At 35.7% G+C, this 121,896-nt stretch overlaps 1 protein-coding gene and 1 pseudogene across 20 annotated transcripts; one reads left to right on the plus strand and one right to left on the minus strand.

The window, feature by feature from the left end:
- Nucleotides 1–20,414: 20,414 nt before the first annotated feature.
- SLC4A7 (solute carrier family 4 member 7) lies at nt 20,415–121,252 on the plus strand. 20 transcript variants are annotated; one of them, XM_044755254.2, is made up of 26 exons: nt 20,415–20,547; nt 58,529–58,610; nt 63,154–63,300; nt 67,158–67,296; nt 67,847–68,007; nt 70,065–70,253; nt 73,023–73,391; nt 78,200–78,315; nt 80,258–80,415; nt 82,099–82,186; nt 83,866–84,012; nt 88,033–88,139; nt 90,281–90,455; nt 94,107–94,240; nt 95,664–95,909; nt 97,895–98,000; nt 100,127–100,288; nt 100,683–100,796; nt 103,291–103,452; nt 103,638–103,889; nt 107,848–107,916; nt 109,327–109,500; nt 113,729–113,860; nt 116,124–116,221; nt 119,047–119,154; nt 121,123–121,252. In XM_044755254.2, exons 1-26 carry the CDS (start codon nt 20,500–20,502, stop codon nt 121,202–121,204), a joined length of 3,765 nt encoding a protein of 1,254 aa, XP_044611189.1. In that variant the 5' UTR covers nt 20,415–20,499; the 3' UTR covers nt 121,205–121,252. The 20 variants fall into 20 exon arrangements, with proteins under 20 accessions (XP_044611189.1, XP_070348875.1, XP_070348879.1 ...); XM_070492774.1 differs by having other exon boundaries at nt 70,065–70,214; XM_044755253.2 differs by having other exon boundaries at nt 20,416–20,559.
- LOC106830965 (dnaJ homolog subfamily C member 9 pseudogene) lies at nt 56,848–58,320 on the minus strand (annotated as a pseudogene).
- Nucleotides 121,253–121,896: the final 644 nt, after the last annotated feature.

The following is a 121,896-nucleotide window of genomic DNA, read 5'->3' on the forward strand; positions in this document are numbered from 1 at the left end:
GCACCGCATGGCAAGCCATGCTGTCGTAGGTGCCCCACATATAAAATAGAGGAAGATGGGCATGGATGTTAGCTCAGGGCCAGTCTTCCTCAGCAAAAAGAGGAGGATTGGCAGATGTTAGCTCAGGGCAAGTCTTCCTCAAAAAGAAAAAAAAAAAACACAATTAATTACGATTAAAAATACACCATCTTTGAAACACTGAATTATAAGACAAGTGTAAATTATATTTTATTGTAGGAAAGCTGAGTCAAAGATTCAGGAAATATTTGTTTAGCTCTTTCCATAGATTAGATGCTGTTACACTTGTTTTCTGTGGTTCAACCAAATCTACACACTTTATTTTTCCCTACTTTTTAGTAGTAGAATATGCAAATACATACTGGTACCTTCCAAGTGTTTGTGACACCATCTTATATATACTAGGCAGAGTGCACAGATGATAGTAAATTTAAGTGAACACAGTTTTATCCCTCTTTTTTTTTTCAGATTTTATTTTTCCTTCTTTTCCCTAAAGCCCCCGGTACATAGTTGTATATTTTTAGTTGTAGGTCCTTCTAGTTGTGGCATGTAGGACACCACCTCAGCATGGCTTGATGAGAGCTGCTAGGTCTGCGCCCAGGATCCGACCCAGCGAAACCCTGGGCCACCGAAGCGGAGCATGCAAACTCAACCACTCAGCCATGGGGCTGGCCCTAATCCCTTTTGATCTTCTAATTTTATTTGGAAGTGTCAAAGGTGAGGTTCCCAGGAAATAGACTTTGAGATTCTGAGATTTTCTTGCAGAAGGTTAATTGGGGGTGCTCTTGGGAATAATACTTGCCCAAGAGTAAGGAAAGCAGGACTGAGCAAAGGGAGAAGGTGAACCAGGATGCAACTGCAAAAGAGGCCACAGCTGATCCTCCACAGGGCTTGGGAGCTGAGATGGTCCTTCAGAGTTGTTTCAAATTGAGACAAAGGGACTGGGACTTTTTGGATCTTGGCTGTTCCCAGGGAGGAGTGTAACCTTGGGTAAGGTAGCTTCCTTCAGCTGAGGACAATTTCTGAAGAGGAAAAGGGTTGTAAACCATGAGCAGTCAATATCCCTCAGTTAGGGGAGTGAGTTCCTTGATCCAAGAGGGATCTGCTGGGCACACAGCATCCACTGTATGCAGAGTATGTGGGGTTGTATCATTTTGTCATAAAAAGAACAATGACAGGATAGAAATAAACAAAGGGAGAAATGTGAATAACAAGGCAAGAGAAGAAAAATAACAAATCAGTATTTGGGGAAAAGGGAAAATAAAGAAGAAAGTGAAAAATAAATAAAATTTATGTGTACACTGACTATGATTTCACAACACAACACATTCTAGTTGAAAATAGGCATTACAATAGCCAAGGTCACTTGGTACATCAGAATTAGAGTTACGGAAACCACCTGTGAATCATGATTCAGAGGTTTGTGCCATAACATTCAAAGTACATTAAAATGATTGGAAGTGCATCCTGTTAAACTATTTACCAGCAGAGATCATTCAGTAAGAAGAACACTTTCGAGTACGAAGAAGCAAGTTTGATGAATATTGATACTGTGAGTGAAGGATCCTAGATTTAGCAAATTTGAGTCTTAACTTATCTCTGAATTATCAACTTTTAATCTTCCTATGGATGATTCAAAATTTATGTATGTTTGACTCTGGAATCCATTATAAGAATTTTGACCATCTTGGTTTGGGGTTGACCCTAAGACAAAGCTTGAAGGGCTAGTAGTTTATTTGGGAGTTGTAGTTAATGTTAGTATGGTAGCATGGGGCGTGATACAGGGATGGAGAATGCAGCTAAACAAAGGTATATCAGGAGCTTAACCCCACGGTGAAACATAAGAGAAATACACTTCAGGATTATCTCGACTGAGGGGTGAGGAAGCTGGGCTATCAATCACCAGTGGTCGTTGATAATGGCTACTCCTGGGCATATCGATTCTCCTAAACTTCAGGCCTGCTTTGAGCACAAGTAGAGCAGTTTCCCTGGGCTTAAGGAAATGGCCTCAGGGACAGAGAGGCAAATACTGACAATTGGACACTTGCAAATAAAGTCTGAGGGGACCTGTCAATGTGGCCTCTGCTACACTGATGATCCTAAATATCTTTTTTCTTGTTATATGTTAAAGTTGGTTTCCACGGACCCCAAGAATGTGCCAAGTTGTGGCCAGGGGAGAGAGAGCCCAGCTGTGAAGAAGAAACCATTCTGAGATTAAACATTTTGGCCTGGGCTAGGCACAGAGGGAAAAGAGAGTTGACAATAGCTTAACCAGTCCCTCAATGCTATAGGAGGAGTCTGTGAATGAGATCCCACAGAGGGAGCCTCTGCCATTCATCCATTTGGACCATAAGACTCCTGAGCTGGAGGATAATAGGAAAGTGGAAAGTTTTCAGGTGGCGGTTATCTTGGTCCTGTGCCAGACGTATTACTCACTGCTCACAAAGCTCCAGCTGGTATTTACCACCCAACAAAAGGGCAAAGAAAAGAAAAAGTTCTGCTCATTTTCACGTCACATCATGCGTAAGGCGTGAAAGACGAGACAACGTGAAGAGGAAGAACGAGAAAAATTTCCCAAGGTCCTTATTTATTTTTATCACAGGACATCAATTATTTCTACCACGTTAGGGAATGTCAGAATCTAAAGTGTTTTGATTCTTTAACTAAATTTTGTTTATTAACCTCATATCTGAGGAAATAACATTTAATCGGCTCACTTCCTGAAGAACTTGTTTCATAGCCTTGACTCAGATTACTGTTGTGTGATTAGGGACAGCTTTACTCTCTCCTCCCACAGACAGCTGAAGAGCAATTCTGTGGCTCCCAATACACGCAATAACGCTAGAGCAAGAAAGCTCCTGACCCTGAATGTCCTCTTCTGTTTTTACCAAGAAAATCCCCCTAAAAATTTAATCTGTAAAAACACCCAGCCAGGATCCTATTACCAAAGAGGAAGGTGTTTAATTAATGTCTTTACTTAACAAATATTTATATACTTTATGTACTATGTACCGAGTGCTGAGAGGGAGGTAAAATGAGTAGGCCATGTTCCTAGTCCTTATGGAACTTATTGGTATTCAACCAAGAAGGCATGAAAGCAATTAATTATAACCCAGCATAAAATGAAATAGTGCTCTGAAATCCTGTGAGATGATTAATGGTGCTGATAGCCCTCTCATTAAATCTTATAGCCCTTATACTTCACATCCCTTTATTTAACAGTTTTGAAAAATTCTGCCCTCCATGGTTTCTTCAATGGCTTTCCCAACTCAAGTGATAACCTTCTTAAGGCCAGGAAGGAGATCTTCAGAGCTGTGCTTCCTAAACTTTAAGTGTGTACAAATGCCCTGGATTCTGCATGTCTGACAAGCTCCTCTCATCAGCTCTTGTATTCCCTTTAGCTCTTGCCACAGTGCTCAGCAAGCCAGATTCATGACTGCAAAATTACTTTTGACACTATCAATCACTTTTATTGCACCTGGCAAACAAGTTAGGGGTTCCTAAAATAAAGTAGATACTTGATGTACTCAAAAATTGTGGGGCAAATTGAAGGGCTAGGATGCTATCTCCCCAACACTGACCAGCCCATGATGCTATTCTATGTGCACAGGCCTGAAGATTAAACACAGGCACATGGACTATGCTTTTTAAAGGAGATGAATCATGTATCTTCATATTTTACTCCTGGTCCATTCATGGACTTGCTCAGATAACATTTCCCCGGTGTTACTATGTTTGCTTTGCAGAGTAAATTCTTCTGTAAGGAAGGATGTGAGACTGAGTGCTGGTCATGGGCTCCAGGACAACTCTCAGGCCTTGATGCTGTGTAACAGTTTTAGAACAGCGAGTGCCGAGAGCCTGCTGCTAATCTGGTCTAGGCCTCCCAGAGAAGCACACTCAACGCAGAATTCAGCCTGCTCTTTTTGATACTTCTGGTCCCCATCTACCAGGCGAATATTGAAATGAATTCTACACGCCTCAATCTTTGGTATTCTAGGTCTTTCTCATCCCTGTTGTGTGATTAGGGACAGCTTTACTCTCTCCTCCCACAGACAGCTGAAGAGCAATTCTGTGGCTCCCAATACACGCAATAACGCTGGGGACCTAGTGCCCCCTGTACATTCCCAAACTGCCCTCTGCTTCCTTTCCTTGGACTCTGACTGCTCACCAAACTTCCCAGGCTTTGAAACTTTTCTTCTTCCCATTTGGGACAATTTGAGTGATTTTACATAACACAGGTCTGATCAAGTCACTCTCTGTCTTAAATTCCTCTAAATGGCTCCCTGTTGTCCTCAGAAAATACTGAACTCCCTGACATAGTGGAGAAAGCTGCCACTCCCCGCTCACCAGCCCTGAAATATGCGTTCCCACTCTCGCCAACTTCTTTTATTTCCTGTAATGCCCCATGTTCTCCACCTCAGGTTCTTCCTGCGCTGTTTCCTCTGCCTGCTCTCTGCCTCTGGTTTTATTCCTCCCATGCATTAGGGTCTCACTTGGCAATTTCTGTGTTTGGGACGCCTTCCTTGGACCCCAGGACTGAAGTTAGCAGGCTCTGTATCTACCACATCAACGCAATTATACGCTGCAGGGTAATTTCCTTTTTCCTTGTCTGCTCACTCTGTTAGGCAGAAAGATTCACGGGACAGGCACTGTCTTTGTCTTGTTCACAGAGGACATTCATGGCCTAGCGCATAGTAGGTTCTCAATAGGGCCAGCTTCATGAGCACTCTGGAGGGAGCTGTGCATTTGGGGTTTAATGCTTGGCAGTTTCTGCTTTGAACTTCTTAACCGTTTATCTTTGGACTTAATGTCCAATGAAACGATGGAGCATGCACGAGGGGCTTGGAGGCTAGGCTCCCATTTGGCCTCAGGTCCCTGGGATTCTCCCCCACCTCTACCCAGTGACATCCTCGCCCTTCCTCCCGCACTCCTCTCCACCACCCTTGCGTGGGCACAAGAGCAGGGAGGAGTCGGTGGGGTTCTTGTGCCCACCTGTGGAGTCGTGAACAACGTCCCAAAGTGCCTGTGAGCATCTGTACTCTCTCTGTGAGTACGCACATGCCCAAGGGAGCAGAACGCTGAGTAGCGAATAACAAACACAAAGGCAGGTTGAGGAAGAGATCGCAGAAGAAAGGAAAACACTTTTGTTCTGTTTTTTGAACAAGGGCCCTGCATTTTCATTTTGCACTGGGCTGAGCAAATTATGTAGCTAGCCCTGGCTCTCAATGAGGGTTTGTTGAATAGGTGAATCAAAGAAATTTGATGAGCCAAATGCATGTTTCTTTATAGCATAAAACCTAGGAAAGCACCTGTCATTTCCTAAAACATTTTTGGAAACTCTTTTTGAGAAAGTCACTCATTAGTGTAATAAATATTTTTTAAGTACTTACTACGTGCCAGGTTCTGGCGTACAGCAGTGAACTATTCAGAGAAGGCTGTGGAAAATCTTTACCCTTAGAATTGCTTTGGGGTGGATTTACTTTTTGAAAGAAGCCAAAAGTCTCTGGGGGCCACATCTGGTGAATAAAATGGACCATAAAGCTAAATAATAGCAATAATACCGCTTGGGTCTAAAATAAACTTTATAACTATGTAACTATAAATTAAAAACATTGGGGGCCACCCTTGGTAGCACAGCGGTTAAGTTCGCACGTTCTACTTTGGCGGCCTAGGGTTCGTGGGTTCAGATCCGGGTTGCAGACCTATGCACGGCTTGTCAAGCCATGCTATGGCAGGCGTCCCACATATAAAGTAGAGGAAGATGGGCATGGATGTTAGCTCAGGGCCAATCTTTCTCGGCAAAAAAAAGAGGAGGATTGGTGGCAGATATTAGCTCAGGGCTAACCTTTCTCAAAAAAACACCAAAAAAAATTGGGTTACTCATGTGAGTGAACTGGCTCTAAAGATAATTTCTAAATATAAATTTCAAAGGCATTTTGAATTACTTTTTAACAAATGAAGAGTTTCCCAAGATGACTGCCTTGAAGCAGAAATTGCAATTTATATGTAGAAGTTCTGGAGTAAACAAATTCTTTTTGGTAATTTCTATTTTGTCATTTCTATTTTATTAAACATTGCTTTTTTAATCTAACTCCATACACAAAAGGAATCTGTAGCTGATTAGAATATTAATAATAACCTGCTTATGATCACATTGTTTTTATACTCTCTACCATGATTTATTTGCTGCTATATCAGAACTTCCAAATTATGATTTTGTTCACCATTTTTGGAACCCTTGTGATAACCTATTTATTTTGCAACACCTCTTTGTCTAGACCGGCCCTTATTAGCTGTGTTATCTTAACCTCTTTGTGCCTTAGTTTCATCACAGGATTATAATGAGGACTAAATGAATTAACACATGAAAAGACCTTAGAATACTGCCTAGCATATGGTAAATGCTGCATAAGAACTTTATTACAATAATTATTATTATTTGGCCCTATGCATCTAGGCCAAGGGTAGGCAAACTTTTTCTTTAATGGGCCAGATAGTAGATATTTAAGGCTTTGTGGGTAACATGATCTCTGTCATAACTACACAAGTTTGTTGTCATAATGCCCAAATCAGGCTTGGACCATACACAAGTGAATGGGCATGGCTGTGTTCCAATAAAACTTTATTTACGAAAACAGGCGGTTGGTCAGATTTCGCCCATGGGCAGTTCAGGGGCAGACCTCACCTAGGCCTTTTTGATTTGGGTTTGAGTGTGAATGGCTGGTGAAGGCTTAGTCAGGAGTCAAGAGTGGGGAGCAACAGCAACCTCAGGCGTCTGAAGCCCAGGTCCCAGTACTAACAGGCTTCTGTAGACATAACGGCTCAAAGTGAGGGTAGAGTTGGCATCTTCCTGGACTGTGCGGCTGCGGCTGGCAGAAGTAGTAAAGAAGATAGGGTACAACTAGAGAACTCCATGTATTTCACTCTCCAGAATTAGTTTTGTTCTGACAAGTTGATTCAGTGAACATTTTATAAACACCTGTTCAGTGCCTAGGCTTACTACATCTGCATACTCTATGTACCTATACAAATGCCATTATTTCAACCAGTTAACATTCAGTAGCCATCTCTAATTTAATCTTTGAAAAACTAGAGAAAAGCTTTTTTGGGGACTTTCAGGCCCTAGATTTCTATAACATTCTTTGCCCTTATAGTTCTTGGTGAACCTAAATATTAGGAGAAAGAGGAAGTCTATTCAGTTATACTGGTTCCTGACCCGTTCGGCAATCATTTCCCACTGAGTGGCCTCAAAGGAACCAGGAAGTTAGGTCGTATATTCTTTTTCCATCTCAGATCAGCATGCAATATGCTTGCCTGAGTAACAGGTATTATTTAGACAGACAGGTAGATATGGACAGGATATTTGTTTTCTCTGTGAACTTGCTGTCTTAATGTGCCTGGAAGTCAGCATGTCCGCTTTAATAATACTCTACCAGTTTCGCATGGGCACGCTCCTTAAGGTGACAAACAGTCCCTGCCAGAGTATAACATGTTCTACATTCACATTGTGCTTTCCAGAGGCAGGGATTTGCCTACAATCCTGAGGATGACTCAGACTTAAGTTGGGCTCTTATTAGATACAACAAAAGATATTTTGATTCATTGACTGACTGACTCAGGAAACATCTACTCAGCTCCTAATCATATGTGCCAGGTACCATACTGGTCCTTGGAGGGACAGGAATGAATACACACCATCTATGTTCTCACGGAACTTATTGTTTGGTGGTAGAGGCAGACATTAAGCGAGTCATCAAACATGTAAGGACAGTATGTAATTAGCACTAGCAAGAAGAACTAGAAAGGAAATGAAACTTTATCATAATGTTTCTCAAACTTGCTGGTCACAAGAATCATCTAGGGCCCTTGTTCAAATTATGGATTCCTTGGCTCCATCCCAGACCCACTAAATCATAATCTCTAGTCCACATATTTCAGAAGTACTTCAGATGAACTCATGAACAAGCAAATCTGGGCAACCCTGGTCTAACAAACAAAGACAAAAACTAGCTTCCAACCAGGCAGTAATCCTAGAAGCTTTCATTCTAAAGTAGGATTATTTGGCAAGACTTTCAAGATTTGTTATAATAATTGGCAGAAAACTTCCAATTCAAATTGGTGTTTGCTGATGCTGATGACCTATGACTTAAATGCCACCTTTACGAAACCCCTCATTAGGTTGCTAGGCAATGGGCTACTCTACCAACTGGGTTTAGTTTCCTAGACATGAGACTCTCTGAAACTCCTGCAGTTTTTCTTTCTCTTTGTTAAAATATATTTTTTTCTTATCTAGAAAATATGCCACTGAAAATGTTTAACAACTTAACATTCTCCTTTTGGATCCTCGTAGCATACTCCACAGACCTCATGGGAGGCTTTAGTTTAACCCATTCAGTTTTTGTCTTGGCCTCAATGAGAGAAGTGGTTCCTCTTAACAGGTTATGAATATCCTTATACTGTAATTACAATGTTTACTTTTAGTTTCCATTAATATGTTTGGCTTTTTTTTTTTTTAAGATTTTATTTTTCCTTTTTCTCCTCAAAGCCCCCTAGTACATAGTTGTATATTTTTTAGTTGTGGGCCCTTCTAGTTGTGGCATCTAGGACACCGCCTCAGAATGACTTGATGAGCGGTGCCATGTCAGCACCCAGGATCCGAACTGGTGAAACCCTGGGCCACGGCAGCAGAGCTTGCGAACTTAACCACTTGGTCACTGGGCTGACCCCCTATGTTTGGCTTTTTTAAAGAAGTATTTGACTGATATGTTTCTATTGTAAAACATTGTAAAATTTTCCATTTGTATTTTATACTATTTTGCCTTAAAAATAGTTTACAGCTTTCTTCTCAATATAAAAGTAATTTATTCATTGTAGAAATTTGTAGAAACCTATAAAGAATAAAGTTTAAAAATCACCTGTACTCCTACTACTCAGAAATAATAACTGTTAGCATTTTAGTCTATTTTTTTTAAATAATTTTATTAATTTTTAATACATTACTTTCAATTGATCATTCATAGATAGTTATAACTGGGATTATACTTATATCAAGTTTGTATCCAGATTGGTTTTTTTTAAGACTTTATTTTTTTTTTTCCTTTTTCTCCCCAAAACCCCCCAGTACATAGTTGTACACTCTTTGTTGTGGGTCCTTCTAGTTGTGGCATGTGGGACACTGCCTCAGCATGGTTTGATGAGCAGTGCCATGTCCGCGCCCAGGATTCGAACCAAGGAAACACTGGGCCACCTGCAGGAGCGCACGAACTTAACCACTTGGCCATGAGGGCAGCCCCTGTATCCAGACCTTTTAACAAAACTTGACGCCATGAGCATTTCTCCATTAAAATTTAGAATGTCTTTTTGATGAGTACGTTATATTCCAACATATGGACATGGAAATACTTATTTAATAATTTTTCATTGCTTCGATTTTAGATTTTTTCACTTTTATATATAATATTGGCATACACCCCTTTGTATATAAAATTTATGGTCATCTTTATGACTCATCTTACAAGGTGGTCCTAGTCACAAAATTACTTGGGTTGAGGGATATCTTTTTTGTGATTATTAATATACATTGCCAAATTGCTTTTCAGGAAGATTGTACCAATTTAGGCAAGAGAGTGTCTTCAGAGGGAGAGACTAGAAATTATCCTTGACTAGATGGGTCCACTGGGACCAATAAACACTAGGAAATGGATGTGATTTATGAATATACCAAGTAGCCTGCTCGTGTTCTGTGATCTCAGACTTGTATTTCTAGCTATGACAATATATTTTCACAAATGAATAGCATAAGTAGGACATTAAAAGAACCATATCAACTTATTCCTGCTATTACACCAAAGTCTTGAAGATCATGTGCTACTGATAGCAAATAGTCATGCCATCTTCATATACAAAGGGCAGCTTACAACTGGAACCGTGGTCTGTTTCTCTACTCACATTATTAGCTCTATTGTTAACTGGCATTTAAAGGGGAGATACAGCTAGTGAGTCACTGGTGAATAATAATACTAGTATTCCCATTTGCAGGGGATATATTCTCAGTCCTCAAATGGATACATTTTCAAATCCTTAGTGCTTTTTCTGGTTAATTGTCTTTAAGAAAAGATGAAATGCTGGTGTTTGTAGCTTCATACTCTGTAAAATATATTTTTCATCTTTCCCTTCCAATTCTCAACTTTCAATTGTGCAGAATGTCTCAATGGACCTCAGCTACAAAAATATGTAAAAAGAAAGCTTACCACTTCTCACTCTTAGTTAACCCCAAGTCATAAGGACACACTTATTATATGTAAGTGGAGTTGTCATGTGGTTCAACATGCCCACTGACATGTGCTGAACTTGGAATTCCCACCAAATGAATCAGCTGGTATGAGAAAGGAGCTATAATTTATTTGAATAGACCAGGGCCTATGTTGTGCTGTGTGTGTGTGTGTATGTGAGAGAGAGAGAGAGAGAGAACGGTGCACTGTTTTACATACAGGCACAGGTTGTACCATACACTTGGCTTTAAGCAGTGAAGGTTACAGAAGTCTCCAGGATGCCTAGAGAGCATTCAGAAGCACCCCAGGGGCTTAAGTTCCTACTTGACCTGGTTCCTCTCCACTCTGTGCTGGCAATTCATAACCAGCATGAGTTTAGCAAAGCTACAGAGCAACAAGAGACACCCAGGCTGACCCTGGCTTGGAAGGAACCCCTAATCATAGGGAGGTGTCTTTAAGAGGGATCTTTAAGGAGAGGGACAGCATGGGCGGGGACAGGAAAAGAAGATGTAAGACAGGTGGAAGCTGGAAGGTGCTTCTAGCAGGAGGAGGGAGCCTCCGCACCAAGGGAGTTCTGGAAAGTAGGATCCTCAGGGCTCCCTATGGTTAAAGTAGGTATATCACCCTTTATTTTGCCAAGTATTCTCTTCTGTTTTGCTTTATTTGGTCTTTGCAACATCTTTGAAATAAACAGAACAAATATCACAGGTCTGTGACCCTTTATTTGAACTCTTTAGGGGCAGATATTTTAGATTTCATCATTTTTCAGAATGTAGACAGGTGTTATAATGCCAGTTATGTATGTTATGCTACGCATGTATGTATGTTACACCCCCAACAGAGTCTGGGACAACATCTTGTTATCAGACACATTAACATTTCAGCAATGAGACATATGGATATTCACAATAAGGAGATAAAGACTATCAAGAGCCTCATGTCAGTTCAAGTTTTTGTAGCCAAATGAGTTATGAAAAGCCATTAGTTTTTCAGAGATACATGGAGTTTGCAATTGAGGATAAGGGATTATGGCCTTGATTATCCCCATTTTACAGATGAGGATACAGAAGTCCAGAGTCAATAAGTAACATGTCCAACGTCATGCAGAACCCAGTCGCCTTTTTCTTGTCAGTTTTAGATTATCTTAAAATGGAATGATTATGAATATTCCACGATCATCTAAACCAATTCGAACACTTATTGTAACATTAATGCATGGTAACACTTTCTTATGAGAATTTTGATTTCACAACAAGCAATGTTTTCTTTCATCTCTAGCTCCCTAAAAGTCTATGTCTTAGTCTATGTTTCTCAGAATGGCGCCTTGAGATTTTAGATTTCCCTTTAGTTCAGATGGGTTCTTCTACAAAACTCATTGCTGTCCAGTCATGACCCAGTTGCAGGGATCACTTTCATAAAAGAGGTAAATGTTTATTGAAAGTTAACTATATATAAAGAGAGGTTCTGAGAAGAAAAATAAGAGAGCAACAGGGATCTTTCTAATGCTGCCCTAGCCTAAGTACTAAGAGGAACAGTTTTTGGAAAGCACTCAAAATGTAAACCACACCCAGGTGTGTACCTAGGGGCGACCAAAATGGACTCCAACTTTAAAGAACATTGCCTAAATCAAAATGCGTGACAATCTTTCAAAGAAGTTTGCTGGTATATCTCTGAGCCCCAGTGTACACTATTCTGTACAGTAGTCTCCCTTTACCCATCGGGGATGCTTTCCAAGACCCCCAGGGCACACTTGAAATCTCAGACAGTCTACATATACTGTTTTTTCCTATACATACACACATATAATAAAGTTTAATTTATAAATTAGGCACAGTAAGAAATTAATAGCAATGAATAATAACAGAACAATTATAACAACATACTGTAATAAAAGTTACTGTAGATCTTAGCAACCTCAGAATACAATTTTTTTTCTTTCTTTATTAAGTGGAGAACTTTCACCTTTTCACTTTAAGGAAGCACTTTACTGCTTCTCTTTGGCATATCAGAACTGCCAGCATCACTACTCCTGTGCTTTGGGGCCATTATTAAGTAAAACAAGTGTTGCTGGAACACAAGCACTGTGATAGTGCCACAGTCAATTTGATAAGTGAACAGGTTACTGAGTGACTAACGTGTGGGTACTGTAAACAGTGTGGATATGTTGGACAAAGGGATGAATCAGGTCCTGAGTAAGATGGAGCTGGTTGGTTCATCACGCTACTCAGAATGGCCCGCAATTTAAAATTCATGAATTGTTTATTTCTGGAATTTTCCATTTAATATCTTTGGACTGTGGTTGCCTGTGGTTAATCGTGGGTAACTGAAACCTGGGAAAAGCATGGATAAGGAGAACTACTGTATTCACTTGCCACCTGTTACTCGGTAGATTACAGCAATTCTAGTCAATGCCTGAGCAAACTAGATGGTGACCAATGACTTGAAATTGACTCAGAAAAAGTCAGCATTGTTAAAGAAATGGTGAACTGAGTGTTAGCCAGTCCAGAATGCAGTTCCAGGCCCTTCCTAATTTGCTGTGTTGTTTGACCATGATAGTGCTCACAGTCTTCAGTTTCAATAAGTGTAGTTCCTTCTGAATGTGTATGTGCATGTATGGGCAAGAAACCAAAATAATTGAAAAGGATCCATTGAAGGTCTAAAATTATTATTTTATTAAGGATGCTGTGATATACTCTTTTAAAGCACAACAACATAGAATTACTGTATGATAGTAAATACATAAAGTCAAGTTGATGGAAAAACAATCCACTAATCCCAGATTTTAAAATGTGTGTGTATATACACATAATATATTGCATATATGTTTCTTTTTGCTTTATGTCAGGTTTATTGAGGTATTATTTACATACATATTACATAAAATTCATCCTTTTTAGTGTACAATACTGAGTTTTGACAAATGCATACATACAGTTGTGTAACTACCACCATGATCAAGAAATAGAGCAGTTCTATCACCCCAAAAAGTTCCCTTATGCCTCTTTGTATTCGATACCCAACCCCGAGCCCCAAATCCTGGCAACCACTAATTTGTTTTCTATCTCTTTTGCTTTTCTCAAGAATGTCATATAAAAGGAATCAGACGGAATGTAGCCTTTTGAGGCTGGCTTCTTTCACTTTAGCAAAATTCATTTTGGATTCATCTACACTGTTGTTTGTGTCGGTAGTTTTTTCTTTTTTTTGCAGATTGGTATTACATTGTATGGATGTACCATAATTTGTTTATCCATTCACTCTCATTTATCTATAACACTCATTATTCATAATTTATTCATAAATGACATTAGCATTGTTTTCATTTATCTATAACACTCATTATTCATAATTTATTCATAAACGACATTAGCATTGTTTTCACTTGGGCCATTATGAATAAAGTTACTATGAACACTTGTGTATAGGTTTTTTCTGTGAACCTAAGTTTTATTTCTCTTGGGTAAATACTTAGGAGTGGGACTATATTTCTTTCTTTAACATACCTCCATTAATTTATCAAATTTAATGAGCTTGTATCTATACATATAAAGTAATGGGGAAGGACTGATATAATTATCTATGAAACTGAAACCAAAGAAAATGCTTGGCTTAAATTATCCTGGTATTTCAAGTTAACGTGCTATTTTGTATTATTGGGATATAAAAAATTTTCTATTTCACTTAAGTGAGAACCTTGTGGATCAGATAGTACACTGGGAAATATGATAAAAAGGAAATTTTTGAAATACCAATTCAGGATTCTTTCAAATAGGTTATCTCTAAAGATGTGTGGGTAAGGATAAATCAAATATCAGCCAATCTGAAAAGGCTACATATCATATGATTACAATTATATTACATTCTGGAAAAAGCAAAACTATTAAGATAGTAAAAGATCAGAGGTTGCCAGGGGTGCGGGGCGGTCAGGATTTTTTTTTTCCGGAATGTAATATAATTGTAATCATACGGCATGCTGCCTTTTCAGATTGGCTTTTTTCACTTAGTAATATGCATTTAAGGTTTTTCTTTGTCTTTTCATGGTTTGATAACTCATTTCTTTTTAGTGTTGAATAATATTCCATTGTCTGGATGTACCACAGTTTTTTTATCCGTTTACCTACTGAAGGACAACTTGGTTGTTTCAAAGTTTTGGCAGTTCCAAATAAAGTTGCTATACACATCCTTGTGCAGGTTTGTGTGTGGACTTAAGTTTTCAGCTCCTTCGGGTAAATACCAAGGAGCACAATTGCTGGATCGTACGGTAAGAGTAAGTTTAGTTTGTAAGAAACCACCAAACTGTCTTCTAAAGTGGCTGCATCATCTTGCATTCCCACCAGCAATGAAGGAGAGTTTCTGTGGGTTCCACATGCTTACCAGCATTTGGTGTTGTCAGTGTTCCAGATTATGGCCACTCTAATAGGTGTATAGTGGTATCTCATTGTTGTTTTAATGTGCATTTCCCTGATGACATATGATATGAAGCATCTTTTCATATGCTTAACTGCCATTTGTATATCATCTTTGGTGTGGTATCTGTTAAGGTCTTTGGTTCATTTTTTAATTGGGTGTTTGTTTTCTTATTGTTGAGTTTCAAGAATTCTTTATTTTGGATAACAGTCCTTTATCAGATGTCTCATCTGCAAATATTTTCTCCCTTAAATTGCTTTTTAAGTCTTAAAGGGTAAGTATCCCTATCAAGGAAGAGGTATCCAGGGCCAGCCTGTGGCCGAGCCGTTAAGTTCTCATGCTCCCCTTTGGCAGCACAGGGTTCTGTCAGACATGGCACTGCTCATCAGGCCATGCTGAGGCAACAGCCCACATAGCAGAACCAGAAGCACGCACTCACAACTATAATATACAACTATATACCAGGGGGCTTTGGGGAAAAAAAGAAAAAAAAAAGAAGAAGATTGGCAACAGATGTTAGCTCAGGTGCCAATCTTTAAAAAAAAGAAAAGAAAAGAAAAGGAAGAGGTACTCAGAAGAATGGTGGTAGTGTTACACTGTAGGTGAACTGTATATGTACATATAGACTTCAAGGCATATTTGGCTTGATCTTAGTGATCTGTATCCCTCTCTCCCTCTCTCTGGATGACTCTTCCAGTAATAACAGCCTCTCAAAGTGTCTGGGAGGATACTGGCCTGAGACTTTGTTGCTTAAGTGAAGACAAGTTGCTTGGACTATATACCTCTAGCTCAGAGCTCAGATTTCAGTTCCAGACATGTGTATCCGTCTCCAGCTGGATGTCCCTGAGCCATGGACATGGGGTCATCTTTGATTTTTCCTCCTGCAGCTTCTATATCTAAGGAATCACTATGTTCCATCAATTTTGCTTCCAAACTATCTCTTGCATATGACTTACACTTTCTATTTCCTTTGTCATTGCCTTAGTCCATGCTTTGTAACCCAGGGCCATCCAATAGAAATATACTGTGAGCCATATATGTAATTTCAAATTTTCTAGTAGCCACATTAAAAAGGGTGAAGAAATAGGTGAAATTAATTTTTAATAATGTTTGTTTTAGCAATATATCCAAAATATTATCAATATGTAATCAATATATGATTTCAACATGTAATCAATATATGATTATTAACAAGATTCCTTTTTTTTTTGCATGTGTTTCAAATCCATTAAACTTGCAGCACATCTCAATTAAGATTAGCCATATTTCCAGTACAAAGTAGTCACTGTATTAAGGAGTGCAGTTCGAACCGATCTTGCTCTTGGCATTTCTCCTTTTCATTCTTTCACATGGTTGTCTTTATAACATAGTCATATCACTTCCCTCCTTAAAACCCTCTGATGGTGAGTCTGCAATTGCACATAGAAAAAAGTCCAATTTCCTTAGTGTTCATGCATTCATTCAATATTTTTTAAGTGCCCACCAGGTGCCAGGCACTCTAGGATGTTCCAAGTGACGTTCCCAGTGACAAGACAGATATGATCCCTTCACCTGCGGAGTCTTCATTCTAATGGGAATGTAAGCTTCTCAGGAGCCTGGTATATAAGGCCCTACCTCTTGTATGAGTTTGAGTCCACCTTTTCCCCACTTCCTGGTTTCCCAAACAGATAATAATAATATACATGTAATGAGTATTTCTTATATTTAGGTGCTGTGCTCGATGCTCTCTTTTAATCTTCATTGCAAACCCATGAGGAGAGTACCACTATTATCCCAATTTACAGTTTTAAAAAGAAGGCTGGCAAGGTGAAGTCACTAGCCTAAAGACTCAAAAACTAGCACAAAGGGAATGAGCCCCAGGCAGTTTGCCTCCAGAGCCTGGGAATGCTTCCCCAGTGGTTAGCCCTGCTTCTTCAGATCTATGCTGTTGATCTTGCTGTTATCTCTGCCTGTAATGCCCTTCTCTTCCTCCTCCCCACTTATACCACTATCAGTCATGACTCAGTTTAAATCTACTGTATGTCTCTGTAGCTTTTTCAAACACCTGCATAGATGTCCTTTTCCCACAACTGGCAGCCCCCATTCCCTTCCATCCCTAGTGAAAGTCATTCTATTCTCCTTCATCGAGTTCCCACGACTGTATTAGAGCTATACACATTGCATTGCTGGTATTTGTTTATATATCAGTGTCTTCCATTCTGAATTCCATGAGATCAGGCACCAAGTCTGTTTTTTCTTTCTTTCTTTTTTTAAAGAAATTTATCTGTAGGCCTAGCCTACAGAAATAAAGAGCAACAATCTTTTCAATCATTTTCCTTTTGTCTTTCCCCTATTGAGGCTGCCCTGGTGCTCTTATAAACACCATTCCAAGGATTTTAGTTTTCCTTATAAAGTCAGATGATTGGGAGCATTTAAATTTCAACTATGACCAAGAAGAGGCAATGAAGAGATACATAATTGTTAAAGGATCCTTTGCAAAAGGTTAAGGATGGTTCCAGGCTTTTCAAAATGACAAAGAAGCTGCTATTTGTCTTTACAAAATATGCCCTGGCTCATAGAGAACTGTTGAGGGAAGATTATTCGCTTCTCAGGATGAAGATCTTGCCAAGAGATTGTATTCAAGTCCCTACTAGTATTACCTACTGTTCCAGAAACCTGGGAAGTGTCCTGAATTTGGGATACAGCTAAATGTCATCAATTTTAGGTGCTACCAGTTCATTGTAAGTGATGAATTTAGGTTCACATTCACCTTTGTTCAGCAAATGGTTCCCAGTGCTACATTTTGGATGAATATTTAAAACACTTAAGAGAACAATTTGCCTTTCAGCATCTTGGAACATTTTATAGCCATCTCCATTTGCATGAAACCAATTTTAACACATTATCTTCTTTACTCACTACAACTATCACCTCAGGATGAACCCTAGCTGAGCCTGAATTAAGTGGGCAATTGAGAGCAATAAATTCTATAATTCAGATCTTTACAACATTATTTTTCTAGCAGTTGGGATAAAGTGAGGAGTGGAAAAAGTGCCTGGCAACACGGAAGTCACTCAAAAAGTAATTGTGGGGGGCCCAGTGTTTCGATGGTTCGAATCCTGGGCACGGACATGGTACCACTCAACAAGCCACGCTGAGGCGGCGTCCCACATGCCACAAGTAGAAGGACCCACAACTAGGAATATACAACTATGTACCGGGGGGCTTTGGGGAGAAAAAGGAAAAAAAATAAAATCTTTCAAAAAACAAAAAAAATTGTGGACTAACTAAACCAAAGGCCTATTTCTTTCTTTTTGCAAGATGAATGGAGAGAGATTCATTTTTTAGCACGGTCTCCCGAGCATATATTTTTAAGCCCTTCTTGAAGTTGACGACTTAGCTCCTTCAACTCTGGCACCAAATGTCTTGGCTCCTAGCTTGTTCCTGTTACTACTTTGGCCACAGCCTCAGCCATTTATTACTCAGGATGCTCTTAGGTGTTTTTTTTTTTTTTTTTTTGTAAGATTGGCACCTGAGCTAACAACTCTTGCCAATCTTTTTTTTTTCCTGCTTTATCTCCCCCAATCCCCCCAGTACACAGTTGTATATCTTAGCTGCAGGTCCTTCTAGTTGTGGCATGTGGGACGCCGCCTCAACGTGGCCTTACCAGCGGTGTCTTGTCTGCGCCCAGGATCCGAACCGGCGAAGCCGTGGGCCACTGCAGACAAGCGTGCAAACTTAACCACTTGGCCACCAGGCCGGCCACTGCTCTTAGGTCTTAAAAGGATGTTGCTCTCTCCCCTCCCATTCCCCCACATGCATTCAGTTAACACAGGTACTGAGAGCTTACAAGGGTTATGCACTCTTCTAGGCATGCTAGGAATATAACAACAAACAAAGCAGACCAAAAAATCACTGCTGCATGGAGCTAACATGGAGCACACATAAGTGTGTGTGTACAGACAATAAGCACAATAAAGTGTAAAATATATAAAATGTTAAAAGAGGATAAATGCTATATAGAAAAACAAAGCAGAGAAAGGGGATAGAAGGTGTTCTGTATATAATAATTATAGTGTTATGGTAGGGGAGCTGCAATGTAAGAGAGCTCAGAAGGAATTCTCCAATATAAATCATATTTGCCTTAGAGAGTGATGGTATGGGCACAGTGATTGATGCTTTAAACCACTTTAGGAAGCATTTTAAAAATTTTATTCCAATTCCCCTCTTTCTCCGTATTCTTTCCCTTTCATCTTGTTTCATCTTTTCTTTTTTTTCCCTTATTTCCTTGTTCAACTTTCTTTAGTGAAGCATTAGAATGAATAGTGCAATAGAAAGAGCAGTTCCACGAACTGGGACCTAAAACCAGTCATCTCTGAGAGCCTCAGCTTCCTCGTCTGTAAAAGGGAGATAATAAAACATGTTTTGTTTTGTTGTGTTGTGAGGATTAGAGAAGAAGCATGTTTGCAAAACGTCATAGTCTCTAATTTAGGCCTGTTTAAATGGTAGCCATTATTAATAGAAGCACATTTGCTCTTATACAAATGAATAATGTGTGCCAGCCTCTAAGTAGCTCTCTGGGAAGTTTAGAACAAAAGAGGACTAGGACCCAGACCAGGAACGAGTCATCCAGCATCCTTATCTATCTATTTCTGACAAAGGGTTTTATTAATATCCTATTGGAAATGGATAGGATGTACTCTCCAGACCGACTGTAATACAAAGTTTCCTTCCATAGCACTAACTTAGCTTTTCTCAACTAACCCTTTTTATCTTTATTAAACATGCAAAACAACACTGTTAACAATAATGCCTATAATAAGCACGCTATGTGTGCAGGCACGTTTATGGATAGAAAGTCATTTAATCCTTCAATGACCCTGTGTACTATCATCACCTCCAGCTGGAGCTGGGGATATCTGACAGGCGGCGTAGAGGGTGAACTCAAGAGGGTGGGAGCTGCCCTTGTGTCCCATCAAGGGGGCAAGCACACGAGGATACCTGGTTAGGGGTACTCCGTCTTTCACAGCCCCGACTTGGGGTTCATGCTTACTGAACTGAGAGAAGAAAACCTGTAGGAGTCGTGAAGACCCGTTAGTTCCTTTGGGGTTCCCTTAAGCGTCCTTTAAAAAGGTGGCGTCCTCTTTCCCTCCTGCCTCTAAAGAGCCTGGTTAAGCGCTAGGGGCAGCGGTGACCTCCAACCCACTTCCGAACTTCAGGGGAAACTCCGACCTAAAAAATGAGTTACACACTTAGTCTCAGTCACTTACGATTTTACAAAGAGGGGCGGGGCCTCCTGAAGAGGCGGCTGGGGGGGAGTGCGCGAGGGACTCCGGGAGCCGCCGATTGGCTGGGACAAATGCCCGTCCCGCCTCCCTCCCGCCCCACCTCCGGCTGGCCCCGCGGCGGGGCCTGCGGGGGCGCTGAGGAGACTGGCGGTGCCAAACTGGCAGGGGGCGTGGTGCGAGGAGGCGTGACGAGGGGCGTGTCGGGGCGGGGGCCGGGCGCCGCGCGCGTCATGGCCTGCGGCCCCGCCCCGAGCTCCTACGCGGCTCCCTCCTCCTCCCCCGCCCCGTTCTCCCGCTCGCTCAGTTCTCGCTCCACGTTCCACACCGCGGCCTCGCTGCCCTGCGAGAGCCAGCCCCGCGGCCGCCGCGCGCACACGCGCGCCCCGCGCCCCGCGTGCCCGGCTCCCCCACGCGCGCCCGCGCCTCGCGCACGGACGCACGCTCGTTTCCCCTCGCGCGCCCGGGTCTCGGCGGCGGCGGCGGCGGGCGGACCGCGCGGGGTAGCACCGTAGCGGCCGCCGCGGGGTGGCCAGCGGGCCATGGAGGCGGATGGGGCCGGCGAGCAGATGAGACCGCTACTCACCCGGGTAACGAGAAGGGTGAGGGCGCCGCGGTCGGTGGGGCTCCTCGGCGGGGGGCGCAGAGCCAGGCAGACAAAGGCGGGGGCGCGGCGGGCGTCGCGGTCCGGCCGCCTCGTCCCGGGCCCGGGGCCCCTCCAGCGCCCGGCGCGCCTCGCCGTCCCCTTTGTGTGGCCGCCCCGGGCGCGGGTGCGAGGGGGCGGGCGGCGGCGGCGCCGAGGAGGCCCGAGTTGGGGCAGCCGGCAGCGCGCCGCGGGCATCCCTCGGCGCCGGCATCCTCGGCACGGCTCCGACCGGACCCTGGGCCCCCCCGAGGGGCCGCTCCCCGTGACTCCGACCATCTTTTCCTTTCTTTTCGCAGTGCTTGCTTCCCTTATTCCCAGGCGTTCTCCCCAGCCGGGGTCTCGGTTCCGGTTGCCTGGGCGCTGGAGTTCAGATTAGCCCCTCGAAAACCCATCTTTCTTCTCCCCCTAAGGAGGAGCGCGGCTCCACCTGTCTCTAGCCCCGGGCAGTGGTGAAGAGCTGGGCTGAATCTGCCCCCTTCTTTCCCGTCTCCCCACCCGCTCCGCGCTGTGCTTTGTTCGGTGAGTTCTCCGGCCGCGTGGACAAGCCGCTTTCCTTTGCGGCCAAGGCTTCTTTTCGCTGCTGACTCTGCCTGGTCCGCCTCCTCCTCTTTTGGCGAGAACCGGAGGAGTAGCCTGCCGCAGGCCAAGTAGAAGGAGGAAGGTGTCCGGGTCCTCCGTGCTGCTCCTTTTTTCGCCTTTCCCCGTGAGCCTGGCTTTGGCTTCAGGGTTAGAGGGGACTGTGGGTTGGCTTTCAGAAGGCCAGTGTTCCCATGTGGGATGCTGGACGGGCGGCTCATGCTCAAGAAAAGTGACTTCTTGCGTTCACGCAGAACACATGTGTCCCTACAGTTGTGATTCTCTTCTCCCTTGGTAAGTTCGTGACTCAAGGGGCATGGAGGTGTTATAAATTTTCCTACTTCCAATTCTTAACACTGGAGTGAAAATTTTCCAGTCTTTCACAAGTAACAGGAAAATAGCTTTTCACGTGTTTTTGTTCAATAATTTTCATTAAACTCCCCCCCTCCGCATCTTTTTCAAGATTGTTATAAGGCCCTGGAGAGTAGTCATTCATTATTTTAGGATGTTCACCTATAAATTCTCAAAACATGGAGGAAAAAATTGAGTCTCTAGACATGAAGTCATTTAGCAGTGGTTTTTGGGAAGATCATTCGCAGCGATGGTAATGGAATTCTGGAAACCTGTCCTGAGGAATCTTCTGTAATTCTTTCTGTGGCCTTTGAATAAAATCTACTTTGGAGGTGTTTTTTAGCACCTTCTCTGCTAGTGTGTATCACGTGCAGTGTTGTCTGTTCTTAAGTTTATTATTTGTAAAATTTCAATTCAGAGCAGTAAAGAGGGTCCAAGTTTTCATAAAGCTGGTGGAAACCATGCTGTGCTCTCAAATATTGCCTACTTAGCTAGAAGAAGCATATGATACTGCCATTGCCTCCCAAATCATTCATTCATTCATTGTAATAACACTTACTTAGAGTCTCTTCTACAGTGTCCAACAAGGCAGAACCAGCTCTGCTCTAATAGAACTTACATTCAAGTGAAGCAGACAGATGACAAAGGAATTATCAAACACTGTTATTAATGGTTTGGCAGGGGAGCACTTTGGAAGGGTGTACCTCCTAAATCTTGGGGAAGATAAGACTTGGCTACTGTAGTCAAATCAGTATAGAAATCAAATACAGTAGGCTATCATACAGTTTAAAAATAGAATGGGAGAACAGGAAAACTAGGTTTAAGTAATAGAGAAGAGCATGGCTTGAAAACTGGGAAGAGAGGAACTGTTGGCGTTGACAAAGTTAAATCTTTCCTCAGCCATTTTCCCCTGCTAATGAAAGTCATGCAAATGGATGATTATGATATGTCATAACTTTTCTCTCACTCACAGCTGACTGCTTAGCATAGCCAAAAAAGTAGAATAAAATTAATATTCATAAAATGTTCTCTTGGGTTTGTAATTATGCACAAATTTTTGAATAAATTGGTGGCAGTTTATATTATTCTGAGACTGGAGCCCATCTGTTTCGTAATTGAGGCTCTAAGGTTTCTTCTAAAATTCTGTAATTTTCATTGATCATGGAGATAGAGAAAAGTCATTTATCTTATTAAAAATGCAATTTTTGTTTGCTTCCTTACAAAAACTCATCAGTGTAGGTCTCTCTTACAATTGATTTGGACTTAGTCTTATGTTCTGGTGTCAGTTAAATCCTCTTACAACAAATAGCACTGTTTAGAAGGTTCCCAAGTTTGGGCAAATGTTCTTTCCTTTAAGCTATACATGATTTAACACAATTCTGTTACCCTTGAAATTTTGAAGCTGTTCCATGGATTTTGTTCTATGATTTCATTCATTTTACGGATGCTTATTAAGTATCGCCTAGGTACCACACACTGGGGCTACAGGCAGACAAGGTAGACCGAGTCCTAACCTCTCCGAGTTTATTTTGGCGTGTGTAGTGAACACAGTGATAGCATCTGCATTCCTGCTGATTCCCTGTGTGAATGCCAGTTAAAACATTTTCATGAGTCTTAGAAATACTTAAAAAAGTAATTACAATAAGTGAAAGATATTAACAACCCAGTATGAAGTTAGTGGTGGTTGGCAAATAGAAAGTTCTTTGGTAGGTGAGTAAGAATTCTTCGGGGATCTCTGGTTGAGTGTTGATAGTCCTAGAGATAATGTGCACCCCAGGCATATTATCAGGATTTTAGTTACCTTTTTGCCTTATAGTTGGCATCTGGGCCACAATCTGTGGAGTTGTAATAAAGGGAGAGACAGCAAATCTGTCTTCTGTCCAAATGAAACTGTAGGACAATTGAGTTGGATTGAAAATTACTTTATCTGGTAATTAAGACTGGGAAGTACACAGGTTTTTTTCCTAAGAGAGCTTAGGGTATGAAAATTAGAGTATTTTGTTACACCAGGTTTCTGTTACTTGTTAAAATCGAAAGTAACCTGGTGTTGGAGGAACCTGCTGTATTATTTTTAGTAGTATGTGGGGTGCTAACCAATATATTCTAAAACCCTGGTAGTTATACTTGTCAACATCCTGTAATGGGTTGTTTTTCTTCTTTCCTTCCCCTTCTTTCTTAACTGTGTTTTACCACAGATATAATCTTAAAGTTGATAGGATCTGCAGCTGACAAAATGGGCCATTTATATGAAGGAGCATACAGGTGATTCATAGGGTTAATGTTATATAGATTAGTTAGTGTGGCTTTTGATTTATATTATAGCTTTCTCGTATTGGTTATGGATTCTTCTTTAGTTATCACTTTTTATGCATACGATATTTTCAATTTTGCAGTAAGAGTGTATCACTAATAAAGATCAGTGTTTGAATATGTAAAGGTGCAATTAGTCCCCACCACTTTAACCCCCTTTTTGGTTTTTTTTTTAAGGAAGATTAGCTCTGAGCTAACTACTGCCAATCCTCCTCTTTTTGCTGAGGAAGACTGGCCCTGAGCTAACATCCATGCCCATCTTCCTCTACTTTATACGTGGGATGCCTACCACAGCATGGCTTTTTGCCTAGCGGTGCCATGTCTGCACCCTGGATCTGAACCGGCAAACCCCGGGCCACTGAGAATCGGAATGTGCGAACTTAACCGCTGTGCCACTGGGCCAGCCCTCTAAGCCCCTTTTTGAATGAGAGAGTTTTTGATTTCTGTACAAAGCAGGTACCTATTCCAACATTCTAGCTTACAATGAAGTTTGCCTCTGTTTTTGTTTAGCAGACAACTTGTGTATTTTGTTGAGTGATACTCATTGCATTTTATGACTTGGGGAGACTTTCACAATTATTTGTAATTATAATAATAAATAGTGAAGGGATCTGTGGTTGGCATAGCGTCATGATAATGTTTAGCAGTGCAACTGTTAACAGTCTTCCTAGGGACACAGGGCTAGCAGACAGGTGTAGTGCTGGATTTCCAAATTAGTGATTGCTTCCATGGGCTGGACATTTTTAAATGACTGCTATGAGAGTGGCCAAAGACTTTTTTTCAGTGCTTGGTTTAGGAAGAGAATGTGATTATGACGTAGATTTGCATTTTTATCTGGAGCCTGATATGCCAGTCCAGAAAGGTTCTAGTTTGGCTATTTTAAGCAGATTTTTCAAATTGCCTCCAAAGAGGATTTTTAAAAATACTATAATTTTTCCCAAGCCATGGTTTGGATTTTAATGTTTATTTAAGCAGTTTTTTGGGGACAGTATCAAAGTGAAGGGTAAGACACAATCCACCTTTCATAATGAAATAGAAAAGATGCTTTAATATTTTGATATCCTTTTTTGGTAGAGAATGCTAAGGAGGCTAATGTCATTTGGTTCTCATTCTTTTCGCATGTCAGGCAGTATAGAATCGTCCATTCTCTCTGGATTCCAGGACTGTGTTGCTTCTTTTTTGTCAGCTTGCCGAATGTAGAGAGGTTGTTGAGTTGTATCATCTCTGATTAGGAGCTTGGGAAGTGGATATACCCTTAAATGAGTTCACAGGTGCGAGATGCCTGTACAGTCGTCCCTCGGTATCCCTGGGGCTCGGTTCCTAGACCCCCACAGATGTCCAAATGTGGATGCTCTAGTCTCTATGTACAAAGGGGTAGTATTTGCATATAACCTACATACATCCTCCCATATAGGTGCTTTAAGTCGTCTCTAGATTACTTACGATACCTAATACAATGTAAGTGCTTTGTAAATGGCTGTTATACTGTGTTGTTTAGGGAATAATGACAAGAAAAAAGTCTGTACATGTTGAGTACAGATGCAACCATCAAAGGCCTTTCTGTCCAGCTGGTTGAATCTGCTGATAGGGAATGCCAACTGTACTCTGTTATAGGAGGGACTGTGGAATGGTTTCTCAAAGGAGCATGAGAAGGGCAAGGATGATACTTAGAATCTTTTTTCCCCTCATAATTTGCCATAACATATAATTAGCACTTGGTGCATTTGTGTTTAGTGCATGTTCTTTGACATATAGAATGTTTCTGCTAAAATAGTAGTCTTTATTCTGGAAAAATACTGAAAGTACTTATGCAAAACTCCTCTTATCTTAGGAATTGAAGTATTCAACAAAAAATACGAATAAAGCAAATTTATATTTAGTAGACTCTCTTCCCGTTGAGTTCCATAGTAGTATTGGAGATGTTTCTGTTAAAAAAAAAAAAAAAGGTCCTCTGAAGAAACAATTTTTTGATAAGAATTTAAATTAGAAATTTCCATTCTATTATACTTTGGCCACCGGGATATTATCTTCATCTAGAAAACAAATTTTCGTTTTTAAAATTTTAGCAATTTTTAATATTTGCCATTGGTAGATGGGGTTTGGGGGTGCGGGGAATTGTGTCAGGGAAGGGAGGGAAGAATGGAGTTCAGGGCTGCCTTTGTCTGAATTACAACAGACGCCCTCTCTAGGCAGATTCAAACTTTAGCACAAGGCTTGATGAGAGAAGCCTGAGCTGGGCTTCAGCCCCCACTGGCCCTCGCTTCTGAATGCCCTTTTGTAGGGTACCACCCCCAAAACCAGAAGTGGTAGCCTGCATCTGTCACCTTTTCAATTTAATATCTCTTCTCTCCTAATAATTTCCCCTGCTAGACTATAATCATCATTGGGGATTCTTTCATCTACATTTAAAACTCAGACTTTTTTTCCTTTCTCTTGGGCATTCACATTGTCACATTCAAACATGCAGCAGAATTGTATTTCTAGTAGATACTGCCGTCTAACGTGAAATGTATTGCGTTCTAAAAATCCTAAATGTTAAGACTTCATATTGTATAAAATGAATTAAAGACCAACTTCCTTAATCCTGTAAGAGTCTAATTGATTTATTTAAAATGAGAGACACCTGTGTAAAAATCAGACTACAATTCCCACAGTTATTTAATGTAATTCACTTTGCTTGGTGTCATTGATTGTTAAACATGATCCCTTTGAGAATGCTTTGTTCGCTTGGCACTAGGGTACACCTCCTGGTGAATTCTCTGCTGTTTTTTCATTAGTTTTGCATGAAAAGCACTCTGGGTTCTGTCTTAGCATTTGGAGTATTAATGGTGCCATAGATAGTATAGCACTGTGTTTTTAAAATTGCTTCTAAAATAGACAGGAACATAGGGACTGTGGATGGGCCTCAGGGGTACGTGATTCCCCAGAAACTGAAAAATTTTATGCTTGTATGCCTTCTTTCCAGTAGAGGGTCAAATCGCTTTACATTCAGGTCTCAAAGGGGTTTATAATCCAAGAAACAGCTTGGTTATGCCTAGTCTAAAACTAAGCTCAGCTTAGTTTCATATCTTCTTAAAAGTTCATAGTCTTTTATTCAGATAACAATAATTATTACATCCATCCAGTATTTGCTAAAGTTTGTTTTGCAGAATGCTACATCTCTAGGATGTTTTGCCAAAGAACCATTTTGTAGCCAAATAAGTTTGAGGAAGGTCACATGCTATACTTTTTGGAGATTCATGATGTATAACTATACTAAAGGGTCTGAGGAATCCTATAATAAATACATTAAACTTTGATGAGGAGAGAATGCGGTCATGTAGGGTGGAAATTTCTGATGGTTCTTACAAAGTATAAACACTAGGTCACTAATATGTTGTATTATTATAGGTCTAAGAAGGCAAATCCTGTGATAGCGGTAATTTTGTTACAGTAAAAGAAGATATTTGAAAGATGTATCATTTAAGAAGATGCTTTGGAAGCAATCTCATATGGCACTGGTTGAATAAATTATGGTATATCCACACAGTGGGATAGTATAGCTATAAAAAAAGAATGAGGAAGATCTCTTTGTATTGATGTGAGAGTGCTTTAGGATGAATTGATTAAATAAAGCAAGGTGTGGGACAGAGGAGTTTATGTACTAGTTCCTTTTCTCTAAGGGAGAAGAATAAGAATTTATATTTGTATTTACTAGTATTTGTATAAATATACTGGAAGGATAAACAGGAAACTAATAAAATGGTTTCCATAGGGAGTGTAAGAGAACAGGAATTGCGACGGGAGTGGGAGCAAAATTTCAGTGTATACCCTTCTGTGTACAGTTTTGATTTTTGAACTATGCAAACATATGATCCATTCAGTAAAATAGAGAACATGATTTCTTATATTGCTTTATGTCTTGGGTTAGCATATCTAGCTATTTCATGAGAGAGATATGTATGACTGTGGATAGAGTCTAATATATTATGAACTGCTTAGTTTATCATGTTTTAAAGGTACCCCATAAATACCGAAGTTGTTAATATGTATCTGTCACATGCTACATGCCTAATTATGACTGAACACTTGAGTCCTTTGGAAGTTTTGTGTTTGCCTATTACTGATGTCCTGCCCTTGTCTCACTTCCAGTTCCTTTCTCTCCAGGGATTTAGATTAGTGAGGAGTAATAGAAGGCAGGATGTGGGAAGAGATGAAGAGTGTTGTCCTTAGACATGAAGTGCTGTAGGCATAAGGAAATAACTGGTTGTATGTTTTTAAATTTAGATTTTTCCTTTATGATTTTTATACTTACCTTTGATTGAGGATCATAAATATGTAAAAAAGTTATTCAGATAAATTACAGTTGAGATTATGGTGGCATGGTTGCAGAGGACAGCATTCACATTGTTTTCCTGTCTTTGCTCCAGAAGGGACCATTTACCTTGAGTTCAGCGTGAATGTTTTCTTTGAGAGTTGTGCAACACGGCAAAACTTTGGGAAGACATCACTGTAATTATTAGATTCCTCATGTTGTTATATGTATTCCATATGAAATGTCCATCCCTACATTTAAAAAAATTAGTAAAAAATAAGCTAAAGAAATTATTTCCCTTTACCCAGTCTTTAGAAGCCAGTAATTTGGAAAAGATAATCACTTTTTCCTCTCTTGAAAGAATTTCTTATTTATATTTGAGTGTAAACCTTAGTGGCATTCTGAGACTTTACAGCACCTCAGATGATATAGTGAACCTCCACTGAAGATTCTGCCTCACTCCTTCTCTAATCATAGTGCTGGCAGGAAGAGGAATGTCATCTTGCTCGCATTGGTAGGAATCACTAATCTAGAATCTATGGTTTTGTCTTCTGCTATGGGGCAAGTTAGTGCACAGGTAACTGACTTTCTAGAGAAAGCCTGCTTTGAGCCATGCATTTATTAGGCATCTTTTAATCACTTATTAGCCCTGTTACAGACGTGCACTCACAGGCGGAGAGGTTTTCAAACATTTCCCAGGCCATATAGTTAGTAAGAGGCTGAGCTGAGATTTGAACTCCTGGTTGATGCCAAATCACTGCTCACCCCTCTTCTTTCATTTCTCATTAGTCTGGAGTAATCACAGATCCCTGTTTGTCAGTACTATGCAACATTAACCATATTAGTTTTACTCGTATGATACTTGAAAGCTCTATTGGCCTCAGATAATTAACTGTAGTTTTCTTCTATATTTAAAAGCTTTTATTACTATAACTTTTGTGAATTAGTTGACATTATAGAAATTAAATATTTCTATGAAATTTGCCTCTTTGCCTCCAGATTCCCTGAGGGCTGGGATAAAATTTCTCTGGATCATTTCTGAATTCTTAATTAGGTCTATTCCAGGGTTTAACACATAGAAAGCATTCAGTGAATGTTTGTTCAGTGAACGAATGTTAGCATGATATCATGAACTCATAAGATTTGAAGTTGAGTATGCTTCTAGTTGTTTAATCAGTCAGTTAATAAATTATATAGCTTTTATTTGTGTTGTTACCATTAAGAAAAATTCCTACTTTACATGACATAACTGCTAGTAGAAGAGAATGTTTCTTGCTTTCGTTCTATTGAGGGAGCATATTGAATAAGTACAGTTTGGATTGATCCCAAAGTAAGAGTACTTAACATTTTTTTAACCTGAGATCTTAGGCAAGTGAGTATTAGCCACCATTAAAATGAAAATTTTATGACTCTTAAGATATTTTCACAAGTTTTAAATACATTTAAATTGATTGTTGGAAAACAGTGGATATTTTACTTACGTATTAATACTTGTGTAATATTTGCTTTATAAAAGTCAGAGACTTATAATGTATATGATTATAAGAGGACCAGTGGCAAGAAAAGGGATCTCAAACCCCATATATGATGTCAGCTGTTAGATATATTGGTTTGAAATTGTGCTATTTCTATTAATTCTTTAGACTTATTTACATAATAGAATTTTTTCTATTCATCTGCTTTTAATTTTATGATTTTGAGGTTTGTGGGCTCTCTTTGGTCCAGGACCTCCTTCCTTCCTGGTCTCTGCTTCCCAGTCCCTGCATCCGTGTTTGCACAGGTGCTATAACTAGCCAGTGCACTGACTCAGTGGAGTCCTTTCAGTAATCTTCTGTACTTACTTTTGTTTTGCTTATAATTGTTCCCAAATGACCTCATAATATGTTAAGGAGGAACTTCCTTATCCATTTTTGCACATGCCATTAGCTCTATCCTCAGGATGAGGTCCTGTTATGAGCCTGTTTATATCTGGCCAAGTTGGTCTCCCTTTTGTTAGGAATAAAGGATTCATTCAGACTGAAATTGGCCTTCATCTGGTCTTACATTTTGTTTTATTGAGCTGTTTTAATCAGTAATAAGAAATTTACTAAATACCCACAAGCCCAAAACCTCATTTTCAAAATGGTAAAATTTGGGAGGTAGCTTAACCTTAACCTCTGGTGTAGCAAATATACGTTTGGGTTTCGGACACACCTGGGTTCCTTGTCTCTCATCTGCCACCAGGTGGCCTTGGGCAGCTAACATCTTTGAATCTCATTTTTCTCAACTATTAAATTGAAATTATGATAATTATAGGGCTTTATCAGGATCAGGGAAAAGAGTATACTGTGTATAAAATGTTAAATGTGGGGCTGGCTTGGTGGTGTAGTGGTTAAGTTTGAACACTCCTCTTTGGCAGCCTGGGGCTCTCAGATTTGGATCCTGGGTGCGGATGTACATACTGCTCATCAAGGCATGCTGTGGTGGCTTCCCACATGCAAAAATAGAGGAAGCTTGGCACAGATACTAGCTCAGTGACAATCTTCCTCAAGTGAAAAAGAGGAAAATTGGCAACAGATGTTAGCTCAGGGCCAATCTTCCTCACCAAAAAAAAGTTAAATGTGCCCTCGGGAACTTGTTATTAGTAATCATCCTATGTTCTTATGAAATATCTCATATAACAAAATTCTTAGAGTTAGTGTACATATTGATTGAAGTAATAGGTAGAAAACAGAAGGTCTTGGCTATCCTTACACCCCAGCATTGAGATATTCTGCATAGCTCTGTGGGGAGGGGGTATGCATTAGAAAAAATAGTCTTTCTCCTTTACTCCCATAGCACTGCCGCACTCTCATCATAATACTTCTGATCCCAGATGTGTGGAATTTTTCCCCGTACCAAGCAGTTCTGAGACACCAGCTGGGTGTCCTACAATTTGACTCAATTCTGACACTATCTACCTGGAGATAGCGTCAGATCCCACAGGTTAAGGACTCAATCCCACAAGCTGCTCCCTGGTCCCCACCCCCTTCAGATGCCACTTGCAAGTCCAGGTCGTCAACCTGTCTTTCTGACTCATTGGCTGTAAACCGGAGAGTCCCACAACCACCTCTTTGGATTTGATTAATTTGCTAGAGCAGCTCACAGAACTAAGGAAAAAAAGTTTACTTACTGTTTGCCAGTTTATCCTTTATTACATCCTTTTATTATACAGATGAACATCCAGGTAGAAGAGATGCATAGGGCAAGGTATGTGGGAAGGGACATGAAGCTTCCTTGCCTTCTGGGAGAGCCACTCTCCCAGCAGCGTGCCACCCAGAAGCTCTCCCACAAGTATGGGATTTTTATGGAGGCTGCATCACTCAGGCATGACAATCATTAACTCCGTTTCCAGCCCCTCTCCCCTCTCTGGAGAATGGGAGTTAGGGCTGAAAATTCCAAGCTTCTAATCATGACTTGGTCTTTCTGGTGACCAGCCCCCATCCAGGAGCCCACCAGGAGCCACCTCATTAGAGCAAAAGACGCTTCTATCACCCAGGAAGTTCCAAGGGATTTAGGAGTTCTGTGTCAGGAACTGGTGTCAAAGAGAAAATACGAGAACAAAAGATGCACCTTGTGCTCTTATCACGGAGGAAATTACAAGGGTTTTGGTTCTGTGCCAGGAACTAGGGACAGAGACCAAGATGTATGCTGTTATCTTACAGGTTAGATAGTGGTTTTATTGTCTTAAGCATCAAATTTAAAGGAATATATTTATATTTTGACAAAATGTTTAAAAGTTTAAAGCATAGTATAATTAGCTTCCTTTAAGTAATTTTAAGCATTTGACAAAACATTTAAAATATGATACATGTTTCTCCTTTTAAAAACAATACTGATCACTAGCTTGTTTTAGATAGTTGTGGGTTTTTTGAATCTTACCTTATTGTAATTACCTTCTTTTGTCTTCAAATTTCTTATCTTCCAGAGATTTGTTATGGATAACAAATGAAATCACATAGTTATTAAATGGGATTGGGGGATCTTTTGTTAAGTCACTCTGTGACACAAATTTTACCTCCTAAGATAGTCTTCTGATTGTTGGCTTGTTGCAGATAGCTGAGGTTGCTAGACAGCTTCATTCTGTTTTGATGAGCTCTCACTGTATCTTCTTGGAACTGAGGCTTGCAGAATGTAGTCTGCAGGCTGTTACAATGCAGAAGAGTTTAGCACACTGCTTGGCAGAGTAGTTATAAGATAGTCCCTAGTTGTTTTGCTAAGGCTTGATGATAAGAAATTATACTTTATAAAAAAGAGTTCATAGTTTCACTTAAATTTGTCATTTATGTTATTTTTTCTGTATTCTGAAATAACAAGAATTACCTTGTATTGGATAAAATGAGTCTTCTGAATTTTGTATTGTATATACGTATATGTGTACACATCACTCACTCGTTTTATATAGATTACATGTTTATTTGAATTATTGGATGGTTAAACAACATAGAAATACTTAGGAATTTTTAGGTTAACTATGTAGCATTGACTTTCATTGGGTTAAAATAGTCAAGCACAAAATGTAGTTTCTCAGAAAGGTCATTATTGTAGGAATTTTAAGGTAATGCAGTTTGTTTGAAGGAGGTCATATAATGATTTAACTGCATTCTTTTGAGATTGATATTTTCTTGCATTTTTCAAGCTACTGCAAATCTTTTTTAAAGACAATTTTGATAGAGGTTAAGATATAAATAAAAAACTAATTTTATTAGAAATCAAAATAGATTATTTTAATACAGTTATCTCATAGCATAGTATGGGCCCCCCAGAATTAGAATTCATATTGGAGGTGTGATGGGGAAAGGTGAGATATAAGATTGTAAAGGAGTTGAGGGAAAGGATTTTTAGGTTAAATTTCATCATTTCTGATCATAGTTGAAAAATACCAACTGTGTGTTTTGCATAATTGCATTTACTCGATTTTTATATGCTAACTTATTTTTCTATCATCTCCTAATTGCATTGATTTAGCAGCAAATGGTTTTAAAAGGTTAAGTGATGAATATTGAGTGGATTAGCCACGAGGGATTGTTTTATACTTACGGTGCCAGTGTTTCCTCAGTTATGGTTGTGAACGTCAAATAGTCAGGGACAGTTTGAGATTATAAATTGGGGGCAGTGAATTTCACATCATTGGGGATTGCTGCATCTCCACTAGGTAGAGGCATGTGATCAGAGGAGTAAATCATGTTCACTGAGAAGATTTTTGCAGAAAGCCAAAATGGTACCATTTTCAGCTTTATTTTTCAAGCTGTCTCAAGAGAATGGCATGTACATCATAATAAATGAGCATTGGTAGACTGGCTGTGGTTGGGCCTGTTGGGTAGGAACATTTACCATTTAATGCCTTGAGTTACTCTAGAGTCACAGCTTTTGCTTTTTCTCCGCTGACGTAAATGAACTTGACCTGTCGTTTGTAGAATGCAGGTAGGGCCTTTAATCAGAACTTTTTACTCATTGTATTGATTGTGCATTAAAGCTTTAACTTTGCCCTTTTTCACTTTGTCCTCCATTGTTCAAAGTAGCTATGGAGCTAAAACCCTGATTAGCCCCTGCCCAGCTTTTAAAGTAGTTATTGTTAAATAAAATTCAGGAAGGGTTACCCCAGATAGTCTTTCTCCAAATCCTCTCACTGTTTCCTAAACTTCAGGTTGTGACTTACTAGTGATTTGCAAACACAATTTAGTGGATTATCACTGAAAAATGATAATCCACTAAAAAACGAGCATTAAAAAATGAAAGAGAGGAAACAGAGTAGAAAATAATGGAATACATTGCAGGTAGTAAGGACAAATATTGTTTTGCGAAACTTTTTTTTTATATATATACATACATAGCCATGTAAACAGATATGTATGTACTGGTTTTTGATGTAAAATATATTTCTTCCCAGGGATTGCCATTAAAAAAAAAACATTGGAAATCCATTTCTATAGATTAATGTTTGATTACATTCTTTTGGGAATTATATATGTATTCTTTTTTTCATTTAAAATTTTAACATATCCAAATGGGTATTTAGATTAAACACTGTATTTGACTTATAAGTTAATGCTATATCAACAGGTTCTTGTATTGGAGAATTTAACTTCATATTTCATGAACAGTAGCCTTACTGGTTCCATGTATAATAAATGAGGTGTAATGAGAAGGAAGAACTGCCTTTACTTGATTTCAAACTTTGTCAACTGTTGAAACAACAGTTTTAGGTGCTTGGCCAAAAAAAAGGTTGTGGGGCTGGCCCCGTGGCCAACAGGGTGTGGCTAGTTCGGATCCTGAGCACAGACTTTGGTACCACTCATCAGGCCATGTTGAGGCAGCGTCCCACATGCCACACCTAGAAGGACCCACAGCTAAAATATACAACTATATACTGGGGGGATTCGGGGAGAAAAAAGCAGGAAAAAAAAAAAACGATTGGCAACGGTTGTTAGCTCAGGTGCCAATCTTTAAAAAATAAAAAAGTTGTAATATCTACACTTGGAAAGACTTTGTTTAGTTTGACCCAGAAGTACCTGAAATATTGTAATATTTTTAATGAGATGATCGTTTGGAAAGGACTTATGTGGAAAACTATAAAGAAAATCCTACACGCAGAATCTTTCCCGTATGATCCTAGTTTTTTCTTTTTGTGTAGTTAATGGAAGGAAATTTAATATTGAATATTATTATGAATACTGAATATCAAAATAGATCAACACTTAATATTGAATATCTCTTGGAGGTGAAATGTAAGCATAAATAGATTATTATGTTTTAGTTTTCAAAATTTTTACAAAGTGCATGAATTATTTTTGTAATAAAAATACTTTTAAGTGTCTGAGGTTATTTTCTTTAGCCATTTCCCACACAGATCATTAGAATGATTATCCCCAAAAGAGTTAAATTATTTTGTAGAGATTGGACAAATAGTCATGTTCTTCTGAGACTAATCGACCAGATCATTATCTTACTTAGCACTTCAGCAATGGCTTAAATTATTGATCCCTGTGTTTAGTTTTTAACTGTAAAGATGGTTGTAGCAAAAATCATTTTCACATAATTGAGATTTAGGCTCTTGAAGAGTTTAAGTGTGTTTAGCCATTGCTCTCATCTTACCAAAAGTCATCTTACTGTTCTGGAACTGAGTTGCTTTAAGAGGTTTTCAAGCGTAGGCAATATTTGAGCTTTTGATGCTTGTTAGAGAGGTCTTCAATGAAACCATTATGGGAATTTGTGCTTCTTTCTATTTTGCAGTATCACTATTTCCTTTTTTCCTTTTTCTTTCTTTCTTTTTTTTTTTTTTTTTTTGCTGAGGAGGATTGCTAATACCTGTGCACATCTTCCTCTACTTTATATGTGGGACGCCTGCCACAGCATGGCTTGATAAGCAGTATGTAGATCCGTGCCCGGGATCTCAGAGCACAAGAACTTAACCGCTGCACTACCAGGCTGGCCCCTCCAGTGTCATTAATGTGACTTGGTAACCAGTAGACTCCTGTAATTCTTATTCTTTGAACTTGGAAGCTCTCTAGTTGCTTATCCTCTTTTTTTTCTTGTCCGCTCTTTGCACTTTTTTTTCATATCTGGTTTAGAGTCCGTGGCCCATATCTGTTTCATTTAAACACTTAAGCTGTTATGTATTTTTTTTCAAAATCATTTTTGAAAGGCATTCACACAGAGACTTTCCAGGCTTTTTAAAATAAAATCATTAAGGTGATGGTTTTTCTTACTTTTTCTCTCTATGTTCTTAACTGCCTGCCTGGAACCCCTTGATATCTCCATGTATGTGGTAGTCGACTTGCCCCACTCTGAACAGCAGTCACTACATTTCTCTTTCTTTACGTTTAAACATTCATGGCTGCGAAATGCTGCCTGAAAAATTGTTTGAGATGGGCATTTCATAAAGACTTGCTCTTTATAGGATTCAGTTACTTCACAGGATATAATATTTGTAAAAAGTTAAAAAGTAACAGTTGTATAGAGGTATCTGAAAGTATTAGTCACTTTGTAAAGTAAATTGATTTTTTGTAATTTTCAGTTTTTATTATAAATGAGAGTGATGTGCACGTTTCTGATATTGCTAGTTAACTGAATAGTTATTCTTGTGATTAATGTTGAGAGCGTAGTATAATGGTAGAACATAACCTAGTCAGGACAAGTAGCCGTTTATATCCAGGAAGCAGGGGTTGGGGTCAGTGGATAGGAAATTACGAAGAGGAAGCATCAGAGGTAAGGGGGATTCTTGTTAGTCCACCTCAGCGGGATTGCTGAAGGCAGGACAGGGTGATAAGATATCCCGAGTGGTCAGATACTGAGGATGGGGGGATTTTCCTTAAACTGACTTAGCAGGATTCTTGCTCAGACTGGATTCTACAAGGACAGAGAGGGAAGCCCAAGGTCAGTTCAGAGGAGTCTGGTTAAAGGAAAGAGTCTTTGTCATGGTGACGTCATCCTGCATATAATTCCCCGCAGTGTTGCGTAGCTAGAAGAATCTTTGTACTACTGATGATCACTCCCTTGTGTAATGCCCATTCCTCTTGGGATGAGTCTAAAACTTCACTAGGCTCTGAGAGGTCTGGCCCATTTACCCTTCTCCATCTTTTTCTGTCTTTACTGCTCTTCCCTCCTATTGTGCATTTCAACCATAGTCAACTTATTTTAGATATTTGAACATACTAGATTTTTTCTCATCTCTGTGTCTGGACATATTGTTCCCTACTCCTAGCACAGTGCCTGGCATATGGGCACTTGATAAATATCTGTTAGATGATAAGTGAATAAAGGAACAAATGAAAGTGTCTTGTAGTAGACAGATAGGCTACTCTGAAAATCTCTGAAATATATATATATATAGATAATCAAATGATTCGCATAGTGAAAAGATGTGTTTAAGATCTTTTATTCAATTGAAGAATTAGTTGATAATGCAAGGGCACCTTGGATATTTAAATTACTGCATACTGTATTTTCAGTAAGATGTGAATTTGTGTGAAATGAATGGAAAGCCATTTGCATTGAAGAAGCCTTTGACATAAAGGTTGGTGCTAAATCTCCTTAGATTCATGTTTGAATGCTGTTTCTTGGCTACATTCTTGATTGCTCATTCTGTCTGTGTCTTAGAATTCATGAGGAGGTGACGTAAATGAGTATGAAACCATGAACACAATTGGAAAGGCAAGTGACAGTATTTATGTGTCTTACTTACGCTAGGACCTTTTTTCTTTTTAACCTTTTAAAATATCAGTGTTTTCAAATGAAAGCAAATAAAAGCTATATGTAAGTTGCTTCGAACCTATCTAGCATGGAATATCGTATTTTGTTTTTATCACTGAGAATCCGTTATATACATACAGAGTTAAAATTCTGCATAAAGTATCTTCAAGGAGCTTGAAATGTGTTGGGAAATGGTGATGAATATATACAGAATAAATTCAACTTCACTTCAATATAAAATGTAAAATTAACACAGGATGACCAGTAAAGATGATCATGTAGTAGGATGGTACTAATACCTAATATTTAATTGAGTGCCTTTTTTATGCCAGGAACTTTTCTGAGCTCATTACATTCATTATCTTGCTTATTTCAACCTATCAGTTGTAAGTACGGTTATTATCCACATTCTACAGATGAGGAGACAGATCTAGTGAGATTAAGTAACTTGTCCAGCTAGTGAGCAGTAGAGCGAGGATTTGAATTCAGGCAGTCTGTCTCTAGAATCTGCACTCATTAAGGAGTGTTTTATCTTTGGCCAAAATAAACTGGTCGACAAATTGCGTTATATGTATAGGTACAGTTTTAGTAGTATCGAGTCTTAATTTTATGCTAATATAATTTGTGGAGATAATTTACTAGATTAGGTTGTTAGTTAGAAATTGTTTCTTAATTATATGTAAATTATCTTAATCACTTAATAAAATTTTATGCAATGTCTCATTATTTAAACATGATTTTGCTTTGTTTTCTCCATAGCCACCTATTTTAAGGTTGCCGTTTATTTTCCAAAGGAGATAATCATTCCTGTATCCACTTGGCATCTTCCGAAGATCTTATGCTATCTCTAGTTTGTTGTAGCTTCATCTATTCTCTTTGTCCTTGTCACTTTATCCTTTTAAAAATTACTTTACTCTCCGGGCCGGCCCCGTGGCCGGTGGTTGTTTGCACACTCAGCTTTAGGGGCCCAGGGTTTCACTGGTTCGGATCCTGGGCGCGCTAGCACCGCTCATCAGGCCATGCTGAGGCAGCATCCCACATATCAGAGCCCGAAGGATCTACAACTAGAGTATACAACTATGTATGGGGGGACTTTGAGGAGAAGACGAAGAAAAAAAAGATTTGCATGTGAGCTAACATCTGTTGCCAATCTTTAAAAAAAATAAAATTACTCTGATGTTAGTGAATATTGGGAGGGAGAAGAGGTAACCCCAAACCCAAATCTTTGATCTGTTATGTTACCTTGAAGACCTCCAGGTTGTTTTTATTTACTCGCCTGCCTTCTGTAAGCATAAAGTGAGTTACTATTGTAAGGAAGCTTTGTATTTTTGCTTGTTTTTTTTTTTTTGTCATATTTATTTATTTACTTTTGGGGGGAAGATTAACCCTGAGCTAACATCTGCCACCAATCCTCCTCTTTTTGCTGAGGAAGACTGACCTTGAGCTGACGTCTGTGCCCATCTTCCTCTATTTTGTATGTGGGACGCCCAACTTACAACAGATTGGTAAAGACCTTCCAGTTTACCTGCCAGACAATTAAATTTGGCAATATTTTAATCTTCAATTCTTAAACCGTTACTATTTCGTAATTGACAGCTTTGACCTCAGTAAGTAAAAACAAATAGAAGGAATTGTGTGTGTGTCCAGGCAGGGTTCTTTTGGTTGCCTGGAGTCAGAAAGATGTTTAAACTTGCTGTAGTTGAAGAGATACTTACTTATAAGGATATAGAGTTTTTGCTGAGATCCAGGAAAAGCTGAATAAAAGCTTCAGAAAGAGGAAAGATGGCTTCAGATGGCTCTAATCTTTATCTTTCTGATCTCTGACATCAGGCTTCTGTGTCAGGTGCCACATGAAGTCACTTAGATCTTAGGTCTGTATCTGCTTTGATTTCCTGGGGTTTTTTTTTGCTGTCAAGCTGATAGTCTCTGGTATGGATCTCTCTAAACAAGGTTAGGACTATGAATTTTAATTTAGCAGATTAACCAAATAACTGCATCGTGTGAACTATGTACAGGGACAAGTTATAATGATTTTCTGGTGTATTGAGTTGGTCTGGATGAGTTAATGTGGAGGTGGTCTACATTTCAAAAGCCACTTTGAAATGTGAAGATTTAGGCGAATAAATAAGGTCTAGGACTTGTTTTGCAATGTTTTAAAAGTATGCATCTATAAAAAGATTTCCATTCTGCCTTTATTTATCTAAAAGTGTTATGTTAAAACTACAATAGGAATATTTTATAGAGTAAAGTTATCCATATGATGTGATTGAGATTCCTCTACACTGACTCTTACATGCAAGTTCAAGATGCATTTCTGCCTGCAGAGTTCATGTTAAATGCAGCTTTTATAAAAGGCTGAGGACTTTAGTTTATGTTGGCCTGTGTGTGTGTTCAGGCTGACTTTTAACCAAGATCCTGGTAGATTTTTTGTTTGTTTCACAGAATCAGAGATAGCTCCCACTTATTTTGAAAGCAGTGGTTCTCAGTGGGTTTGTGTGTCACGGTGTGTTTTTGCCGCGTAAGGCACATTTGGCAGTTCCTGGAGACATTTTTGTTTGTCACAACTGAAGAGAAGGGGATATATATGCTCCTGGCATCTGGTAGGTAGAGCCAAGACATGCTACTGAACATCCCCCAGTGCACAGGAGCTCACCTACAACAAAGAAGTGTCCATCCTAGAACATCAACAGTGCCGAAGTTGAGGAGCCTTGTTCTCAACTACTGAACTACTTGATTCTACTTGTAGAATCAAGGATCCTAGAGCAAAAAGATCAAAAGGATCAGAATAGAGAAGACTGTTTTCAGAGAGAGAGAAGTTACCCTTTCCTGGTTTTGAATGCCTTAGAGAAAGTGAGAGAGGAGTTCACTTCTACTGAAAGCCTGAGCTTATATATATATATATATGAATTTGCTATGTTAAACCATATTTTCACTTTGGTTGTATGTTTGTATGTTTAAACCAGTTTCAGTTACGTTTTCCTTCTTACCAATCAGGTTATTTTTAGTTTCTTAGATAAATTTTTCCAGCTTACGGTAGCCGGAGACCTACGAGAATGAAAAATTTCTTTGAAATGAACATTTAGGAATACTATAAGTTAACATTTTTTCAATGCAAGTATAAATTGAACTGTATCTTCTTTGTCCCTAGCATTTAAATGTGGAGTATTATTCTTAAGAAAAATAGAGATCTACTTTGCCAAGTATAAGTCATGCTTCACTTAACACGATATGTTCCGAGAAAGGCGTTTTTACGCAATGTCGTCATTGTGCGAACATCACAGAGTGTATTTACACAAACCTGGATGGTATAGCCTACTATCCACTTAGGAGGCTGTATGGTACTAATCTTATGGGACCGTGATCGTATATGTGGTCCGTTGATACTGAACGGTTGTTATGCAGTGCATGACTGTACAGTTGTTACTTTTTGTCATGATATTTGTTTCTAGAAAGTTTTTGGTAAAACAGTTTTTACCCCATGTGAACAGTATTTTATTTGTGAATTAGATTCTTCAACTATTTAATTCTCATGAAATTATAGATATATCTCAAAATATGTTTAAAAACAAAATTCCTGAAATGGTATGGATATTTGAAACTTAAAAAAAAAACCCTGTAAATCTATTTCACTGGTAACACTTTGATTATTCAGTCGTACATGTAAAATGCCCATATGAAAAATATAGCTCTACTATATAAATGGGATATTTTTTCAGTAGTTCTTTACCTTCTTAATATTTAAGTTTTTCTGAATGAAATTAAATGGCCATGTTTCTTTAAGCAGCTGCCAGGGGATTTTTTTCGAACCCTGAATTTCTTTGCTTGGAACAGGCATTTAGAGTCTTTCTGTCTTCACATTAGCACAGCTAGAAACATTCCAGATCTAATGATAGCCACCAGATGGCGATCTTATACATTGATGAAGACTAGTAGTAAGTGGTGGAAACTGAATTGGTTGCCTAAACTAAGTAGTGTGAACTCAGCTGCCAAGTTTAGCAATGGTGCAAGGTGTGAACTGGCTGTGCTCCTCTCTGAAAGATATTTTAAAATGAGACTCGTTTTCATTTGTTTTACAGGGGTTTTTCCTTCTTTTCTTGGCTATTTGCTTCAAATTTATCTGTGGAAACCAAATTAAAATAATATCTCCATATATTATAATATTGATGCTGACTTATTATGCAAGTTTGTGCTTCTTATGGTAGTTATTTTATTGGCTGTTACCAGATTTCTAACAGTTTTAAAGTATTTAGAAATAATTTTTGTGAACATTTTGTGAAAAAATATGAACATTTTTGTGATTGCTAATTAATACTTTACTTATAATTCCCTAAATAAGGTATATGAGCAAATACAATTATATGTAGAGCAAGTAAAATTATTTGTAGTTTAACTTAGGGGGAAGTATGTGGCCTGGTGGAAAGAGCATAGATTTTGAAGTCATACAGCCCTGGGTTGGAAAATGATCAGCCGTGTCACCTTACAGAGTTCTTGTGAGAATTAAAAATGTTTGTAAGTGACCCACTGAGAAGTGCATGGTCCCTGGAGGAAGACAGACAAGACTTTAAATTCTAGCTTCTCCAAGTACAAGCTGTGAGACTTTGGGAAAATTACGTAACTTTTTAGAGCCCCAATTTCTTCTTTTATATATTTGGGATAGTAATGCTCCTAGAATTATTTAGGGCAGTAAATGAAAGAAAGTATGTAAAGCATATATGGATTTTAATAAATGCTGTCAGTTATTCGTATCCTTTGATACCATAAAAGCTAGTAATAACCACAGTGGATGTCTATGTGTAGCAAGAAATAGAACTAACTTCCTTGCCATTGTATTAAAGGAGATGGTTCTTCCCACATTTCTATTTCTAAAGAGTTTAGGAAAATAGGAAGAAAGTAAAAATTTTAAATTAGAGATTTTAAAACGTTTTCTCTTAATTAAGAAAATAATGCAACTGAATGCACTCCACCTCCTTTTTCTGGTAGAATAAAGAGAAACTTTCTTGGGTCCTTTGCTTCATGTCAGCAGCACCATCTGCATCGTTAGCGCTTATGCCCTGTATCGTGTATTGTGTTCCTGTCTGAAAAAGTGACTTTACGTCTGTGAAGGGAAGGTAAATGGATCCTACATATGCTTTCTTCATCATTTTAATTCCTGTACAGTTCTCCACCTAACTTAAATTTCTAGATTTGGCTGATTGAAATTCGCAATTAGAATTCTAGGCTGTTTCAGTATTTCTTTTTCCTGAATTTAAGATTAAAAAAATCAGTTTATGTGATTATATAATTTTCTGACTGAGAAGCTGAAAGAATGTTAATTTCTTTTCACTGTGCCTCCAAATTCACTTTTAGGAAATGGGAATGTGTTGAGGAAAATTTTTAACCATCTTCTGACCTTGTGAAATGCTCTTTCAAAAATGTTATTTGCCCTGTTTTCAAAGTTGTATCTATTAAAATGTGACTTGATCATAGTTTTGAAGAATTGATTAAAATGATTTTTCACCTTTAGTGACTTCTTCCTGATTATCTGTGATATTAAATCTTATAGAATATATTGAATTAATAGATCCTTAACATCTTTAGAGAAGCCTGGTCTTTGTTGAAACATAGAAGACCAACCTATATATCCTTCTGTACTTTGTGTTCACATAAACATATCCTCACAAATATTTGTCCTTCGTAAAACATAAAAATGTGGTCATATTAAACATACAACTCCACAACTTGCTTTTTTCTTAAGTCTATTAGTGACATCTATTAAGTGTGACCACCTTGTCATTCTGTCTCATTCTTTATATCTTCATAGTATTCCGTCTATTAGTGACATCTATTAAGTGTGACCACCTTGTCATTCTGTCTCATTCTTTATATCTTCATAGTATTCCATGGTAATCAGCCATTCTGCCGTTTATTTATTTTCAGGTTGTTTTCTGTTTTTGCCAGTTTGAACAGTATACACGTGTGACCTTATCTTTATATTTTGGTGCTTTTATTTCTGTGGAGTAGATACCCACAAGTGATATTGCTGCACAAAGGGTATTCTTAAAAATTGAAAACATGAATTATCACCAGCTTACTCTCCAAAAAGTTTTGAGCAACTTACATCCCACTAGAAAGTATGAGAGTGTCTGTGTCTCCCCGCCTTTACCAGCTTTAGATGTTAATTAAAAAAATTTTTTTTCTGGGGCTGGCCCCGTGGCCGAGTGGTTAAGTTCGCGCGCTCTGCCGCAGGCGGCCCAGTGTTTCGTCGGTTCGAATCCTGGGCGCGGACATGGCACTGCTCGTCAGACCACGCTGAGGCAGCGTCCCACATGCCACAACTAGAGGAACCCACAACGAAGAATACACAACTATGTACCGGGGGGCTTTGGGGAGAAAAAGGAAAAAATAAAATCTTTAAAAAAAAAAAAAAAAAATTTTTTTTCTAAGCTGATGGGTAAAATTTGCTGTACCATTAGTAAGAGTGTATATCTTAGCATATGATTATTGCCCATTTGTATTTTCTCTTAAGGGAATAATTGCTTGGTTCATATTTTTTGTCAATTTTTATATTCCCTTTATTTCCCTTTTAAATAAAGAAGTTTCTTGTATTAGAAATATTTAATGCCGTGTCTGTCATACTGCATATATTTCCTCATGTTCTGTTTTGTTTCTTTTTGGTGTTCTTTGCTTTAGAGAAATGTTTGATTTTTTTTTTTAGTACAATAAAATAAATCTGTAATCAGTTTTTCTCTGTGGCTTCTAGGTTTCTCGTCTTGCCTTAGGATACATCCCAACTCCCATAATATATTATTCCAAATTTTAAATATTACCATTTTAATTATCTGTAATCCATCTAGAATTGCTTTTTACCTGTGGTTTGATGTAGACAACTTCATTTCATCAAATTGGAGAACCAAAACAAGTCTTTTCATTTAATAAGTAAATTACCTTCCTGCAATGTATATAATCTGTTTCTTGACTCCGTTTTGTCTTTCAAATTATTTATTTAATATATTGAATTGTTTCTGTGTTTGTACTATACTGTTTTACTTGCCATAGTTTTTTTCTTTTAATTGAGTTTCTGATAGTTTAAAACATTGTGAAATTTCAGTTGTGAATTATTATTTGTCAGTCATCTTATAGGTGCACCCCTTTACCCTTTGTGCCCACCCCCCACACTTCTTCCCTCTGGTAACCACTAATCTGTTCTCTTTGTCCATGTGTTTGTTTATCTTCCACATATGAGTGGAATCTTACAGAGTTTGTCTTTCTCTATCTGGCTTATTTTGCTTAACATAATACCCGTAAGGTCCATCCATGTTGTGAATGGGACGATTTTATGCCATAGTTTTATACTATATTGGAATATTTGTTAGACAAAGTGTCCCCTTATTTTTTTTCATGATTTTATTGGGAACTAAACTTCAAAATCATTTAGTTCAGTTAAAAAATAAACATAACCTTTGTGATTCTAGTTCACTTTATAGTTTTTATATTAGTTTGGAAAGCTTTATTACTATTTTTCTTGGTATATTTAGAGTCTGCCAATGCAGGAGAATAGTCTGTTTTTACATTATTTGGTGTCCTTCAATAAAATTTTATGATTTCTTTCAGATTAAATTTATTCCTATGTAGTTTATCATTTTGTTCTTATCGGATAGAATTTTATTTCCTACCTTTATCTCTGGTTTGTTATTGCTAATTTAAAGAAAAGTTATTGTTTTTTGTTTATCTTATAACTGGCTGCCATCAAATGAATCTTTTTATTTGTGCTAATTGGTTGAATCTATAATATGCTAGGTACACAGTAATAATCATGTGCAAATAAAGATAATTCTATTTTTTGTTCAATTTCTTTATTACATTAGCTACAGCATACAAATTGATGTGTTATGCTAGATAGTGTGATCTTATGACTCATGTAAATAGTGAAATCTTTAGTATTTTGCACTTTAATATGTTTGCTTTTGGTATCTAGTCAGTAATTTTATCATTTTTATTCCCGTTGTACTTAAGATGCATTGAAAGGGGTCTACTTGACTTTAATGTCTGAAAGAGTCTTTTGAGCAACAGAGGTTTAGTGACATTTTCTAGTGGTCCAATCATAAATCTTGATGCTGAACTAGATAGAATTTAAGTAATCTTACTAATCCAAATGCTTTTTAACATGGCTTTTAAAATTTTAGAATTAACTAGAGGTCACAGAATGTAAATATTATCAATCTTGATATAAAAATAAAAATCTAATCAACACTGAGATGTGGAAGAGAGATTCTAAGTGAAGAGGGTGTGTGTTAGTGGGGTGAAAAATTCTTATTTTTCTTTTTGTAGAATAAATAAATGCTGGGTAAAATGGCACATTATTTAAGGTTATGATGCAACTGTAGCTACTAAGAACAATTGTAAGATAGAAACAAAGTAGTTATGTCTTGTGAGTTGAAGTGGAAATAGTTATTTGGGGTGACTTCTGTAAGACTTGGATTTTTCTGTCATATATAAGTTAATTAATAAATTGCTTTAAAATGTAGTTTCCATCTATTGATACTGAAAAATCTTTATATTTTTAAGTGGAAAGAAGCAAGTTATGTATACAGCAATGAGTTGTAATGTAGCTACCTTTTTGTAAGAATATACATACTTCTGTTTCCATTGTGAAAGTGGAGAAAAGGTTAAAAATGGGGCAAGGAGACCAAGGGAATAAATGAAACTTTTTTGATTCATGTAAATATATTAAGTGAAATAAGCCAGATGCAGAAAGACAGATACTGTGTGATCTCACTTATATGTGAAATCTAAAATAGTCATACTCACAGAAGCAGAGTAGAGTAGAGTGGTGGTTGCCAGGGGCTGTGGGGAGGGGGAAATGAGGAGGTGATGGTCACAGGGTATAGAGTTTCAGTGATGCAAGATAAATAGGTTCTGTAGCTCTGTTATGCAGCCTAGTGCCTGTAGCTAACAATACTGGATTGTATACTGATGTTTTTGAAATAGAGTAGATCTTAGGTTAAGTGTTCTTACCACACACACACACAAATAAAGGGGGTGGGAGGAAACTTTCAGAGGTGACAGATATGTCTATGGCCTTGATGGTGGTGATGGTTTCATGGGTGTGTATTTATCCCCAAACTCGCTGAGTTGTATATATTAAAAATGTACAGCTTTTTACACGTCAATTGTAACTCAGTACATTGGTTTAAAAAAGTAAGTGTTGCTATTAAATAAAACTGAAAGGAAATCTTTAAAGAACTAGCCAGATTAAAATTCTTGTGCTTTTATGTTGTTAATACCTTATTTTATCAAGAAACTAGTAGACTAAAACTTATTTTAACTTTCTCTTTAATCTGTAAAACTTGATTTTAAAAATTTTATTTGAATATTCGTTTAGTAGTGCCCAGGATAGTGTCACAACAGGTAAACACGTTGGAGAAATGAATCTTTTGTATTTTGATGAAGAATAACATTTTGTTTTGAAATTCGGGAAATTAAAAATTTGTATGCATCTGATTCCTTTTTTTCCCTCTGTGGCCTCTTCACTTTTCTTTCCTCCATTCTGCCTAAATCCAGTTACTCAGGGCCTTTATAATCCAGTGGGGGAGACATGCCGGACCCAGAGGTTAAGCTCTTAAATACTAGTGGTGAGGGCCAAGATTTCCTCCAGGAGGTAAATTTCAAGAGGTCATTGTAGAAACTGGTATTGAACCTGATTGTTTGCAGAGGAGCTTCGTTCTGGGCTCGATGTTTGGAGAAGTTTTTTAAAGTCAGCGAATAACGTATCTTTTCTATTTATTTCTTCAGATTTATGTTCATTTACCAAGTATAAATTATAGAAAGGTTGAAGATTTTAAAAATATGATTAATTATATGCTTTATTATAACTCTTGATGTCCTTGAGGTTTCAGATTCTTAGAGAAGTTTAATGAACTAGAAGCTTTAGTTGTATTTGAAGCCTATCGCGTGTCTTTCACCTGGTATCTGTGGTCTCATATAGAGCAGTGGAAGATTAAAGCAAAGTATTTTTCCTGTTTGACATATTATTTCAGTTTTAAATTTCTTATTTTGTTATTTATCTGGGTCACGTCATCAGTGAATTCTCCAGGATTAGCTGATAGTAAGACTTTACTTTTGGGATATAGTTCTTTCTATAGAAAATATCATTTATTTGCTTTTACAGACTTTGATGGTACCAGGAAGCAAATTTGTCTATCCAAAGAGCACATTTTTAATTTAATTTAGATTACATTTTATGTGAATTTGGTAGACATTCTGTTTTAGTCATTCATGTTCAGTTAGAATTTTATCTTAATCCTCTATAGTTGGAAGCTTTTTTCCTTAAATTTCATTTTACATGGTTGGAGTAGAGGAAAAGCGTGGACTGAGTAAGGCTGGGTTTGAATTGTAAACCTACTGCTTATTAGCTCTGTGACTTTGGAGAAGTGATTTAACCTCTCTGAGCTTTAATAAGAGATAAGAGGATTAAATGAAATATCTGAAGATTAAATGTGCCATATAATAATATATATGATGGTGTTTAGCATAGTTTTGGCACATAATAGGTACTCAGAAAATGTTTTTATTGTCTTCTAGAAAGCCAGAATAACAAAGTAATACTTTTTAATCTTCTCTCTTTCTGTACACATTAAAATATTCATCGAACAAACAACATCATAGAGGAAATAAAAAGAATATAATTCATCCACAACTCTTCAATTCTGTATTTTAAACCTATAGTCTTTTACAGTAGTTCTCAAAGTGCTATCCGTGAACCCTGGCTAGTCCCTGAGATCCTTTCAGGGGGTCTGCAAGGTCAAAACTATTTTCGTAATAATGCTAAGATGTTATTTCCCTTTTTCAAAGTGTAGTGAAATTTGTGCTGATGGTGCAGAAGCAGTGATGGGTGAAACTGCTGGTGCCTTAGCACAAAACAAGGCAGAGGCACCAAACAGCACTAGTAGGCACTCTCAGTTTAAAAAAAAAACAAAAATTTTCACTTAACGTCTTTGATGAAGCAGTAAAAAGTAATAATTATTTTATTAAATTTGAGACTTTGAGTACATGTGACTTTAGTATTCTGAATGACAAAATAGGAAGTATGTATAAAAAGATTTCTGCTAATTACCAAAGTACGGTGCTTGTCTGGAGAAAAAGCATTGATGTGATGGCTTGAATTGTGAGCTCAACTAGTTGCTTTTTTCACAGAACACCATTTTTACTTGAAAGAACAACTGACAGACTAACTATGATGATTCAGACTTGACATTTGACAGATGTTTCCTCAAAGAAATGAAGTGAGCTTGTCACTTCAAGAAAAACAACTATTAGTATTTGTTACCAATGATAGTAAGTCTAACTTTCATGAAAAAATTAGAATTTTGGAAAACTTGTGTCTACTAACCTGACTTCGACAGTTTCTCAACACTCAAACCTAACTAATGAGATTATTTGATGATATTAACAAGTGTGATTTTTTTTTTTATTGTATAATGAAATGTGAAATTTGGAAAAGCTCTAACACCCAGTGAATACAGCTTTTACAGATGGGTGAGAGATCCATTCAAAGTGCATGGTAGACCAATGGATTTCAGTATAACAATGTACAAAACATTCATTTGAAGTAGTTTCGGATTCCTCTTTCCAAATTAACCTTTAAAAATGACTACTTGTTCAGTTTGGTGAAGGATCAAAGAGGAGTATCCACAGTTACCTGAAGAGAGTATTAAAGCACTCTTCCCTTTTCCAACAGAGTATTTGTGTAAACCTGGTTTTTTTCATATAATTCAACCAAATAAGTTATATCAGATTGATTAGGAAGTAGTTATGAGCATCTAGTTGTCTTTTATTGAGTCAGGTGTTAGAGATTTGCAAAACTGTAAAAGCCATTCTTCTCACTAAATTTGTTTTTGGAAATGTTGCTTTTCGTTAAAATGTTACTTATGTTAACATGTAATAGTTTAATTATTTTTTAAATGAATTTAAATATTTTAAAGTTTTCTTAGTTTTACTTCCAATATGATCAGTTCAGATGTTAAACCCTTTGAGTTCTTCAATAATTTTTAAAAAGTGTAAAGAGATCTTGTGTCCAAAAGTTGGAGGAGTGCTGCTCATTTCCTTCTTCTCTTGTAGCTGTTATCGTTATGAATACTTAATTTTTGGTTAAAGTGCTAATTATAAAGCATAATATGATTTATTAATCCTGTTATTAATATAGTTGCAATAAGTTTGTATATAGTAATGACAAAAAAGCAAAATGCTCTTCAGATGAAAACATCTTTGGATCTTTACTGAAATTAAGTAAAAGGGCTAGATTTAACTGATTGTGTTGAAAATTTATTCTCTAAGACACACACACACACACATCCATCCATCCACATATATTCTTAGAGTATGCTCTCTTTTGAACTAATGTTACAGAAAGCTTTCAGTTGAAAACTGATTGCTGCATTCCTCTTCTGGTATTTTCAGTTACAACTAAGTGTGTGTATTACTTTCCAAATCTCTTACGCTGTGACCCTGTATAAGTTGTAGTTATTAGCTTGGAAGATTAGGAAACTTAGAAGACAGTGATTGGCTGTACCGTAAAAGCAACTTAGAAGAGTTCATCTGTGTAAAGCACAGTGACCTAAATCAGATATGTACTCACTGTCCCTGGAATCTTCAGGGGACTTTCTGCGTTACATTAGCAAAAACAAGGCATTTATATATTACTATGGAAAGATTTCGCCTGGAGAAGAAGTTACCTGTATGTACCTAATTATGATCTTGTGTTTTATTTACAAACAGATTTGAATCTTTCATAGTTTAATAGTGAAGCTTGAAGAAATGTCAGGCTTATTAGCACTGGCTTAGAATAGTATCATCCTCTGTGTCCTTGGCTATGGAAGTCATCTGCTGAAAAGAGTAGATCCTTATGTAAAGTTAGCAATGTTTGTAGCATCTTTATTATTCTACAAAATTAGTTTTATGGTTAGTTAATATTACTTTAAAAAATTCTAGTTGGCTAAGATAATGAGGAAAGAAATCACTTTGTCTTAACGGTTAAGTATGTTTTGCAGCCAAACTCAAGTATATGACAACTGTGAAATTACTCTACATGATTAGTAACCCTAATTTATGGGAAGTATTGCTTTTGGACTATAGCCATATGTTTTATATAACGAAGAACTTAATTTGTGATAGAGTCCTCTAATGATGTTTTAATAATGGATTTTGTAAATCTCAGATGTCAAAAAAGAGGATATTAGACTAGGTTCATGAGTATATTGTTAAATAATCTTTTAACACTCTTTTTTCCCTCTAATGTTATGCCTTTTGCATATTAATGTCTCATTTTTGATCATTTGACCACAAAAATACAAACTGTGGATGTTCCTTTTTCAGGCAGGATAAATGACTATGAGCGGAATTAGTAAAATGTGTGTAGTTAGAAAACTTGTTTCAAACAAAACTAGATTTGTTTGATTTTGCTGGGAACTCTTACTTGTGAATTGAACTTTGATTTTATCATGTGTTGATGCTGGGCTTTTTTGTTTATAAACTGATTTATTACATTTCAAAATATTGAGTACCTTTCTATGTTTGAGCTATAATTATGTTCATAAGGAGTCCTTAAGTGGATCCAATATAAATTTTTAGGTGAGTGTCTTGTCCTTTGAAATACTCAACATTCAGCAAGTGTTTATCAGAGAACTTACCAAGTCCAGGCCCTGCTTGATGCTGAGGATGCAGTGGTGAACGCAACAGACGTGATTCCCCTCCTGGAATTTATTGTTCAGGCTAGAAGACAGTTAAGGAAGTAGTTATGTAAATATGTAATTACAAGTTTTAATAAATACTATAAAGAAAATGTTCTGCGTGTTCTCAGCATGTATTACAGTGACCTTGGTCTGTTGTCTAGTGGATAAAGAATCCGTGTAACTGGGAGTCTATAGAGACCTGGCTTTTTTTTTTTAATTGAGTTAATGATAGCTTACAATCTTGTGAAATTTCACTTGTACATTAATTTTTGTCATTCGTGTTGTAGGTGCACCACTTCACCCTTTGTGCCCACCCCCCAGCCCACCTTTCCCCTGGTATCCACTAAACTGTTCTTAGTCCACATTTTTAAATTCCTCATATGAGTGGAGTCATACACAGATTATGCTTCTCTTGCTGGCTTATTTCACTTAACATAATTCCCTATAGAGACCTGGCTTTTAATTTCAGTTCTTTCACCAACTAACGGTGTGATCTTGAGCAAGTCACCTAAGCTCTGTGTGTATGTATGCATATGAGAAAAACGAACAGGGTGTGCATATGAGAAAAACGAACTGGAAATGTAAAAGCTATCCATACCTATGCATCTGTGGGATCTCATTTATTCATTAGGAGTGGAAGAGAGAATTCATTTGCCTCTGGATTTCTTATCATGGGAGCCATATCTTAGCTGTAAATTAACTGATAAGCTGGACATTGGATTATATTACAGTTTTTCATTCACTCATGTATCCCCAGTATCTGAACTAATGCTCGGCATGTAGTATGCACTCGGTAAATATTTGTTGAATGAATGGGTGAGTTCCTTAATTCCTAGTCTTTAAGGAAATGAGACTTCTTTCATGGTTCATTGATTCATGGGGAACAGAGGTATTATCCAGGGAAAGAATAGGCAAATAGACCATATTGCTGACGGATTTCCTGGCTCTCTCTTGTTGGTTTTCAGTAGAAAAAAATACAGCAAAACCCTAAAAATACCCACTAATGCTAACTCTACGCTGACTGAAGATGGGGAATCTTGACAGAACACTTACTGGTCCTTCTTTTGCCGAAAAACATCTACTGGATTTTTGTGTGTGTGTTTTTTCACTTTTGTGCAGAATGCCTGTGCTTTTCTGTACATTTTAATTACTAATAAAATTGAGATAATTTTTTAAAAAGCCTGTTTTGTAAATAGATTTTTATTATCCTAATTTCTATTAATAAGTTTATATATACCTGATAACCCTAAAATAAGTAATTCCTGTATACTTTTTGGTGTGTGTGTACTGAAGTAGAACTTGGAGTGAATGCTTTTCCTCATAGAAATAGTGTAATAAACATTTGTGATTTATAATTGCAGGTAGAATCCTAATGAGGCTTTCCATTTGTCCATGACTTTGGTGCCTTGTAAGGAAGCGTCTGACAATAAAGTGTGTCTCTAACAATCCTCTTGATTATTGGAGGCTATGACTTGCCAGTTTTTATGCCTCCTACCTCTTTGAGTTCTGTTACTCTTACATTCTTTGATTTCTTCACTTTTTTCCTTTGAAACTTTTTTTTAAAACTCAAATTATCTTTAGTTTTAACCATGGTATTTGAAATAAAAATTTCTGAAGCTTTTTGTTCCGATGTCTGAATCTATCCAGTTCCCCGTCTGTCAGGTGACAAAGCATTTTTCCCAAGGCTCTTAAGTTTTTTCTGTGGGAATCACATGATTGCCTGAGTTTAAAATTTACAGTTTTAAATTTGCAGTGATTTTCCATATACCTTTTACGTCTCTTCTGCTTATTTTAGAATAATGAACGGATCGAAAAATGCCAAGTGAGTTCTTTAGAAACTATGAATATCATTCTTTGGTTTTTTCATTTTCTGAAATAGCAGTCATTGATGATTTCTCCCTTTAACTGGATTAGAAAAGATTATTGCCTTATTCTTAATCTTTTTCCCCATAAATTTAAATTTTTCTAATATTTAAGTTCCACTCCTGGTGGTAGGTGGGGATGTGGTTGGGAATTGCAGTTGTTTGGAGAAAACTTGTATTTTGGGGAAACAGCATTGTTATTATTTATATACTTGGATAGATTGCCCTAGGCATCTTGGGGAAAATATTCTGGCCTACAAATCAACTTGTAGAACACTATAGATTTAGTTTCTTATATTAGAGTGAAAGCGTATAGTAGCTTTACAGTATTTTCTTTTTAGTATTGTGGATTGGAATGTACATTTCATTTTCTGAAGAATTAAAACAATGTGAATGAAGTGAGAGCGGTCCCAGGAAGGCCTGCTAAAATGACTAAGGGCATGAAGCAGCCTCTGTTGAAGAGCAGTTTAAATATTTAGGACCTAAGTCTTTAACCTGGTGTTCAAACTTTGATGTGCACCAGAATCATAGAGAGAGGTTAGTAAAAATTTGGATGCTTGGGCTCCACCTTATCCTATTGAATCAGCATCTCTAGCATAGGACAAGGAAAGCTGAATTTTAACACGTTTTCTAGATGTGTCTGAATTTGTAATATACCATAAAATCTCTTAAAGTAATACAGTTTTAGATCTTTATGAAAGTTAGTTGCAACATCTTGGCATTTCATCCTAGATACTATGTTTGCATTTCATATGAATAATTCTACTAGTCAATCATAATATTATTTTAGGATGCATTTTAAATCTTCACATCAGTTTTAATTAGGAAATTAGCAGGGATTTGTTTCTGTACTTGTAAGACTTCTCTAGTTAATCTAGTTTTAAAGCTATATGGTAGATGAGAAAGCCTTTTTATGGAAAAATGAAATAGTTTCCTTACTCAGATTCTGTAAAAAGTGTGGGCATCTTCTGTGGGTTATGCACCTTTCCCTAGTGTCTCATCCTACAGCTCTTTCAGGTGGGATTACGCTCTATTTGTGGATTAGGACCAAGATGGATAGGTGAAGTGGCTTTCAAATGATTGCCTTCTTAAGTCTGCCTCTGTATTCACATGGTTAAAATAAAGCGGTATAAAAAATAATAAGTCCAGATGTCTATCTCTACTACCAGAGGTAACCAGTTTTACTATTTTCTTGTATGTCCTTCCAGGGTTTCAGTATGCAAATTCAAATAATCCTATTCTGGGACTTTCTTACACTTAGAAGAAGTAGCATACTATCTATGTGGTTCTCTACCTTGTGTGTATTTTATTTTATAATAGGTGTTAGATATTTTTCATGCCAGTGTGTAGAGAATGTCCTCGTTTTTTTCGGTGGCTTCGTATTCCATTGGGTGCATAAGCCATTACTCTATTAAGGGACCCTTTGATTGTTTCTAGTCTTTTCCTATTACAAGCTGCAATAAATAACCTTGTACATGTGTCATTTCATATACAGATAATTTGAACTTTCTTTATGATCTTATGTGGATAGTTCTTAAATCTGTTGTCTTTGTGATAGAGTGGTTGTAATAGTTACCTAGATGGAGTGAGTCAATCTGGTATTTATATACTTTGTGTGCCTTTTTATTCTTGTGTACATTTGAGTTTTCCCGGTGCCTTGGCTTTAGTTCATTTTAGGTAGGCTTTGTAAGCACTGGCTTCTGTCATTCACTCATCTGAGGTTAAGAAGGAAAACATTTTGATGTCAGGGGTTGCTCTTTGCTGTTGCTATTTTTAGTTTTCCAGTATGTTCTTGGAGTTAAAAAATAAGGAATTTTTCCAGATGCAAATTTAAAAATAGCTAACATATTAACATTGAAATTTGAATTTATTCTTCTTTTAAATTACTAAAAGTAAAACATGTTTGTTGTAACCAAAAAATTAAGCACTATGTGTCTATCTCTGTGTTCTTCCCTGTTTTTCCAGTCATCAGAGTGAGACAGTGTGAGCTAGCAATTTGATGTTTAGCCTTCCAAATGCTTAATATGTAATATATTTTTTGTATATACTTTAAAAAAGAACACAAATAAAAATGTACTCTATATAGTCTATTAACTTACTCTATATTTATAAATATGACTTCAAGCATTATCCTAAAATGATAGGCTTTGAACTGAAGTATATTTGTTTCCTAAATGTGTTGCCCCCTTGAAACAGCAATGGCTTTGTTCTAAGGGATTTTCAATATAAAGCCAAATGCACCCTGCACACTTTGTTGAATTACTTGTAATATGTTAAGATCGCCAATTTGTGTGGCCTACTTAATATTTGCATTTATAGCAGACTGCCTTTCTGATTCATGTTTCACAGTCGTTGAAAAGCTGGGTGAAGTTTTTAAGAGAAGGGAGAGATGCAGACGTTCCCCCACCTCCATTTTTTAACAATGTTAGTGTTGTCAATTCTTTAGACTTTTAAAATTTTAAGTATTTTATTCTGCAAGTTACACATGAAAACTCTCTCATTGAACCCAAACAGTAACAATAAAATAATATTCTCACTTGGCTTTAAGTTAAATGACTACTTAAGGCTTCACAGATAGTATCTAATGGGAACAAGCCAGGCGGACCATGAGAGGATGTGCTGATGGACATCCTTTTCTTTTAACATGCCACTTTTTTGCATATATTGGAAGTATTTTTCTATGATAGATGTTTAGCGGTCGAAGAGTATGTATATTTTAAATAAATAAATATTGTGAGATTTCCCAATTTAAACTATTTTTGAGTATTAGCTGATTAGTGTTGTCAATACATCTAAACATGCAAGTATATCTGCTTAGAAATAAAAGGGTTTTTTTGTTTAGGGGTGAGAGAGTAAGTGTATTGTTTTGCTTCCTATCTTAGCAGTTGTTCCGGCTAACTGATAGTTTAGAATGGGAGCAGTTAATCCCTTTTAGAATACACAGTATGCTACCCTCTTGGGCTAATGTAACTTTGGCATCTTTCATTTAGGAGACAGCTTGTCTTTTCTACCTGTGCATGCTTAGGGACTAAAAGGCATTAGCTCATTGGAGGAAAGCTAAAGATTTTAGAGTATGACATGCTTAATGCATGGTAGTCATTGATTATTCATTCTTGTACTTTTATATGTGTGTGTTTTTGTTTATTTGTGTCCTACTTTAGCCTTTCCTCATTACTAAGGGCATATGACTACTATGAGGCAGTTTGATTAACCATATATACTATTGTCTGTCTTCTTTCTTAGTCCATCGTATGAAAATGTCTCATGGTCTACACAGCCTTCTTCCCATTCCTTTACATAAGGAGCCTTAGCCAGTCATTTAGCTTCTCTGAGTTTCCTATATTAGATTGAACACCAGTCCTTCAGAGTCATATCTGGGTACCTTTCCAAATCTGTTTGATTCTATATGTTGGATATCTAACCTTCAGAAAGAGATCTGCATTTCCTTAGCATACTGTGTCTGATTCTGAGTTTTGGGTAGCAAATAGAGTTTAGATAGCAGGGAATTTATTGAAAATTTAATCAAATTGCTTTAGTTCTTGGGTTTTAAGACATGAGAGTCTGGACACTGAGAGCTTGGATAGCAGGGGACAATTATATGTGAATCTCTTTTGTATACACTGAAGTGTGATATTTTAGATTAAGAGTTGGAGGAGACTCGAAAGATCATTTTACTCAACCTCTTATTTGATCCTTTCTGAAACAAACTGGTCCTCTGGTTTATGCATGGACATTGAAAGTGGTCAGAAGCTAAGTGCGCTCCTTGTCATTCTGGTTAATGTTCTAAGTGGTAGAGGACATGTGGGGCAATAAGAGCAACCACAGAGAAGACAGGAATGGACGAAAGTTTGTGTTCCTGCAAAAGTCGAAAAATACTATAATCAGATGGATTAAAAAAAACTTCTTTCTAGAAAAATGATATTCAGTGGAGTATTATTAACAATGTTGTAGTTAATGTTAATATAATTATTTTACTGTTGTTCTTTCACCTCCAGTTGTCTCTGTTGCCTACAAAGGTACCAATTAAAGCATGAGGACCTTCAAGGAGAATTAATTAAATTGTTTGTTTTCTTGAAAGTTTTTTTTCCTCTCCTGCTTTGGAAGGCTTGCCCTGAATGCCTGGTTTCAGGCCATCCACTCCTTCATCAAGCCCCAGGCCCTTCCTGCACCTGTCCTGTTCTTTAGCCTCTTCCTGGGCCGTTCTTTTCCTTGCATTCATCTTTAGCTCTGATTCTTTGACAAAAGCATTATAGGACAGGACCTCTCTGGTGTGAATGGCTTGCTGAATGAGATTCCATATTCTGGGTTCCTCTGTCTGCTGCCCACACAGCAGACTCTGTGAGCTGATCCATGTCACCTGTGAGGTTCAGTTAGGCCTGTTTAACATCAGCCACCTCTTCCTCAGGACCTTTGTTTATCTTTTCAAAACCTCGAATGTCCTCCTCCAGTATGTCTCCCTGTCCTGGCCTTGGTTGAATAGTGATCCTTGTCCACTATTCCCTGCTCATTGTACACTGCTTTCTAGTCTTTGTCACTTAAATGGAATAGACTTCCCTGAGGAACTGGAAGTGGTGCGTGGTGTCCTCCTTGTTGTTACCCTTGCCCATCCAGTCTGGGTGCACCTGTTGGGACATCTTGTGGTAGTCATGTTGGACAAGGTTCGAGGCCTTATGCTGCCTAGCAGTGGTAAAGTTTGGCGAGGCCGACTCTTTAATTGCACAGCTCCAGCACACCCGTGCTGGGCAAGGGTCCAGAGTGAGCTACAGTTCAAATTGGAGACTTTGAGGAAAGGAAATTTGCTCATCTGTCTGTATCTGTGGCACAGAATCTTGTGCATAATAAATTCATAGTAGGTAGTTAAGGATGATTATAATATTCCTTTGAAAATTGTTAGAAGTTGAGAAGTTAAAGCTAAAATTTTATTCTTTTAAAAATAGGCTGTGTAATATTTTACAATAAATATGTTCAGTCTTTTTGTTGAGCTGAAGAAGGAAACAAAATTATAAAGGTAGACTTTCACAACTCAAAACTGGAATCTCCTTAGAGGTTAAATTTTGGCCTGGCTTTTACTTTGTGGAGGAATAGTAAGTTCTTCTACCCTTGAGTGGCTCTTGGTTAGTGTATGAGTGACAGCGGCCCTACATGTTAAGTCTATACACTCATTCTTGACAACTTTATGTTTAACCTCAGTCCAGTCCAATATAGCTGAGTTCAATGTTTCCTTTTAATTAGAGGACCTAAGAGCAAAGAACAGAAAGAAAGCATTCTATATTCACATCTAAGGGTTGCCTTCACCCCAGATATTCTTTAATTTCTGATCTGAAGGGCCCTTCTGTTGAAGTGAATATATTTACCTATTACCTAGTAACTTGCATAGAAGACCAATTAAAAATCTTTGTCACCTTCATTCTTATATGAGATTTTTGAATGGTCTTCTGTGGATTAAAAAAAAACCCCAAAAAGCCTGTAAGCATACTTTAAAAAGAATGCGGTCAGCTAGAATAAGAAATCATTTCTTTGAGAAGAAGGCAATCTTGCTATCTCAAATAATGCGCCTGTTAGTAGGTCCTCAGTATATATTGATTTCATGACTGAATGAGAATAATTTATTTTTAGGGTCACGATGAAGAAGCTGTCGTTGATCTTGGCAAAACCAGCTCAACTGTGAACACCAAGTTTGAAAAAGAAGAACTAGAAAGTAAGTTTGTTTAAAATAACGCTTAGGAGGATAAACTACTAATGAATGTTTGTTAGTATCCTTGAAGTTTTACCTACTGTTTGTTGAAACATTTTTTGTTGTTGTGAGGTAGAGCATGCATTTAGAAGAGTGTTCAACTCTTTTCTAAATATAATTTAAAGAATAATAATACAGCCAACACCCATGTAACTACTACCCATACCTGCAAATAGAACATTCCTTAATTATTTACTCTTTGTTGAAAGTTTTGGCATAACATAGATTTCAGGATGCTTTTCAGACTTCACTGATGATTACCGTTACTTAACTTGGAAAATTGAAATGCCGGTTTTAAAATCAGTTAATTCTTTTGTTTTTTTCATTTCTAGCAGGCTGGGTAATTTGTATTATGAGGAAACTAAATTGCCAGACTAATAAGCCACAGTTATTACTAATTGTCATCTAAATGTTCATTTTCTAGGTCTGTAACATCAGCTTTTAAACTGCTGTCATAACCTCAGCATACGATTACAGAGTTATTTGCCCATCTATCTTCCCTAAGCCAGAAGTAGTCCTGGCAAATGGTTTCTTTTTTTTCTTTTTCTTTTGAAATAATTTTAGATTTACATAGAAGTTGCAAAGATAGTAAAGAGTGTTCCTATGTACCCTTCACCCAGCTTTTTCTAACATTAACATTTTATATAACCATCGTAAGTTTATAAAAATGAAAAACTTAACATTGGTATATTACTGTTAACTAAGCTACAGATTTTATTCGGATTTCACCAGTTTTTCCACTGATGTCTTTTTTCTGCCCCAAGATCCAGTTGAACACTTCAGAATCCTGTAGTATATTTAGTTGTCATGTCTCCTTAGTCTCCTCTGTTCTATGACAGTTTCTCAGTCTTTCGTTGTTTTTCGTGACCTTGATATTTTGAAGAGTAGTGGTTAGATGCTTTGTAGAATGTCTCTAAGTTTGAGTTTGGCTAATGTTATAGGAACAGACTGAGATTATGGATATTTGGGGAGCATACCAAACTCTTACATACTCTTACATACTCATACATACTCATACATACTCTTCTCAGTGTATCCTATCTGTGGACATATGATATCAGCATGACTTATTATTGGTGAGGTTAACCTTGAACACTTGATTAAGGTGGTGTTCATGGCAAATGTTTTGATAGACTTGTATTTGGGTCTTTTTGAGAACTACATTCTTAAGTTAAAGTCTTCTCTGAAAGCTGGTACCATATGGGGCTATTATTCTTTTGGTTTTAAAAAGGAGATGAAAAGAGACACACACAAGTATTTTCCGCATTTACTTTCTGAGGTGAAAAAACCTGTGTCTTTTAAAGTTGACTTGAAAAATCTAGGCTTACCAGGGATTCTAGAAAGAACCTCAGTTACCTAGAAGCTTGTGGTTACATTCTGTGAATTACAGGGACTGCGATAGTTAAAATTTTTAGCAATAATTTTATTAATTCAAATATATAATGGTGCATTTAATCTATCACTTACCATTTAATGTCATCCCTCAGATATATGTGACCTAGAATATGAAGAGAGCTGCTTGACAGTGCTCCTCGGCTTCCCTTGGTTACCCCATGGCCCTTAGCTTTGCATGCTTTATACATATCTAAATTGCAGTATCAAGTTTGAGGGAGAAATTAAATTTATCTCAGAGTTTGACTGAGTAGGCCTTTGGAGTAAAGTAAAGTGAAAGAAGAATGAAAGAAAAAATTATAACAGAACACTAAGGGCAATAATAAAAGCAGAAAAAACAGTAAGGCTTGATCTCCCAGTTCTTTGGATTCTACCACATTCTTATTTATCTAGTCTTTCTAAATTGCAGACTCATAGAATTTATTTTTATCTTGGTGCATTGGGATTTGTGTGCCAAAACCCATTAGTACTAATTGGGGTAACAACTTTGTAATTCCCAGTGCACAGTGATGAGAAATTGACTCTTCAATTTCCACTTTTCTTTTGTGTTCAGAAGAAAATAGTTTCGTTAAAATAAAATTGTAAGATCATTGAGTTTTGTTATAGTTTTTCTTTTTACTTATTGAGATATAATTCACAAAACATAAAATTCACTATTTTCAAGTGTATAATTTATTGTTTTTTGGTATATTTACTATGTTGTGCAACCATCACCATTCTCTAATTCCATCACACCGAAAAGAGACCCTGTATAATTGTATAATTTTTTTTTTAAGTTGTGCTTTTCTTTGGTGAGGAAGGTTGGCACTGAGCTAAGATCTGTTGCCAGTCTTCCTCTCTTTCTTTTTCTTTTTTCTCCCCAAAGCCCCAGTACATAATTGTATATCCTAGTTGTAAGTCATTCTAGTTCTTCTGTGTGGGATACCACCACAACATGGCCTGATGAGCATTGTGTAGGTGCAGCCAGGATCCAAACTGTTGAACCTCGAGCCACTGAAGCAGAGCATGTGAACTTAACCACTTGGCCACAGGGCCACCCCCTCCACCCCCTTTTTTTGGGGGATGAGGAAGATTGGCCCTGAGCTAACCTCTGTTGCCAGTCTTCCTCTATTTTGTATGTGGGATGCTGCCGTAGCATGACTTGATGAGCAGTGTAGGTCTGTGCCTGTGAACCCTGGGCTGCTGAGGCAGAGTGTGCAAACCTAACCACTATGCCACCAGGCCGGCCCCTATAATTGGTTTTTAAATTTGGCATTTTCTGGTAAAATTTTTTCAAATAATGGATATTTTATTTCTACAATTTATTTATTTATTTGTTTATTTTTTGAGGAAGGTTAGCCCTGAGAAAAATCTGCTGCCAATTCTCCTCTTTTTGCTGAGGAAGACTGGCCCTGAGCTAACATCCCTGCCCATCTTCCTCTACATTATATGTGGGATGCCTGCCACAGCATGGCTTGCCAAGTGGTGCCATGTCCACACCTGGGATCCCAACTGGTGAACCCCGGGCTGCTGAAGCAGAACATGCGAACTTTTTAACAGCTCTGCCACTGGGCTGGCCCCTAATGTCTACAATTTTTTGTCTGGTACTTATCATGTACTAAGCAGAGTGCAGGGTATTGGGAGATATTTAAACAAATGATTTTAGTTCAGTGTGTTTCCAGAGATCTGGTCCTCTTTTAATTTAAAAGGTAATTGCTTACATTACTGATATTAACGTACAGTCATGTGTCATTTGATGATGTGGATACTTTCTGAGAATGTCACTAGGTATTTTGTCCTTGTGCGGACACCATATGTTGTACTTACACAAACCTAGATGGTATAGCCTACTACACACCTAGGCTTTATGGCACTAATCTTATGGCACCATCATCCCATGTGCCTCTCCTTTGTTGACAGAAACATTGTTACATGGCACATGACTATTGGCAACTGAAGCAGGAGGTCAGAATGTTACCTTTTTTAACTCAAATTTTTTGCTACTCTTTGCGTGTTTATAAATGACTGTGAAATTGCCAAGAGTATTGATCTTAGGGTTACAAATAAATTTTAGTGAGTTGGCAGATTTGCAAATACAGAATCCGCAAATGAAGATTGACTATGCTTTTTGAATCTCATCTAAATATGAAGATCTCGGGTTTCTTGAGGTATTTATTGTCTGACTCTCCTAGGGAATTTATTAGGAAAAGAATGTCATTAATGCTCTTATTTCAGCATATTAACTTTACAATATGCTCTTATTTCATTATATTAACTTCTTTATGTTGTACATAAGGGCAAGAAAGCAGCTCTAGGCCAAAGGTTTTTCGAATAGTTGCAAATTAGTTATAAACTTGTAGTCCACAACCCCTTTCACTGAACACAAGTTAGATAAGAAGCTCATTTAAACTGTTTAAAAAATCGAGTCCATTCCTCTCAGTTTTTGCCATAGTGCTGCTAGCTGTCTAGTTCTCTGATTCAGTTTCATTTAGTGGACAAAAGCAGAGACTGCTTTTCCTGTTTTGTTGATCAAAGTCAAATTGAGGATAATGCAACATCAGCAGTAGCTTTTTCTATTTTAAAAGTATGTCATAACCTTACTGTATTGCTTTTCTCCCCCTAGTCTCACAATTTCTACCCGTTAATTGGAATGTTTGGACCATTTACATGTAATGTAGCCCGCAGTAATTTGGACCTTGCTGATTTGAGATTTTCAAAGCTTTAAAAATTAATAAATATCTATTTGTGAATATTGATTATGAAGTATTTAATCATCATTAAAGCATATCTCTTAAAGACCTTTACTAGCTAGGTTGGCCAAAATGTAGATGGAATAAATTTATGTCTGTATTTGATGATTTCAGGTGGACCAAACTCTTCTTTCTCAGAATATCTTTTTAGACTTACAAACTAATGCTTACAACAGTAACCTGTATATCTAGTGTATTTATCAGTCAATGGTATTAGCCCTTGGTGTAATATTCTGTGTAGTGCTCTGTAAAATAAGAGAAGTAACAGAATGGTAGCACTGTTGATTGTATGAGCTTATTTGTAATTTTTTTTAATCCAAGTAAATTTTGGTATACCTTTTTTCCCTTTTGGAAAACCAGTAATATGTTTTTGAACCTTTTGCTAGGTCATCGAGCTGTATATATTGGTGTTCATGTCCCGTTTAGTAAAGAGAGTCGTCGGCGTCATAGGCATCGTGGACACAAACATCACCACCGGAGAAGAAAAGATAAAGAATCAGATAAAGAAGATGGACGGGAATCTCCTTCTTATGGTGAGAGAAAACAGTGGTTCTTCATTAACTGTTTAAAGTTCTTTTCTGGAAAGCTTTTTTTTTAAACATTGAATATTTCCTTTTATAAATTGTATGTCTGCAATAATTTAGACATATTGTCTGTATTGAGAAATCCTAATTGAAGGAAGACTATTTTTTCTACAAGAAAAATATTTAGTTTATAGGTTAAGATCTACTTGCGATAACTGAAAGAAGTAAGGAGCTTTGCTTTCTTCATTGTATTCCAGCCTTGGCATTGTTAAAGTTGAGTCTTGGCACTTAAACTTCAGTTTAGTAGGGTTTTATTTCCTTTTCTCTATTACATATTTTCTCTTTATGTATTTTATTATTTACGTATGCAGTGAACAAATATCTGGAATCCTCAGCTCCTGGAAAAGATTGAAATTTTTTTTCGTTTTTAAGCACACTTTTTGGCCAGAAGATTTTATTTACTAAGTCAGATTACTTGGTTATCTGTGCAAAAAAGAGTGCTCTGATTTGATAGTATTGTCTGTGGAAGGACAAGATTTTCGTTTGAAAGCATAGAAATATAGATATGCCAATAGATAGAGGAAATCAGGAAGAAGAAAAGGCATATAGTAGAGGAAAGAGAATGTTAAACATTGACAGTGCTGATTTAAGTGGCCCTGAGGGATGGGAAAGGCGAGAGCTGGAAAAAAATAGCTGTGTAGCTGAGGAAGATTCTTAGACATTACACTTAGTTGACATATAGGGTGTCATTGTTTTTTTTTTGCGATATCATGGGCGCACACAGCTGTCTGTGCACCATGAGTCCTAATAGGTGCATTCTAGCAAAGCTGCACCCTTGTAGGTAGTTGTGTTCTATGCTAAAGGAAAGTTTTTTTGAAGAGCAGCAACAATTCCTGGATTTCCCTTAAGACTGGGAATAGCATGTGTTTCCGTCAGTCAGAATGAGAAGAGCTTGTGACATACGGGGCTTTGGATAGAGTTCTGAGAAGGGTATTGCCTTAGTAATGGGTCTTAGTAGTTTTACATTAAAGGTTGCAGTGGATCTGCTATAAAAATTCTTAAAAGCAGGTCTTGAAAGAATTAAAGTGATTTCAAGTATCTGCATGTCACAACAAAGTATACCACTACTAAAAGAAATACAGTAATATCTAGCACTCAACCGGGTAAAATTCACAATATCTGACATCCACAAATTATTTGAAATATAAAGAAATAGAAAAATATGAGCTATAACCAAGAGAAAAATAAATCCATAGAAACAGATCCAGAAATGACAGGGTTGATGGAATTAGAAAACAAGCATGTTAAAACAACTATAATACATATGCTTTATGATCAAGAGGATAGAGGAAAATATGGCTGTGATGAAGAGAGAAATTGAAAATATAAGAAAGCCCCAAAGAGAACTTCTGGAGATGAAAAATATCTGAAATGAAAAATATACAAAAGATTTGATGCTATGGAAAAAAGATCAGTGATTTTTGAAGATAGAGTGATAGAAACTATCCAAAATGAAACAGAGAAGAAAGATTGAAAATGAATAGAGCATCAGTAATTTGTAGGACAGTATCAGGTAGTCTAACATATGTATAATTGGAGTGCCAGAAAGGAGGGTGGCAGGGATAATATTTGAAGAAATAATTTTTGAAGAATTTCCAAATTTAATAAAAACTCTGGAGTCATGGATCCAAGGAACTCAGCAAAACTCGAGAAGAAACATGAAGAGAACCACACAAAGATGCATAAAAATCAAATTGCTAAAACCAAGCTATAACAATCCTAAGTGTATATGCATGTATAAACAGCTTCAAAATACATGAAGAAACAACTGATAAAATCGAAAGAGGAAAGTGATACATCCCTAATTATAGTTGGAGATTTTAACTCCCCTTTTTCAGTAATTGAGAGAACAAGTAAATAAAAAAATCAATAAGGATTAGAGGACCTGAATAACACTATCAATCAAATTGATATTCACATTCATAGAGCACTGCACCCAACAGTAGCAGGATACACATTCTTTATAAGTGTAAATGGAACATTTACCAAGATAGATTATATTCTAGGCCATAAAATAAGTCTTAATACATTGATCGAAATACATTAAAAGTATATTCTCTGACCACATTAGAATTAAACTAGAATGATATCAAGAAAAATCCCCAGATATTTGCATATTAAACAAGATGCTTCTCAATAACCCACAGGTTAAAGAAGCAATCATAGCAGAAATTAAGAAATATTTTGAACTCATAAAAATAAAATCATAGTATAAGCAGTAACTGAGATAAAATCTTGCGAAGTAAGGACACACTTCTAATATGCAAAGGTTTCATTTAGCATGGTACTGTGCAAAGTGAGGGCCACCTACATACTGAACGTTCTTAGATGCTGCTAAAGCATGCTTAGAGGAAAATTATTTATAGTATAGCAATTCATCCGTATAGTGGAGTACCTAGCCAGTGTAATAAGACAAGAAAGACATTAAAAGCATACAGATTGCAGAAGTTGCAAAATTGTCTTTATTCACAGATATAGGATCATATATATAGCAAATCCTAAGCGATCTACAAAACTACAGAACTCAGTGAGTTTAACAAGGTTTCAGGATACAAAATCAATTATATTTCTATACATTTCTGTATACTAGCAATGAATGATCAGAAATTGAAATAAAAACCACTTACGGTAGCACCAAAAATATTACTTGGGAATAAATCTGACAAAAGAGATGTGCAAGACCTAAATGTTGGAAGGTTCAAAACATTAGGAAATTTACTCATGGTATGTCCTTGTTTGTCCTGCTTAGGTGTCAGGTATTCCTTCAATATGAAGACCCATGTGCTATACACACTGGAAAATTTTCAGATATATTTTTATATTGCCTCTCCCCCCCATTCTTTTTATTTCCTCTTTCTGGAGTTTTTCCTGTTCGGTTTTCTTCTTCTGATCTTTTATGTTTTCTGTCTTCTTATCTGTCATTGATGCATTCTGTCTAATTTCCTCAGATCTGTCTTCTTTAATAATTCCTTCTAACCTACTCTTTAACTTGTTCTAATATCCCTGTTCGTTGCATCTGCAAGCGCCTGGAGGTTTGTTTACTTAGGTGTAAATTTTGGGTTTGACCTTCTCTCTTAGATTCAACAGAATTTGATTTCGTTTTTAATTGATGCTTATAGTTGTTTGTTTTTGTGTTTATCTGGGGACCCTAGGCTTTCAACTGTCCTGGAGTAGAATTTATGTTAATTTCCATGTTTGGGGATCATGCACCACATAGATAGTTTAAATTCAGACGCCACGAGTAGGGTATCTGATCTTTACAGTGACTTGTTCTACCTCCCTGACCTCAGCTGACAGAGTTTTACCTCTCCATGATAGTAGGAAACATCAGATTCTGTATACCCCTAGCTTTGAGTTTCCTTGTCATTTTTTGGAACTTGGGAATTTTCTTTTTTCACTCTTGGAGTTAGCTACCTATTAATTATGTATTTGTAAATGTTCTATTTTAGCTGACATTTTCATATATTTTTTAGTGAGAGAAATTGCTTGTCTGAGCATAGTGTTCCATGTTTTTGGATGTTGCCTGTTTTTGTTTGTTTTTATGTCACTTAGTTATGAGATTAGTTTGACTTGTTTATTTTCAACATACAATTTTTCTTTTTTGTCTGTGGAGGTGATCTTTCTGTGCTATCCTTTTTTTTCTGGATTGTTTGTCCTTGTTTCCTTCCAGAAGTACAGTCTTTGAATAATAAAAGTCTTGATGGAATATCTTTATAACAAAAGCATTTCACTTTCAAAACTGTGAATTTATCTTTGAATGAATTGAGGAGAATTTTGAGTGCATTTAAATTTTTTATTTTGTCAAGACACACCATCCCAGAGAGTTCAGTTCATCCTTGGTACCGAAGATGATGATGAAGAGCACATTCCCCATGATCTCTTCACTGAAATGGATGAACTGTGTTATAGAGATGGAGAAGAATATGAATGGAAAGAAACTGCCAGGTAATAATACTGAGTCTCAGTGTTTATTTGGCTTTACTTGCTTTCTTTTTGTAATGAGACTATAAAGTTGATTTTGTGCTTTAAAACGATGAGCAGAGAATTTCCTCGTGCATGTCTGGAAATTATCTTTAGTTTTTCTCTTTATTCTCAAATTTGTTTCCTTAAATAATCTTTACTTCTTTAATATAACGCAAAAGGAATTGTGTTATCCTAGATTTTAATGTCTTTAATTACAGAAACAAATTTAAAAAGTCAAAATCTTGCATATTTTATGTTTAAAATAGGATTAGAAGTGGAAACTACGAAGTTCCAAAGTTTGTTTTTGTAGACTTATTGTGATAGCTGGAATAGAAAGAGGAACTATGAAGGTGACTTCTGACTAAAGATATTACAGACCATTAGCCTAGTTTGTAAAAAGGTGTTTGTGGCCAAATTTTGTTTTGTTGGTGGTGATCTTTGTTTCTCTTTAAAAGAACAAGTTTATATGTATTGTATTATTAGATGAATTTGTCATTATTTCTAAAATATTTTTATATATTATATGTTTCAGATGGCTGAAATTTGAAGAGGATGTTGAAGATGGTGGTGACAGATGGAGTAAACCTTATGTGGCAACTCTCTCTTTGCACAGTCTTTTTGAACTAAGAAGTTGCATCCTAAATGGAACAGTCATGCTGGATATGAGAGCAAGCACTCTAGATGAAATAGCAGGTTATAGCAAATAGACTTTTTTATATTTAAGTTGTACTGAAATTAGAGATACTTAAATAAGGAAATAAAGTGGGATTTTAGACCACTGATTTAACAAGTAATGGTTGAACGTCCATTCTGTTCAGGGCAATATGAGAGTGGACATATAAATAACACTTTTTGTCTTTGATACGTTTGGAGTCTAGAAGATTAAATTAGACAGACATTACAGTATCAAGGAGAAAATGATTAGTGCCATAAGCAAGATGTGGAGTCTGTTCTCTGGACACGCAGAGGAAAGAGCTTTTTGTTTCTTCATTTTTTAGACCAAGGTATCTGGGGAAGATCCACAGAACATATTAACTGTACAACTTATTCATAGAATTTGAACACATGGGAACAAGGAGCAGATGGTACAAGAGAAAAGAAAGTATTCTAAGAAGGAGGAGGAGAAGGAAAAAAGTCTAGAAGGTATAGACAGGTATGAATCTCAGGAAAGTCAGTTCCATGTGAGTATACAGATTTCTTAAATAGTAGCAGGAGATATGTTGGGAAAATAAATTAGAGATGGATTGTGACTAGCCTTGAGTTACTGGGTTAAGAAATTGGATTTTATTGGTAGGCATTTTGGCTCTCAGTGATTTTTAAGTTGGAGGGTAGTGTGATCTACATATGTGTTGGGAAGATCATTCTGGCAAGAATATGTAGGGTAGCTTTGGATTAAGAAGAGGTTAGAAGCAAGTAGGCCACTTACTCTCTTAGGATAGTCTAAGCAAGAAATGATGGTGACCTGAACTGTGGTAGGAAGTAGCAATGGAAATGAAAGAGAGGGAAACCTGAAGGATAATGTGGAGGTAGAAAGTGGAAAAAGACAGCTATGGTAAAGCTATTTAGCATTGACTAAAATTGCTCAAAACTAAAATCAGGTTCACTGGTAATGAATTTGATAGTGTGACTACCATTATAGGTTGCTCCCATGGAAAACCCAAAAATCTATAGTATTTGATCTCCAAGAGAAGCATAAATTAGAATTTTTTGGGTTAGAAATACTTTGATATTTCCAGATTGTTTGATTTGACTAGGAGCTGCAGATCTTCAGATTATCAAAGTCTTTACTTTCTTGTCTTATACAAATGACTGAAAAATTGAGTTGGGGTTAGGAATATTGAATTTGGACATTTGAGTCTTTGGCTATGCGGTTATCACATAATACAATGTAACATTTTAGTAAATGTTATATAATCTGCCATTCACTTTTATGGTAGCCTGTAGTCTTTGTGTTAATGTTATAGTTTACCTGCTAAATTGATCCCTTCCAGTTTTCTTTCAGAGTAATCTTATCATAGGTTTGAAAGCTTGACTCTTATCTCAAGTTCGTAACACTGTTTAAAAATATTTATATATACTTTATAAATTAACAATATTACTGTCACCACAATAATCTATAAAATGGCATTGCCACCCATCTCCCAATTCCCCACACCCACCTCACAGCCTGATATATTGATCTTCCTAGAACTTACTACTTCATGATATTTTATCTATTCATTTGCTCATTGGTTTTTCTGCCTCTGGAAGGGTGAGAGCAGAAACTGATCTGCCTACTTGACTGCTGTATTCCCAACACATAGTAGGTACTCAGTAAATAGTGAATGACTGAATGAATGAGTCCAGATACTCATCTACAGTTTTAGCGAAAAATATAAGGTGAAGCAATAAAATACTTAGAAATAAAATTCTTAGAAAGCTAATATTATTGAATATTCAGTTTAGTAGAATTTGTTGCATCCATATCAGGAAAGCACATTCAACTACAGGAAGGCTATTAGTGTATAATGGTAGCCTCTTTATAAATAATGATATTTATTAAAATAAGAATCTCTCTGTAATTTGTTCATTTTTGTTGGATAATGTTTACATTTATGCATACCTTGTTCAATATTAGAAGTACTTTCTAGAGCTATTTAAATATCTTATTTTTGGGGGAAGATTTCACTTAGAGATTATCCTGTGTTATAGTTATCCAAGTATTAGTTTATTTAATAAAAACGACTGATGTATTTTTTTCCTTTGAATAGATATGGTGTTGGACAACATGATAGCCTCTGGCCAGTTGGATGAGTCCATAAGAGAGAATGTCAGAGAAGCTCTTCTGAAGAGACATCATCATCAGAATGAGAAAAGATTCACCAGTCGGATTCCCCTTGTTCGATCTTTTGCAGATATAGGCAAGAAACATTCTGACCCTCACTTGCTTGAAAGGAATGGTGAGATAAGTTATGGCATCCAATTTTTGCTAACACTTCTACTCTTAACAGCATTCCAGTGTGTTACAATTAGCATTTGGGGAAAGAAAGGTATTTTTTCCAGATAATTACATAGGTCATTTTATCATCTTTTTTATTCTTTTTTTTCAAATAATAGTGTTATTTGTGCATTTAAAAATATTTCTAGGGGCTGGCCCAGTCACGTAGTGATTAAGTTCACACACTATGCTTCAGCAGCCTGAGGTTCGCAAGTTTGGATCCCAGGCACGGACCCAGCACCGCTCGTCAATGCTGGCATCCCATATAAAATAGCAGAAGATTGGCACAGGTGTTAGCTCAGCGACAGTCTTCCTCAAGCAGAAAGAGGAAGATTGGCCAACAGATGTTAGCTCAGGGCTAATCTTCTTCACACAAAAATCTAAAATGTCTTTACAACATGACAGAATTATCTATAGAAATCATTTCGATGAAAAAATTAAGCATTCACTCTGTTGAAATGGCACATTTAACTATTGTAATATTTAAACACTATCACTATACCTAACCCTAATTCTTTTTCCTTCCTGCTTTTTTGTTTTTGTTTAAGAATTTTTATAGAATTGATTAAAGAGGCATAAATTATCATCTGTAAATTCAGTTTAATCTTTTTAAAGTTCTGAAACTTGGGTTTGAACTTTTATTATCTGTATTAGATTTTTCCTGGTTTTTTTTTTTGTCTCAAATGCACTTTATTTGCTGGGCATTAACAAGTGTTTGCTGGTTGGTTTGCTGATTACACAGCCCTTTATTTATACAGTTTGTGAAAGGTTTTTATGATTGTTCCTATTTATGCTAAGGATGACCTAGTTGATGTCTTCCAAGCTATTAAGAATGACATACATATTCCAGCTCTCCACTCATTCTCGGTCTAGCGGTGGGTTATGTGGGACATGGGGAGACAGGGTTTTTCTAGCCATTTACTTCTCTCACTGTCTTAAGGCTGGCACACTTGGAGTTTTGCCTTTCCTCTTTCTAAAGTAGAGGAATGCATCATTGGGGTTCTCTTTTGGCCCCTAAAGAGCTCTGATGACAGTGACTCTGGAAAACCCAAGTGCAAAAGATTGGAGTTGCTTATGAAGATCACTGTTGCCTCTAGCTATTACCACTACCCAAGGCTTATGAGGATTAATGTGAAGAAACGTGGAGGATGGGTCACAGTGTCATTCAGCTTTTCTGTCCCTGAAATAATAGCATGGCTTTTAAGTGTTCTACAGGCAAATAGCCATAGGTGATAGGGTTTAATATATCTAAAGTTAACTCTAATAGTCTTTTGCAGCTCAGTGTAAGATACTTAAGTCCATTTCTTCTGAGCATGTGACCGTTAAAACTCTTTTTAATCTTTAAAATTTATGCCTTTATGTTTAAAATTATGTCTTGGTATATTTCAAGAACCTTAAGAATAAAAGAAATCTCTTATAGACCTAAGTTCAATTTAAAAGCAAGTCATTTATATCACATTTTACTTCTCTTTTCATCTGTCATGTATATTCTTTACTTTAGTTAAATGGGTTCATTTACCCCGAGAGACCCTATTAAATCTTTATTCGTCACATGCAGTGGTTCCTGATTATTCTCCAATTATCATTTAGTTCCTTTCAATCATAAAACAATGGCTATTTTCTTTTAAATGCCATTTTAGCGTGGGCATTCTGTTATTTTGTTGTATTATAGTAATTTAACAGTTTTTCTGCATGAAGCTTATTTTTTAACTAAATGATGGTTGTTTAGAGATTAGAGGTCAATCTTCGTTTTTAATGTTTCTGGAATCTCTTGAGCATGTAGCTTTGATTACTTCGACTTAGATCATATGAGATTGACTGTTAAATTTGATGTTTTTCCTAAAAAACAATGTTACTCCATTAAGCTACATCTAAGGTGTTTGAAGTATAAGTATACATGACCTTTTGAAATATTCTAGACTTACTTTGTTATTGCTATTGATGAGAAATGCTTTATTCTTATCTAGTTGAATTAAAGATTGTATTTGTTTAAATATATCTGCTGTATTAGAAATGGAGGCATATTTTAGGATATTTATTAATATCTTTAGAGAGCTCAAGAATATGTATCCTTTAAAATTGACATTACATTTCTCTTTTTAAAAAATCTTCTTATAACTTGTCTTAGGTTTTTAAGTTTGACTTGAGAGCACTGCCAGTAGGTGATGCCCTATTGACTTAATGTTATAGAGATTTGATACCGATTTTAGGTTAGGAATTATTAGATCATGTTAATGTGGACTTTTCTTGTGAGAGATAATTATCTGTAGTGGTTTGGTATAATGTAGGAAAAATATGCTAAATAAGCTTTCAATACTGCTATGTTTTATATTGGGTTCTATTTCTTAGATTATTTTGGTATTATTTCTCATTTGCAATTTATCATTTATTAAAGAGCAACTTTGTATTGATATTGTTCTTTTTTTAAAAATCCTCACTATTGGGCATTCTAATTACTAACAGAATTTGTCCCCCACCGTCTGTCGTTAACATTGTATTTTACTTTTTATTTTGTTTTTTTTGATATACCTTCCAGAAACTAATTACAGTTTAAGCAACTTTTCAATGACTTTCTAACATTTGAAAATCTGATTGCCATGCTAACCTTGACAGCATGAATTTGAATTTTGAGCCTTTAAGCTTGCAATTTACAATGTAAATTGATTTTTTGTGTCTCTTTTTGCCTTCTGCAGTGAACTTCATTGTTTTCCATTTATTTGTTTTATCTCAGGGGAAGGCCTTTCAGCCTCCCGCCACTCTTTGCGAACAGGTCTCTCTGCCTCAAACCTTTCATTGAGAGGAGAATCGCCTTTATCTCTTCTTCTCAGTCATCTTCTTCCTTCTTCAAGAGCTGGAACCCCTGCAGGCTCAAGGTGTACAACCCCAGTACCCACCCCTCAAAACAGTCCTCCTTCCAGCCCTAGCATCAGTCGCCTGACCTTCAGAAGTTCCCAACAGAGTCAGCTTCAGGCCCCAGAACTGCTGGTTTCACCTGCCAGTGATGATATTCCCACAGTAGTAATTCATCCGCCTGAGGAAGACTTAGAAGCACTGAAAGGCCAGGAGCAGAAGAATGAGGAAAATGTTGACATAACTCCAGGCAACTATCCAAAATCCTCCATGTGTGGTGCTTTCTGCCTCTGGATCACTTGCACTTGGAATGCCTTTCAGCACAGAGCTTTAGCAGCATATGTAGATAATGCTTATAATTTATTTTGACTTCTGCATGTTTTTTTTTCTTTATAGTATATTATAGAAGGGGATAGAATTTTTAAAAACTTTAAGTTATGAAGACTACAAAGAAGAGTACACATAATTTAAGCCCTTTCAAAAATTTTTACTGAGATTTTACAGGTCAGGGCATTTGAATGGTTCAAAAAAAGTAGAAATTTTTATAAGTAATCTTTTAATTTGCCATGATTTTTTAAAAATGATGGCTTCTTGTGCATTTCATTCATAGGGCAAATGAACACATATTGTACATAAATTATAATGAGATGATGTACCTTTTGTTGGTTATTTGCTGTGTCCAAAGAGTACAGTAGGTTTCAACTTCCTAACAAAAATAGAATTGAGTGTTCTTTTTCTCATTTTGTCTCTGAGAAGATTGAAGTTCTCTAGTGACTGCCTGGAATTGTCCTTATTTCAAGACTAGTATTATATTTCGAATAGACTTTGGTTGTCCTTTATTTAATGCCGTATCTATCTTTAATCCAAATTCACCTTGAAATTTTCAGAACCAGAGTTTCTATAGTTGTGGCTAGGATATATTTTTGTATGTGAATTAGAAAAGTTATTTCTTAGTGGATAAAAGGTGGGTAACTTGTTTAAGGGTTATATAGTATGACAGTTTTGGCTCTTATATATTAGTTGTATGTACATTTATACATGTGTATCTTTCCACCCAATTCATATAAAGAAGTATTCTTTAATGACTTTTTTACTGACGGCTAAGTATCAATGTGACGTATATAAATGCTAACTAGTGGTTTTAATCACATTAAGTATTATCACATTTCTCCATAATACTGATAAAATCTAACACTTCAGTGGTAGTTTACAGTTACTAAATTAGCCTATTGAATATGTATTGTGAAAGTTGAATAGATACACCCATTTTCAGAAACTGAGACTCCGAAAAATTAGGTAACTTCCACTGGATCATACAAGTAGTAAGTGGCAGCCTAAGCCACCTGACTGAAGACCCTGGTCCTCCTCCCGCCATGTGACAGCCTGCTCCCTCCTTTATTGGCTTCACCCAAACTTACAAGTACATCCATCAAAGTGCATTATAGTTGCCAAAAAGGATATACTTTTAGAAGTGAAAAATGGAAATTTTGTAGCTAGATCATTGTAACATTATGATCAGAGTTACAGCTACCATTGTTTTATAGTTTGTTCCACACACAGTAATATGTGCTTTTCAAATATCATATTTCTAATTCTTCTAACAATTTGATGAGGTTCGTATTATCCGTATTTTTACAAATGAAGAAAACTCAGAGATGTTAAGATTGTACTGTGAATGACCAGACCAAGGAATTGAACTCAGATCTACCTATGACAATCCATAGGCTAGTATTTCGTTGTAAATTTTATTACTTCATGAAAAAATAGTATAATAATGAGGTAACTGAACAAAAAGGAGAAAAAAATACCTCGAAATAATTACTCAGAAGTAATCAACACTCATTTTAATTGAAAAGAACCGGCAAGATTTACTGTTTTTCCTCAAACAAAAGTGATTTTAAAGTTACTTCCTTCCATTTGTTTTACCTATATTTGTCAGTAACACTGAACATTTCTTATTTTACCAGCTTCTATGTTATTAATAATAAGTGACTAAATATGGATTCACAATGGCTTGTTAGGCCCTGTTGTTAAGGGGATAAAAGGAGCAATTAACTGAGAATTGAGGAACACAGTTAAGTTTGTTTTCTCCCCTCTGCGGTAAGAATGCCATGAGAGTTATCAGCCTTTCTGAAGAAAAGAAATTAGAATGGAGGAAAGAGAAGGAATTTCTAAAGACAAGAAAAAGCTCATAATTATTGTTTAAGAAGGTATCTATAGAAGGTATGTAATTAAAATAATAGGGACAGCTATATATTATTCCCTGTTTAGTGACTTTTGGTGCTTAAAGCACCTAGAAGCTCTAGTTGAGTTTCCTTGAAGTCTGATGTTATGTTAGTGGAAGAAAGTGGCCTCAGCATCATTTTTGAGAGGGTAGTGTCATAGATTTTTGTGTCATTGGGTCATGATTTGTCCATACCCATAGTAAAAAAGAAACTAGTGTTTCCCATTAGTTATTTTTTGGAGAATAATTCTATGTAAAAGACGTGAACTCATTTTTTAGTGTTTGTAACTGTATTCTCAGTGTTTCTGAGCCTTGGCACTACTGACATTTTGGGCTGGACACTTCTTTCTTGTAGGGGGCTATGTTGTGCAGTATGGGATATTTAGTAGCATCCCTGGTCTCTGTCCACTAGCTGCCAGTAGCACTCCCCAGTTGTGACAACCGAAAATGTCTCTTGGAGGACAAAATCTTCCCAGGTTGAGAACCAGTGCTCCAACTACATCTACTTTGAAACTTTCAATGACAGAAAACTCTGATATCTTTGATTTATCTTTCTCTAGTTAGATTTGCTATTTTGAGAAAAAAAGATGTGAGGGCAAAATTATAGATTTACCACAGTATGGTTTTTAAATCCCAGTATTTTATATATACACATGTTCACTTTTGTTTTTTTCTTTTTCTGAGTTATCAGTGCTAATGATAGTTTTAATTTGGGGGAACTTATTTAATTCTAAGCACTAGGACTTTATTATAGGTGCAGGGAGACTTCCTTGACTGGTTGAGAAAACAGGTTTAACTTAGCTGAGGTTGAGAAGGACTGCATAGAGAAGATGATGGTGGAAAACTCTAACACGTACCTGGCGTGCTAGTTTTAATAGGTCCAAGATGACCAGGTTAGCCAAGTGACTTCAGGTCATATCTTCTAGCTTTGTCAGTGTTGAGTTCCACATCATTTCTTCTTCCCATTCCTACCATATCCTTACTTTCTCCCATAGCCTTCTCCTTACTCCATTCTTCTCCCCAAAATCTGGTGGCTGGGACTATCCTGGGAAACGGTGCATAGGTGTTCTTTGGATTCTGCATCTACAGATGGAATACAGGTAGTAGTTAGGAGGATCTGTATTGGTGCTCAGTTGCAGTTACCTCCAGGGCCTTAATAATACTCCTCATTTTCTTGTGTGAGAGTTGTTGGAAGCCACTGAAAAATACTGGTTAACTTTTTTCCATTTTGGTATATATTTTAATAAAGGAATGGACTCTGTTCTGGAAGTTTAGGGACAAAGGTCAAAGAAGAGGAATCTTAACTTTTCTGTGCTAAGCTAAAATGGTAAAAAATGAATTGAGTTTTCTGAAATAGTTTTTATTTCAGAATTAACACTTCCAGAGAGCACATCGCTAAGTAGATTGCGTGTGCTTTTCATACTGAGATTTTTGGATCACGGTGACATCCTAGTTTAGGTATTTAACAGAGAAGTGGGTATCACAAAGGTCTTCTGTCGTTGAGTTTAAGCAATAAAGCCAAATGACTTAGTTTCAGTTCTTAGTGATATTCTACAACAGTGTATTCTACAACAGTGAGAGCTGCCTTAGATGCATCACGTATATCTGATGTGCGTAAAATTCTGGAACTTAATTACCAATATTAACTTTAAAGTTTATAGGATCTAACCACAAACAGTTTAATTCAGTTTCTCTGGGTCACTAGATTATCATGAATGACACAAACTAAATGTAAAGTCTCTTGTTCAGCCTAGTGCTTTTTCTCCTTTGATACTCAGTGTTTTGGGTCATAGTGATTTCTATTCTTGAACTAGAAAATCTTGAGTGTTTTGAAAAGATGAGATACATTTAATGGTAGAAATCTGTGGTTATGTACTTTTAAAATTTTTGAGATTTGAACTTTTTGTAAAAGTTCATAGTGGTAACGATGGTCACATGCTACAGGGTGTTTTTAGGTTATTTGATTCTTCTGAAATGTTGCTGTTGAATGTCACTTGAAAAGAGTGTACTAATGCTTGGACATACATCTACCATTTGTAATCCAAACAACTCATTTTGTAGAACATACATCTATCATTTCTAATCCAAACAAACTAATTTTAGATAATTGTCTGAATCTTAGAGGTTGAGTGAGTGAGTGAAAGTCACATAGTGACATAGTGGCTGAGAGTGTTTATTTCAACACAGATCTGTTTGATTATAAAACCCTTAGTCTTTGTATTTATGTTGTAAAAGCATTTCTATTGTATTTTAAAGTTGTATTTCTTAGGAGTAATATTAGGCAGCACATAAATACTACCCAAGAGAAATGAAAATCCTTGAGGAAACTATTACAATTATGGAAGATATGGTAAATTTAACCTACATTAAGTTGATGTAGCTTTTAAATTTTCTGAGTTACACATAGGGTTTATCAGAAAATTTATATTGTTACTGATGTAAGCATGCTAAGTGTAGTTAGGCATCATTAAGCTCTGTAGTTCACGTGTGTATTAGATGAACCAAAAATGTATTACCTAAGTTAAGCATTCGTAGTGGTAATCAGACTCAAGGCTTCCATCTTCTGTGGTTCCTCACCTACTCACTTTTTTTCTTTTTGCAAAAGGCCACCATTTTTGTAAATTCCAATTATTTTAAATATTAAAATTTATAGCTTTGTTATTGCTTAAAATGTTATTCTAGTTTTGCTGGTATGGTACTAACACTTGGCACTTCTTTTTTTTACCTTGCACATTTGCTTTTAATAAATTATCACTTTCAGGATATGAGCAGAGTTAGGTTGCAAAGTGAATTTTCTACTTAGTAATTTGGGATTTGTTTGTTCTTAAATACAGGTATTTTGGCCTCTCCACAGTCTGCACCTGGAAACTTGGACAATAGTAAAAGTGGAGAAATTAAAGGTAATGGAAGTGGAGGAAGCAGAGAAAATAGTACTGTTGACTTCAGCAAGGTAATTCTATCATTAACTATAAATTTTCATAATCGTTCTTAACTGGGAAAATTGCTAGCGATGTGACTTCATTAACATTGATTATAATAATTTTTTAATAGACTGGTGCTTACAAGCCATGTGATCCTTGTGATATGTTAATTTAAGATCAGAAATTATGAGAAAGGTAACAATCTCAGAGCACCTGAATAACTTAGATCTTACTAGTTTTAGGAATTCTGACAAAAGAATCTGTGTATAATATGGTCTTTCACCTATACCTACCCGTAGATACCATGAAACTTCGGTACCTTTGAATTACAGTCATTTGCTCTGGAGCTACCACAGGTGGAAAGATTAGTTCTGGGAATGATCTTACAGCAGTTGTGATTCAGCCTTTTCTCAGCTGTAATTCGATCCCAGAATTACTGTCTTATGGTATCATTAGTTTCTGCAATGTCACTGGGAAACGTACTTGTGCTTCCCCATGGGTAGGTAAAGGCATGGATTTAAAAACAACTCACCTATCTCAACTGTGGTTTTTTTATTTTGGTGGATGATTATTTAGGTAAAATAGAAAAAGAAAACTTATAAAACATGGCCAAAACCTGCAAGATCAAATTGCAATCGAATTTAAAGCATCCTTTGAGTACTACTTCTGAATAATTGATTTAATGTGGCCATTGTAATTTTTTGATGGTGTTAATTTGCTATGGGATACTCTTAGTACTTTAATGTTTTTGCATCCAATGTCAGACTTTTAATTAAATGTGATTATTTCAAGTAAGATTCATTTTTGTTAAGCCTTTTATTTTATGATGCAAAGTCTGTAAATCACATTTTGCAGAAAAGGAGTTTAAATGATTTGCGTTATAGCTTTGCTGACCTTCATGCTCTAAAATTAGAAGCAGCGTTGCCTACAAGACATTGACTATACAGAAAGGCTGCTGTGCTTTTAATTCTTCTGTCCTAACTTGATCATATTTTTACTGGTGCTCCTTTATTTCAGATGAGTGAAAAGTGTTCAGTAGTGCAATTGCAACTTATTCTTGTTAATGAGTAAATTAATGTAATTTACATTATAGATCTCCTGTAGACATGGCAGATGCCGTTTATTTTTGTTCCTCTGTCACAGTTTTACTTTTTTTTACTTGGCCTATCCTTGTGTACACCTCCTTGTCTCCTGTTGGGCAGGAGTCTGCCTCCTGGCACTGTAGTTGTGGCACACTGGGTGTGGGACTCAAGAGGCCCGCTGTAAGTGCTGGTTTTATTTTTAATAGATAGCCCTGTAAGTGGTTGTTTAGTGACTTGTGTGAAACTGCATATAAATGAAGAAGTTCCCATACCTTGATACTATGTTTGTAACCTTTTCTTTGTAATTATACACAGACAACTAAATTTGATTATATGGCACTACCATATATCTGTACCAGTAATGGCTATTTATTTTAGTTTTAAATAAAAATTTTTTCTGCTTAATGAAAATACTGGGGAATGCTCAGAGTTCTTTAAAATAACAAGTACTTATAAAAAATATATATAAAATATAAAGGGACTAATTCATTTCTAAGATTAGAATGTTTTTTAGCACTGTGTATAATTTCATGAACCATTGTTAGTTTGTGAATTATATTTTTGTCCTTAGTAGTTTTTAATGAATAGTGCTATATTCATTGCAAATTTTCTCTAGTTTGTATGTTTGATAACTTAGATCTCTGAAATAGTAAAGATTTTGATAGTTAAAACTGTTGGGAATATTATTTGATAGATGTGTTTTGCTTGCTTTTTTTTATATTTGTCTATTGCATTCTTTGTATTTGTGAGAATTTTGGTGTTCATTAGATCACCAGTTTTGATTAGCAAATAGTAGTCTTAAAAGTATCTTTTCTTTCCTATTTCCTTCTAAATAGTCTTATAAATACCATGCAAACTTTATTTTTAAGTATTATTTATTTGTCAATAGGTTGATATGAATTTCATGAGAAAAATTCCATCGGGAGCCGAGGCGTCCAATGTTCTGGTGGGAGAAGTAGACTTTTTGGAAAGACCTATAATTGCGTTTGTGAGACTGGCACCTGCTGTTCTCCTCTCAGGGTTGACTGAGGTCCCTGTTCCTACGAGGTAAAGAGTTCGTTCCATTTAAAATTCTCCCAGCATGTCCATAATCTAAACATTTTTGTCCACTGAATAAACATATTGCTTTATGTAATAAAAAATCATTTTAATTGTTAGTATTGTCATTGCACCAAATGCTTTGACTATTAGAGCGTAAAAGAGTTATTTTTCTTTCTGGAACAAAAAACCCCCAAGCATCCTTTTAAAAACTACTTTGCATTTGTAACTTTTTAAGAAGTTCAGTATCTTAGGAGCTTTGGTTTAACAAACAGTTCGTCATTTTAGATGCATTATGCTTCTAGCAAGCACTGGAGTCAGAAAGAATGGAATTGAATCCTTCTCCGCCACTTTTTTGGGAAGGTCAAGCCTGACTTAAATTATTTTTCAAAACAAAACAATGCTTTATTTTGACCTGTGCAAAATCTGCTCAGTATACATTATAAGTAAAAATTAGAATAGGGGTATTAATCAGGGGAATATCTATAAGAATAGTTATCAAGTTGTGTTATAAAAGGTAATGAGTTCGTTAACTATTGACTAAACTTAATTGTAAGTGAGAATAATTTTCAAAATATTTTCTTGTTTTTATAATAGTAAATATGAAGAATTAATTACAGCTTGATTAGAATTTATATACCTATTTTTAGTATGCTTTACTGAGTTGCATTAATGGTGCAGTATTAAGCTAAGTGAGAAAAATAATTCCATAGATTAATATTTAAATTCTCATAAAGCAGGAAGATGAATATTTCCAGTTTGAATGTGTGAATATTAATATTTTACTGTAGTGTTAATAAGGATATAACTAAGTAGGAAGTTAAATACTTTTTATTTAGTCACTATTAATAAATCAAAAATCAAATAATATGAGGTTAGATGTTAAATTTGGAGTTATAAATAAAAATTCTCTTTCTTTCCAAAGGGATTAGTTCCTTATTTACCACATTAGAGTCTGTCCAGATTCCAGATAGAAGGATTGTGGATCTTTTGTGTATATTCTTCAATTTTTTTTTTTTTTTTTAAAGATTGACACCGGAGCTAACATCTGTTGCCAGTCGTCTTTTTTTCTTCTTCTTCTCCCCAAAGCTCCCAGTACATGTTGTATATTCTAGTTGTGGGTCCTTCTGGTTGTGCTATGTGGGACGCTGCCTCAGCATGGCCTGATGAGTGGTGCCATGTCCACGCCCAGGGTCCAAACTGGTGAAAGCCTGGGCCTAGCAAAGCAGAGCGTGCGAACCTAACCACTCGGCCACGGGGCTGGCCACACTTCAACTATTTTATTAGGCAAAACAAGTTTGTACTTAAGTACTTAAATGGGATTGATACTCATTTTATTTATTAATTTAGTTTTTTGTCAGTACATACCAGAAAAAATTTATTCAAATTCAAAAGGATACAGATGATGGAACTTTTAATGTAAAACACTCAATTCCTTAATTACTGTTTTCCCCTGAGGAAGATGGGCAGTAGTAACTTGCTAGAAAGTTGACTGTGAATGTGCCTTTCTTAGTTTTGTGGTCTGTTTTATTCTGAATGGAGTTGCCATCTTTCTTCCAGTGATTGGTGTAGGGGATGGGAAAGAGGTCTGAGTGTTGTTTCTGTTTACGTTTGAATGATTTCTTTACTATCACCTAGATTTCTGTGTGTATGTTTTTTATTTTAAATCTTTGTCTTTTAATGTTTCTTTAGGTTTTTGTTTCTGTTATTGGGTCCAGCAGGCAAGGCGCCACAATACCATGAAATTGGAAGATCAATAGCCACTCTCATGACCGATGAGGTAATTAAATACCCTCTGAAGTGGACACTGATTATGAAGCATATAATATATATTAAATCATACTTCTCCTTTCTTTCATGTGAAGCATAGAAATATTTCCTTACTTGTCTGTACTATTTTATCTCATATTCTTTCTTCAACTATTTGCCTTTGTTAAAGTCCTCAAGACCTTTCTGGTTTTTTCCCCCACATTTGAAATTATTGACCACCTTCTTGAAATTTTGAAATTTTCTCAATCGTGGATTTCAGGATATTGTTTCTTTTGGTTTTCCTCAGGGCTTTGTCTTTTCTTCTTTTCCCTTTTTTCTCTGTAATTTCTCTCTTCTTTTTGCGGACCTCATCTTTGACCATGGCCTATATTGGTCAGGACATCAGTCTCTCTTTGGGAGAGAGCTTTGTATTTAGGAGCTAGACATCTCTGCCATTTGTCCCTAAGGATCTGAAACCCTGCCTGTCTGAACCTGGCCCCCTTTTTCTGTCCAGTCTCACCCAGTTAGTCACCGGATTCTATTGATTTTACCTCTTCAGTGTGTGTTGCATTTAATCTGCCCTCTCCTTTCCATCTCCTTTGCCACTCTGGCTTAGACTTTCTTACCTTCTTTTCTTTGGCGATTAAAGTGGATTTTATGGGTCTTTGTTTTACAGTATTTTCTTGTACACTATCAGTAACATGCAGATTTGAATAACATGCACATTTCCTTGATCCTGGTGTGTCAGTGACATCCTGTTATATATTTATGTTTAAATTTAAACTCTTTACCATTGTCTGAATAAAGTCTGCCTGATCTAGCCTCTGTATACTTCTTGAAACCTGTATCTTCCTACTGTTCACCTCTTCTCCCTCATTTTGCTCTGGCCACATCAACTTTCCTTTTGTTCCTTACATGTGTTATGCTTGTTTCTACCTCTAGACATTTACAGTTGCTGTTCCCTTTGTCTGAATACCCTTCCACCTCCCCACCACCACCCCTCCCACACACTTTGCATGTTTTTTTCCTCATTTCATTCAGATTTCACCTACAGTGTTATGTCCTCTAAGAGATCTTCCTTGGCCACCCTCTTCTTCCCATCAGCTTTCCTTCCTTTACACTGCTTTATTTTTATCGGAGGATTTATTATTACCTGCAATACGTGTTTGTGTAATTACTTGTCTTACTGTTTTTTCCTACATTCTTGAGTACAGGGACCTTTCCTAATCTGTGTCCATTGCACTATCCACAGTGCTTAGAATTGTGCCTAGCAAGTAGAAGGCACTCAGTAAATATAAGTGATCAAATAAATTAATTATTTAAGTAAAATTGTTTGCATAGCCATGATTATTCCTTTAGGATAAATGACATTAAAATATCATAGAAAGGGAATGACTTACTACAGTATTATTTTATTCTGTGGTGAATTACTGAATATTTCCCATGTAAAATTTTCTTTTTAAAAATTAATTTGTCGTAGCACATCACTATTTTCTTTTGTTGTTTGTTACTGTTAATTCATCTGATAATACAAATAGTGGGTTATTTTTTATACTTGTTACCCAGTGTGGGATGGAGACCTGCCTGGGATAAGAGTTTAGGTGATTATCTTTATTGGAGACTTATTTATGGTATCTAAAGTGGATTTACTATGTGTAGAATTTTCTTTCAACTTTAAAATCCTTTTACTCATTATGTTTTTTTCTTTAGATTTTTCATGATGTAGCTTATAAAGCAAAAGACAGAAATGACCTCTTATCTGGAATTGATGAATTTTTAGATCAAGTAACTGTCCTACCTCCAGGAGAGTGGGATCCTTCTATACGCATAGAGCCACCAAAAAGTGTTCCTTCTCAGGTAAGAATCCACACAGTTCTTCGAGTTACTTTTTCTTTAAATTAAAATTTTTTTTGAGAAGTTAATACATTTTCAAAAATGAAAACTATGTAAAGAGGTACACCCAGAGAAGTTGTATCCCCCCTGTGTCCCCTATACCTAGCTCCTGTGGGTCATGATTTGTTACTAGTTTTTAAATTTTTTGTTCAGTACAAGGAAATATGAACATACAGTCTTATTTCTTCTTCTTTCTTACCAAAAGTTAACATACTATATGTACTGTTTTGCACTTTGCTTTTTTCGTAACAATATATCCTGGAGATCTGATCATAGGAAATCATAGAAATATTCCTTGTTCTTTTTCTCACAGCTTTGTTGTATTCCATTTATGGATATACCGTAGTTTATGCTGTTCCTGGGCTCAGATGGTTTTCAGTCTTTCGGTATTACAAACTGTATCATAGGATTTATGTGCTATTTTAGTCTCGTGCAGATGTATCTGTAGGATAGATTCCCAGAAATAGGATTGCTGGCTCACATGGGAATTTATTTATAATTTTAGTAGATATTACCAGAATCTCCTCTTACTGGACTGAACTCCTACAGTGACAAATGAGAGCGCGTATTTTCCTACAGCCTCACTAACACAGTGTGTTGTCAAACTTGTGATATTTGTGAGTCTGATAGGTATCCTTATCTTGTTATATCAGCTATTTTATTGTGGTTTTATTTGCCTTTCTGTATTTGGTGAGGTTGAATATTTCTGAATATTTTTGTTCATTGCCCTCTACCAGCTTTTTTTTAACATTTAAATCGTCCGTTGATTCTTGGGAGTATATCAGAGTGTATTTTGTGGAGTATGCATCCAACTTTATCTTTTTTCTAAATTGTTGACTGGTTGTCCCAATTTATTAAGAAGTTAAGCATTACTTCCGTTGATTGGTGATGTTGCCTTTATCATTTACTAAATTTCCGTATGCATTCAGGTCTGTTTGTGTAATTTCTTTTCCATTCGCCTGTCTATTCATGGGCCAATTCCACACTTTAATTTCTGAGGCTGTTTGGTATGTTTCAATATTCTATAGATCTAGATTCATTCCTTTTTTTGAGGAAGACTAGCCTTGAGCTAACATCTGCCAATCCCCCTCTTTTTGCTGAGGAAGACTGGCCTTGACCTAACATCCCTGCCCATCTTCCTCTATTTTACATTTGGGACGCCTACCACAGCATGGCTTCCCAGGCGGTGTTGTGTCCGCACTGGTCACCCCTGGCCACCAAAGCAGAACATGCGCGCTTAACCACTGTGCCACCAGGCTGGCCTCTAGATTCATTCTTGATCCCTCTCTTTCTCTTGTTTTTCTGAATTTTCTTGGCTATCTTTACATAATTTTTTTTCTATGTATGCTTTAAAATAAGCTTTCTATTTATAGAAATAAAACCTTATGTTTAAAAAATTGAGGTAGCAATTAAATTTCTAAATGAATTGAGGGAAAATTGACTTCTTTATAACATTGAATCTATTCAAGAATGTCATATCTTTCCCCACTTATTCTCCTATTTCAAGTTAGTTTTATGTCCTTAAGGAATGTTATAAAGTTCTCCTTATCTACACTTTACATGCTTCCTGGTGTGTGTATTCATAAGTATTTTATCTTTATTATTTCTGTTGTAAATGAGGTCTTTGTTCCATTGTATCCTCCATTTGTTGGTTTTATATATGTGAAGGCTGTTGGTTATTGTATATTTCTTTTTAATCCTGCTACCTTTCTTAATTCTTTTATTGTATATAGTAGTTTTTCAGTCATATCATCTACAATGAGGTAATTTTATCCCTCTTTTTCTAATTCTTATACCTCTTATATATTTTCTGTTGTCTAATTGTATTGACTAAAATCTCTAATACTGGTAAGTAGTAGTTTAAATGGGCATTTTTTAATTTGTTCCTAACTGTAGTCTGTATCTCTAGTGTTCCTCTCCTTAAGTTACTGACATTAGGACCAGAATACACATTTTACCTTGTTAAGAATGTAACCTAGTTTCTGTTATATTGAAATTTTTACTATAAGTTTATGTTGAATTTTCTCAAAAGGCTTTTTAGCATCTCTGGAGATGATCGTATAAATTTTGTTTATCGATTATTATGGTAAATTATATTAATAGATTCTTTAATATGAAAACACTTGCATTGTTGGAATAAACCAAACTTGGGCTTTAAAGTGCTGGTGGTCTGTGTCTAATATTTTATTTAGGTTGTTTGTATCTCTGTTTGTAAGTAGATTGGTCTGTAGATTTTTGTTCAGGCTTCATGTTTTGCTGTCATCATTCTACTTTTTTTATACAAACAAAGTTGTAGGTTTTCCTTTTTCTGTGTTCTTAAAACTTTAAATGGCTTGGAATAATTTGGTTTTAAAAGTTGAAAAGAATTCCTTTGTATAATTATCTGAGCTTGAATCTTTTGTTGTATGGTAGACTTCAGCAACCTGTTTATTTCTTCTGTGGAAATTTGTTTATGCGAGCTTTCTATTTTTTCTGGGGTCAGTTTTGGTAAATTGTGTTTTTCTAGAAAATTGCCTATTTTCCTCTTTTCTGGTGTAAATTTTGGGACATTATGTTTGAGACATTATAAAATGATACCCATTTCATCAAGGTTTTTAACTTATTTGCATAGGGTTGTACAGTTCTGTGTGTGTGTGTGTGTGTGTGTGTGTGTGTGTATATATATATATATACGTGTGTGTGTGTGTGTGTGTGTGTGTATATATATATATATACGTGTGTGTGTGTGTGTGTGTATATATATATATATAAAATTTCCTTCAGTTTGTGAAGTTGCCTCCTTGTCATATCTTTTGTGTATTACCTAATGGTTTATTATAATTTTCAAATACAGCAGCTTTTAAAATTTATTTCAGTTCTCTTTCTTTAAAAATGTATTGTTTTCTAACTCCATTTCTGCTTTTAGCTGTTTTATTTCATTCCTTTCATTTTCCTACAGGAAATGTTTTTGTTTTCGCATTTCCTGAGTTAGATGATTAGTTCATTTATTTTTATTCTTTCATTTTTTCTTAATATAAGTGCTTAGTTTTTCTCGAATGATGCTTTTGCTGTATCCCATAGATTGTAATATGTAGTATTTTCCATTATGTTTGTTTTCTAGGAATTTTTTAATTTTGTTTTCTCTTTCCCCTTTGATCTAAGATGTAAGTTAGTCTTAATTTTGACATTTTCAAATGGCAATCTTATGATTATTGGTAAGTTTTGCTACTCTAGAGTTATGAAACATATAAACCAGGTAGTGTAAGTCTGTAGTTGCGCCAGAGCCCTTGACTCAGGGGACCTCCTGGGATGAACAGCCATCCCATGTTTGTTTCTTTTCCTCTTCCTTTCTCTTTCTCTCTCTCTCTCTCGCTCTCTTTCACACATATGTTCTTTTAGGCCCAGCAACCTCTCAACTCTGGAGGTACCAAATTAAAACCTCACTCTTTTCTCTTCAGGTGAGAGGGAGAAGATCCTTTATCATGAAAATAGTACTCTCGAATTTGTAGTAAAATTTAATGGGAAATTGATTTTTATGAAAATGTGTTTAACAAACGTCTCTTGTGCTACTTATATCTTAAGAGAAGTATTTTAGTAAAAGAAAAATGGCGTGTCCTTTCTTCTTAATGTAAAGTATATTTTCAGTAGGTAATGAGCAATATTTTAAAAATTCTTGTTGCAGAGGTGCTTTTATGGATATGTATGTTCCTATTGCTTAGTAGTAATTTGAAATGCTGTGTATGAATATGTTTCTATTGTGTTTGATATTAGGATACAGAATGGAAAAAGGCAATCATAAATTTAAAATATTAATAGAGACAAATAATACCTTCTGTTCTAAAGTGCAATCTATTTAAAGTAGAAGTTTACATTAGGAAGCATATTTTCTGGGAGCACTGATTAGGTATATAATCAGTATGAGGTCTCATGTTCCCTCTAATTGAAGATGCCATCTCAGCTTTCTTAAAACAGAGTTCTGAAAATGTGTTTTTTTGTGAAATGCAGGAAAAAAGAAAGATTCCTGTATTTCCCAATGGATCTGCCCCTAGTTCTGGTGAGACTCCTAAAGAGGCTGCTCATCATGCTGGGCCTGAGCTACAGAGGACTGGACGGTGGGTACAAATAGTGATACACTGTGGGTATCTTTTTGGCACTAGGGTTTGATTTGATGAGAAAGGCATAAACATTCTTTTTCTTTGCAAGTATTTGGAACCTAATCTTGTCTAGTATTTTTTTCATATTTTAAAAAATATGCACTATTGCATAGATATGTGATGTTAAGGAAAATTAATATACCTTTTAAAATAATTTACACAAGTATATACTTGGATTCTATATACCAAGCTTTAATTTAAAATGTAAATATTATGTACCATATGTTAAGAATATTGCAGTTATATAGTAGGTTAATTTACATTGCCTATACAGAACGTTTTTGAAAAAGATGTGGAGTGCTATTACAATTATCCGTGTGAAGTTAGAGAATTATGGGAACAGAGATGAATTATAACCAATGTTTTTTTGTGTGTGTGCATAGATTTAAAACTCTTAAATGAGCATTATATCATGAGATAAAGTAAAATTAGATAAGCATAATTAAACCATGGTAATAATCTCTGGAAATCTAGTTAGAAAAATAGTTGAAGAAGTTAATTTTTGGAATAAAGAATAAAAATATTGCCAGGTGTAAACCTTGTCTTAAAATATTTTGTAGAAGTAGAGAAATGTTTGGGAATTTCCATACTGTAGAAAAGCATGTGGCTATTGATACTGTTTTGTCCACTTGTGGTCTCTGTAGGACTAAAAGATCTTGAATATTTGTTTTAAAAAAACAGGAAATCTTATAAAGACATATTAGGGATATTGATGACATGCCTAAAGAGAACCATATAGAAGAAAAATAAATCACAACTGGCGTCCTGAATATATACTTTAGAGGAGGTTAAAATCACAATTAATTCACTGACTAATATTTCAGTCTCTGTGAATGTAATAAAGAATAAGACGGTCCCCATGTGAAAGGTGCTGGTTTAATGTTAGCTCTTACTGTTTTTACTTCTTCAGACTTCAAACTGAGATGGAGTTTATCAGTGAGAAGTACCAAGTCAGGCCCCCATTGATCTCATGGTCACCCGAGAGCCTCACATTAGCTCTTAAATAATCAATTATTGATTTGATGACGTAGTTTTATTTTCTAGATTATCATTGGCACCTTTTAATTGTGAGTTGATTCCCCTTGCTGTCAGATTATTTATAGGATAACTTTCACTTGTCAATGTGTGTTTAGGATTTATTTCAATATTAACTTTCAAAAGGTAGAATAGTAAAGCTTGAAACATCCAAAGCGTTTGAAAGGATAAGATTAATTTTTTTGGTGTATTTTCTAGAGTAGAGATTTGAATGATTATATATTTTATGAGTCACACTAGAGATAATGGTAGTGAGCAAGAAAAACTCCCTGCACCTCACAGAGCTTACATTTTAGTGGAATGCTTTCAAGTTAGATATATCCAAAAGTCTGATTTAAAAAAACATTGACATGATAAGGCTTTGATGTGCAAATACACATTTTAAGTTTACTAATTAAAACCTCTCAGGTTTATTAATATGCACACTAGTTTGACTACAAATACAGTAAATTACATAGACTGAAGTGGTTTTTAGGCTTTTTTCCTAGACCAGAAATTTATTTATGTGATTGAAGTACTGATTTTAAAAGTAATTAAAGTTATGTGATTTAATAATGAGTGTTTCTAAGCACAGCCTACTGTGTATTTCTATAAAAGGGTATTTGGGGACTTAATGATTTATATTATAATTGCCTTCCTGATATTTCTGACTCTCGCCTTTAAGATTTACAGTGTAGATAATAATTAATAGAATTGCTTATTCACATTTTCACGAATGGATTGTTAGGTTTTATTTATTTTTATTGTACATTTACTTGCACATTTGTGTCTGAAATTACATTTACTCATATAAAATCATTTGCCTGCAGTCTTTTCAGTATATAGTCCATAAAATACAGATGTTTATGTCTCTTTTAACTTAATGAGATCTACCTTTCCTCTATCAGTGGATTACATTAAATGAGTATATCTTCTATAATTTATTATACCATGATTTAAATAGGATATTAATTTTTGTTGACAAAACACTAGGCACCAGCAGTTTTATGTAGCCCATAGTTTTAGTTTGAACTAGCTAGAATCCTCTAGTGTACAGTTTGACGAGTTTCATCTCACCTATTTAGGCTTTTTGGTGGTTTGATACTTGACATCAAAAGGAAAGCACCTTTTTTCTTGAGTGACTTCAAGGATGCATTAAGTCTGCAGTGCCTGGCCTCGATTCTTTTCCTATACTGTGCCTGTATGTCTCCTGTAATCACTTTTGGAGGGCTGCTTGGAGAAGCTACAGAAGGCAGAATAGTGAGTACAAAGATTGGTAGTGGCCAGGCTCTTAGCTCTTCAGAGGCAAGTGTCTGTGTGCATTTGTCTCACTATTCATACTTTTATTTGAAGAGTCTACCCACAGCATGATTAACCTGTCCCAAAGCAGACTTCCCCGAAAGGTAATTGCTATGGAAAACATGGGGAAGCCATTTGAACAGGAGAAGATGCACAGTTGAGGTAAAAAAAAAAAAAAGAAAAAAGAAAAAACGAAAAGAAAAAAAGTTTGTTCTGGCTTGCTGGATGAATGGTTTTATAAATTGAGTAAAAGGCTTGTGTTGTCTTTTTCGGGGGAGGGCTGGGGGGAGACCTGTTGAACTGATGCTGGGTGGGTCATGGGTGGGGGATTTATCAATGGGGCTACTTCATATCCTGTAAGGCACCATAGCATTAGTTAGAGCCACGTGGTTAATGTTAACTCATCAGCCCTGGTGGGTAGGCCTGGACTATACTATTTGGAAGAGAATGTAATTGTGGACAATAATGGATTTTGAAGTGATGTTTACTTTAATTTTACTGTTACTAAGTCTGTGTGAAAGTAGCCAAAGCTTTAATTGGAAAGTATAACTGAAAACTGTATCCTATTTTGATATGACTAAAATGAAAGATTTTATGTTTTCCTGTTCTTGGTAATACTGTACTAGGGGCTGTGGGAGGCATGATAACAGAACAGAGTATCTAGTGCTTTGTAAAATCCTGAAAGACATTTTTTTGTTTATATACATTTTAATGGCGTTTAAATGAGATGATCTATAATTCTTAAGTGTATTTTGTTTAATTATACTTACTCTTGGGAGAAAAGTCATTTTTTACAGATAAAATGTTAAAAAATAACCAAATCTCAGTAGTGATAATTATTCAATTGAAGTATTTCATGAGCTGAACATGCGATAAACCTGACAATTGAAATTTCCTTTTAACTCAATTTATTTTTGATTATTTAGCTTTTTTCCTTATTCTGTAATCATTGTATCAAAGGTATATATTATTAGTAAGTTGCTTTATGTGCTGTCACAAGTTGTACATGTAACTCTGCTGGCCCCTGTGGAAATGTGTCTTATCTGTCACCATCATGGAAATGCTGCATCTTTGCTCTTGGACTGTCACTCACTGCCTGCCCGTCTCATCCTGCTATTTAATACCATGTGCATGTGATAGTCCTTTAGACACTGGAGAAATATAGACAAGTGTAAGCCGAGCATGTGTCTTCTGTCCTTAAGGATCCTAACCTAAGAGAAAAAATTAAGGTAGTACGTATGTAGTTACTATGTCATGGTGTGCTGTGCCACATATGAGAGAAAGGAAGAGCTGTAGGAGTTGAAATAATAGAAATAGAGAAATCAGGAGTATTATGGAGGAAAATGACATGGAGGTGACGTATTTGTTTTCAGATGCTTTTTTGGAACTTCATGCAGAAATGGAGACTTTAGGAGGAGCAGCTCCAGAGTTTGTAGAATTGTAAGGAGGAAATATAAAGATTGAGAGTGGTTCACTTACAAGTGAGTTGAAACTGAGAACAGATGAGGTTAACAAGGGAGATAATTCATAGGGAGAGAAGAAGAGAAGAGTGGGAAGTTACTCAAACTTATAGAATGGAAGAGAGATGAGAATGAGGAGGAAAACCCCCCAGCAAATTAGAAACTGGCACAATCAGAGCTCTAAAATAGAAGAACCAGGATGATGTAATTTTGCAAAAAAACAAAATAGAGGTTTTTGAGAAGGAGGAAACATTAGCAAGGAATGTGTGATGCCCTACAGTGGAGAGGTATGTGGAGAAGATAAGGGCAGGGCTTCTGATGGGTAAAATGCAAACTCCTGAATGTAGGGCAGGGATGGCAGTGTAGTGGGGCTGTGATTTCTTTAGGGAATGACACGTTTCAGTTTGGGAGTGAACATAGAAATAGTTTAAAAATTAGGGAAAAATAGGTCTGGGTAGAGGAACCAGTAAATGTGGCAATACTGGGGTGGAGAGTGCTGAAGGGAAGGTCTTCATGTGGCGCTTTCTGCTTTTCAACACAGCATTGGAGAGGGAAACCGTAATTTTGTGCCCTTCTGCCACCTGTTAGCCTTTCTTTATTTGCCGTCTATTTGCTTCTTTACTCAGTTTTTTGCTTTCTCTCTCTAGATACCATTTAGACATTTTTTCCTTTGATTTGAGCTCTGCCTAAATTCATTGCTAAATGTGCACATTCTAATTGAACCAAGGATTTTATAATGGCTTAGCAGTGTCTTCTAGGACAAACCTTTGTTGTCTATGGACAAGAAAAGAAATTTCTCTCACACAGTTAACAAATATATTGTTAATATGGACACTTCTTCATTTTGCCAAAAGACAAGTTTGTATGTGGGTTTGTTCCTATTTTTATACTAATGGTTGAATGATACTCTTACTTCATACTATTGTTTTGTGATTCTGATTTTGGAAGATGCTGTTATTGCTGGTGATAAGAACTGCTACCATTTATTGAGTACATTCTGTATGCCACATGCTAGGCTTGCTTACGTGTTTTCACAAACAGTGCTTCATCAAATTCTCCTGGCTATCATCACCCCCATTTAAAAATGAGAAAGGCTGGGCTCGAAAAGTTTGAAATGTGGCCATGGCTTAACACCTAGTAGGAACCAGTCTTCCACTTCAAATCTGGTTCTAAAGCCCTGCTCTTTGCCTGCTGCTGTGCTGCCTCCCGATTCCAGGAGGATTGTTTCTCACAAGCTTCTTCTTTTCCTTGCCTTTACCGATGATGGGCTTTTCCTTTCTTGATAGTGCATTCCAGTTGACCTTGATGTTTGTGAATGGTAAACTATTTTTTCCTTTTCTTTCTGATCCCTCCCCTCTGTCTAGTGGCATAGCCTATACCCCTTTACCATCTAATAACCTAATCAGTTAGAATGTAATGTTGGTAGTGATACGAAATTGACTTACTAGCTTTGATTTAAAATTTCTCTGAGTCTTTCATTTTCTCATTTTATCTTTCTTACCAAACTTTAATGATAATAAGATACATCCTCATTTATGCTTGCCATGAGTTTTTAAAAGAGATTTTCCATCTATATTATTTATGTTAAACATTTCGTTTTTGGTATCTATTGGTTAAGCCATATTAGATTAATTTCTTTAAAATGCGTGGAAAGTTGCTCTTTAGAAATCAATTTGAGAACGATATTTCTTAGCTATTTGAAGGAGTCTTTTTTGTAGCATACCATACCGAGTATTTAATGTTTTCTCTTTTTTTAAATGAACTATTACAGAAATATTCAAAATAATATATACATCTTTCTGTTCACCGCAGGCTTAAGAAATAAAACATCTGTAGATAAAGTTGAAGCCCTCTCTTCCATTTACTCCTCCCTTCTTGCCTCCCAGAGTATTGAGTTTTGAATTTGCAAAAGTTTGATTGCAAAAGTTCACTTCTAATATGCAAAAACAAAGCCATTTTCCCTATGTATTTAAAATGTATTTATAATTGTCTATGTTTAAGATTTAAACTTGAGACTCAAAGTTTTGTTTGCTTTATATTTTTAATGACTTGATTAGTATTTTTATTTTCTAGATGTCTTGCATGTATTGTAGTAGGTTAGAGATATGTTTATGATGTATTACTTTTATTCATTTCTTTTTTCCTTAAACAGAGTGCAATAGAGTCTCTTTTTGGAGCATCATTAACTGGGATTGCCTATTCGTTGTTTGCTGGGCAACCTCTAACAATATTGGGGAGCACAGGTCCAGTTTTAGTGTTTGAAAAAATTTTATTTAAATTCTGCAGGTACGTAATAGTTATCTACTTGTCATATGTGTTTACAAATGTGTATAAATTCTATATTGTTTATTAACTTTAAAGTGCATTATATTTAAAGCTGAAAGAAACATCTGATCAATATTTATTTTTCAATATTTTTGGGCAGCTGTGTGGTTGACCCTGCTCTGGCCCCTACCGTCATCCCTGCCCCAATCACCTTGAATATAAAACCAATGGATTTGAGTACTGATGAGCAAATCATTTGACGGGCAATAAAAATCCTTTGTACTAGCACATTTCAACCCAGTCAGAACGTGTTAATCTGAATTGTTTATTATATGGTTTGTTGATCTTATGGAGGAAGTTTAGGAAGAGGTGCATCTCCAAGGCCCAGGCTGCCTTTAACAAGTGGGCCTGTTTACCAGAGAGGAATTGCAGCAGGTGGAGTGAGATGTCAGTTTTCACTGGCAGGGTTGTTCACAGTGTGGAAGTCGATACAGGGTACTATGGCTTGTAGGCTTGGAATTTGACATCACCGGTGCTGTTCCTTTAGTGAGAGAAGTGTAGTCGAATATGTTAGCCTCAAACAACTTGATGCTATTAAATATTTGATTCATCCAACTCCTTATTTCTTCACTAAACAAACTGATTTTGATTCCAATCTGGCTTGCTGTGTAGACTAATAGCGAATGCTATGACCTGAAGTGTTTTAGACTCTGTGGTAGTAATTTCTTATTTTAAATTGAATTAAAAAATGAAGTCACGGGGCCGGCCCCCTGGCCGAGAAGTTAAGTTCATGCTCTCCGCTGCAGTAGCCCAGGGTTTCGCAGGTTCGAATCCTGGGCGCGGACATGGCACCGCTCATCGGGCCATGCTGAGGGGGCATCCTACATGCCACAACTAGAAGGGCCCACAAATAAGAATATACAACTATGTACTGGGGGGCTTTGGGGAGGAAAAGGAAAAAAAAAAAATCTTAAAAAAAAAATGACGTCACTTTCTGCGGTGATACTGGTGGTAGAGTAGATGGTGGTGGTGGTGGCAGTGGGACCTGAGATGTGATTACCTATTGACACTAGAGCATCTGGGGCTTCAGAGAGTCACATCCAGTTGTTTTATAGACTTCGTGCCTGTCATTTACTCCTCATAACTAATTTCTAAAGTGAAGTCTTTGTTTTTGAAATATTTATTGCCTGGTAGATTTTCACTGTAAATCTTCTACATAAATAAAATATAACCATTAAATCTAATATTACGAGGCTAGTCTTCAGCTGAAGCAGAAAAACACAGAGAGCTTTCTTCAGTCATTATTTTGTCATTCTGTAATTTACTCTCTTCCTAGGAATCTCATGTTTTTATACTGTTCTTGTTGCGTGTTATGAAAATTTTAAGTACAAATACTATTGTGCATGCGTATGTTGATCATATCCACATTTTTCTTTCTAAACAGAGATTATCACCTTTCCTATCTGTCTTTAAGAACCAGTATTGGTCTGTGGACTTCTTTCTTGTGCATTGTTTTGGTTGCAACAGATGCAAGCAGCCTTGTGTGTTATATTACTCGATTTACAGAGGAGGCTTTCGCTGCACTCATTTGCATCATATTCATCTATGAGGCTTTGGAGAAGCTCTTTCATTTAAGAGAAATATATGCATTTAATATGCACAACAATTTAGATGAACTGACCAGCTACTCGTAAGTGTTTCTCTTTCCCCCTAATATTAAAATGTATTTTTGCAGAGATGTCTGAGCCTCAGAAAATGGTTTTTTTACAATGTGGTGCTTACTGTGTATCTAGCTGTAACTACCCAACTAGCCATGTGGAGGTTGACTACTTTGTTACTTGTTTGTTACAAAGCACTCAATGGCTATAAATACAGTTGATTAAATTCAGTCATTCTTATTGAAATAACTTGTGTGTCTATTTTTGGTCTTCTTTTTGCATTGGATTGGCCAAGTTAAGTTTAATCATTAGGCAACTGTATTTGAATATTTTAATCAGGCAATTATATTGGATCCTCTATCCTTTAACCAAATCCTGGATGTAGGATATAATATTTTTATATTTATATATCCCTCATGTTTTACTTTTTTATTAACTTTTTTGAAGTCTGATAATTTTTATTGGAAGTTATTTTAAAATATTTCAGTACACTCGCAGATGCTATTTAGTGGAGTATTTGTGATAAGAAAAGCATAAAGTGAAAATATTTTAAAACTTTAGAATACAATAGGATTTGAAAACTGTAACAATCACAAAAGGTTGGCAAATATATTCAATAAAAAATCAAATAGGTTATTAAAATTCGACATACCTAGGTAGATGTCTGTATTTGCCGTCTTCACCAGTCGTGCTTAGTGTAAATCTGATCCTGCATTTGCTTGATTTACATGGAGGAATGTTGTTACTGAAAAACAAGGATACAGCTTCCCTACTTGTGCCCACCTAAGCCCCAAATCTGTGTGCTCTCCCCCTTCCCTCCACACCTCTCCTCCTTCTTCCTTCCCTTGCCTGCCTTGTGCGTTCTCAGCTTTGGTGGACAGAGTAGGGAGGGATATGAAAATTCCTAGAAGACACTGACCTATTTGAAACTATCAGTGACACTTTCATGCCAGATCTATTTTGGGCTATCTTCTTTGCTTTTAAACTAGTTAATTTTTTTCATGTTATTTTTTATCTTTTCTCTTTTCCTGCTCCTTTGTCCTTTATGAAGCACGGCTTTTATAGCTAGTGCCATCCAGTTAGAGCAATATCTCCTTCTGGTTAACTGAGTAATTACATGGGAACATCATTTGTTCAGCCTACATTCTGTGACCACTTGCAGGCTCTGAGTAAGGAGTGTTGCATAATTCGTATCATAGTGTTACTTAATTATTCATATCATAGCCCTTTATATATGAAGAAACTGAGATTTGTGAATGTTAAAATTTGCCTTGAGTCAAACAGCTGGTAAATGACAGAGCCTGGAGTGAGTCAAAGTCCAGCTCCTTGCCTTTTCTCAAACAGCTCATAATTTAATTGGGAATATTCTTGTTTGTTTCTTTTCATTTTTTAAATCCACATTTAGAAGTTTCTTTGCTTATGTGTGTCTTTCTAGCTTTGTTAGGTGAGTTAGTTCTGGATATGAACTGAACTTCTCTGATCTCCTTATGACTTTGCTGTTCCAGTCCTGATGAGAAACTATGTTTTATTTATTTCTTTAAGACTGAATCTTAAGATCAGGACAGGGCGAGCATGAGTTGGTAGGGCGTGTCAGAGTACAAAAAATTTATGGGAGTATAACTTTTACTGGGGACCTGTGCCTGTGTTTGTGAGTGGGGAGGCAGCCGCAGCTACTATGGAGGTTAAGTAGGTAAGATTTAGTGGAGAGTGACCTTGCTAAACTGAGTGGTATCTTCTCATATGTTTAAAGAAAATAGTACCCCCCTAAGAACTATATATAACCAGTTTCACTGAGTAAACACTTTACTCATATTTGTATTAGTTAATGTTTTCTTTCTATAAGCCAAACTGTATTCCATTCCATTGTTTCTCATGCATTTTCACTTTCTAGTCTTCCTGCTTTGCAACATGGGAAAAGGTTAAGACATTAAAAGCTACCATATTTTGTGATTGATTTAATAAAAGGTAAACATGAAATACAGGATCCTTAAAATTTTATCCTATTCTAATTTCTCAGATGTGTATGTAATGAACCTCCTAACCCTAGCAATGAAACTCTGAAGATGTGGAAAGAAAAGAATGTAACAGCACATGATATTTCCTGGGGGAATCTCACGGTTTCTGTGAGTACATTATGAAATAATGGATTTTGCAAATATTAATCTAGTTTTTTAGCTTTTTCTTAGTAGACCCAGATTTTCTTCTTAATTGATGAATATAGTATGTTTTCAGGATATAGTATTGTTTTGACCAAATAAGTTACCACATTTTTATGTATCATGCACTAAAAAGTAAAGGCTGAAAAGAATGAAGCTGGTAAGGGAGGTAAAGATGGACTATATTTGACTTGCAAGATACAGTTATTAAAAAGATGTGACTATACTTTTGGTTTCTAATTCTGCTTAGATTTATAAATTCAAAGAAAATGCTTATTAGGACTGTGGTTGCACATACTGGAGTTGACCATTACATCAGCCTATATCCACTTGTCCTGCTGTCTGTTTATCAGTTTATCAGTTCAGAACAGCTTATTTAGAAGATCCTGAATACTCTGCTAATGTCCTAAATGTCAAACTGAACCTTATCTAACTTGGTAGAGAGTAGTCTGACTTAAGCACCAAGGGAAGAGAACAGAAAAAGGACAAAAACATGTAATGAACACCTACTGTGTACTGAACACTATTACAAATTCTTGTATTTTGTTGGGAAATGTTGTCCGAGCCCTAGAATGTCTGTTTTGGACACCAAGGTTGGGATGTAGGAATAAAGGTGTAAAGTGATGCTAGCAGTATCGGAATTAAAACCACGATCCCCTGAGCTTCTCTGGTTCTCTTTTATATCATGTAAGCAATTATAAGTCATTCTTTTCTCCTAAAGGTGATAGTTAGCTCCTAACTACATAATTTGAAGGATATCATCTGAAATTTTATCCCATTGATAAGTCTGTGTTGCCCAATACAGTAGTTATTGGCCGCGTGTGTCTATTTCAATTTAAATTAAATAAAAGTAATTAAAAGTTCAGTTTCTCAGTTGCAGTAGTCACATTTCAGATGTTCAGTCACCTCATGTGACTACTGGCTGCTGTATTAGACAGTGATGTATTTCTGTAATCCCAGAAAATTCTGTCGGACAGTGCTGATTTAAAGCATTGTATATCAGTAAAGCATTGTAAATCAACTTAGAGTAATGCTTTATTATTTTACATTTAAAAAGTCATTTTTGTTCTGAAAGAACTAAAGTTAATAGGGGTGCTCAAATGAAAGTGATTTGTTAAAAAAAAATTCATTTCATGGTGAATAGGATGTCTTAATATTATCAACATAGGTCTTTTCAGTGTTTTTTCTTGATATCCAAAAGGGCTGTGTTAGGTTTTTTTTTTAGTTGAAGCTTTTATTTCCATGATCCATGTTGTAAGTTTACTAATCTTAGCACATAGAAATTGAGAATAATGGAAACTGTGACTATTTTTCTTTGGATAAACTTGAGTTGTGTTGCTAAAGTGAGTCTCATTATAATATAAGGAAGATAAAAAGGACTTGAGTGGCATGTGCCTTGTTAATCTCTCGTTGCCTTTTTGTTATTTTTTTCCCCTAAAAGGAAGATCTAAGACAGTATATTTCTATACTTGCATTATATTATGCTATATTGTTGATTTTATTAATGGAAATATTATTTCACTGGTCATGTTACTGCTCATAGTCCCATGCTTTAATCTCACAGTCTTGAGTCAAATCAGAAAAGTCAACCACGGTTTTTATTACTGATTTGAATTTAGTACTACAACCATCTCTACTCAGGATCATAAAAAGGCATGGCGGTAATTTTTGTTTGCTTCTTTTGTTTTAAGTGACTTGTTCAGAAGCAAAGGAAAGAGTAAAATTGTGGACCAGCAAGAATGCAGATGAAACATTTGAAAATTAATACTCACTATTAGCCTTTCACTGAAGGGAATATGGAGTTGAAAGGAGCATATGGCGTAACTTGGCAAGAATACTGTATTTCAGTTCAGTGGTTTAAGATGCCTATATTTTTCAAAGCATAATGTCTCTGAACTTAAGATGTATCTTATAATTGGTGGAGTGTTATAGTTAACTTGGCAGTGGTTTTTTCTTTCTAAGTAAAGCTTAAAATAATGGTGTGTCTTACAATCAGTAGCATCTTAAGAGTCAGTGAAGTTCGTTAGTAATTTATTACATAACTAAGAATCCCCTTCATCCCCTTTTTCTATTTTTTTCTCCTTTTTTCCCAGGAATGTAAAACCTTTCATGGTGTATTTGTAGGATCAGCTTGTAGTCTTCATGGACCTTATATTCCAGATGTGCTCTTTTGGTGTGTCATCTTATTTTTTACAACATTTTTTCTGTCTTCATTCCTCAAGCAATTTAAGACCAAGCGCTATTTTCCCACCAAGGTAATTGGAGTGTAATTTTGGAGTTCTGGTAATATTCATGTTTTTAGTTTTCATTTCCTTGGTTTATTTAAAAACAGTAATATATTGTTTGAGGTTAATACTTAATGTCAAATAGTTATAGAAGAATTATTCATAGCCAAAAACATATATTACATGTTTGAGCTAACAATAGGAAGATAACAGTACCGTGAGAGATGGTAGGTTAACTGTGAAATATATTTCTTATCTTTTGGAAAAAATACTGGATATAAACATATTTCACTGACACATTGTTACTAATTAAAAACCTCATTCATGCTTTCTAAAGGCATATTTTAATCTGTGAAAGATATGAATTATTTTAAAAAGAACATGTTGTATTTCTGTTTATATTAACTTAATCCCTTTAACATAGGTGCGATCGACAATCAGTGACTTTGCTGTGTTTCTCACAATAGTAATAATGGTTGCAATTGACTACCTTGTAGGAGTTCCATCTCCTAAACTTCATGTTCCTGAAAAATTCGAGGTAAGAGTAAAAACACTTGGCTATTTGTTACTTGGGTATACTAAACTAAAGTGAGAAACTTCCTCCTAAGTAGTTTTTTTAAGATATGCGTAGTCTCTGAAGATCTGATGCTTTGAAAGGAAAAGTTAATACATCAATTTTTCACATACATAAAAATGACAAGATGAAAAGAGACAAGTGAACCTTTTTGGGAAATAAGCAAGAAGGTATCAAAGCTAGTCCATCAGGCAGAGTAAAAATATCCATGGTGAGGAGTTGGCAGTCGTTGAAAAAAATTTGACCCTGCTCTCATAACAAGTTCATGATCTACTTTCCAGGCAAAAGAAACATTTTTATTCTTTTCTAAAAAAGTAACCAAACTTGAATTTATAAGAGTAGCAAGGAGATCTAGTTAAATTTCTAGAAGGATAGCATATCTGACAGTAATTGGAAAGCTCCATGTAACATTTTCCACCAGGATCAGGAGAGAGTCAAATGTGTTCTTCCACAAGAAAAATGAGCATCCATGAACCCTTTGCTTTTATTAGCAAACTATGGTTCTTTTTTGTACAGTATATCATATGCATAATATAGCATCCATTAATTATTTTCCCTCGTAAGTTGGAGGTCATAGCTTTTGAATAGTTTCTGGAATTTTCTTATAGTTAAGTATTGGTGTCACTGCTTATATTTACATTTAGCAAATTATGTGACTTCTTTTAGAAGCAGAAGTTTTAAAAGGGATTACAAATAAGGAATATATTGAAGATAATTTTAGTCTGTTTTATCTTTCATTAGGATAAAAAAAAATAACATTGTTTTTAAAACCAGTGGTCTCCAGAGTAGAGTGCAGGTGTGGAAAATGACCCACCAAATTATTTAGAAGGTCTATTTATATTTTTATCTAAAATTAAGAACAATTAAGCTTTCTAATATTTACTATATGAATTGTGCTATATGTTGAACCATTAGTAACATAACACACAAATCACTATAGAGCCATTGGGTTTATATACTCAATTTTATTTTTATAATTTTTTAAATTATTTTGCTGCTCAGAGTATATAATTAAAAAGATTTGGAGACTTTCTTTAAAAGCATAGATATTGAGCCTCTGCAGATTTTAGGCCATTAAGAGATGACTATATGAAAGTCATTCTGTTTTTACTAAGTCTTACAAATAAGTGAAACTGTAAACTAATATTGATTCAAAGTGTTGATATAATTTCCTATAATCCTGGCCCCAGTTCCTTATTCTGGTTCTTAAATACATCCTTGTTACTCATTTATTGATTTAGCTTTCAAGAAGCAAACTGATTTCAAGGGGCGTAAAATACACTTGGGGAAACAAATCAGGGAACACTTGCTGTGTGCATTGTATAAGTAAAATATTGCTTATCCCTATGCAGTATGAAGCAGTTTAATGTACATTAGTGTAGGAAAATTGGAATACCTGAATTTGAAAATATTAACTTTTCCTTTTGCATTGACACATGTTTTCATGGAGAAAAAACAGGCTTAATTGAAGTCTAGGTAATGAAAACGTATGTTTAAATTTCAATATTCTCCAAGAATACTAAACTCTTATGATTTTTTATGGTTTTTTGCTGTAAAACAAATTTTATGTTACAGTATTGAAATGTATTAGTATCTGATAAAGTGCCAGATTTCTGTCAGTAGATGATTTGTCCTGAGGCCCAATTCTGATTTAGTACTGACCTGGCCAAGGTCACTATTCTTGGAGGGTCTCTAAAGCAGTTTAGTTTAGGAGTTGATCTAGTGAGTAGATTGATTTCACTTTATATGAAGAAGATAGGAACATGTTGAAATGACACTCTGCTTCCCTTATCTATTCCTGTATAACAAACCTCCTCAAACATAATGCTTTTAAACAACCACCCTTTATTTGTTCATAAGTCTTTGGCAGTTGGGACTAGGCTTAGCTGGGTAGTGGCCTCATCTCTTGTTTTGGGATCTTTCATGTGGCTGCAGTCATATGTTGCCACGATGGGGGCAATATGGCCTCATTCACATGTCTGGTACCTCGGTTCAGATGGCTGAAACGGCTAGGGTAGTTGCCTCCCATCCCTCTCTCACCACCTTGTGTCTCATCCTCAAGAAAGCTTATCCAGGCTTGCTTAACAGCTTATCTCAGGATTCCAAGAGGGTTAAAGAAGAAGCTGCAAGGGCTCTTGAGGTCGAGTCAGAAATCACACGGTGTCACTTTGGCCCTCATTCTGTTGGTTACAGTAAACCGTAGGTTCAAGGAGAGGAGACTCTACCTCAAATGGAGAGTGGCTACATCACCTGGACTAGGGACCTCCGTCTAGGGATGGGAAGAATTCCTGTGGCTATCTTTGCAAATAATTCACCATACATCCTAAGATTTATTCCAGTTCTTTCTGATTGATCCCTTGGCATTTCTTGGAATAGACACAGTCTATGCTGTGGAAATTTTGTGCAGTAGGAGAAGGAAACTTTTTTTCTTTTTTTTTTATGTTTGATTTTGTAACAGCCTACTGATCCAAATAGGGGCTGGATCATAAGCCCTTTGGGAGAAAATCCTTGGTGGACCTTATTAATAGCTGCTATTCCAGCTCTGCTTTGTACCATTCTCATCTTTATGGATCAACAAATTACAGCTGTAATCATAAACAGAAAGGAGCACAAATTGAAGGTAATTTTTAAATTTTGTCTCAAGTATTATAATTTCTTCAGGAGTTTGAGGTGTTTTCATAATGACTAGAACGTTAAAAGATGTAACATGGAAGTTAATTTCCTCTCTCTTTATGAGTAGTATAGAATTTTAAACTAAAAGAACGATTTAGACTTATAAATATTGGTGTTCATTTCCCTTTTCAGAAAGGAGCTGGCTATCACCTTGATTTGCTCATGGTTGGTGTTATGTTGGGAGTTTGCTCTGTCATGGGACTTCCATGGTTTGTGGCTGCAACAGTGTTGTCAATAAGTCATGTCAACAGCTTAAAAGTTGAATCTGAATGTTCTGCTCCAGGGGAACAACCTAAGTTTTTGGGAATTCGTGAACAGCGGGTTACAGGGCTAATGATTTTTATTCTAATGGGCCTCTCTGTGTTCATGACTTCAATACTAAAGGTAAAATCTGTTTATTGCAATGTTTTAAAATCTTCTTTACTATAAAATTTATACTTGGTTGTATGAAAATAAAACATTAAAATATCTAAAGTCAGTTTCATTTCCTAGAATTTGCTTGGAAAATAATATTTTGGTATGATTTTCAGTATAGTGGCCATTTTAGTGTTAGATGTATCATTTAAAAAAAAAGAATAGTAGTAAAGACTATAGAGTTTTGGAAGGAGGTAATTCGTAGCTTAGTTATGGTCTAAAAGAAGAATATACCCAGAGGATTTTATAGGCATATTAGAGGAAGTAATATTGAAAGATGGATGAAAACTTAGTTAACTAAAATGTAGAAGTAACATTGCTATTAATTAAATCAGTGCAGTCTTCCTGATAAACTAAATGAAACACAAAGTAGTAGCACTCATTAGAAAAACAAATACAGCTAATATTATAAATGAAGCATGTAAGAAATTATCTTTTATGTTAAACATCTTTTAGTCAGTCTGATTTTTACTATACACATCCTATTGAAACTAGTGATTTACAAAAACTCACAGTGACCATAGTAGACATAGTTAAATATCTAATCAAAAGTTTTCTATTCATCATGAAAGAGCTCTCTTTTTTTTTTCCTTGATGTTTTGCTTATTTTGTTGTAAAGAAAATTGTGAAGAGTTGTATACCATTTATAAATTAGGATACAAACTTGGGGTGTTTATGTGTGCATGTGTGTGTTATGTATTAAGTAAGAAAATTATAAATACTAGAATTCTTTGGCCTCTTTGTGGATTTTGTAGAAGCCAGGTATTCACCAAATATCTGTTGAGTACTTACCTGTGCACTGGGGAAACAATAATAAATAGGATACATTATTATCTACTTTTAAGAACTTGCAGTCTAGTTGGTGAAGCAGATAGGTGAGCGGGCAGTTCCCACGTAGTGCTGAGTGTGCTGGAAGAAGCGCTTGCGGCAACGGAGGACTATTGAGTGCGGTCGTACGGGGCTGCCCTCCCTACTGATGAAGACAGTTGCCCTTTAAATTTTGTGAATAGTTTTAAAATTTTTAAAGTATTAACTGCATATAAGCGGAAAAATTGAAGTAGAATATCAAGAAAGCTCTAAATTGAGAAGTTAGTCTCCATATTTTCCCTCAGTTTCCAAAGGCAGCTCTCCAGAGGTAAACTCTTTTGACTTTGTTTTTTAAGTTATTTTGGTGGTTATCACCATTATGATTTTAAATACTTTTGTAATTTTTTCACTTTATTATCTTTAAACTGAATCTCTTTATCTAAGAGTGATTCTCAAAGTCTGGTCTGAGGACCTCCAGATCCTCCCCTTTCCAATTACATAACTGTGTGAGGCTGGATTTTCTGCATGTGCCTCAGCCAGAACAACACTGAGCAGATTGAAATGCAGATGCAGATAGGAGAATTCAGTTGTCTTCTGTTAAGCCACCCACTAAAGAGATTTACAGAAATACAAAACAAATCCTACTCTTCTCACTTTATTTTTTTTGAAATTATAGTTTTTCATAAAAAATACATTCTTTATATTAACTTGTAATGGATTTATTATTATTTTTAAATGAATTAAATAAAGTTTTTCTTTTAATTTCTAATATGGTGAATATCTATTTATATCTTATCTATATATATCAATATCAATACATATCGATATATATAATCAACATAAGCAAAAGTATTTGGAGGGAGGGTCCTCAGTACTTTTTAAGAGTGTAAAGGGGTCCAGATCCAGAAAGTTTGAGAGCGAGTGACCTAAGATTATGTCTTTCACGAGATTAAGCATGCTTAAGTGCTCACCTTCCCAACTCTTCCTTCCATCACCTGCCTTTTGTTGGCTATGTTTTTAGTTTTATTATTGTAGAGGTTACCAACATTTACATTCTGTGCTGTAATTACAATTAAATCTTCTATGCTTTTTCTGTAAGTTAAATTATAAAAACGTAAACCCGCTGGGAACACATAAACCATATTATGATGATATAAACATTCGTGAAGGACTAAGCAGTGATATGGGCCTGCATGGAGGCAGAAACATACCCTATTTCAATAAGCTCCTTCTGCTTGAAAAAAACAGCCCAAATCTCAAGACCCAATAAGTTTTCTTAATATCTATTAACTTCCCTTACTTAAAAAAAGAATTGTACATACACGTTCCACTTTTTCTTGTATTTCTTTTTTGTATAGCTAGGGGAATTCCTTGAGTAACTTTTTCGTATGCAGTAACATGGGTGGTCAACTTTCATAGATCTTGCATGTTTCAAAATTACCCTCACATTTCATTGATAGTTGGATATACATTTCAAGGTTCAAAATTATTATTTTTTGAGTTGTAAAGTCATTGTTTCCTAGAGATCAGTGGTCTTAACAAGAAATCTGATCCCAATTTGGTTTTTGTAACTTCGGAGGCATTTTTTTTCTTTTCTAGAAGCTACCAAAGTTTCCTTTTACTCTTCTTTCTGTTCTGAAACTTCTCTAGGATATTTAGGTAGGTAGGTAGATAGATAGATAGGTAGGTAGGGACTTTTCATTTACCCTGCTTGTCTCCCTGTGGGTCATTTTACTCTGGAAACTTGTGCCTTCAACTGTGAGAATTTTCTTCTATTGTTTATTTTCTCTTCTGTTGTCTCTGTTAGATATTTCTTCAGTTCCAATTAGACAGATATTAGATCTTCTGGATATGTTCTCACATTCCTGTCCTCTACTCTAATTAATAAAGAAAATTTCCTCCATTTTTCTTACTGATCTCTTTAGTCTTAGCAAAATCATTATTACAAAATTCTTTTTAATTATTTTAATAATGATATTTTTAATTTCCAGAAGATTTTTTCATTCTGATTATTCCTTTTCTTAGCATTCTGAAGTTGCTTTCTGGATAAAATATTTTCTTGAAATTCCCTGAGGCTATTGATGAGATTTTTTTTTTTTAAAGATTGGCACCTGAGCTAACAACTGTTGCCAATCTTCTTCTTCTTTCTTTTTTTCCTGCTTTATCTTCCCAAACCCCCCCCCGTACATAGTTGTATATCTCAGTTGCAGGTCCCTCCAGTTGTGGGATGTGGGACGCCGCCTCAATGTGGCCTGACGAGTGGTGCCATGTCCACTGCCAGGATCCGAACCCTGGGCCGCCGCAGCGCAGCGTGCGAACTTAACCACTCGGCCACGGAGCCAGCCCCTGTTGATGAGATTTTTAACATCTTTTTCCCTTCCTGAATTATTTTTTTCTCCCAGGGTCCTTAGGAAGGACATACTAGGTTGTTTAGTAGAGAGTGGATGTGGTTTTCCTCTGTAGCTCTTAGATCTTTTTCCTTTATAAGCCTCTCCCTTAGGTCAGAGTGCTGCTTGTGGTTTTGAGTAAATGGATGGGGCCTGTTAATAGCTTTCCTGTAGCATGCCTAGGCATGAGCTAGGTGGGCACTTTCAGATCCCCCTAACTGCCAAAGTATTAAGGGCTTTCTTTTGGGGGTGGAGTTCAATTATTATATTCAGTAAGTGGTACTGTGTAATAGTCACTGTAGGGGTAGTGGTAGTAATAATAATACCTAACGTTTTTAGAGTGATTGGTATGTTCCATGTGCTTTTCTGAGTATTTCATGTGTTCGAAAGCCTTTAATGTTCCTGGCAATCTGATATGGAAACCAAAGCACAGAGAGGGTAAGGCTCAAGAGGAGGTTAACTGGGTTTTTGAACCAAGTAGTCTGATTGTAGTGCCCTTGCTCTTGACCACTGGACATACAGTGGTTTTTAGGAAGGAATATGTAGAAGAGATACAATTTTTCAAAGAGGTTATTGTTCACTATTATTTTTCTTATTTACAGAAAAGTTAGGTCTCATCACTGAAGGATCTTTTCATTCTGTCTCCATAGGTATTCACTGACTGTTTTTGTGTATTTATTACTGTGAAATTGTTTTTGTAGCATGGTTTCTAACCGTGGTCATTTTACTTGCAGTTTATTCCAATGCCTGTTCTGTATGGTGTTTTCCTTTACATGGGAGTTTCCTCATTAAAAGGAATCCAGGCAAGTCTTAAGTATTTGTTGGTTTTGTAGAAAAACTTAAAATATTTCAAACTTGCAGAGATTGTTTTTATGATGGCATTGATTTATTCTCAACTCTGACATTTTGGTGACAGGTTAACTATGGGTGACTTCAAATCTATACCTTCTAAGGTTATTGCTTTCTGCACATTTTTCTCCCCCTGAGAATGAGATCAGGAACTGATATGGTCCTTACCTATCTTTAATTGAAGCCAGTGCAAGGCCCTGTAACTATCAATAAAGAGTGGTATAGTAAGAGGGAGGATCAGAAGGATTGGAATGGGGAAAAAGTGCTGTTTGTGACATGTAGAATAGCAATTGCAGTGCTTACAAAGAAAAAATAGGTATTAGTTTTCTATAAAAATGATAATATCTGCCATTTGTATGGTGCAATACAGTTGATGATAAAGCCTAGTACATAAATTATTTTCTGTGATCCTCAAAACAATGTTGGGAAGCAGGAAAGGAAGGAACACTAATTTCATAAATCAGGAAACAGAAATAGAGGGACTTACTGAAGGTTCTGGACAAAATAAGCAATGGAGCCAAGGCCAGTGATTTCACTTTTCTGTTTTGTCTTATTTATCATACTTCCTAGAAAATGACCTGATGACATTTATTAAGATTTATATGAATCCAATCCTAGTGTAAAACATTGAGCTCATAAAGCACAGTTGGCACCACACGATCACCTCCTGTCATGGAAAGCATGTTGTCTAAAGTTGCCAGCTAAGTGGCTGGCAAGACTCCTCAGAGTCTTTATTTTTTCAGCACAGTCCAGGATCTACTCTCTACTGGTCAAGAAATGATTTCATCAACTCACTTGATTTTTTTTTTACAATTTTGTGAGATGTCTTGTTCCCATTTTATACATCAGGAAAGTAAAGCTCAAAAAGATAAAAGAATTTGCTCACAGTTTCCATTTCAATGGATGAAAAATTGATAATTTTTACCTCAAGTTGTTTTCATAGAATTGGTAATATTAGACTTGGAAAGGAACTTAGAAGCTTATTACTTTGTATTGTATATATTAGAAAACAAATTTAAAGAGATTAAATGACTTACGCGTTTGATTACAGCAGATAAATTTATAGAAATATTTTAATCCCCTAAATTAAAACATTTTAGCTTGAGCTTTCTGATTAAATTAATTGCATTAGTTCAAATGATTTCCTTCATTTTTTTTTCTCCTTGGATCTAAATATTCTATACTGAAACATTTTCTTATACTATCAGAACATATCAAGGAAATTATAGTTTAAATCACAAAGTTGATTAGAATTTCTTAAAGTTGAATTATAATTTCTTAAAGTTAAATATAATTTCTTTTCTTAAGTAGCAGAAATGATATTTTTGTTGAAAACTTTGTTTTGTTTTCCATTTGATTCATAGTTTTTTGACCGTATAAAGTTATTTGGGATGCCTGCCAAGCATCAGCCCGATCTGATCTACCTCCGGTATGTGCCTCTCTGGAAGGTGCACATCTTCACAGTCATTCAGCTCACGTGTCTGGTTCTGCTGTGGGTGATAAAAGCTTCAGCTGCAGCAGTAGTTTTTCCCATGATGGTAAGTTTTTTTCCCAGACTTTGTCACTAATTAGTAACATTTTTGTGTTTTCATAGTAATTTTTTTATTAATATTTATAATTGACTTTGAGAAAAGCAATAGCCCATTTTAAGCACATTAGGTGTTTAGAAATATGAATTAGCCCTTTCTAGCTATTAAACCAATCATTTTCAAAACTTGGTTGTCATTTTTTAAATTTTAGTTTTGTTTTTTAGTCCTTCAGCTATATAGAACGCTGTTTTGTATTTTTAAACAACTTTAGAATTTAGAACATTTATAGAATAAATAAGATAGCCAAATGTAAAAAGCAAGCAACTAGAACTACATGGTTCTTTAATAGGATATTTCAATGCATCTTTTTCAGAAATTGACAAATCTAGAAGTTAAAAAGTAATAAAGATTATAGGTAATATTAATAAGACAGTATAATTCACTAAATTATCACAGAATGTTGCATCTTGCAAATAGTGAATATTCTTCCTTTTGTAAATACCATGTAAAAATTAATTATGTACATGGCCACAAAGAAATTCTTAAAAAATTAAAAGGCTATAAAAATTATACAGGTAATATTCCCCGATCACAAATAAATTAAATTACAGATAAATAATTAAAAGTCACTAGAATAATCTGAAACATTTAGACTTTAAATGCTGAAATTATCCCTGGGTAGAAAATTGAGTTAAAAAACCATTGTGGAGGTACTGAAATGGAGAACTTTTTAACAAAGTCTATGGGTTGCAGCTAAAGTTATAATCATAGGAAAATGTATGCCCTTCATTGCCTTTATTATTCAAAAAGACTTAAAAGCAACCAAGTTTTTTATTTGTAAAGATAACTAATGGATAAACTCTTCCCAAGCTTGAGTAAAGAAGAGAATGAGTGAAATCTACAAGACTAAGAAAGAGAAGAAACATAGCCACAGCTGTGGAAGAGATTCTACAGGCTTTATGAAAATATTGCATGAATCTATAGTAGTAAATTTGAACATCTATAGCAGAGGTCAACAAACTGTTTTCCTTAAAGGATCAGTTAGTAAATATTTTAGGCTTTGTAGGCCATGAGAATTTTATATAGGCACTTACATAACAAGAGAGAAATTTCCACAGTTGCTTATTGGTGAAATTCAAAAGTAATTTTATAGTGTTTTAAAATGAAAGACTACTAATGAGAAGAATAGAATTCTTTTTCATTTGGGATAATATTTCACTTAATTGGGATTCAAAGTTACTGTTCCCTATCATCAAATCAATTCCAGATGTTCATATATAAAAACTATTCTTGAATCACAGGCCATACAAAACAGGTGGCATACCAGATTTAACCCAAAGCCTGTTGTCTACCTACCCCTCATCTAAATAAATGCCTTATTTCTATGCTGTACGTACGTTTCCAGAAGTGACCCAAAGAGAAGGTATAAAACCTATGCATATGTATAACCCCATTGCATAGAAGAGACTGGAAAAATGTTTAAAGATCTGCTCCTGGAGTACCAGGCCCAGATGGGTTAACAGCTGAATTTTAAAGAACAGTTAATTCCAGTACTCCTTTAATTATTCTAGACCAAAGGAAAATATGAAAACTGCATTTTTTTTCTCATGAAACACTAGCAAGATCTTCATATCAAACCCCAAAAAAGTTGAACGAAAGAGCTATAGTGCTTCCTCACCTACTAATATAAATGCAAAATCTTAAGGAATTAACAAATAGATTTTTAGTGTTTCTATAAGTAATATATCATGGTTACATAATAATTCAGCATCAAAAATTATGAACATAATCACAGATACACGTTTTATAAAATTCAGTCATTGTGAATAAAAATTTGTAAATGAGTTTTCATATAATAAACTTCACTGTTACTACTGTTCTTTTATATTGAATTGAAGGTTCTGTAATATAAAGTAAGAATAATATAATTGGTATAAAGAGGAGATAACATTGTTTGTCGATAATGTGATTGTATACCTGTTAACCCAAATGACTCAAACAAAGAAGACTAAAAGCCCTAATAGAATTAATAAGAATTTTGTTAGGTGGCTGGATACAAGAGAACATGAGGATTAAGGTATAGGCTCTGTCTTAGTAGTAATGTTAGAAATGGAATGGAAAAAAATCGTATTTACAACAGTGACCAAAAACTATAAAATACTGAAGAAAAAATTCAAAAGGAAAAGAACTTAACATTTATTAGTACTTAGGGCTGCTATAACAAAATACCACCAACTCGTTGGCTTAAAGCAGCAGAAATTTTTTCTCTCACAATTCTAGAGGCTACAGATCAGAAATCAAGGTGTAGACGGGGTCATGCTCCCTCTTAAACCTGTGGGGAATCCTTTCTTGTCTCTTCCTAGCTTCTGGTGGTTTGCTGACAATCTTTGGCATTCCTTGGCTTGCAACTGCTGAACTCCAGTCTGCCTTCGTTTGTCACATGGTGTTCTCCCTGTGAGTCACTCTGTCTTCACATGACCATTTTATGAGGACACCAGGCATAGCGTGTTAGGAGCCCACCCTACTCTAGTATGACCTTGTCTTAATTAATTACATCTGCAACAACCCTATTTCCAAATAAGATCATATTCTGAGGTATTAGGGGTTAGGACTTAAATATATCTTTCTTGGGGGACACAAATCGACCCATAACAATATTGAAAGGCATGAAATTAAGACCTGAACAAATAGAAGGATATACCTTACGCTTTGTTTTGCAGAGTTAGTATTATAAAAATATCACTTCCAAGTAGAAATTTTACTAGAGTTTTATTTGTGTCTGTGTTTGGAGGGAGGAGGTTGGTGTCAGTATGAACTGGATAATTTTAAAGCTTATAGAGAAAAATAAATGCCAGAGTCCCAACAACGTGGAGGGTAGAAATGTTCTATATGTTTTTTTGGGTGTGGGTTACATCAGTATTTACATTTGTCAAAAGCATCAATCTGTACACTTGCTGTTTTTGTATTTTGTTATATATAAATTATATGTTAATGAAAAAATAAAGATATAATAAATACCAGAGAATATCAAAACAAAGATAATTATAATTAAGAATTCCTGCCTGGGTCTGGAAGTGAGGGACTTGACTGTTCCTGTGCTGATACCATACTATTTTAGTAACGAAATATTTAAAAATTGGTGTCAAGTACATGTAGCTAACACAATCTGGAATTGGGATAGGAATAGATAAATAGATCAGAAAATAGATTGAGTCCAGAGATTTATCAGAATATATGCGAATTTACCACTTAAATACCATAAGCAGATTATTTCATTAAAGGTGGTAATTCATTTAAGTGGGAAAGTTTAATATATAGTGTTAGAAGATTTAACTCTATACTGCTTGCTAATTAAGGTTGCTCTCCCTAACTGATACCGTATTCAGAAGGAAATCATAAATGAAGTTAGGATTTAAATGTTAAAATAAATTGTAGTAGAAAATTTAGAGGAATGTTTGTGTAATCCAGTGATTGAGGGTAACTTTTCAAAGAAGATAGGGAAAACCCAACTGTAAAAGAAAGATATATTTGACTACATGATGATTAAATGTTTTCTGTGTCCATAGACAGTAAAATCAGATTGTGAATTTGGAGAAAGTATTTGTAACATACAAGGCAGATAAGTATTTCTATCCAAACTCCCCAGAACTCTTTATGAATTCATGAGCAAAAGTCATAACAACCAATTGAAAAGCAGGCAAAGGATAGGAAGTAATAAGTAACAGAAGAGGAAATCCAAACGGCCAGTGAACATTTGAAAACATCTTCAACCTTAGCAGTTAAAGAAAAGCAAATTAAAGTAATAATATGTCTTTTTCAGAAATATGATTGGAAAGTTAAAACCTCATAGGTTCTCTAATGCATTATGTCAGATTTTTAAAGTTCTATCTACTTCTATAATGTGTATAATCCAAAATCATTATAAAAATTAATAATCTTGTTTTACTCAGCATGCTTAATCTGCCTTATAATTTTATTCAGAGTGTAAGGGATTTATATAGGGAAAGATTGAAAATGCCATTTCCTTTATGTCTTTTCTTTGAGCAGAAAGTTCAAAAAAGATAAATAGGTGTCTCAGTTTGTTTGAAATAAGGTGGTGGGGAAATCATTTTAAAATAAAATATATGAAGTATTTTTTTGTTATTTATGCTTTAATAATTAGTCTTTCTCTCTTCAAGTGATATAATTTACATCTTTTTAGATGTTACTTAAATATTCTCTCCCCCACTTTCTTAAGGTTCTTGCATTGGTCTTTGTACGCAAACTCATGGACCTCTGTTTCACAAAGAGAGAACTTAGTTGGCTTGATGATCTCATGCCAGAGAGTAAGAAAAAGAAAGAAGATGACAAAAAGAAAAAAGAAAAAGAGGTAAAATGACAGAGTTTTAAATATACACCATTCACTTGTTGTTTTAATATTTTGTACCAAGTAGTAGGCACTATTACTGTCACTTTACAAGCATGAAGGCCTTTAATTCTCCTAAGAATCTTATTATTATAAAGTGTAAGTACTTTTATTATCCCCAACTTACAAATAAAGAAACTGAGGCAGAGAGAGGTTAGTAGGTAACTTGTTCCAAACACAGGCTCTTACCCATTTTTACCAACTTGCCTCCCCATAGCCCTGACACAAAACACTTTTTAAAAATTACATGTCGTGTGTACTTAGTCAGCAGTTAGAAGAGTTTAGCAGTATTAAAACATAGGTAATACGAAATAATTCTACATCATAGTCTACCATCTAATTTAACCTTAAATATATAAATACATTTAAATTTTAACAGTATTTTAATAATCTGGCATACATGATGGCAACAAGGATTTTAAGTATCTTTTGACAAAAAGTATAATAAAGCTTTAATCTTTATATGCAGTATTATTACCATTAGTTGATTTGTATACTGAGATTTACATTAATACTGGATTCTGAATTTGATTTTTTTTTTGTTTTGTTTTTTTTGTAACCAGCTCAATGCTATTACTTAGTAGAAAGGAAAAGTAGGCATTATGTATGAAGCATAGATGATTTTGTTGATTTTAGGCCTCACTCCATTTTCCCATTCAGAACACTGTTTGAAAATCAAAGATAAGAAGAAAGATACACATTTTTAAATGTTGTAGCCCGTTTAAATAGAGATCTTAAAATTACTGGAGTTTTTTCCTAATTTTTGAGAAAAAGCAACATAATTTATACCTTTGCAGGCAAATGTGTTTAAGGCCTGCTGGCATTTTTTCATGGTTTAGATTGATTATTCAGGACTGATTTAAGGCAGAATTACTAGTTTTATGTTTATTCTTCAACAAAAATTATGACTCTTTAATTAGGATACTAATTGGAATACTAATTTGAATTGAGCCTCCAAAAGTTTTAAAAGATTTTTGTTTTCTCCAAAGCTGTATTATTTATGTACATGGTTATGCGCTTTTGATGATTTTTCAAATAGGATACAGTTTATTTGTAAGACACTTAGGTAAAACTGCCTGTTTATTACTTCCGTATCAGTTAGAATAAGGTTCAGTTGTATATAACAGAAAACAAAAGTAAAAGTGGCTGAAACACAAGAGTTGATTCTCATGTAAAAGTCTTGAAAGTAAGTGATCTAGTGTGATGGCTCCTGTGCTGCTTCTCTCCCATCCCCAGCTGACACTTTCCATCCTCAGAATCGCCTCATGGGTCAAAATGGCTGCTGAACTTGAGCTATCATGTGAGCATTAGAGACAGCAGGAAGGAGGAGGGCATGGGGGAGAGAAAGCAAAATGGGTTTTACCCTGTTGTCCTGTTTTAAGGAGTCTTTCCAGAAATGTCACCCAGTACGTTCTGCTTGCATCACATGGCACACTTGAGTTGCTGGGAAATTTAGGTTTTAGTTTTTCATCTTTTTTTTTTTTGAAGCTGGGCACTCTGCCACTTCCAAATAGTGGGATTTCTGTTAGTAAGAAAGAGGAGTATGATGTTGTCTCAGTCTCTGTTTTACTGCCCTGTGTCTCCCTTCAATGCCCCCAAGTTATTATGATATCATAATTTTGGTTCCTGTCTCGTATCTAAGTTGCTCTTAACCTGGGGAGACTCTTCTCCTTAGGGAACATATTTCAACATCTGAGACATTTTTGAGTGTCAAAACTGGAGGGGCTGCTACTAGCATCTAATGGGTAGAGACCTAGGATGCTGCTAAACATCCTACATACACAGGATTGCCTCCTACAACAAAGAATTGTTTGACCCTAAATGTCAGTATTACTGAGATTGAGAAACCTTGGCTTATCTAAATGAAGTTTTACTTATATTCTGTTGTAATGAGAACCATGAGATTTCACAAAGTTTTATTTTTCATTATATACTTACATCATAATTGATAATAGGATTTATGTAGCTAAATTGGCTTTATAATAGTATTAATGATTAACTTACAGAAATGAAAGTTATAATCATTTAAAATTAATCTTTACAAGTGGTTATTTTCGTTTTGTACTACAGGTATGTGTTCATAATAGTAAAATGAATTTTTCAGTCATAGCAGATATGTTATATTTATTGCCAGTTTGGGTTTCTAATTCTTTAAGATATTGTATATTAATTGGTCCTCCTGGAAATACTCTGGGAAAAGTAATCTCTTCACATATGTGTTCTATAGGAAGCTGAACGAATGCTGCAAGCTGATGACGATACTGTGCACCTTCCATTTGAAGGGGGTAGTCTCTTGCAAATTCCAGTTAAGGCCCTAAAATATAGGTGAGATAAAACTTTATTTTGTAAAATGTATTCTATGTACATGTCAAGTGCATGAATAAACCATGTAATGCTTCTTTAAAGTAGTGATATCTATTTTTAAAACGATGACAAAAACTGCATCTGGCACATCAACTAAAGGAGGACTTCATGCAGCATGAAAAGGAAGTCCCTCGATTCTTCCCCACCCAGGTTATAGGCAGGAGTGAAGACAAAGCTGCACTTGGACCAGAGCCTTAAACTGACTTCCATGCCAAGCAGACAAGATGTAATTGTCTTTCATCACTCTGTCTGTTTTAGTGAAGTTTAAAATCAGTACACGAGTCTCATCATATTCCCTTTCTCATAGTAGTACAGCTTTTTCCTTTCTGCTGTTCATTACCGCTGGAGTCAGTGTGTGGTGGAAAATAAGCATTTATAATCCATATTTTGATAACCTTCTAATATGTCACTATGTTTAGAGGCCCTGGAACTCTCCCAGTTTCTAGAGGGGCCATTTGACCTTTGGCAGTAAGGGCTTATCTTATGGAAAAATTATTGTTTCGTATTGTTTATCATGTATGATTTTGGTGATTATTTTTTAAATTTAAGAACTAAAGATAGAGATTGGGAAATGTAAACTTTTTTGTAGTTTTAAAAGATTAAAAACGTTTTTATGCACAGATCTGATTCCTATTTCTGTACGTTTATTCCACTTCCGATTAGCTTTTATGTTAGAAAAATCAGTTTTAGAATGTGTATATGTTCCTTCCCTGACCAGTTAATGAAAAGTGTTTGTTGATATTTAACTAGCTTGCTTCAATCTTTTTCATTTTTAACCTTTATAGTTGTTACAGAGGTCACATTTGGACTTGTACATGTTGATTAGTTTTGATAAATAAATTCATCAAGTAATTTTCGTCTGCTTTTTACTTCTAATTTTCATCATTGGTGTTATTCTGTGTCACATTTCATGATTTTCCTTCAAATCTTTTATACTTTAAATTGAATGTCAATTATCGACATCTTAATATAGCCAACTACAGTGTGCTGCTTCACTAGATTCTGTAAATGTTTGTTAAATGAATTAATAGATTAACTTTGTTAGTTGTACTTGTAAAAAGAGAATAGGAACTGCCATGATGGTTATTGGTGACTCTCACCAATTTATTGAGATTATTTGCCACTTAATTTCCACAGGTCCTGTGTTACCACTTTCTCAGTGTGATTGCACATGGACCTCGACAAAATTAAGTGGAGGCTATACTTAGACTGTTTGATATTTATCAAAAAGAATGGATGTCTGTATATTTACTTTTTTCTTTTAAGTGATGATTACATGAGCTATGGTTAATGCTGCTGTGCTTAAAATTTAACCATCAAGAGTGCCAGGAATTGGCTGACCTGTTTTGTAGAATTTTAAATCTTAAGTAGCTTTGGATTACTTGTCATGAAAATCAAATGAGATAATATGTGAAAGCATTTGGAAACTGTAAAGCTGTATAAATATGAAAATAATTTATTTAACGTAGACAAATTTTTTCCCATCTAGTTTTATTTTGGGGAAAAACAACTCTTTCTTCAGAAAAGGTCTTAATTTCTACTAATGGGAAAGTTCTGAGAGGAGGACATTTAGAAGCTAGAAAGGGCTTCAAGAATATTTCTCTTCAGTTTTTTGAAGTTGGCAGCCAAGCAAACCTTTACTCCGGGTGGGCAGAGCTTCAAGTTGCGTGGCTCTGCCATTGTGAATTTGGGCATTCAAAATTTGTGTACTTGGAAAAAGTTGACTTAGTGAAGCAGCCGTTCCTGTCGACTCGCCAGTGACCATGTCACACTTCTCTACTGTCTTAAATTTTAAAAGACCTTTAGATGTAAAGTATGAACAAAGCTAGCACTTTCTAAATGACTGCTATTTGGTCATTTATAACCTAGCTGCCATCACATTGTTAATTTAACATCTAATTTGATGTTTGTATTTGTCGCTTGTTTGCATGAAATGTTTTTCTTCTAATGAAGGAAAAGAACTTGCAAATATATTTCTGTTAACTTGGTAGTACTTTCATATTACTTGTGACTGACAACCTTAAGCCCAAAATTATTTATGGATATCATCATTATTGGATTTGGGGTCTAGAAATAATTTTTGCAGTATTTCATAGACACATGGAATGGTTACATTTGTCCCTTATAATGAAAAGATAGTATTTGTTCTTTTTATTTTGATTTTGATGAATTTGATATAGTAACAGTTCAACACTGAAAATGTGAATGCCAGCTAAAAGTGGTATTTATCAACATGTGTTTGTTGTTTGTTGAAATATTTTCAGAGTTCTATTTTCGATTTTGAAGTGTCATCTTTCACAGCATTCTTTCTGATGATTTTTAAAAGTTATAAAAGACAAGATTTTTTTAAAAAATAATGATAATTTTAATTTTTCCTTACATACTTTGGATATTTATTTGATGAGACTGAAATTTGTGCCAATTATAAAAATATTTTCTAGTTGACTTAAGGCTGTATTTTTTTTATATTTATGAGCATACTAATATATTCTTTTATGTTATTTCAATAGTGTACTTATAGCCAAGATGATCATCTTTGGGCATCGTTGTCAATTTAATGAATCTTACTCCTAAGTTTTTATTGTAAAGAAAGATGTAATTCCTCCATGAGACCTTTGAGGGGGTCACAGAGCTCTAAAATTCTAATATCTTGCTAGACCTTGGTTTAAGTGCATGGCAGAGTATTCTCAATTTAAGTTGATGAAAGCAAATATTGTATAGATAATGACAACATTAATGCTTTTGCAAGTACTGAATACTAACCAAAAAGTGTATTTGTTCTTCAGTGTTGATCCCTCAGTTGTTAACATATCAGATGAAATGGCCAAAACTGCACAGTGGAAGGCACTTTCCATGAATACTGAGAATGCCAAAGTAACCAGATCTAACACGAGGTAGCTGTAACTATTTATGCATTTTCTAACTATAGCTACTTTTCAATTTACTATGGATAGCTATTCAATAAAACCATTAAATTTAACTCAATTTACGTAATTTATATTCTCCTTACTTAACAAAACCACCCTTCTTTTCTTCCTCTTTTCCTTCTTCCTTTCATCCATCCATCTATTCATCATTTTACTGCATACTGGAATCAGATATAGGTATTGATTGTTTTGTTATTTTTTAATTTGTAGTTGGCCTATTTAAAAAAAGAATTTGAGCTATTTTATTATAAAAATGAATATATATATATATATGGTAGTATGGAATAAATAGATAAAAAATCAGAAACCATACAAAGAAAGATAATTACTAGGGATTAAATAAATACTATAATTGAACACTCTCTCCATCATGCTTTCTGGTGGTCCAAGAAAAAAGAAAAAGATAATTGTTTTCTTTTTGTTTTGTTTTGTTTTAGCCTACCATTTCTTCAGGTGAGGTAAATGTTTTCCTAGAAGATATTGGAAGAAATTTAATCTATGGATATAAAGGCCATTGAGTTTTGTAATGGGCCGTGTGTTACATAACTATTTCATAACTCTTATGTTTCTCGTTATGTGACTCTTTTTTCTTTCCTTTGCCCTTCTTTCAAGGCCTGAACATCAGGGGTTCTAGTTTGATAATCATTAGTACTTTGATCCCTTAGGTCTCTGGAGAAATGAGCTATTATCCTAGAGGGTACTCAGTCACTCATAGTCAAGAAATAATAATTTTGTGTACACTTTGTGCCAGACACTATGTTGGGTGTCAGTGTATTATGCTTGGGCATCAGATCAGAACTTTTCCAGGCAAGCAGTCACATAGCTATTTCTGTTAGTTATTGTCTTTCTGGCCACTATCTTTTGATAATAATTGATTAGGTTTTTGTCATTCTTCCTCAACCTCCTTCTAGAACCTTGCTACTTAATCTCGGTCATCATTTTTTTTTTGTTTTTCTGTCATTTCTTGAGTTCTAACTCTGTAAGCTGGACTGTTTCCTTTCTTCACTTCTAACTTTGATCTCAAAAATTTTTAAGTTAAACTTTTGTCATTTTGGGTTATTCCGTGCAGCGAGAATTTCACTAGATACTCTTTTTACTCTGAGTAATTTTTCCCACCTTGTCAGCACTTCTGGGCCAGATTGTTAGTATAGTTATGATAAATATAAAGACCTTACAGTAATATTACTATGTCTTTTATACTTACGCCTTTCATTCAGTTTGCTCTTCAATTCAAAATCACATGGGAAGAAAGGGAAGGTTTGGGTTGTGTTTAAAAGAAAAATGTTTGGAGGACCTGCTTTCAGTTTTTTCTGGAGTAGGCAGCAAACTTTAGTGTGTTTTTATACTTTCAAAAATTATTTCCAAAAGCCAGCTATTCATATGTTAGAATTAATCAATTAAATCCTTATATGTGGAATCTTCATATTTGATAGTAACTTGAAAATATAGAACGCGTGTTTTGATCTTAGATTTGTGAATCAGATTTGGGAAACAAAAGTTTATAAATCTGTTACATTTTACAGAAAATTATTTGATGCTTATCTGTATTAACACTGATTATTTTTTAAATAGATTTATCAATGAAATAAATGTCAAATTCTACAACAGTTCTTATTTAAAGTAAAACTAATAAATCAAATATAGTCAATATGCTGACCAGTTTTAAGGAGCTTCCTCTTCAGTTGTAAGAAAAACATAAATTTCAGTGACAAACATATCCATTAAAAAAAAAAAACAGAACTTTTAATACTTACCTTTCCGATTAAGTTTACTGATAATGAAAAGAGAGTAGTAAAATAACAATAGCAAATCATATGTTTATAGTACTAATAGTCATCTCAAAAGGCTTATTATGGATACTAATTGTTGGCCATGTTTAGAATGTAATATTTGTCCTTTTCAAAATCATTTATTCTCATTCTTTGTTTTAAATAGCCCTGAAAAACCTGTGAGTGGGAAAATAAATTTTGAAGATGAACCAACAAAGAAATACATGGATGCTGAAACTTCGTTGTAGAATTGAACTAAGAGGAATTATATATATAGACATACAGATATATATATATATATAAAATATGTGCATTTCATGTCACTATATGTAACAATATTGTGTGTCATGCTATTTATGCATGACAACTGGGTTTTTTGAAGTAGTGTCTGAAGTTTGTTAGGAGCACCATAGAGACTGTATATAATGAAATGGTCTCTTAGAAGTAAGGTACATGGTACTTACAATTCAGATATTTATTCTGTTGGAAGAATTTTTTCTGTTCTCTAGTAGAAAGTTGTGGGGAAATGTATTCAATCTACTTTAAATCTGTTTGTTCATCAGTGGCAATTCATACCAACTTTATGTGATGTGTACTTTGTCCCTAGATTTATAATTCTTGCTTGAGTTACTAAAAATTTTCACATATTATTTCATTCCTTAATGCTTTATAGGAAGAACAGAGAGTTTTTATGCCAGTGCTGTGGGACAAATGGTAACATGTCATGGCTTTTCTGTGTGTGTGTTTCATTTATGTAGCTGTCCATTATGTTTCACATGCAATGGAAATTTTTTGGCTATAGAGGTAGAACTTTCTAGATAAGAACTATAATTTTGACCTTTATGTTTAAAAAATGTATATCTTAAAACCTTCACATCTGGGTTTCCATTCTGATAGGCAAGTAAAATCGCAGGTGAATTTATAATTTAACCCCTCTATT

This window comes from Equus asinus, chromosome 21 (assembly GCF_041296235.1).
Source record: "Equus asinus isolate D_3611 breed Donkey chromosome 21, EquAss-T2T_v2, whole genome shotgun sequence".
In the NCBI taxonomy this organism is placed as follows: Eukaryota; Metazoa; Chordata; class Mammalia; order Perissodactyla; family Equidae; genus Equus; species Equus asinus.

What these genes read in the sequence shown, in the direction of transcription:
- SLC4A7 (XM_044755253.2), top strand. Translation starts at nt 20,500, where the DNA reads ATGGAGGCGGATGGGGCCGGCGAGCAGATGAGACCGCTACTCACCCGG. An exon ending in CCTCATTAAAAGGAATCCAG is followed by an intron (nt 107,917 to 109,326) that starts GCAAGTCTTAAG and finishes TTTGATTCATAG; the next exon opens with TTTTTTGACCGTATAAAGTT. An exon ending in GTTAAGGCCCTAAAATATAG is followed by an intron (nt 116,222 to 119,046) that starts GTGAGATAAAAC and finishes TTTGTTCTTCAG; the next exon opens with TGTTGATCCCTCAGTTGTTA.